Raw genomic sequence first — 137,123 nt, 5'->3', positions numbered from 1 at the left:
ATTAAGTTACTTCATTACTTTACAAAACATAAAATCCAATTACTATTCGCAAAACTTATTCCAAGCACGCGAACGCTCACAACAACATTAGACTCTACTGGGCAAATGTAGATTTCACAAATGCGCTTCACGAGGGCGCCAACTTTAAAAATAAATCTCGGTATTTCACTGTGAACCATGTATCACTGTGTACCACTTTCCCCTACTGATTACCTCTTATTACTTAATTGACTGCTTACTATCACAAACCATCACTACTTTTTTTTTTTTTTTTTTTTTGGGAGGTGAGAATCTTCTAAAGACTTCTGGGAAGGTGTCCCAGGTGTGTTGGATTCAACTCTCTACGCCTAACCGTAGCAAGCCGCCTACCAACTAAACTCACCTCCTCTTTCTCCAACCGGCGGGCCAGGAACCGACCTTAGCGGGCATAGCTCTGACCCACCAGCTTTGCTCGTCACCCCATCTAGCACTCTCTGCGTGCGCTCTGTGACTGTCATGACAACCCGGTTTCGCCACCCCATCCACGCATGCAGCCAGCCAGGGTCCGTAAGGCAACCGACCTATCTGCATGATAATGGGTGAGGAGGCGCGACCACGCTATCATCCCATCCACCGTAAACTGGCAAAGAATTACTAAACAGCCAGTGAGAACAACTAAACTTTCATTCCCCACCCCCTGTAGGAGTGGCCCATTCATCTATACACTCACAACATAAGATATAAACACATGAAAAACAAAACATCTAACATTTACTAACACTAGGATTAAAAATCCTTTTATTTTAAAGGACACTGCCCCGGCAGAAGTGGGAGTTGTATATTGACTGCCCACCCCGGTCGGTGCAAAACGACACATGTTCAAAAGAAATACAAACAGATTATCTTTGTTGGAGTCTCCTCTCTCTTTCTTCCTTATGCTTCATCGTTTCAGTGACAAATCCAATGATCAAGTCAAACATTTTTTCATTCATAATGGCTTTATGCATTAATTCTTGGGGCTCACCCAGAGGGGACCCCATCCTCAGCTGCAGCGAGGTTCGCCCTGCATGATATACAGGGCATACGAATATCACGTGGTACGCGTCATCTACCACTCCACACTCGGTACACAGATCGTCCTCAGTCTTTCTTATACGATATGTATATGCCCGAAAGGATCCATGGCCCGTCAAAAATTGTGTGAAATAATAGTTAACGCGCCTGTGTCTGCATTCATACCACCTCACTACATCAGGGATAAGGGTCCTCGTCCAGGCGGCTTTGCCTGTTTCTCTTGACCACTGATCCTGCCAACTTTCCAGGCTTCTTCTTCTTTCTTCTGGTCCTGAACTTATAGCTCCGTTACCCCTTCGATGCATTCGTACCCTCTCCTCTGTCAGAATGTGCACCGGCACAGCTCCGGCCACTACCTGTAGAGCAACGGTTGATACGGTTCTGTACGCGCTGCACACTCTGATCAGGGGTTTTCTTTGTGCTCTGAGAAGCATGTCTCTGTATTTGGCTTTATTTACAACTTCATGCCATACTGGAGCCCCGTATAATATTATTGACATAATGGATTGTAGCATTACTGCCCGTTTGTGTGATCCAGGGCCTCCTATATTCGGCATTAATTTTTGTAGGACTGAGGTCCTTGCCTCCGCTTTCCGACATGCTTCATGTATATGTGGGCCGAATGACCTTCTGTCGTCGAAGATTATTCCCAAATACTTAACTGTTTTCTGGGGTTTTAGTTCGGAGCCTCTGAACCGAAAATTAATGTCTTTTCGATCCCGCCGTCCCCTCAAGATAATTATCTCAGTCTTTTCTACTGCCAATTTTAAATCGTTGTTCTCTATCCATTTCGCGGTTTTTTCTATTGCTGTGTTTACTTTATGTATGATGCCCCGATTCGTGTCGTCCTCGATTAGTAGGGCTAGGTCGTCTGCGTATGCTATTGCCCTTACTCCTAGTGTTCTATTTACCTCTAGTACCCCATTGTATAATATGTTCCATAATGTGGGTCCCAGGACTGACCCTTGGGGTACTCCAGCAGTCATATTCATCTTATTTTTCTTCGTTATGCATACGCTTCTTTCCGATAGGTAGTCCTTTATTATATTGGACATGTAATCCGGGGCCCCCAGCTCGACAATCCTGTCGATGATGAGGCCCCAGTTCGCCGAGTTGAAGGCATTTTTAATGTCCAATAGAACAAGTACCACCCACCTCTTTCTACTTATTTGTGCCGCGTCTCTAATCCAGATCGCTGCGTCTACTGCTGATCGACCTTTTCGAAATCCGAATTGTTGACTGGATAGAGCTCTCTCACTTGCCAATACCCCTTCCAGCCTCTTCTTCACAAGAATTTCATAAAACTTGCCAAGACAGTCTAGAAGGCATATCGGCCTGTAGGAGGATGCCGAGTCGGGGGGTTTCCCAGGCTTGAGTAGCAATACCAGATTTGCTTCCTTTAATTCCCTGGGAAACTCTTGATTCCGCAGTAGATTGTTAAATACTCTTCTGATCAAACCTGGTTTCTCTGTTGCTATTATCTTCAGTGCCTCGGGTGGCAGACCATCGGGGCCGGGAGCTTTACCCGATTTGATTTCCTGACCAGCGGCTTTTATTTCTTCCTCCGTAAACTCCTCCACTACCGTGGGGAAAATCTTCAAGAAAGCTTGCTCCTCCTTGGCAGGAAAGAGAAGTTCCGCAGATTCACGCCGCTGGTCTTCGTCTAGTCTGTATGGGGCGATCATTTTGAGAGACTTCATTGTTATTTTGTATGCGTCTCCCCATATGTCATTTTCTAGCGCGTCTATCAGATTCTGCCACCTTTCCTTTTTCTCTTTCTTTATTTTGTTGTTTAGATTCCTCTTCGCTGTTTTATATATCTCATTGAGCTCGGGGTTGCCCTGGCTTCTTGTGTAATTCCTCCGAGCTCGGAGGCACACTTTCCGTAGTTCTCTTATCTCATCCGTCCACCAATAGGGGGTTCTTTCGTTATTTTTTGTCTTTTCTGTGGCCAACTCAACGGCATTAGCGAGTGTCTTCCTAAGTTGGCCGAGATCTGTAATTGCATCTTCGTCGATTTTTTTAATCTCCGACAGGTACCTGTTTTTGTTTAATATTTTCTCTCTTCGACCTATCGGTTTTCTTAGAACCCTCCCTTTAACCATCACCTCGTACGTTATGTAACAGTGGTAGGTGAATAACTGTTCGTCGAGGACATCCCAATTTTTTATGCGTCTGGATAGCCTTTCGGTTGCAATGGTTACATCAATATGTGATTTGCTAGCCCCTCTTACGAATGTGGAAACCATCACTACTGGCAAAGATATTAAAAAAAATCTCAAACATCGCTGTACATCGCCTGTACCAGCGAATTTTCCGGTACTGCCTCGGCAGACCGATGCGGTCCCCTTAAGGTGTAATCCGGGAATCTATAATATTTCTCAACGATCCCACGCCAAGGGAGCTTTGCCTATCGAACCATTTAATTCATCCAATAAAAACAAGTTATCAGACGCAATTTCATTAATTATTCTCTCAGCGACTATTAAATAAACAAACAAACACTTTAGTAGCGACGGCTCCAAATACAAACACAATATTGGTTCTTGTTTACTGTAATCGAAAAGACACTAAGAGTTTTACCCCGAACTTAGATGGAATTGGAATGTTAATAACAAAATTATCGTCAGAATAAATAAATTTAAAACGCTCTACTGAAAGATTATATAGTAAATCAACATTTTCCTGGATGGATTGGTAGACGTGGAAACGAACCGTGGCCTCCAAGATCGCCAGATATGACTCCTATGGATTTCTCAATCGGGGGCTAGTTTAACAACATAGTTTTTGTACGAAAATCGAATACGCAAGATGTGCTTGCCCACAGTATTAATTCGATCGGAAAACGTTATTTGAGGTGCATTGAGTGAATGGTGAAAGTTTTGAACACTTACTGTCTTCTTCTTGTGCCACTCCTATCGTAGATTGGATGTTTTTATTGTATTTATCGTAGATTGTGTCATGTTTTTACTGAAGGCCGTATACTTGGTTTTTTATATTGGTATTTATGCCATAATTGTTGGAAGTAATATTTATGTTTGTAAGTAATCGTTGTAATTTTTCTACTGTTCTTGCAACTAGTACAGTGTCGTCCGCGTATCGAACTTTATTTACAACCTCACCATTGATTACGATTCCTTCGTCTGCTTGCAAAAGGGCTTCCTGGCAGATGCTTTCACTATATACATTAAATAACAGTGGTGTCAAAATGCATCCCTGTCGTACTCCTCTACGCATTTCTATTGCTTGTGATGTCTCATTTTCTATTTTAATGTTAGCTTTCTGATTCCAATATAACTTGAGAACTATTCGCAGATTTTTATTATCTATGTCCTTTCTTTCAAGAATATCTCTTAGCTTATCATGGCGTACTCGGTCAAACGCTTTTTCAAAATCGATAAAACATACTTATTGTAAATACATAATAATTTTCTGCAAAGTTGCTATCTGACTTATGCCTACCCCTAACTATTAAATTAACTATATCAGAAACAAAAACAACATATAGCCTTATAAAGGGAAGACTTGAAAGAAATCCAAGTATACAAATAAGGGGGAAAGCAATAAAAAGAACAAAAATAACTAGATATCTTGGTATCATAATCGATGAACCAAGACTCTTTACAAACCATATAAATAGCGTCTGTGAGAAGGCAGCGAAAGTCATGCATTGCATTGCAAGCCTAGCACAAAGGGAGTATAGAATTCCGTTCCAGCATATGCGCGTATACCTGAGACTGAGTACGATACTTGCCTCAATTGTAGGGTACGGTGCAAGTGTATGGGCACACAGACTAACAAATAATACAAATATTGAAAAACTGAATAAAGCACAAAGAGGTTTCCTTGTTAGAATGACAGGAGCCTTCAGTACTACAGCAACATCAGCTTTAACAGTATTGACTGGTGTAATGCCCATGCACTTGGAAACACAAAAACGTGCATGTAGATATTGGCAAAGAAAAGAAAATTATGAAAAAATAATACAATTAATGAGAATAGAAATCAGAACAAAAAGAGAATTAGAAGAAATATTAAATAGAAAATGGCAAAACGAATGGGATAATTCCCCTAAAGCAAGACGTCTCTATAATTTTATTCCAAATTTAAATAATATACCAAATTATTTTAACCCAAAAAAAGGATTAATCCATTTTCTTACAGGGCACGGTCCGTACCCTACATACCTACATAGATTTAACTTAAAAGACAATCAATATTGTGAATGTGGAGAAATAGGCACACCAGAACACATAGTATTTATTTGAGAAAGACAAACAAATACACAAGAACTACAAAGAATGAGAAGAGACCTTGTTGGCCTAAATATAGAAAATATAATACAAAATGAAGAATTATTTAATACACTAAATAATTTAGCGGACATGATATCAAAGAAACAATTAGAATTATATAATATTAGACGAAGAAGAAATCAAGTAAATAATATCCAACCTCTATGAATTTGAATAAGAATTTATACAAAAAAAAAAAGAATGTGTGTGTACTTTGTACGCACGTAAGAAGTTATACTTCTACTACATATTATGTGATTTTTAAGACAATACCAAAAATTTAAAAAAATAAAAGAATAAAACGCACACAAACACATTGAAAAATGCCACAAAGAAAAAATGATTTCTGAACGATAATAATTGTTGGCAAAAATTTTAAATACTCATTTGCTGAAAAAAAAATTATATAACAAATATACTTACAATCATAATATGCATAAAAAAATAAAAAAATAAAACTTGCATCGGGAATTGAACCCTTGAATTTCGTGCCGCTTTGACTCGTAATCGAAGCGTAGACTCACTCGTCCAATCGCACATTATTTATCATGTGGAAAAATACGGTAACTGAACGTTTTACTGTTTGACAATTGTTTTGAAAATTATGTAGTTTAAATTTTGTGGAAGAAAATATAAAAATATAACAAAACAGTAAGAAAACAATATATTAGATGAAGATTGGTAGAACTTTTGTTGGTAATCAAATTAAGTAAATCAAAGCATTACATACCTACTAGATAAATAAATCTACGCCAAAAAATCATAATTTAAAAATAAAAATCGAACCTAATTTGGGATTTCTCTCTAAAATCCGCATTCTTGAGAAAATAAAGGTATGTATTTCAACCTAATCCAAATGTATAATTACAATATGATTATAATAAAAACTAGGTACTTACCAAATTAGAATGAGTTTTCCTTGTCCAAAATAGTCCAAAAATATAGGTATATGAAAACTATTTAAAAAGGCAGTATAACTATTAACTAACTTTTGTTTGTTGTTTCTTTTCACACAATTTTTAAAACGCAACAACCATAAATAATCTAACTACATCTGTGCCACAGCCAACATATTGAATAATTTTTGACATGTCATTTGAACATCCAATCAGAACAAAGTTATAATGCGCATGCGCCCGGTCGCTAGGTTTTCCCATATAAAAATTTACCCTCTATCGCCGGTAAAGAAGTATAACTTCAAAAAAAAATTAAAATTACATATAAAAAAATATAAAATAAAATATTGGAATACTTAAATAAATATTTATATAATAAATAATTAAAAATTAATATCAAATATAAAATAAAATAAAATAAATCAAAAATCAAAAAAAAATTGATCAAACAAAAAAAAATTAAACTAAAAACCTGAAATTTTAAAACTCAATGGTCTGAGGCTCACCGAAATGCCATTGAGAATATCATAAGTCGATTAGACCTGCACTTAAAATTATTCGTGACTATTTTTAGATGAATAGTGCTGGCATTTCTCATCTGAGAATGAGAAATGGGAGCACTTTTATAAAAATTATATGTTCAAAAAAAAAGTAATAATTTATCTTTTGTTTATTAGTTTTTGTTTAGTTGTTGTTATTTGTTTATTAGAATTGTTTATTAGAATTGTTTACAATTTGTAGTTTTCATAATTAGTAGTAGATTAGGGCTATTGTTAATTAGTCAAATAGAAAAAATTCTTAAAGTAATAATATTGTAATAAACTACTGTAATCCCATCAGGAAACGACCTGGATTAGTCACAAGAGGCCAGGCAATTGTATAGTACTATAAATAAATAAATAAATAAAAAAATAAAATATGCCTACCCCTGTACAAAGTGTCAGCATCGTTTTACTCAATCAACGATTAGCCTTTTATACCTACGCAACAAACACATCTAAACAATACAATTAATTTTTTTTTCTCTATTGAATAGATGACATTGAAACCGTTGGCGTCTTATAATTGTGCGGTCCACTTTAATTAAGCGTCTATTTTCAGCCAACGCAGTTGCAAAGAGGTAATGAGTCAGTAAAAACTGGTGGTAGAAACATTCTTGTGCACCTGCTCTTAGTGCCAAAAAATTCGTGATTTAAAAATATGGCGTAGTGAAACAATTAAAGTGATCTAATTAAAATTTATAGCTCAAATATCTCGGAGAAAAGTAAGTTTTCACTTATAAGTCTCTATTTTTAACAAGTAGAATGTGTTTAACATTTACGAAATTATAATTATTTGTTTATAAACCAGAACTTTTATCCTCTCTTTTATATCTAGATTTATTTAAAAATCCTTTAAAAAGGTACATTTATCTAAAAAAAAACCTTTAGGGCTACATCACAGAAAGTTTTCGGTATTAAAATTCCATCTTAAGTGCTGCTACAAAGTATAATATACCTACTAAGGATTTCCAAAGTTTTTACTGTATTCCTTCACTCAATCGCTTTCTCCAGTTCTCTCTGTTTTGCCAGCCCACTTCCTGTAGATTTCTTCTTTCCATTGCTTCGTCTAGTTCATCTCTGAAAGATCTTCGGGGTACGTCTCTCTTCCTTTTTCCTATCTGTTTATTGTCTGCTCTTCATTCTGACATGTCCGTACCAGGTTAATCTCTTCTGTTCCCTGTAGTCTGTAGTAGTATTAGAATATCTGAGTTCATTCCCATTCTTTTCTTAACCTCTATGTTGTTTATTGGATCTCTTCTTGTTACTCTGCAGCTTCTCTTTAGAAATTCCATTTATAATGCTTGTGTAAATACGTAGGATGTAAAAGACGTGAGTAGCGATAAATACGTTTATTGATATAGACGAACACAAGGATATATTTCAATCCCGGGAGAACCGCCGAACACTGTAACTGATAAATGATACGCGATTAGCTGAAGACTGAATGAGAACTCTCTTTCTAGGCCCAAGAGCCTAGTTTTATAGAAGCTTAAATTGGGTCATAGGTGACGCTAGTCCCCCGTGATTTGTATATCTAATTAATGTAAATAATTCTACTTTTGTCAGCAGTTTCGTGACATTTCCAAATTATATTGTTGATAATTGACCAATTTGTATCTAAACTAATTAATCTACGTGCGTGAATATAAAATAAATAAATTCGTGCGGTCTACTGGGTGATAAAATAATTCTGTTCAATATCGAATATGAATTCTGAATATTTATTATTGGACATACTGCCCGCCGGAAGCTGTCCCAAGTCTCAGTGTTCGAGGTTTACAAGTATAACATAAATATAAAATATAACAACCATATCTCCAATATGACAACATACATAATTTATTAATAAGTAGTTTAAGAATAATCAATATTTTTCCAACTGTTAACTTAGCTTTCACCGTCCGACTCTATATTTAGATCAAAATTGGGACTACTAGATGAAAAAGTGTTGAGGGGGATGTCGGCTTTGGAAGTCGACGGGGAGGCGTCTTTCCGGTTACGAGCTAAAGAAGTTACCTCGTGGTCGGGTGTCTGCCTAAGTGCTTTGCCTGAGCGACATTTTCGTATACCAGGACAGTATCTCCACAATATGAGCAGACCAATCACCACAATCGAAGTAATGACCCCGGTGGTCGTTAAATAAGTCCAATGTGACTCATGTATCTTTCGCCAGGGCGTATGCGCTACTTCTTGCTCCAGACTTTCTTCGTCCAATAGTATAGTACGGAATTCATCGCCTTGTGTGTTAATGTGTGTGGGTTGAATCGTATTTACCAGATGTCTTGGCATCGTCAGCAACTGCGCTACAGGAGTGATCGGAGTCTTCAGGTAGCTGGTTATCGCTGTCTCCACCCCGCTGCTAGTGGGGAGTAATGTAATGTTTTTCGTTTGGGCGATGCATCGGGGCGAGAGTTTCAGAAATGAGACTCGCTCCAGAACTCTTTCGTTCCGATTTCCATCACAGATAATGGACAGGTGTATCGGAATCGGTGTGATTATTAACCAAAGGTTGGGTGTACCCATCTTACTCCACTGAGCTTGATGTATTGCCCGGGTAACCACTGGACATGTGCTATTCTTAGATCGCTCATAAATTTCTTCCAGTATACAGTTTGGTTTGGTATCCATGTTCATTACGGCCGTTGGAGAGCACGCTATCTGTGCCCGTGCCAGCTGTAAGCATCTTGCTTTATCTTCTGCGGTCAATTCGAAGTAGTGGAGAGTGTTATAATCTACAATCAGTAGATTTCTTGGAGCGACAAACGAATGCAATACTGACCCCTCGACCTTAAGTGGTATCGCGGTGATCTTGAGCATGCTGTAATTATTTCTCCCTGTCACTATGAAGTAGCCGATGACCTTTATATACTTGTCGTCATGGCTGACCTCTGTTTCTATAATGGGTTGTCGTCGTATTTCCACTCCTTGTGGTAGTATCTTCCCCGCTCTTTCTATTAACTTGGTTATTTGACCCGGCTTTATTATATCAACGAAATGGCCGTGGTTGTAGTGCAGGTTTAATATTCCCTCGTAAAATTGAATATATTCGTTTATGAACTCCGTAACTTGTAATGCTATGGTTTGTATTCGTAACGTGCTATATTCGGTTTTTAGTCTTAATGCTTTGTCTTCTACTTCATTGAGTCCTTTTGATATTTCTTGTCGGCCTGTGAATAGTGCTTTGTTAAACTTGTTCATCTGTTCATTTATCCTCATCTCCGTGTGGTTTATTGACGTTATTGTCTCTAACATTATCTTTGCCTGATGCTGTGACCCCTTTATTAATTCTCTCTGGTTTTTGTCTAGTGTCTCAATGTCACTATAGGCTTCGTCGTTCACTCCAAATATGGAGGTTAATATTGTGCCTAATATTCCTCTTTTTTCTCTTCCTTTTATTTCTACTGTCAACGCTTCACTTATTGACTCCGCCTTCCTTTGTCCTTCCTCTAACTTCCCTATTATCTCCTTACAATTTACGATTTTTGTCTCTTGGCACAGATCCCGTATGCCTTGTATCATACTTCCTATCAGTTGATGCTCCTTTTGAACTCTTCCTTTTTCGATTAGCACTTTTATTCGGAATGTTCCTCGATCTATGTAAACCTCTCCAAGGTCTTCAGTAAATAACCCTGGTTCCGGATTATATATTTTATACAGTTCTGCATTCATGGGTTTCAATAGTGTTAAAAACATTATTGCGATTAATATTTTCTTCCATCTTGATCCTGATGAATTCTTTGGTTTTTCCTGTTTCTCTTCTTCTAATTTTATCAGCTTATGTATAGGTCTTTTTGTTATTTTCCCGTTTGCCTTTCTCACTGACACTACTCTGGTTAATCCCTCCGCTCCAGGGTGTGTTTCTATTACCCTTGCTAGTGGCCATCTACCTGGAGGTGTATCCTCTTCCTTAATTATGACTATTTCTTCTTTTTTTATGTTTGGGTGTGTTTTATGCCATTTATTCCTTTGTTGTAACTGTTGCAGGTACTCTTGCCTCCAAATCTTCCAGAAATCCCTTTTTATTTTTTCCAATATTCGCCACCTTGCTGGCATCTTCAAGTACGTCGTGAGCTCTTCTTCCCGATTCGGTGATACAATTTCTTTCCCTATAAGGAAGTGAGCTGGTGTGATTGCTATTTTTCCTTCTGGGTCTTCTGATGATTCACATAATGGTCTCGAATTCATACAGGCTTCTATTTGTGTTAGCACCGTACTCAGTTCTTCATATGTCAGTACTGTTTCCCCTATGATTCTTTTCAGATGATATTTCATTATTCGCACGGCGCTTTCCCACAATCCTCCGAAGTGTGGCGCATATGCAGGTATGACGTGCCACTGGGTGCCTAGTGCAATTAATCCTTGTTTTATCTCGTCCTCTAGGTTTTGATTTTCTTTTTTTAGTAAGTTTGCCGTTCCTACGAATGTGGTTCCGTTATCACTGTAAATGTTGACGCACTGTCCTCTGCGTGCCGTAAATCTTTTGAACGCCGCAATAAATAAATGCATCTGTAGACATATCACTTACTACCTCAAGATGTACTGCCTTTGTTGACAGACACACAAATACTGCAATGTATCCTTTATAACTCCTTTGTCCTCTGCCTTTCGTGTAGTACTTATTTTTATCGGCCCGGCGTAATCTATCCCTGTATTCGTGAAAGGATGACTCGGGTTCACTCTGTCCTCCGGCAGGTCTCCCATTAACTGTTGTGCTACTTGTCCTTTATACCTCCTACACTTTATACATTTAGTTAACTGACTTTTCACGGTTCTTCTTCCGTTTATTATCCAATATTTCCTCTTTATGTATTGTAATGTCTGTTGTAGTCCGCTATGTAGATTTTTTGTATGACTGTCCGATATAATTAACTTTGTTAATGCGCTGTCCTTAGGCAAAATTATAGGATGTTTTTCCGCGTACTGTAGCTTCGTGTGCCTTAGCCTTCCGGTGACTCTTAGAATCCCTTGTTTATCCAGGGACGGTACCAATGATGCTAATTTGTTCTTCCTGTCTAGTTGCTGTTTCTTTTCCAGTTTATTTATTTCTAGCTTGAAGTTGTTAATTTGTGTGAGTTTTATCACTTTTAACAATGTTTCCTCTAATTCTCGGACTGTAAGTTGTCCTTGAGTTTTGTCCTTCTTTCTGCAGTTGTTTGCAAATCTCATACAATATGATACCACTCTTCTCATTTTTTCTAAATTCGAGAATCTCTCGCATATGTCTTCCTTTATCGTTACCATGTGCGTCGTTACTTTCGTTTTGACTTCCTCCTCATTTGTTTCAGGTATATCCTCTGCCGGTAACCTCAGTGCTTTTTTACTCGTTAGCCAAGTTGGTCCCTTCCACCATAACTCTGCTTCTAATAACTCTGAAGCGGTACTTCCACGTGAGAGGATGTCCGCTGGGTTTTCTTTCGTATCCACTTTATGCCAATTTTCTGGCGCTATAACTCCTTTTATCTCCTCTACTCTGTTGGCGACGAACATTTTCCATCTTTTTGATGATCCCTTTATCCAAGCCAGGGTTATTGTTGAGTCCGACCATGCATATATTGCCATGTTCTCCCTGTTCAATGCTTGTAGGGTTTTCTTCATTAAATTTGCTAATAGTACCGCGGCACACAATTCCAATCTTGGTAATGTCGTTTTCCCTTTCAATGGTGCGACTTTAGATTTTGCTATCAATAGATTTGTTTTAATTTCCGGGTCTAATACCCTAGCATAAATAACCGCTCCATATCCTTTCAGAGACGCATCTGCGAATCCATGTAGTTCTACTCTGTTTGTTTTATTTAAATTGTTCCACCTGGATAATGTTATTCTCTCAAGATTTATTAATTGTGCCTGATATGCTTTCCACCGGCTTTGTTGCGCGCTAGTTAATTCTTTGTCCCAACTGGTCTTTTGCTCCCAAAGTTCTTGTATGAACATTTTCGCCTGAATTACTACTGGTGCTATCCATCCTAATGGGTCATATAGTTTTGCTACTTCTGACAGTATGTGTCTTTTCGTTATTTTCTTTGTCGTCGTTATTTTTATCTTGAATCTGATTGTATCTTCTTTGGGTGACCAATGTATTCCTAACGTCTTTCGTATTTCTTCTTGCTTGAATGCTTTTGAGTCTACATTCCTCATTTCTTCCGGTACGTTCTCCATTATTTTTTCTTCGTTGCTCAACCATTTTCTAAGTGTAAATCCACCTTTCTTAAAAATTTGTATTAGTTCCTTTTGGGCTGCTTCTGCCTCTTTTAACGTCTCCGCTCCTCCTAATGTATCGTCTACATACATATTTTCTTTTATTATTTTCGCTGCTGTAGGGAAATTCCCTCCTTCATCCTCTTGTAACTGTTGTATTGTTCTTAATGCTAAAAATGGTGCTGCGGCCGTGCCGTATGTCACCGTCTTCAATTTATATTCTTGCACTGGATCCTTTGTGTTCTTTCTCCAGAGTATTTTTTGATACATTTGGTCTTCTTCTGCCATTCTGATCTGTCTAAACATTTTCTCCAGATCCGCTGAGTATGCTACCTTATGGGATCTCCATCTCAATAGTATATCTGTCAAATCCTGTTGTAATTTTGGCCCCGTGTGCATAATATCATTTAGGCTTACTGTTGATGAGCTTTTACTTGATGCATCAAACACGGCTCTTATTTTTGTTGTAGTGCTGTCCTCCTTTCTCACTGGATGATGAGGTAGGTAGTAACCTCCTCCCTGGACTTCCGCTATTGCCATATGACCTTGGTTTTCATAATCTTCCATGAATTGTCTGTAATTCGTTTCTAACTGTTTGTCTTTTGTGAACGTCCTTTCAAGTTGCATCAATCTGGCGAATGCCTGCTGCTTAGATTCTCCTAACTTTGTGACGTCTTTCTTAAACGGAATTCTCACTTCGTATCTACCTTCTTCATTTCTTTTTACTGTCTGACGATACATTTCTTCACATTCTTGCTCTTCTACTGATAAACTTGTTTCTTGATTCACTTCTTCTAATTCCCAGAATTTCTTTATTTGTATGTCCATTTCTTGTCTGGATATCATACAGCATACTTCTGCTTTAGTAGTCTCCCTTTCTTTCGCTATCCCCGAAATTATCCATCCTAGTTTGGTGTTTTGACTTAGTAGTCCATTACTTCTTCTGTGCATCCCTTCTGTCAATATGTAACTATATTCTTTTACTCCTAGCAATAAGTCTATTTTTCCTACCCTGTAGTATCTTGGGTCTGCCAGTAGCACATTCTTCTCGTTGTAATCCTGTAGGACTATGTCCTGTTCCGGTAAATCCCTTGTTATTTTCGGTAGTACCAGTGCCTCTATTTCCATCTCGAAGTCACTTTGGTAATGATTTCCGATCAATAGTTTCATACTCCAGTTGGCTGTCTTTTCCCCTGACGAGCCTATTCCGGATATGGTCGCCTGTATTGGCTGCCTTTTTGTTCCTAGCGCCGTCGCCGCTTGTTCCGTTATAAATGCACATTGTGACCCTTGGTCGATCAATGCTCTCATTATGTGAGGCTCTCCATTCGCATCCCTAACGCGTACCACTGCTGTGGCTAGTAATGCTTCACCTTCCTTATTGCTTGCACAGTTAACTGAGTTCTGTCCTCTTTGCTGTGTGTTGTTGTTTCTTTGCCCATTGTTCCCTTGCGTATTGTCTCGTCTTCCGTTATTTTGTTCTCTGGCGTTGTTGGAATAATTATTTCCTCCTCTGTACCTGTCCGATTGGTACCCGTTTCTTCTACTGTTTGATTCTCTTCCATTTCTTTCCTGTATTTGTTCTCCTCTTGTTTCATTTGTGTTTCTTCTGTTGCCTGTGTTTCCTGTTTCATAATGCAACGTTTGGTGGTGGTCTCCGCCACAGTGTTTGCACCTAACCTGTGAAAAGCATTGTTTCTCCTTCTTATGTGCTAGACAATTCGCACACCATTCTTTTTCTCGTATTATCCTGTTCCGGTCTTTTACCTTGAGTTCCAGAAATTCTCTGCAGTATGGTACCCCGTGATCTCCGTTGCATATCACGCAACCCATTCTTGTTTTCTTACCCGTTCCTCCTTGTTTCTCTTGTCTCTTTTCTGACTCCAGCAGTTCCAGTGTTTGGAATCGTCGTTGTAGAAACGTTTGTGTTGACTTGAACGTCGGTATCTCTCTACTGTCTCCGCTGTGGTTTTCGTATAGTCTCCTTGTCTCATTGTCCCATTTTGTTATGCTAATTCGCGCTATCAATGGGCTCCACGCTTCCGTGTCTGTTCCCAACCCTCCTATGGCTTCCAGGCACTCATGGAAGGTGTCATGTAGTGATTTCAGTGCTCTAGCGGAAGAATCCTTTACTTCCTGTGCTAGTAACATCCTGTCTATTAGTTTAAACAGTATCATCCTCGGATTCTCATATCTTTCCTTTAACATGTTCCATGCCACTTCGTAGTTGGCTTCGGATATGTGCAAGTGTTGTATCATCCTGTGGGCTTCCCCTCTTACTTGTGTTTTGAGGTACTGCATCTTCTCTGCTCTCGACAACTGTTCGTTTTCATGTATTACCTTTGTAAACAGATCGTGGAAAGTTCTCCACGTTTCATATCTTCCTTCATACACAGGGATTTTTACCTGCGGTAATGTTACTCCCTCTCTTCTCTGTGTGCTGTCTGGTCGTTGCATTGCAGGCCGCATTTTCTTTATCGTTTCCCTGACCTTCCTCCTTAGCTGATCTATCCTCTCTACTTCGTCACTGTCTATAACGTCTAGCTCATCATTTACTGTTGCTTCTATGATGAGTGTGTTTATTTTCTCCATGTGTTCTTTCAATTCTGCTTGCAGTTCTTCATCGTACTTCAACTCCTGTTCATATTCTTGTAATAATTCCTCGATTTTTTGTTTTCTTATTTGTATCTCCTTTCCTTTTGTTGTCTTTCCTCTTTTCAATATTCTTCCATATTCTTCCAATAGAGTTTTTCCCTCAATATATGTCTTAAAAACCTGCTCGTAGTATTTTGTTTCGAAGTACTTGTCTTTCGTTACTCCGCTATCTAATAATTTCTCGTGGTTATGCCCAAACCTTGTCCAATAATCCTCTAATCTATCCTGACGCTCTTTAATGTATTGTTGATTCTTGCGAGATCCAGGGTCTCTCTTAAGAGACGACACCTGTTTAGAAATCTCTCCTCCAAGCTCAGCTTGCTTGTTCTGTAACGCTTCCATGTTTAAATCCACGTACTTTCTATTTTATGCAGTAATAAATGTTTTTACCGTATTTTTTCGTAACTATTTATATTTTCAATTTACTGTGATTCACCTTTTGCTGAATCGTAAATAGTAATTCTGTAGACCTTGCTGAGGTTTGCTTATTTATCTGTAGGTCAGTGTTATATGTGGGTTAATGTCAATCAAAGTATTATGTTGCACAGTTATAAATAGAATAATAAGAATACAACCTCTGTATTACGATGAGTATTTAAAATAATGCGATCTAAAATTATGTAAATGAAATACCAAGCACTATGAAATTATTAGGGTATAATGTTTTTTCTTTATCAACTTGTAACATAAAGAAATAGGTAGGTAGTAAATATTTGTAGGGCTAACCGTTTATTATTATTATATAGTCAAAGTATAGTTAATATATAAGGCAAATATAGTTAGAATCAATAAATAAATATAGGCAAATATAGTTAACAAAAATAAAAGTGTAAATAGTTAGTAAATATTTAAATTTATTTGAATGGCAACTATTGTATAGAATGCACTAAAATTTTTGTAAATATGTATAGGTCGAATAATTCGGTTTAAAATTGGAAAGAATATTGCGTTATATGATACGAAATAGTTGGAAAAATGTTAATTTGTTCAAAAACTTACGGTTTTTTTTTTCTTTTTTATGTTTCTGGACTGGCTCTGCATGCGCACCTGGATATGCCCTCTGACCTGCAGTTTTCTTTCTGGATCTGCAGTAACTCTTCTGGGTACGGCTTCTGGCCTGTAGTTTTCTGGATACGGCTTCTGACCTGTATTTTTCTGGTTACGGCTTCTGACCGTTATTTTTCTGGATACGGCTTCTGACCTGTATTTTTCTGGTTACGGCTTCTGACCGTTATTTTTCTGGATACGGCTTCTGACCTGTAGTTTTCTGGATACGGCTTCTGACCTGTATTTTTCTGGATACGGCTTCTGACCTGTATTTTTCTGGATACGGCTTCTGACCTGTATTTTTCTGGTTACGGCTTCTGACCTGTAGTTTTCTGGATACGGCTTCTGACCTGTATTTTTCTGGTTACGGCTTCTGACCGTTATTTTTCTGGATACGGCTTCTGACCTGTATTTTTCTGGTTACGGCTTCTGACCGTTATTTTTCTGGATACGGCTTCTGACCTGTATTTTTCTGGTTACGGCTTCTGACCTGTAGTTTTCTGGATACGGCTTCTGACCGTTATTTTTCTGGATACGGCTTCTGACCTGTATTTTTCTGGTTACGGCTTCTGACCGTTATTTTTCTGGATACGGCTTCTGACCTGTATTTTTCTGGTTACGGCTTCTGACCGTTATTTTTCTGGATACGGCTTCTGACCTGTATTTTTCTGGTTCCGGCTTCTGCTTCGCTCTGGTTCTGTTCTCCCGGGCCTAGTGTCGTCTATTTGCTACTGATTTCGATTGGTGTGGACTGTACTTGTAGGCCTCCTTTTTTTCTCGATAAGGACCATGTGTAACTACGTAGGATGTAAAAGACGTGAGTAGCGATAAATACGTTTATTGATATAGACGAACACAAGGATATATTTCAATCCCGGGAGAACCGCCGAACACTGTAACTGATAAATGATACGCGATTAGCTGAAGACTGAATGAGAACTCTCTTTCTAGGCCCAAGAGCCTAGTTTTATAGAAGCTTAAATTGGGTCATAGGTGACGCTAGTCCCCCGTGATTTGTATATCTAATTAATGTAAATAATTCTACTTTTGTCAGCAGTTTCGTGACATTTCCAAATTATATTGTTGATAATTGACCAATTTGTATCTAAACTAATTAATCTACGTGCGTGAATATAAAATAAATAAATTCGTGCGATCTACTGGGTGATAAAATAATTCTGTTCAATATCGAATATGAATTCTGAATATTTATTATTGGACAATGCTCTTATTTTGTTTTTGGTTTTCTTATTTATTATTCCATTTTCACACCCATAAGGCAGCGTACTTCTTGTCACGGTGTAATTATTTTTTTTTTTGTTTTTATACTGATGTTTCAATTTTCGTATGCAGTCTCTTGTTTAGCCTAGTCTATTTTTTATCTTTTTAGTTGTTTCTTTGTTTGATATTATAAAACCTAAGTATAACATGATCGAAGCGAAGATCGGTGGGATATGCGCATTTTATGCGCATATCCCAATTTTATCAATGAATTCAATGAATTCAAGGAATTTTATCAATGAAATTCGATATTTTTAAGACATTCCAGAAGCCGCTACAGATAAAATGTTTTAACAACATATTAATCATTCAGAATTAGTCGACGGATATTAGTACAGTTAAAATAATTAAGACGATATCTGGACGATAATGATTTAATGAGTAAAATTTAAAGTTTTTTCTACTTTAATGACAAAAAAGCAAGCTCATTAACAGAACCCAATTAAAAATTATTTTGCACATCATATTTGAACCATTATTTGGTTGAAAAATCTCATTTTTGTTGGCAAAAAAATATATTAATTTGTCTAGACTAAATTACAGTTCTGTTTATCTTAAAAGAGATATGTTACTATCAACATTCACACAGTGTTGCCAAACTGAATTTTGTTATTTTGAGTGTAAATTTTCCCAGCGATCTCCGAGGGTACAATACATGTACTTGTCTCTTCCTTTTATTTGTTTACCTTTATTTATTTCTAGCTGTTTTATTTCTGTAATCTCCGTTGTTAGGTATTCAATTTTCTTTAGGTTTATTTCCATAGGTACACATGTTTAAATCCACTAAATACCAAGTGAAAACCCTTTAACTGTTATAAAATTGTTATTATATTACAAGTTTGCTGATAATTTTATAGCATGTTTAAATTTTAAGATGATTCGCTTCATGGCAACGCAAAACTTGCAACTAGAGTCCGTCTAACCCCTCTCTGTAGTTTTGCTTTTTCTGTTTTTTCCTCTGTTTTTACTTGATATGTAGAATTTAATAATCAATTAGGCTATATTTGTCCACTGCTGAACGTAGACCTCCCATATAATTTTCCACCTAGGTATCTCTATTTTGAGCTTCTTGTTATTATTATTACTGTATCTAATATTACGTTTCTGTCTTTGCATAATATATAGTGTATTTCACTTTTTGTAGAGATATATTTTACTTTTAGTTAAACGTTAAACTAAGTATATTTTTTTGTTTATCTCTACTGATATTTCTGCAGGAATATACCTACAATGGGTAGTGACAGCGACAATGAAGAAAAAGGCTCTTGTGAAGTTTGTAAGTCAGCTGCAGTGAGGAAATGCTCAGCTTGCAAGTTGGTTTTTTATTGTAGTGAAGCTCATCAACAGGAACATTGGAAAGAACATAAAATAAAATGTCGGCCATTCGAGGTATAGTTCTTTTTCTGTTACCTAATTGTTATTATCTATAATAAGGTTTCGTTATTTGCACTCTTTTTCTTTTAGCCTATTTATCACCTTTCTTTTTTTAGGAACAAAATTCCAAAGAGTTGGGTAGATACTTACAATCCACCAGAGAACTTCAGCCTGGAGATGTTATTTTCTCTGAATTACCTCTAGTATTTGGACCGAAACCTCACCGTATACAAGAGGGACCTTTTCCTTGCGTTGGATGCTGCCGGTAATCATAATAATACGTAACAAAAATAATATTGGTGCTGTATTACGATTTATTTTTAATCTTGGATAATAGTAGTTTTCATAATACACTTAATGTTAGATTTTTTAGGCAGTTCTGATAAAACTGAGGTAAAAAAGATTTTATATGAACAAAATGGTCATTCAAAAGATAAAATCAGTTAATGAAGAATATATTCTTCTTCATTCATAATAAGTTAAGTGCCTGATCACTATACCAATGCTAATTTGGGTCCCCTCTGGAGTACCTATAATCGAAAATATGGGAGTACCTAACCAACTAGTTAACCTAATACTTACTTACTTTCCATGTTCGGAACACCTTCTTCTTCTTCTTCAAGTGCCATCTTCGTTCCGAAGGTTGGCGATCATCAGGGCTATACGTATTTTCGAAACTGCTGACCGAAACAATTCGTTGTTGCTACAGCTATACCATTCCCGTAGATTCTTTAGCCAGGAGTTTCGTCTTCTTCCTATGGACCTTTTTCCTGCTATCTTCCCCTGCATAATTATTCGAAGCAGTTCATATCTTTCGCCTCTTGTAATGTGTCCCAAGTATTGCAGTTTTCGTTTTTTGATCGTAAATATGACTTCCTTTTCTTTATTCATTCTTCTCAAGACCTCGACGTTTGTGACTCTCTCCGTCCATGATATTCTCAAGATTCTGCGATACATCCACAGTTCAAATGCCTCTAATTTTTTGATATCAATCTTTTTCAGCGTCCATGACTCCATTCCGTAGAACAGCACAGAAAGTACGTAACATCTCATCAGGCGAAGTTTCATTTCAAGGCTCAAATCTCTTCCACAGAACACTCTCTTCATTTTAGTGAATATGGATCTGGCTTTTTCTATTCTTATTTTGATTTCTGCTGAGCTATCGTTGTCTTCATTTATAAAAGTGCCTAAATATTTGTATTTGCTAACTCGATCGATAATTTCATTGTGTAAAAATTTTGGACATTTCGTGTTGATTTCGATATTACCATAAATTTAGTTTTCTTTATGTTCAAAGATAGTCCACATTCTTCGCTGCAGTCTGCTATCTTATTCACCAATGTCTGTAGCTCTTCAAGTGTTTCTGCGATCAGAACGGTGTCGTCGGCAAATCTCAGATTGTTTAATCTAACACCATTTATTTTAATACCTATCCGTAATACCAACATCAATAATAATATCCGGAACACCAACAACTTTAAATTCTGTACTTCCAATGGTTGGCCACATAGATGGCCCTTTCATTTACTAAAAGTAAACAGACATTTCCTCTGAGGTGGTGGAGTGATTTCAACTATGAGATAGACCTCTTCGATAGGAGCAGAGTTTGCCCACACTGGTGCTCCAAACTCCGCGGCCGAAAAGCATAATGCTAGGGCAGAAGTGCGGAGTGCGTGTGGTTGTGCTCCCCATTTTGTATTAATTAGTTTACGGATATTATTTCTGGCACTTACTTTTTTCTTGACATCTTGACAGTGGTATCGATAAGAGATATTTCTATCCAGACGTACGCCGAGGTATTTTCAGAGACATGTAAAAGGATAGACTTGGCTAGGGATATGTCACTCAATACATCGGTGTATAACACCAATATCAAGGAAGGTGGTCTAGTTATCTTTGTCTGTCGTACGAGTGTGAGCATATCTACCAAGAGGTGGGAGTAATAGAACGACAGTGACACAGAGGCGGCAGCCATCATATGCTAGAGAGAGAAAGTTAAGCGCCGATAGAGAGAGATAGATAGACCACCGACCCGAACTGCTCCACGTTACGCTATTTTTCGGAGCTGGCCAAATCTATGTGTATAATATCTTTGGGTATTTTTGCGTCTCGTTGTGTTCCGGCATCTGGCCACGCTGTTCCACTTCAAGCGGCCTTTGGACATGCTTGTTTCTAAGGTGGAAAGCGCATACCTCGGTTTTTGTGGGATTGGGTTTCAGATGGTATTCCTCATAATATAGTGCCAAGTCAAAAATTGACTTGTTTGTTGGTTTGTGGGTTGGTTGATGAGTTTAATAAGAAATCTGTATGATAAAAACTCCAGTCAAAGTAAAAGTGCCTACATAGAATATATTCAAATGCGTTCAAAAGAAAGAAAAGAACTAGACAGGGTTACATACTAATGTATCACCATTGATGATGGTTAAAGAATATCACTTTAGAATATATTATAATCATGAAGGAAATATGTATAAGGTATAAAATGGTTACTTATAATTGGACGAATTTTTCTTAAAAAAAGTCTTTGTTAAGGAAGCCTGTCGTAAAGAACAATGTCTTAAGGAGTGAATCTTAGGGAATAAGTCTGAAAGCACTAGATCTTAAGGAATATCGAGTTTTAAAGAAGAAGTATCAAATGCACTGCTTTCAACTATCCAATAAATATATTTGGGGGTTATTCATTTTTTACCTTAACAACTATTCCACATTCTTACTGTCTTTTTTTCATAAAATTATCACGATTTATGAACCTACAACTGTTTAAAATCTACCTATTTTAGATTGAAATCCATAAGGAAAAATTTTCCTGTAACTGGCTGTATACCATTAATTACAAAAATTGAAGAAAAAGATCTTCTGTGTAAAAGGTATATTAGTTTGAAAACCCCAATAAAGGGCTACATTAAAATACAGAATGTTTTCGCTCTAAAGAGAGCATCATCAGTGTTCTAAGCAAGCTCTACATGCTAAGCCACCAAAAATACATGGGTTAAAACCCTTAAAATGCCGACCAAAGGTATTGCAATTTCATATTATTTATTAAACCCTGGCGATGGGTGACATTTAAAAAGATATACCTCAAGTCACCATATGACTATACCACTAGCATATTGCTAGCCTATTGAAGCTTTCTCTTTGTGAAGACAGAGAAATCAACTCAACCACCCACATTCTAGTGGTATAGTCATATGGTGCCTTGAGGTATACCTTTTTAAATTTCACCCATCGCCAGGGTTTAATAAATAATATGCCAATGTAAGACCTTTGGTCGGAATTTTAAGGGTTTTAACCCATGTATTTTTGGTGGCTTAGCATGTAGAGCTTGCTTATAACACTGATGATGCTCTCCTTAGAGCGAAAACGTTCTGTATTTTAATATAACCCTTTATTGGGGTTTTCAAACTAATATACCTTTTACACAGAAGATCTTTTTCTTCAATTTTTTTTTATTTTAGATTGCTTCACGACCAAATGTGTGAGATGTGTCCAGGTTGCTTGTGGCCAGTGTGCAGAACAACTTGCGAAGGCTTGAAGATACCTTCGCAGCATGGATTTGAATGCAACGTTCTAAGATTAAAGCCTGCAAGTGATGCTAAAGCTTTTCTGGACTTCTACAGGTAAATAACATACGAGGTTTATTAATAAAGGGGACTTTTGGTTTTTCTGAAAAAAATTTATAATCATGTAAATCATAAAAATTAGTATCACAGAAGCTCTGTTAGGTACATCAATTGTCTGATGAGTAGTTATTAAATTCATGTTATCTTTGAATGGTGCAATTTGGTTGTGGTTATTTGACTTTAATCTTGTTTTCTTACCTTTTAGATTTGATATATTAATAATTCTAAGAGCCTTGTATCTACAGAAGGCCAATCCCAAAAAGTTCGAAACATTGCTAAAACTAGAAAGCCATTTTGATAGAAGAGGGCCTGGTACAGAAGTGTATAAGTAAGTTTTTACCTTCTTATTATTCTATAAATAAATAGTTTTCTCCCAAGTTTCAAATATTGCATCTTCAGAAAATTTTCAATATTTTAGAGCAGTACAAGAGAAGATAGAAGTCTTAGAAGAAAACTACTTGAAGCCTCTAAAATTGTACGAGGAAGAAACTGGCCAGGTTATTCTTCCACAAGTTTCTGCTGAGTTGATTCACAAAATTTACGGGATTCTTGATGTGAATGCTACTGAACTGATTGAGGATGTTGATGCTATGATCCTGTATCCCACAGCTAGTTTATTGGAACATAACTGCATACCGAATACAACGCAGATTATTGATGAGCATGATAATTTCAAGATTACTTTCAGAGCTGCCATGGCAATTTCAAAAGGTAGCTAAATCTAGTAAGATCTCCTTGTTCAAATTTTCGCATGCGAAAAATATATATAACACCGGTTTATAGCGTCCTGCGCTTTCCGGTTCCTATACTCCAGCCGCGTCGATCTGTCCAATCTCCTGGTCGGAGATCTCTCTCAGACATGGCTTTCTGGATTCCACTTATCCAGGTTGTTTTCGGTTTGCCCCTTTTCCTTCTTTCCGGGGTTGCCATTCCATTATTAGCTTTGGGAGTCGATGTTCCTCCATTCTTTGTACATGGCCATACCAACAAAGTTGTTTTTGTTGGACTTCTTCAATTATGTTTGTTTTTCTATTCATAATATCTCGCACCCGTTCATTCGTTATATGTGAGAGTCTGGAGATGCAGGCCGATCTTCGCCAGAAGTCCATTTCCAGTGCGAGCAACTTCTGTTCTGTTCGCTTATTCAGTTGCCAAGTTTCACATCCATACGATACCACGCTTTTAAAGATGCTATTATAAAGCTGTGTTTTCTTTTCTTTTGATATGGTTTTTGACCAAAGTAGTGAGTTCAAAGCTCCTATTACCTTCTTTCCTTTCATAATTCTTTCCTCTATTTCGAATTCTGTCCTTGCACTTTGTTGGATTCTCGTTCCAAGGTATACATAATCAGAGCTTGGCTCGATAACCATATCATCCTCTAGTTGTAACTCACTTTTCTGTCCTCCTATACACATATATTTGGTTTTCTTTAAATTAACGTATAGGCCCCATTTTTTGTATTCTCGAAACAGCCGGTTTGTCATAAACATTAGATCATCTTTATCCTGGGCAATCACCACCTGATCGTCAGCAAAATGCAGTGTGTATAGTATTGAGTCGTCATTTAGATGTATCCCCATTCCAGAATACGATTTCCGCCGCTTATTCAAGGCCTCATTTATATAGATTTTAAACAGTGTTGGCGATAAGCTGCATCCTTGTCGTAGTCCCTTATTCATCATGAAGCTATTGGATAATCTGCTGTTGATTTTTATGTTTGCTTGGATATTGTTATAGAATTGTTGCACTGATTTTATTAAAGTTATATTAATAGGGGATTTTTCCAGGACTTGCCATAATTTACAAAGTGGTACGGTATCATATGCCTTAGTTAGATCGACGAATAGTAGATGTATTTCTCTGTCTCTGGCTACTTTTTTTTTCGTTGAGTTGGTTGATCGTGAAGATGTGGTCGATACAGGATCTTCCTGCTCGGAATCCTGCTTGTTGTTCGATCTCTAAAGGATTCATTTTCTATTTTCCCATATAAGTTTTTAGAGTTTTCCCATATAATCTGCTAAAGGTGCTGGTTACAGTAATACAGCGATAGTTCTGGCAGTCTTCCTTGTTACCCTTTTTGTGTATTGGGGTTATCCATCCTGTTTTCCAATTTTCTGGTATGTTTTCTCCATTTGTGTAGTTGTTGAAAATTATGGTTATTAGTTTGATCAATTTTGCAGTTCCATTTTTTATAAGTTCCGCTGGGATTCCTTCTGGACCACATGCTTTTTTATTTTTAGTGATTTAATCATTCTCTCAACGAATTCGTCATTTAATTCTACGACTTGACCATTTAAATTGTAGTGTTTTGGTGATGTATTGATGTATTTATGTATTCCTGTCTATTTTCTTGAAGTTCTTCTTTGTAGTGGGTTTTCCATTTCTTTAAATTAATCATTTGAAGGTTTGTATTATTTTTATTTTCATTTCTTAGATTTCGAATGAACCTCCAAGCTTCTGAGGATCTGCTTCCACCTAGATGGCATTCCACTTCCCTACATCTCTGTTCCCAGGTATTTGAGGTATTGTTCTCATTTTTTGTTAACATTTTTTTTATATTTGATTAATTCTTGGCGGTATTGGGTTTTATCATATTATGCGTTTTGTGATTTTAACCATTTATGATATTTCTGTTGTTTTATTTGTTTCTGTTGTTCAAGTTCATTGCTCCAGACTATGTTGTTATTTTTCCTGGTATTTGTTATCTCCTCCATGCCTAATGCTTCACTGGCTGCTTCCTTAATCGCAAGTGTTATTTTGTCGTATATTATGTTGTTGCTACATGTCAGGTCAATTTGATCAAGTTTTTGATCCAGTCTGTTCTGGTATAGGAACCTAGTGCTGTCGTCATATAGCCCAGTTAGTTTGTATTTGGGTTCTTTGATTATTTCTTCTCTTTCCTCATTCGATGTTTCATTTAGTGCATATTTGAAGAGGATTTGGATTCGATATATTAGTAGGTAATGGTCAGATCCGCACTCTACAACTCTATATACCCTTGGGTCTTGGATTTTCCATTCTGATTTTTGTTTTATTATAATATAGTCTATAATCGATCGTAGTTGTCTTGTCTCTTGATGCCAAGTGAACTTATGTATGTTCTTGTGGGGATAGAAACCGTTTTAAAATTTTTAGGTTAAATTGTTGACATACATTCTGTATCGAGCATCGAAACAAAACGGACGTGTTGGCTCTCCGTGTTTACAAAGAGTTTTTCAGTGCTGCAAATAAATTTATTAATAAACAATTGAAATAGATAAGACACATCATTATCGAAAGCGATAAAATACCAATTAGTGATAAAGTGATCAGTCAATGAAATGAAAAAAATTACCAGATTGTCGATAGTCTGAGTAAGTAGTTAATTTTTATTTGCTAATTGTTTTTGTTAAATCATTTAAAATTTCTGAATAGAGATTCCATATAAAACTGTGCTCGTGACTCAGTGTAAAATGGAAATTCAAGTAGAAACACAATAAAATGTTTCCACAACCAGATTTATACCAATCGCAAAATGAAGCGATATCATTACAGCAGGATAATGTGCTGTTTCAAGAAAACTATCAACGTTCACAAAATGAACAAATGCTATTTAGCAGTTGGAAATTATCTGAGGCCGAGAAGAACAAGGCCTTGGAAGCAACTCGTCAACTACAAAACCAGCTAATTAACATGCAAAAAATGTTTGATGAATTAAATGAAAAATATACACTGCTCGAGAAAAAACTGTCTAACAATATCGATAAACAGACGGTTGAGTATCATACAGACGAAGATGATCTTGCACAGGAAACAGAGTGGATTCGTGCGAAAAACAGGAAAAAGAGGAAAATGGACACTTCCCTAACACCACCACGAGAAGAATATAACAACACAAAAAGTCCTGAAAAACCTAAAATAATTGAGAAACCCCCACCGATTATAATAGAAGGGGAGAACAACTTTAACGATCTTCATGCTATGGTACTTAGCTACCAAAATTCTCAAATAAAAGTCATCAACGACAAAACTATAAAAATTAATGTACAAAAAGAGGAAGATTTTAAACTGCTTACCGCAGCATTAAATGATAAGAAATATTCATGGCATTCCTATGAAAACAAGCAAAATAGGCCCATTAAAGTAATGGCCACTGGATTACATCATTCTGTAAAGCCTAATAATATTGTCCAAGAAATGAGGAGACGTGGCTATAAGCTCATCGAAGCTACACCCAAGCTAAAGTATAATACTAAACAACCTCTTAATATGTTCATGTTATCATTCAGACACGATGAAAATATCGATAAAATATTCGGAATTTCTGATATATTACAAGTTAGAGTTCAGATTTTGCCGTTAAGAAAATCCAGACTCGTGCCTCAATGCAAAAAATGCCAAGCTTTTGGTCATACGCAAAAATATTGCGCAAAGCAACCACGATGTGTTAGATGTACCGGAAAGCACCTGACTATCGATTGTGATAAACCTAAAAATGCCCAACCAAAATGTGTCCACTGTGGAGAAAGTCATCCTGCAAACTACAGAGGATGCATGGTAGCAAAAGAAATGCAGAAGTTAAAAGACAATCGAAATAAGAGAACTACAATACCTAAACAACCACAAAGGGTGCAGCAGCAGAATCCGATATACAAAACCAACGAAAACAAAAAAACCTACAGCCAAGCTGCTAGAGGTAATATAGAAATTGAAAGTACTAACCCAAAACACAGCTCTAACATTGAGAGCACTCTCCAACAAATACTGGAAACACTGACCAAAATGGATGAGCGTATTACTAGATTAGAATATAGCACCAAAGGAGCTATTCCTAAGAATTTTAATGCCAGATAGTCTGAGGATAATGGAATGGAATGCAAATGGACTACTGCAGCATCAACAAGAACTGCAGACTGTCCTAGACATTGAAAAAATAGACATTTGTCTCATTTCTGAAACACACTTTACAAATGAAACCTACATTCATTTTAAAGGATTTAAAGTATACCATACCTTACATCCGGATAATACAGCCAGAGGTGGTAGTGCTATCATAATAAAAGAAACAATTAGACATCATCAAGAAATATGCTACAAAACAGAAATGTTCCAAGCTACTTCAGTATGTGTTAAAACAAAATCTTTTGAGCTTATCGTTACCGCTGTCTACTCTCCACCAAAACATAACCTCAAAAAAGATGAATATCTAGAATTTTTGAATAGACATGGCAAAAGATTTATAATTGGTGGTGATTTTAATGCCAAGCACACCCATTGGGGTTCTAGGATAATTACAACAAAGGGGAAGGAACTCTTGCAGGCAGTTAAGCAATTAAAATGTGAAACACTTTCAACAGGTAAACCGACTTATTGGCCTACTGATTCCAACAAAATTCCAGACCTGATTGATTTTTTTATAACTAGAAATATTTCTGTTAATTATTTACATATTGAAGAAGCTTGGGACATGAACTCCGATCATTCACCCATCCTTCTCACAGTTAGCGATACTGTTATTCAAAGCCAGCCACCTCCTAAACTGACTAATAGACTAACAGATTGGCGGAGTTTTCAGCTTCACTTAGAAGAAACAATCAATCTCAAAGTTTCACTAAAAACTAGATATGAACTTGATGAAGAAACGGAATGTTTTGTTAAACAAGTTCAACAAGCCGCTTGGAATAACTCACCTGAACTGATTCATAGAGTTAAAGGTAATAATTACCCTAAAGAAATTAGAAAGCTAATCGAAGAAAAAAGAAAACTCAGAAGGATCTGGCAACGCTCTAGAGCTCCATCTGATAAAACAAAACTAAATAATGCTACACAACAGCTTAAAAGAGAAATTAAAAAAAATAAAAACGAATCAATTAGTAACTATCTAAGAGAATTGACAAATGATAGCACAACTGATTATTCCCTCTGGAGAGCCACTAAGAAATTAAAACGACCGATAATGCAAAATTCCCCACTAAGAAATACAGATGGAAGCTGGGCAAAAAGCAATTTAGAGAAGGCTAATAAATTTGCTGAATATCTCGAGGAAACATTCCAGCCAAATGAAGGTGATAACACACTGCAATGGGAAAATGCCACACAGGAAGAAGGTGAAATTAAACTAGTCACCCCAAAAGAAGTGGCCGACGAAATTAAATCAAACATCAATCCCAGGAAAGCACCTGGGTTTGACTTAATTACTGGGGAAATCTTAAAACAACTTCCTAGAAAAGCCATAGTAAAACTGACATATCTCATAAATGCCTCGTTCAGATTAAGATATATTCCCAAGATATGGAAAGTGGCTGAGGTCATAATGATCCTTAAACCTGGAAAACAACCAAATACAGTATCATCGTACAGACCGATTTCATTGCTACCCGTAATTTCAAAGCTGTACGAGAAGCTTTTGCTGAAAAGGTTGAAACCTCTCATAGATGCTAAGGCTCTAATTCCATCACACCAGTTTGGGTTTCGAGAAAGTCATTCAACTATCGACCAAGTCCATAGAATAACGGATATAATAGAGAGGTCGCTAGAAGGAAAGAAAGTTTGCTCAGCTGTCTTCCTCGACGTAGCGCAAGCTTTTGATAAGGTATGGCACGAAGGACTTAAGTACAAATTAAGCAGGATTTTGCCAAGACAATACAGAGAATTATTGGAATCTTATATATCAGAGAGAGTTTTTAGGGTTAAGCAAGAAGAAGCCTACTCGGAACTAAAGGAAATCAATGCAGGAGTACCACAAGGTAGTGTGATAGGACCGGTCCTATACCTATTATACACTAGTGATATCCCTGAAGTACAACATAATACAATAGCTACCTTTGCTGATGACACTGCCGTCTTAGCCGTAGGTGAAGACCATGAAGAAGCAGCAAGAAAATTACAAATATCTCTTAACAGATTTAACGAGTGGACTAAACGCTGGCGAATTAAATTAAACGAAATGAAGTCAGTGCATATAAATTTTACAAACAAGAAAAATCAATACATTCCTGTTAACTTAAATAATACTCAGATACCATATGCCGACACCGCAAAGTATTTGGGTATTACACTAGACGCTAGGCTACGCTGGAAGGCCCATGTTAAAAAGAAACGAGAACAGCTTAACATGAAGTATAAAAAAATGTATTGGCTATTGGGAAGACAATCCACTCTCTCAATCTACAATAAAATACTTTTGTATAAACAGATTATAAAACCTATATGGACATATGGCATCCAACTATGGGGCTGCGCTAGTAATACAAATTTAATTATCATTCAACGATTCCAAAACAAAGTGCTAAGGAGCATTGTCAACGCTCCATGGTACTATAGGAACAGTGATCTCCATAGGGACCTAGACATGGATACTGTTAACAAGACCATAGAAAAATTTGCCAAGAGTCACGAACAACGACTTCTTCAACACGTCAATGTTGAGGCCATCCAGCTCCTCGACAACACGGATCTAGCTAGAAGACTCAAGAGGAAGAAACCCTTCGAGTTAGTTAAGTGAAAAATAGTGCACGGTGCAAGTGATGGTACAAGTTAAAATTTGTGCAATATATTAACAGAACCTAGGGGGTACTATCGAGTTTGTCCTTAGTATTAAGTTTTTTTAGTAGTAATTTAGGTTAGAAATAAGTTGCTCATTGATCACATTATTTGATCAGATTGTAATGTTCTTAAGCATCTTATTGGTGTTTAATAAATAAAAAAAAAAAAAAAAAAAAATTGTTGACATAGACTAATGAGCCTTTCTCCATGCGAAAAATAATATTGTATTTTTCACTACATCAAATCCTAAATTCTCAATCCATCAGTTTTAAAAACCGTTATTTAGTCCAAGCCTTAGTAATAATTCCTCATCCTGCCTCTACCACATCGCCATAATCATCATTCAACCCGGATCTATCCACTGCTGGATATAGGTCTCCCTTAGTATTTTCCATGTATTTGTGTTTTGTGCTGTTTGCATTCAATTTTTGTCGATCCGTTTTATATCATCAGACCATCTTGTTGGTGGAGGACCTGTACTTCGATATGCTTCTTGTGTTGGTCTCCAGTGTACTATTCGCTGTGTCCATCTGTTATCCGACATTCTAGCTATGTGTCCAGCCTAGTTCCACTTTAGGGTCATAATTCTTTCAGTGGCATCCATCACTCATGTTCTTCGTCTTATTTCCTTGTTCGTAATTCGATCCCTACGAGAAATGCCTAACAATGAACGTTCCATGGCTCTTCTGGTAACACCAATTTTATTTCTTACTTTCTTGGTTATTGTTAAAGTTTCTGCACCATATGTAAGTACTGGCAACACACACTGCTCCAAGACTTTTCATTTGAGACACGTAGGCAGTTCTGAGTTAAGGACATAGCTCAGCTTGCCGAATGCCACCCAAGTGAGTCCTATGCAGCGGCTTAGTTCGCACGTTTGATTATCTATCCACAAGGAAGAATTGCCTGTAGCTGGATGTATACCATTAATTACAAGTAAATTTAATGAAAAATTCGTCATGGTAAAAGGTATATTAATTTAAAAAGTGCTACAAATATAAAAACAAAACGTTTTCGCTCTGTAACAAGAGCATCATCAGTGCTACAAGAACATGACGAGCCACTCTTTTTTTTTTGGGTGACGAACTTTTTATTGACATTTCTGCTGTTAGACGATTGTCTATTTTGATTGACGCCATTTAATCCCAACATACAGGGTGATTGATTAGTGGGGTAAAGCTCAATAGATCCGCTATAGTAATAGATAGCAATAAAAGTTAATAGCAAAAATTGTAGCCAACTTTGAGCTTCACATTACAAAATTAGTTAGAATGTTACAGGGTGTTCGATAACATAGTGCCATACCAAACTTATGTTTTTTTAAATGGAACATCCTATATTTTATTTTATATTCGAAATCCTGTTAACTTCTCCATCACAAAAATATAGAGGTTTGTTATGTTATACAGGGTATTTACAAAGTTATAACCAATTTTATATGAAAATCGTAACAAGTTCAACTCCCTGTATAAATAAAAATAAGCACAACAGCAATGGTGTATTAATGCCATATTTTTTATTTATTGTCAAAATTTTCAAAAATTATTGACATTGCTAATTTTCTTTATATCAAATACAGAGTGAGAAAAAGCAAGTACATTATTTTCTCAGTAATTTTAAATGGAACACCCTGTATTTTATATTACTATTGAAAAGTACCATTACCGTACTTTAATTGTTATATCACATTCCCTATGTCTAAATTTATTAGTTTTCGAGATATTTTCATTTTTCCGAGGAAATTATTTTAGGTGTATAAATTTTTCCAAATTTTAAGTAAGCCATGACTGAATTGACAATTGACGATTACTGATTATCAATCCGGTAATCAATGTACCAATGTAGCAAATAGAGGCAGAAAAATATTTTATTAGTAATACATTTTACAAAAAAACCCAACCACTACATGCAACATATTTGAAACAATTAAAAACTACTTTTGTATGTAAATGTAACAGATAAAGTAAGAAAAATAATTTATTAGTAATAAATTTTACAAAAAAACACACAAACACAAAATACAACATTTTGTGAAAACAATTCAACAATATGTACTTTTGTATGTATATGTAACAATCTAACAAATTAAGAACGAAAAATAATTTATCAGTAATACATTTTGCAAAGAAAACCTGTTTGAAACAGTTAAAAGCTCCTTGTAATAAAATATTTTTAATATTTAATTACATAATGTGTTCAAAATTACCTCCTAACACATATTTTATGCACGCCTAAAAACGATCATTGAATGAGCTACTTACACTACGAAGCATTTGTAAATTAACACATCGAAACACACTTTGTATTCTATTTTTCATCTCATCCCTTGTTGTTGAAGGTATTTTATAAACTTCATTATTAACGTAGCCCCAAAAAAATCAGTCCAGTTTATTAAATTCTGGTGATCTGGGGGGCCACGCTCCTGGTCCATTGAAAAATGAAAATATCTCGAAAACTAATAAATTTAGACATAGGGAATATTATACAAAAATTAAAGTACGGTAACGGTACTTTTCGATAGTGACATAAAATACAGGGTGTTCCATTTAAAATTACTGAGAAAATAATGTACTTGCGTTTTGACTCACCCTGTATTGGATATAAAGAGAATTAGCAATATCAATCATTTTTGAAAATTTTGACAATAAATAAAAGCATATGGCATTAATAAACCATTTCTATTGTGCTTATTTTTATTTATACAGGGAGTTGAACTTGTTACGATTTTCATATAAAATTGGTTATAACTTTGTAAATACCCTGTATAACATAACAAACCTTTATATTTTTGTGATGGAGAAGTTAACAGGATTTCGAATATAAAATAAAATATAGGGTGTTCCATTTCAAAAAACAAAAGTTAGGTCAGCCACTGTGTTATCGAACATTATTACATATCGAACATTATGTAACATTCTTACTAATTTTGTAATGTGAAGCTCAAAGTTGGCTACAATTTTTGTTATTAACTTTTTTGCTATTTATTACTATAGCGGATCTATTGAGCTTTACCCCACTAATCAATCACCCTGTAGGCTTTTAATAAGGGCCACACGTTTATGGTCTATACCATGTTGCGTTAGGGTTCGTATGAGTTCTGTGTGTTTTACTCGATCAAACGCTTTTTCGTAGTCGATAAAACAGAGAAACACGTCTTTTCGCTGATCTCGGCATTTTTGTAGTAATATCTGGAGGCCAAATAATGCCTCCCTCATACCAAAACCCATACGAAATCCAAATTGATTGTCGCTCAGGTTCCTCTCACATTCTCTGTATATACGTTGATGTACAATTTTGAGTAAAATTTTTAGAAATTGGCTCATCAGGCTAATTAATCTGAACTGTGAGCATCTATTTGCTTAATTTTTTTGGGTATAGGTATAGGTTTACCATTTAACATTTAATTAGCTCTCCTAATTCATTCGAACCACATCTATAATACAGTCCTGAAACTGAAATAAATTTATAGTCCAGAAATCCACTGCGCATCCGCTAGGAAAAATATTCTAATTCGGATTTTTTGCACAATCTTACTCAAAAAGGACCACTTTTAACAAATTTGCATGTTGCCGGGACCAAAAGTTGGTCAAAAATTTTTTAAACGTTTTTTTTTGTTTTTTCCCAAAATTATTTTTTTTTGCATGGACCAAATTTTTTTTTAGGTTTCTTGGATCATTCCAAACAGAAAAGGTCTTTAGTGACTTTTCTCTAAAATTGATAGTTTTTGACATATAAGCGATTAAAAATTGAAAAATTGCGAAATCGGCCATTTTTAACCCTCAAAAACTATGTGAAAAACTGAAATTTGAATGTTGCCAAGGTAGGTAGATATTCTTTAAACATCGGTTGATCAAATCCCGAAGAGTTTTTTGCAATAAAATATTTAAAACTCCTTTGTTTTTTAATTGCAAGCGTGCGCGACACTATTTTCCACCGTTGCATGTGTATATAGTATATGGTGCAAATGAAAGGAATAAATTCGTTATTTCGTAAACCCGCGAGTTTAAGGAAAAATCCCGAAACAGGTCGATTTTTATTTTTAAGTTATGATATTGTGGCATATATATAATATACTAGTCACGTCATCCGTCTGGGCGTGATGACGTAATCGATGATTTTTTTAAATGAGAATACGGGTCTTGTGCTGGCTCATTTGAAAGGTTCTTCAATTCTCTATTCAGTAATATAAACATTTACATAATTATTTATACAGGGTCAAATGTCAAAAACTATCAACTTTAGAGAAAAGTCACTAAAGACCTTTTCTGTTTGGAATGATCCAAAAAACCTAAAAAAAATTTGTTCCACGCAAAAAAAATAATTTTAGGAAATAAGTTTAAAAAATTTTTGACCAACTTTTGGTCCTATCAACATGCAAATTTGTTAAAAGGGGTGTGTTTTGTTGAGTAAGATTGTGCAAAAAATCCGAATTAGAATATTTTTCCTAGCGGATGCGCAGTGGCTTTCTGGACTATTAATATTTTCTCATAGGTACATGCCTTAATTCCATACTCCTTTCTAAAGCATTTATTAAATGCTTCTGTTGTATTTATTGTTTATAGAAGAGCACATTACCTCCATGTACACCAACATCCTATGGGGAACCGCTGCTCGAAGGGACCATTTGCTGGAGACTAAATACTTTAAGTGTCAGTGTAAAAGATGCCAGGATCCAAGTGAGCTGGGGACTAATATGAGTGCCCTAAAATGCATCGCAGGAAGTGATCAAGATCCTTGTGGTGGGCTGCAATTGCCCATTACTCCGACATATCAGAACGGTGCTTGGATGTGTAATAAATGTAAAATCAAATTGCCTGAAATGGTAAGTATTGTCCTCTATTCCAGATGTCGATGCTCATTATATCTTCGTTTACAGCTATTAGAATCATATTACAGGTTATCCATTTATTGACTCTCACTATCAATCACCAATCAGCCCTGATTTGTTCATTGTTGAACAGAGGCTCTTCCGGATATTTCCATCTTCTTGTCAAGTCTTCATTAGTGGATGTCTTCCATCCACCAATCGGTCACAATTCTTTTGAGGTCGTCGGCCATCGCGTTGGAGGTGTTCCTCGGCTTCGCTGGTCTCCACTCAAGCAGTTTTTTTGTCTATATGTCATCTTTCATTCTTGCAACATGTCCCTCCCATCTCTATTTTTGCCTTGGAATCCGTTTGATAATCTCTTCCACTCTGGTTCGTCTACGAACTTTCTCGTTTTTTACTCTATTTCTTAAGCTTATTCCAAGCTTTGATCTCTCCTCTATCTTTCGTTGTGTCCTTCCCTAGCTTCTCCTAAGGCGTCTGTTATGAGAACAATGTTATTGGCATATCGGAGATGATTTAATATCTTTCCATCGATGCTAATACCCTTTTAGTCCCACTCTAATCGTTTAAATGCGTACTCCATGATTATTATAAATAGTTTTGGCGACAAAGTATCTCCCTGCCGCACACCACTGCCAATTTTTATCTTCTCAGTGTCATGCAATGAAGGTTGCGTGACAGTTGTTGTCGCATTTTCGTATATATTTTGAATAATATTAGCATAGCTGAGGTCTATTCTGCATTCTAATAGTGCTTTTAAGATGGCAATTATTTCCTGTTTGACTGTGTCAAATGCTTTGTGGAAGTCAACAAAGATAAAACCAAGTGGTTTTTCTATAGACTTTTTGACTAGAGTCTTAAGCCATTGCAAATGGTCATTTGTTCCGTGTTCTGATCGAAATACTGCTTGTTTTTCTGATAGAAATCGAATTTTACGTCCAATCAGTTTGCCACTATTCGAGTAAAGAGCTTTATTCATCATATTATAAGCCTAAATTTTTTAGTCGGATTTCTTGGTTTTCTATAGCTCTACGATGATAAGTAAAGCAGTTATTTGTTTTTTAGGATGTCATGAAGTTTGTTCATCATCTTGGAACTGAAGTGGACAAAATTATGACGAAAAGTCCAAAATACCATGAACTTCAAGATCTCCTCTCTAAACTTCTACATTTTTTACACCCCCACCATTATCTGCTATACAACATACGACACACATTCATTCAATTATTTCCCGATAGGGATATAGTGGATGAAAATTCTCCAGAGATTTGGTTGGAAAAGCTAAATATGTGTGAAGATTTGATCGATTTGACTAAGACAATTGATCCTGGAAATGCCAGGTATGTATTTTATATAGTATTCATGTCAGTTATTTCATATAATATCGATTTTTTGGCTATTTTGCAATTTGTAAAGATTTTGGCATTTTTAAATTTTTTTGAGCTTTTTTTTCTTGGATTTTAGCCACTGTATCTTTTGTTCTATAATTTATCTTTCACTTACGATCGGCAACAGTAGAATAGTTTAAGCCAGCGGCTCTCAAACTTTTTTAGTCGCGGCACCCTTGTAGGGCTAAAAATATTTCGAGGCACACCAACCCTTGAAGCGATTTGGGAAACGACAAAAAATAAAAAAAAATACAATTCTAAGGCTCATTTGATTTCAATATAAACTTTATTTCAGACCAGTAAAATACAGTACATTTGATATTCAAATATCCTTACTTAATGTTATGAATGAAACTGTTTAGATGATGTTTTCATTATATCCTTTATAATTATGGGTATCTTTGTAAGCTTGACCCTCAATCCCCTTGATGCTTGAAGTTTGCTTCTGTATTTGTTTTTAATGTAAGCATATGCGGTGAAAGAATACTCACAGAGATAAGTCTATGTGACATACACAAGTTTTTTCACTGCAACCTTGCCAACAATATTATTTTCTGAATATACCTGCATCCAGAACTCTTCTTGGCTTCCTTCACGGTATTTGAGTTTTAAACTGCTATGTTCGCTGATCTCAAGTAGATTTTGAAAAACTTTATTTGTCATTCCGACAAGTTTATTTTTGGGTCGCACGAAAGTGGATCCATCATCCATCTATATAAGTTATCTGAGTCAACGTCAGGAAAATAGTGTACAATACTTTCTTCCAAACCTTGCAAATGAGCAATAACAATTTCAAAGAAGTTCGTTTGAGGATTGATTTCATTTGTTATAACAAATTCCCATAATCGAGAGAAATTTGTGAGGTTCCTCTTTTCAACACATTAAATTTTTTTACGCAAGGCTTTGATTTTATCTAATTGTGCTCCTCCTTTGCGTTGAAGCGAAGTGGTGGTTTTATTTATTATTTTAGATGTCTTAAAGGTATCCCAATTTTAGCACCCAATTGACATCTTTTATTTCTTGGATGAAAGAATCCTCTGTAAATGTGATAATCAGTGGATCTTTTAGTTCAAATAGTCTCCCTAAAATTGTTTCTCTCGATAGCCACCGGTCCTCTGTGAGGAGCAAAAGATTGAAGTGATCCACACCCATATCTTCAGCGGTGAGCTTTAAAAGGCGTGCTTGAAGCGGACGGCTCATCACATGGTTAATTATTTTCACAGAACCATCCAATACGTCTTTCAAATCTTGCGGCATCTTTTCAGTTGTCAAAGAATGGCGATGTAAGATACAATGACTGCTGGAGGCATTTTCTGCAACTTCCTTTATTCTAGACACCGCTCCTCTAATTTTAACAACCATTGTAGCCGCTCCATCACTGCAAATATCCACACATTTACTCCACTCTATATCATTTTTTTCTTTTATAATCATGGATAGCCTTGAAAATTTCTTCAGCAGTGGCATAACTTTTAAGCTCTTCACACATAAGGAGTTCTTCTTCTATTTTCATCCCGAATGGAAACCTCACAAACACAAGCAGAACAGCAAGTCCAGCAACGTCGGTACTTCCATCAAGCTGTAAACTGGAGAATTCCCAAGTTTTTAATCTATTTATAAGCTCTCTCTCTACAAAGTCTGAATAGTGTGAATTCTCTTTCTTATATTACTGTTTGACATATGCACATTATCAATCTTGGTCATATCTGGACCTAACAAGCATTGTAAGACATCCTTCACGCAAGTTTAATCAGTCCCTCGGCAATAGTATGGGGTTTTCCAACTTTTGTAATATGCAAACCAACAATAAATGATGCTTCAGTGGCGTTTTCGTTTTCATTTTTGCAGACTCTTTCCATCACGCATGACCCTGCCTGAAGAGATGAAGCACGACGTTTGAAGGTTTCTTCGGCCTTATCAGCTAAACCATGATTACTTTCCAAATGTTTTTTAAATTTAGATGAAACCAAGAACCCATTAGCAACAATTTTGTGACAATTAACGCATTGGCCTTCTGGTGCCTGTTCGTGGCCAACTTGAATAAAGTCATATAACGTGAAATCACTAGGATCAGACCGTCGTATTTTTCCCCGAATTTCTTTTTGGTAAGGAACCTCCTTTCCACGAATTGAGGGAAAAAAATTGGATGAGCTGGACTCGAATGGATCTCGTGGACATTTGCATCTTCTCCATCTCTGCTAGTTGTCACTGAATTAGTTGATTCAGATGTTTCAGTGACTTCACTACATTTCCTTTTCAAAGACTCAGATTTCAGCCAATTTTCCATTATTCTGGAATGAAAAAAATGTCCCAAATAAAAGAGAGCAAAACATTGGCAACAATGAAAGGTATTTTCCAACCGTAATAGTGCAAGATATATTTTATGGCAAAAATAGTAACAAAAGTACATAATATTATACATATTAATTCCAATGAATATAATTACTTACGTCGTGTCTTTTCTTCTGCATTTATATCTAAAACTTCCACTTTGAAATCTAACTCCAATTTTTACAAAACTCACTTATCGGTTGCAAGAATTAAACTGTGAAATGAATGCAGGTAGCAATCGCGTCGGTCGAATTCAGCTGTTTGTTTCTCGACCGCCATCGTGAATACACAAGTACAAAAATGGTCAACACGTTTCGATTGGACAGTGGCGCAGCGGCCGGTTTTTCGACTTTTCTTAAATGTTTCACGTCCCCCTTGGCAAATGCTTGAGGCACCCCAGTGTGCCGCGTCACCCACTTTGAGAACCTCTGGTTTAAGCAAAGAAATAAAAAAAGGGGTAAATAAAGCCAAAAATGAGGTGAGGAATAAAGCCTGCGATAACGTATACAATTGTATGGGTACGTCAAGAAGTAAATAAGCCTGAAAAACAATAATTAGAAGTAGTAGAGCGGATGGAATATGTCTGGTGTCCGAAAACAGACAACATAGGCAGAAAAAAACAGGAAAGGTGACAAAAAAAGCAAGAAAAATAGGATTAGAGTTTAACACAAAAAAACCAAACTTATGAAGATAAATACGGAAAGAGAAATGGGGATATTCATTGAAGGAGAAGATGTAGAAAATGTACAGAAGTTTTGCTATGTAGGAAGCATAATTGACGCTAGCGGTGGAATAGAAGAAGAAATAAATTGAAGGATAACTAAAGCCCAGAATGCGTTCTATATGCTGAAGAAAACATGGGAGTCCAATAAATCAACAACCAAAAGAAAAATCAGGATAATACAAATGTAAAGAGCATTTTGCTATATGCAGCAGAAACTTGCAAATTAGAGAAAAATATTACCTACACAAAAGGTTCAAACATTTGTAAATAGATGCCTTAGACGAATATTAAAAATATATTGGTCAAATCGGATAAGTAATAAGGAACTTTGGAGAAAAATTAATCAAGAGCCGATAGCCAAAACGATAAATAGACGCAAATGGAAGTTTATTAGACACATTGAAAAAATGAAGATGATATAACCAAACAATTACTGGATTACCAACCAACTGGAAAAAGAAAACAAGGCAGACCAATGACATCCTGCAAAAGAAATGTTACCAAACAAGTTAACATAGAAAGAGGTGAAAGCCCTAGACAAAAACAGAGATGAATGGAGGGGGACTGTAGAGGCCCTATGTTCCAAATGAAATCAAGAAGAGTAAAGTAAGTAAGTAAGAACAGATAAAAAAGGATGCAGTAGGTAGGTCAACTCTAATATCCCCGAAATTATGGGTCGAATACTATGAACAAATGCTGACAGAAGATCGAGCGCCGATAATGGGAAGGCTCCAGCACTGGGGGGAAGTACCCATAAAACTGATTAAATATTGCACTGACAAACTATTTCAGCTCTTGCTTTATACTTTTAATTTATTTTTGAGAGGTTCCTTTGTTCTTCAAAGATTCTAGCTGCAAACAAATATTTTCTTTTTTACCATTTTTTAGATTAAGTCTCTACCTTGGAGTGTTGCTGAACGAAAAATTTATAGCACAATTCAAACTTCTCCTCACGACATGGAACAAACCCAACCAGAATCTGTACACGAATCAAATAAAAGGTGATATACTTAATACTTTGGAAGAAAACAAGAGAATTCTTATGTATGAACAAAAAACCAATGCTGGACACAAACTGATCGAAGTGGTGACCGGGAATGAAGCTCTGTTCGAGAATTGGAGAAGAGAACACGGTCAATAAGGTAGATTTTATTAACTAAGTATTAAACAAATAAAATATGAAAGAGTTTGCGTTTTTATTTTCCTTCTTAAGGTAAGATCCATGGTCTGCTGGATTATGTTTACCTAATAATATTTGCGATTTCGATGACCAGCTGTTTCGTCATCTTCTTTTGGTGGTGTTCCCTATACAATCTTTCCTATTAGTCTTCCGTTTCTTACAACCTCTATTATTCCATCATCATCCATTCTACTTACATGTTGGTTTCAGTTTCTTTTCGTTTTCTCATCTCAAATATTACACTGTCAATTTTAGCTTGGCAAGTTTGATGCATTTTTCTTGCGACTACTTTATGAGGCCTACTTTGTTTTTGTTTGCTTTCCTCATAGGTGTCTCACTACGTTATCATATTTTTCCAATTTGTTTATAATGACTGGTGGTGGTTTACGTGTCGTTTGAGTCTCTTCTGATTTACTTCTCTGTTAGTGATTGGGGGCTATGCTTTCTTTGGTGAGTCGCCTGCCTTCCTTTTTGCGTTTCGAACTGGAGTTCGTTCGGTTTCTTTACTTAGTTTATCTTGATCTGTGAGATATTCTGTATCTTAATTTTGCTTTTTTTTTATCTTTCTCTAATTTCCTTTGTAGTATATCTATTTGGATTGGTATTTGTTGTTTGATCATATTTAGATTTTCTCTTTTTTAAAAATTAAAGGGAAAATACCAGTGATTGGCTTTATACCATAGTTAAAAAACTTACATAGAAGTAAAAAAACTTCGGTTTGTAAAATGGTAAGTATATAATTTTTATTAAAAAACTTAAAAAAACTAGAAAAAGTCATCCAAATGGATTAAAACATCAGAACGTTTTCGATCTCGTCAGATCATCTTCAGTGACCTAGAATGAAGTATTTCCACGTTAAATGAATGCAAAAGAGTTAAATTGTGACTGTTAATAAAACAGAACAATAATGTGGTAAATACTTACATTCTGAATAGTAATTGAAATTAGCCTACTAGTTGATACATAGCCTTAAAAATTACATAGTTATTACTTAAATTTTACCATTGTAGTACGACACAATGTCGATGTTAATAGATTATGATATTAAGTAATACTCGAAAGCAGCATGGTTCATTTGTTCTATTTTATTAACAGTCACAATTTAATCCTTTTGCATTGATTTAACGTGGAAATACTTCATTCTAGGTCACTGAAGATGATCTGAGTAGACCGAAAACGTTCTGATGTTTTAATCTATTTGGATGACTTTTTTTAAGTTTTTTAATAAAAATTATATACCATTTTACAAACCGGAGTTTTTTACTTCTAAGTTTCTCTCTTTTTTGTTTTTCCTGTACCCAGCGTTGTATAATGTATACACATTTTGGTTTCTTGCTTGATTCTCAGTATAGAGCATTTGCTTTTGTTGAAGGAGTAATACCTCACTTGGTGTTGTTAATTGAGTTTTCTATATTTCCTTTGTATTTTCCTAATAGAACAAATATTTCACAAAAAGTAGAGTGTTATTTATTTAACATAAATATAAATTTAAAGATATAAATATTGCAAAACTTAAAAATTGTATTCATTAATCAGATCCATTAATTGATTTTTCCTTAATTTGCCCTGATAAGTCAATTTTGTTTCTTACGACAAAATTATTAAACTCTTTCGTAGAATTGTTTACTAAATTGATTAGTTTATCTCCAGCTGGAGTGTTCTTTTCGTTCTTTAGCACTTCTTGAAGCTGGTCGAGACAGGTCTTGCATTCGTTCATTGTAGTCAGCACCGACTTAACTTTGGCTTTGATTCCAAGGTCCCACTTGCGCTTGATGGTGATCCAGTTTGCTAGAAAGAGTTCGTGGAGGAGTACTGCGTGGTAAAGGGCTAACCTAGGGACAAAAGAAAAACAACAGTAAGGTTAACGGTAGGCGAAAATAGAATAATATGTAATAGCTATATCAGTCTCATAAAATGATGTTGCAGGATTCAAAAGCAGCAGTTAGAGTAGATGGAGAACTGACTCCCCTATATTGGGAGTGAGATAGGGAGACATAGATAGTTCTTGAGGCAGTTGTCACAAAAACCAATGTAACCGGCCATATAAATACCATAACAGTACAAATTACTGCATATTCAGACGATGTAGCTATCACTACTAGGAAGGAAATTGATCCTGAAGCACGAAAAAGAGGACTTAAAATAAACAAAACAAAAACGTAGTACATGACCGTCAAAAGAACACCTGACAATAAAAATAATATCGCAACATTGAACGTGTGGATGCCTTCACATATCTGGGCACAGAAATCAATAAGAAGAATTCCGTAAGTATAGCGAAATTAATGCACGTATTTCTAGTAGGAATGGTACCTAAAAAAAGATTCATGCCATCGAAATCATTAGACAAAAGAGCCACAATGACATCTACAGAACATTGATTGGACCTGTAGTAACTATGGTTGTGAAACCTGGGCAGTGATAGAAAGAGAGAAAGATACTGTGAAAAGTATGTGGTCGATACAAGAGGAAGACGCACATGGAGAATCACGAGAGACGACGAGTTTATTGAATTAAATGAAGGGTATGATGTTGTAAGATTTGTGAAACGTCAAAGACTGTTATGGCTGGAATATGTCTAAAGACAAAACAGCAAAGACAATTAAATGGAAGCCGATAGGAAGACAAAAAAGGAAGATCAAGAACGAGATGGTTGGATGACCTGAAAACCATGAACGTAAGACAATGGAGGAGAAGGGGACAAGAGAGACCTGAATGGAAGGACATAGCCAGACATGCAAAGACCCATCCAGGATTATGATAACAAAAGAAGAAGATGTAATATCTACATGTGATTTCTGTGGTTTTCCGGAGTTGGTTATGTTTTAATTTTCAATTAGTCCATTGAAATGTTACATTTTTTAGACCATACCTTGCATTTGTTAGAGGAGTTAATTTTATTTTTTTTAGTGTGTAGGGGGATCAGTAGAAGTTTAAGTTCAAGTTTTCGGTGTCGCTACCCTTGTCCCCCGGCCGCCATCTTGGAAAAGGGATGCAAAGGGGTTTCGCGGTATATCTCGTAAACTACCAACCCTACGGAAAATCTAATAAAACATAAAATGTAGCAAATTAAATTTTCTACAATTTTGTTTCTATTACTTTTTATCGTCAAGTGACCAACAAAAGAGATATAAACAAAAAGAAGTAAAAAATTTTTAAAAAGTTTTCTTTTGGAGGTTATAACTTTTTTTCAGTCCACTTTACAATAAAATAACGTAATAGCTATTTATTTATCTAGGTTTTACAGCGCTCCAAACTTGACCAGATTCTCGAATGCTCATAGGGATACAATAAAAACAAAACGTTAGGCTTACTTTTCTATCCTAATAATTTTTTATTCATACATTTTTTTATAATTTTAACATTCCTATGCTATTATTAATATATTTTTGACCTTTCTCCTCACTATAAAACTTAGAAACCTGAGCATATATAGAAAAGGCCCAAGAAGTTGTTTGAGGACAAATTCGCCGGTCCAGAAGAATGACGCAACCGCAAAATACAAAATTCTTCAGAAGAGCAAAAAAAGATTTTTAAATATTTAAAATAGGGAATGAATGAAGAGTAATCGTCCAGGAGCATCGGTATGGCGTTTGTTTTTTGACAAAGATGGCTTTTATTTTCGTCAATATTGGTTCGAATTTCATTATCTTAATGTAATCACCCCATTTTCAACCCTATCTACAGCTGCGTCATTATGCATCTGAAACAAGGTCTAACATAGCGCGTATTTCAGTAACGACGCAACTACCCTATAGTGGCTCAGCACATTTTTACAGTTCGGTCTTTTGTATCAGCTTTACATAGTATTTTAGAAGTTAATTGCGGAATAAACAGTAATAATTGACAAAATTTGCAGTTACTTAATTTTTGTTCCGTACCGGACTGAATATCTGCCTGCTATTACTTTTATTTTTATAATTTATCCTAGGTGGCACAGCAGTCGGTCTCCCTCTACTTAACTTATTATTACAGTTGTGCTACCTATTTGGCCACGTGCAGTCGTATTAAAAATTGTGAAAAGTATTTTGAGTTTTATAGATAATACTATTGAGAGTATTGTGGGTAAAATTTATATTTTTGTGATTAGATAAGCATTTTGTGTTTTTTGTAAGAGCGCATCATGAGTGGTGGCAGGGCCGTGCGGTACATCTTTTCAATATGATGCAAGTCTTCGAAATGCCGCCCCTTAAATATTGTTGAAATTGGATTTTTGTTGTTATTAAATGCAACTGCACAAAATGAACTAAAACTTTTATTTTAAAAACAACACATGCTTTAAATTAAATGAAATATGTATTAACATTAAAAAATAATAGTTGCAAAAATTTCAAATTTATCCTTCTGACTATAATTTTGGTAAATTCGTCAGATTGGTGTAGTCTAAAGTAGCAGCTAGTGAGGACTCTTGAAATGAGTGCTAAATTTTTTAGTTTTGTTTGTCTTATAATGTTTGTCTTCGTAAATAATTTTTAATCAATTTTAATTTTGAAAGACTTCCTTCACCATAGCTATCGAGACAGGGAGTATTAATAAAATTCTTAGTGATATAACTTATTAGTTCCTATGTTTGTATGTTATTATGTTGTATGTTTAATTTGCAATTTATATTAATTTTGTAATACATATATATTGGTTTTGTTTTTTATTTTAATTTTGTTGTAATTTATTAACTTGTTTTTAATATTGACGATTTATCTAATTTCAAAAAATTGTATGTGTTATTGTTATTTTTTTGACTCTATGTAAGCTTTGTCTGTAAAATTGTAAAATAGTTTGTAATTTATGGAAGACTATGTACTGGGCCTGATGATGAGGCAACGAAAATGTAAGCCTCGAAACCGGTTGCTCCACATTTTTTAACATCAATTAAATATAAACTCAAAGATTGCGAGTATTGACTTAATTTATATACAATAGTATAATGGACTCGCATTGGCGACCCTTTCATGATTTATCTTCCTCTGTTAAGAGCTCATCCACAGATTTTTCGTAATCAAATTGACGCTTTTTTCTCCTAGTTCGAATTTTATTTTCAGCTGGAAATTCGAATTTATATCAAGATTTTCTTCAATTTCATTAGCATTAATTTTCGTTAAGTCATAGCCAGATTGTCTGCGACTTTTCATTTTTTTTTCTATTTCTGACAACATTTTTACACAATCTGACAAATTTATAGTTACCTGTTGCAACATCTTCGAGACTGAATTTATATAAAATAAAATATCATGCCAAAGAACTACACCGCATATATAAATTTATAATTTTTAATATTTTTTGCTAATCCTAGTGATTTAACTTTAGTTTCTGATTTCTTAATCTTTGTTGACTTCTTCTATTATTTCGAATGTTTTTTCGGAACTTCCCAACGCTTTGTATAATTAGAAAAAAAGTGTACAGTTCTTGTGTAATACAAAAAGGGTTTTTGTTTCTGTAGAAGAAGACGCTTTCTTCACTTTTAAAACTAAGTTTAAAGAGTGGCATGCGCAGGGCACGTAAAACGCCATCTGATATTTTTCAAGTGTTCTATTTTGCACACCCTATCTTACTGCTATGACTATTTTTATGTATTTTGATTTTACTGATTATGCCGCCCCCCTTATGATGCCGCCTGATGCGACTGCCTCATCGCATCATAGCACCGCACGGCCCTGAGTGGTGGTTATTTTATTTGTAAGAAACCTCCAGGGAAAATTATTTGTCAGTGGGAAAGTCGAGCCATCTTTGCCCACTGTTGTCGGCGAACGTTTTTCGTCTCTTTATATGGCGGAAATAAAAACGATTCTCTGGAAATCCTGAGACAACACAAGATCCACAGACTCCGAGTGTATCACCAGATTCAGTCATGGCTCGGTAAACATTGTGATCCAGAAAATTAGGGCTGTTAAAAGCATGGAAAATTTTGGATACCAATCCAAATTTCCAAGCCTCCAGTACCTCCGAGGTTATGAAATTCATATTTAGCAGATGCACTGGAAACTGGAAGTGCATGTGGTTGCCGAAAAGCCGACCTCAAATGTTCAGCAGTGTGCCTCTATTGTGGTGGTGAAAGTTGCAGCAACATCGTGGACATATCAACATTAATTATTGAAGAAAATGAATTGGCAGATGAATTACTGACAATGACTCCACTCTCATTATACCACAAAAATTCACCTCGAATACTGATTCAGATCTTGACTCGCAGCCTGGACCATCGAAAAAAATGAAAAAATAATAACTATGATAGATCTTTTTCAACATATAATAATAAATAATATTATTTTGTCTAGAAATTGTCCGTGGATTAAGCCTATTGGGGATCCCACACAAAAAACGCGCCTCCAGACTCTACCTCATAAGTGGCCGGAAAAAGGGTCAAAAATAGCTTAATAATAGCATAGGAATGTTAAAATTATAATAAATAAATATTATAGGTAGAAAAGTAAGCCCAAGGTTTTATTTTTATTGTATTCCTATGAGAATTCGAGAATCTGGTCAAGTTTGGAGCGCTGTAAACCTAGAAAACTAAATAAAATTAAACAACTTTATAGTGGAAATTATTCGTTGAAGCATCTTCTATAAAATCGCTGTGATGTTATTTTATTTTAAAATGAACGGAAAAAAGTTATAACCTCCAAATGGAAACTTCTTACAACATTTTCTCTTATTTTTGTTTTTAACTTTTTTGTTGGTCACTTGACGATAAAAAGTAATAGACATAAAATTGATGGATTCGACCGTTACTTGATGGAAGTTCATTTTATCTCACAATAAAACACTGAAAAACGTTTGTTTTCTATACTTCCACAAAATTTATTACAACTATGTTATTACTACAGCTGTTTCGGCAAAGTGCCTTTCTCAAGTGATATATTTTACTATGTGTTTGCCTTTTTAAGTCTTTAACTGAGGAGTGGGGAGCTGTTTGTCTCGAGTTGGTCATTCAGAATTATATCTGTATTTTTCAATTTATTAATTTCCATTGATTCTAAAAGTGATAGCTTAAGGCCTTTATTTTGAATATGTAGAATTTGAAACTCTTCATTGAAAGAATGATTATGATCTAGAAGGTGAAGTGCGTATGTAGAAGTATCTGTTTTTCTATTGTTGAAAGCCCTTTTGTGTTCTGCTATCCGTTTGTCAAAAGTTCTGCCAGTTTGACCGATGTAAGTTTTCGGACAGTCACCACAAGTTAGTTTGTACACACCACTCTGTAGTTGCTTTCTCCTTCGGCTTTTATATATTAAAAACAATAAAAGCCGAAAGAGAAAGCAACTACAGAGTGGTGTGTACAAACTAACTTGTGGTGACTGTCCGAAAACTTACATCGGTCAAACTGGCAGAACTTTTGACAAACGGATAGCAGAACACAAAAGGGCTTTCAACAATAGAAAGACAGACACTTCTACATACGGACTTCACCTTCTAGATCATAATCATTCTTTCAATGAAGAGTTTCAAATTCTACATATTCAAAATAAAGGCCTTAAGCTATCACTTTTAGAATCAATGGAAATTAATAAATTAAAAATACAGATACAATTCTGAATGACCAACTCGAGACAAACAGCTCCCCACTCCTCAACCTCTTCAGTTAAAGACTTAAAAAGGCAAACACATTGTAAAATATATCACTTGAGAAAGGCACTTTGCCGAAACAGCTGTAGTAATAACATAGTTGTAATAAATTTTGTGGAAGTATAGAAAACAAACGTTTTTCAGTGTTTTATTGTGAGACATAAAATTGTAGAAAATTTAATTTGCTACATTTTATATGTAATTAAATTTTCTGTATGGTTGCTAGTTTAGGAGATACAGCGCGAAAGCCCTTTGCACCCCTTTTTCCAAGATGGCGACCGGGGGACAAGGGCGGCGACCCCAAAAACTTGAACTTAAGCTTCTACTGAACCCCCTACACATTAAAAAAAATAAAATTGACTCCTCTAAGAAATGCAACCCTAAATGTAACATCTCAATGGACTAAATACATTAATTAAATTTTCATACAATACCTAGAATTTCCTGGATCTATCTTCCTGGTAATATCCAACAGCTCTCTACACATTGCAGCCTTCCGAACCAAACAGTCATCAGTAATTTGCGTCGGAGTGTACCCTTGTTGGTACCCGTACAACTGTATCAACGAGTGCTTCACAGCATAGACGTGGTAGTGGTTGGGATGTAGGAAGGTCAGCATTTTATTGAGCAATGCTTCCAGCTCTCTAACTGTAGGATTAGCAAGCTGTACGTTGTCAACCTCTTCACCTATACCGTTTACCAAAAAACTTACTTCTTCGTTGGATATTTTGACGGTACATTGATCACACGTCCATTCTGTTTTGTCGTCTAGGGGGTTTATAGGTAGCTGGGTGCCTCCACAAGGTTCATCGTTGGTTCCAATGCATTTAAGCGCGCTTAAGTATGATCCTTAAAGTTAAAACATTTGATAAATTAAAATTGGAGATTTGCCATACAATTCGTCAAACTTAGTTTTAATCTTAGATGATCAATTTTTTGACATGTGTCGTTAGAGAAGAAAAGATGTGTTCAATAGGTTATAAGGGCGCTTACATACACATTCATAAACACACACCACTTATATTGAGAATAGAAGAAATTCTTGTCAAACCAGTTTACAGTGAAAAGGAAAAACTTGTTTAAGAAAAATCAACAAAGAAATAAAACGAAGATGGAAAACTGATAAACAATAATGGTATCACAATATTAATATATAAAAAATTGAGAACCACGATCAATCACATCAGCCGAGAGATATATTTAGAAAAATACGTTATATAGCAAGAGACTTGGAAGCCAAAACTTGGATCATTGAAGACCAAACAGGAACCCTGAGAACCAATAGAGAAGATATAGGAGATTATATGGCCGGGATCTATATAAAGAAGATTTACGCCAGGAACTTACGAGGTCTTCACACTAAGTCATCTATATTATAAATAAATTGAGAAACCCTGAGAACCAACAGAGAAGATATAACAGAGACATGGCGATTATAATATGGGCGGGATCTATATAAAAAAGATTCACGCCAGGAACTTGTTCATCGGACCCCTGAAGAGATGAAGACTTAAGACTGGCGATCAGTAAGTTTAAGTATAGCAAAGCACCATATGATAACAGCAGAAATGCTCAAAGCCACTGAAGAACCTTGAATAAATAGAATTGCTTCAATTTATCTGCTACAAAATATGGCATAACAAGCAGTGGCCTGACGACTGGACAAAATCTAAACAATACATAAATCTGGACAATACATAAAAAAGGCTTGAATATCTGGGGCATATAATGAGAGGTAGCAGATATAGGATACTACAGTTAATACTCAATGGAAAGGTCGACGGAAAAAGAGAAAATGGTAGAAAGAAATATTCATGGCTCCGAAACCTTCGTCAATGGACTGGCTTATCAGCAGATCAATTAGTACAAGCCACACAAGTTCGAGAACGATACAGGCAAGTTGTCAAGGAAGCTACCCACGCCTAAAATTTGGGCACGGTACTTAAAGAAGAAGAAGATAAAAAAGCAGAAATTTTAAAAGGGGATAAACTCTGTAGTTGGCTGTATACCTTCAATATAACAACGTGGAATGAAGTAAACACTTCTGTTGTATGTAGGCATACCTACATACAACAGAAGTGTTTACTTAATTCCACGTTGATAAAAAAGCAGCTTCCATGAATGTGACAATTATTATAGAACCATCTTCCTTGAAAGAGCGCTTGGAAGATGGGAAAAGTCATTTAGATAAATGGCCGAAAAACAAACAACTTACATTTTGCAGATGACGCAGCCCTTCTTGTAAATAGTCGAGAAGGGTTCATTGATCTCATTCGATTGGTTCAAAACGAAAGTCAAATATTGGGTCTGCAGCACATATCAAAGACAAAGATTATGATAGCGGATAGATAGTCCAGGGTAATAAGGATTTTCTCAGGACACTCAAAGATCCAGATAGCTGACTACTTTTTTAGTTATGGTAGACCTATAGGAAGAAAACCTACCTGTTTCCTGCCTAGAGTTCGCGTCCGTTTTTTAATTATTAACAATTTAGTGCAAAAATCGCGATTTTTTCGATTTTTTGCACCCCATTTAACAGCTAAATAGTTGACATAAAATTACAAAATTAAATTTTTTAGAACATTGAAAAACCTTTAAAATGCCGATTTTTAAAAGTTAAAAAGTTAATTTGTTGCTACGCAAACTGCAAAATAAGTGAAAATCGTTATTTGTTAATAACTTTTACTAAAACTATCTTAGAACTTTTGTGTTTCACCCAAAGTTGGGTATTGGGGTACTTAACAAACCTTTAAAATTTGAGACCTATCCATTAATTAGTTTAAGAGGTATTCTATTTGTTTATGCCAGAGACCTTTATTTGGCAATAACATAAGACAGAAAATAATGAAGATAGGGCAATTCTGAGTATGCCAAATAAAAGTAAAAGAGTGATAGTATCAAAATGTATTAAAAGAAGATAAAAAAATTAATCAATATTATCAAAAATCCTAATGCCAAATTTTTGAAATTTTTTATTTTATAAACATTTAGAATAACTTTACAAATATTGTCCGTAGGAACGATCTTTTTATATAGGGTGTCCCAAAAGTAGTGGAACGGTCGAATATTTCGCGAATTAAACATAGGATCGAAAAACTGAAAAATACGTGTTCAATCATTTTCAAAAATCTATCCAATGACACCAAACACCAACCCCCACTACACCCCCTGGAGGTGGGGTGGTGGGTAACTTTAAAATCTCAAATAGGAACCCCTAGTTTTTCTTGCAGATTTGGATTCGTTACGTAAAAGTAGGCAACTTTTATCCAAGACATTTTTTCGAACTGTGGATAGATGGCGCTACAATTGGAGAAAACGATTTATCCTGATACCATAGGTAAATTATAAAAACGGTCTAATATCTCGAGAAATACACTTTCAAATGAGAAACCAAAAAACAGGTTTTTAATATTTTTCGAAAACCTATCGACAAACACCAAACATGACCCTCTAACCCACCCCGTGGAGATGGGGTGCGGGGTAAATTTAAAATCTTAAATAGCAACCCCCACTTTTTATTGCAGATTCGAATTCGTCATGAAAAATTAAACAACATTTATTTGAAACATTTTTTAAAATTGCTGATAGATGGCGCTAATAAATCGTATTTTTCCAATTAAAGCGCCATCTATCAACAATTCTAAGAAATGTTTCGAATAAATGTTGCTTAGTTTTTCATGACGAATCCGAATCTGTAATAAAAAGTGGGGGTTGCTATTTAAGATTTTAAAGTTACCCCCACCCCACCTCCAGGGGGTGGGTTGGAGGGTCATGCTTAGTGTTATTCGATAGGTTTTCGAAAAGTATTAAAAACCTTTTTTTTTGGTTTTCCACTACTCTGGTTCCACTACTTTTGGGACACTCTGTATATTCGAAAAGCTAATATTTTAAGACGAATTTTCAAATAAAAAAAATTAGCCTGGGTTCATTAGGGACAAAGATAGCCATGTGTTTTTTTTTAATTCACAGCTAATTTGTTTATACTAATTAAGGAATTTCATTGATGCCATTTTAAATAATGGAATTTGTATTTTTTGTTAACAAATTTGCATAAACATTGTATCTTCACAGCACCCTCTACGATTTTTCAAAATTGTAGTTCAAACGGTTACCAGCGGAAACCTACGAAGCCACCGAGTTAAAATACCGAAAAAGCAATAATTTCAAACTAATACAATTTTCTGTATCTCCGGATTAACTCAATGGATTTTCATCTTTCTTTTTTAATTTGTATGTAATTTCTACGTACATTACAAATATGCAATTTGTTTATAAATTTATTTTAATAATCAGTCTAGTTTGTTTAAACAATACTTGAAAAATTTTTTTACAAAAATCTATTTTTTTAATCATAGTATCATTAATGATCATACAAAAAGTTAAAGTTCACTTTAATAAATAAAATATTTTTATTAGATAATTATTTATTGAAGATAATTTATTTATTAAAGTATACTTTAACTTTTTGTATGATTAATAATGATAGTTTGATTAAAAACATGGATTTTTGGGAAATAATTATTTTTTCAAAAATTTTTTAAACAAATTAAACTTTTTATTAATTAATAAATGTCAAATTGCAAATAGACGAATTACATATTTGTAATGTACAGAAAAATTACATACAAATTAAAAAAAGAAAGATCAAAATATATTCAGCAGATCCCGAGATATAGAAAATGATAGTAGTTTTAAGTTGCCTATTTTAGTTTTTGAACTCGTGGATTTGTCGGCTCCCAGCTCCCCCTTCACTTACCACGACTAGTCACCAACTGAACAACATTTTTAAAAGTTTGTGTAAAATACCAACTTTTTGAATATGTAAAATGATTTTTCTAAGGACAATATTTTTAAAGTTGTTCTAAATGTTAATAAACTAAAAAAATTTAAAATTTTGGCATTAGTATTTTTGACTATATGAGATAATTTTGTTATCTTTTTTTAGTACATTTTGATAGTATCACTGTTCTACTTTCATTTGACATACGCAGAATTGCCTTATCTTCATTATTTTCTGTCTCACGTTATTGCAAAATAAAGGTCTCTGGGATAAACAAATAGAATAACTTTTAAACTAATTAATGGATCGGTCTCAAATTTTGAGGGTTTGTTAAGAACCCCAGTACCCAACTTTGGGTGAAACACTAAAATTCTAAAGTAGTTTTAGTAAAAGTTATTAACAAATAACGATTGTTACTTATTTTGCAGTTTGCGTAGCAACAAATTAACTTTTTAACTTTCAAAAATCGGCATTTTGAAGGTTTTCAATGTTCTAAAAAATTAAATTTTGTAGTTTTATGTCAACTGTTTAGCTTTTGAATGGGGTGCAAAAAATCGGAAAAATCGCGATTTTTGCACTAAATTGTTAATAATTAAAAAACGGACGCGAGCTCTAGGCAGGAAACAGGTAGGTTTTCTTCCTATAGGTCTATAATAACTAAAAAAACTAGTCAGCTACCTGGATCTTTGAGTGCCCCGAACATGGTCTATTTCTACCTTATTACCCTGGACTAAGACTACATACCAACCATTCTCACATACCCGCAATTGACCGGTTTGAGGTTGTGAGCTCATACTTATATCTGGGATCATTAATCACAAACACAGGGTCACTACAGGAAGAAATAAAACGTAGATGTGATCTAGCAAAAGTCGCCGTAGAAAAGATGACCAAAATATGGAAGGCATCTCAAATTTAACGTATCCTAAAGATGTTACAATTGTTTACTTACCCATTTCCGTAGGATCACTACAACGTTTACACTGGCAATCAAAATATTTCGTTTCCCTAAGATGTTCCCTTCTAGCTTGAGTACCCCAAAGACAGTGCGTATACATGGTCGTAATGTGTTCACCTGAACTTATATGCGAACTAGCCTTTAGATTAACCTTGTAAGTGTCATTATCAAAATTATGCGTTGTATTTGGAAGACAACTGTGCTCCAGAAGGTAAATAGTTGGATATAGAGCAGATACTTCTGCGTTTTGATTGATTTCTAAAGCGTTCACGTCAATAACACCACACAGCTTTTGAATGGTCTCTGGGGAGAGGTCTTCTAGCACTTTTCTACCGGATCTTCCTTCTAGTATGGTCATTGGGTGGAAGAAGTTGCTGTGTAGATAGTCGACAATTCTCTCTTGAACTTGACTTAAGATAAAAAAACAATGGACTCAGATTATTTATTATAAGAAGTAATAAATTAAAAATAAATTAATGGAGCTTTAAAATACTTTGTATGAAAACAAAGTATTTGAAAAGTTAAAATCCACAAGAAAAATAATGTCCTGTAGCTGGCTGTATACCATTAACCACAAAATATGTATTTAGTAAAACCCTTTATAAAAGGTATAGTTATTAAAATTCCCTAAAAAGGGGCTACATCACCAACACACAACATTTTCGATCTAAAAAGATCATCATCAGGCCTGAAACAGGATTGTAACATGCTGACCCACCAAAATATGTGGATAAAAACCCTTTAGAAGTGGTACATAATTATTTTGAAACATTTACATTGTTAGGTTTAATTATAAGTGATGGTTAAAATTGTCCTAAATATAGCACCAGTCATCACAGGACTCCCTACAGAGGTTGCTCACGTATCCATTTTAACACTTCTTCTTTCTTTTATGTAGGCTTTAAAGTCTGTTTCTTCTTCAATATTAGCCTCATAAATTGTTTAAATTATCGCACCATATTTTTCTTGGTCTGCCAATACCTCTTTGTCCATTTGGTGACTTATCAGTGCTATTCGTACTATCCTATCCTCTGTCATTCTATTATGTTCGTTCCACTCCTGTTTCCGTTTTGTTACCCATCCATTTATGTCTTCTACATTGCATGATCTTCTTATATTTTCGCTTTTCTCCCTATCCAACAGAGTTTTCCTTGATATTCGTCGAAGTATTTTCATCTCTGTTGTTTCTAGTAGTCGTCTCGTTTTAGATGTGTCAGGTCTTGTCTCCGCCGCGTATGTTAACCCTTAAACGCCCAACCTTTTCTAGGTTCCATGTACGCCCAAGGGTGGGTAAAAAATGTCCACCTCGAAAATAGCTAATATATTTATTGAGAGTTGTTGGAAATGGATTAAACTTAAGAATCTTATGCTTAATAAACACAGCATCTTCTAAAATATTAATATAAACAATTTACAAACCTTACAACAAAATTACAATGTACATCAAAATTAACATACCAGTAAAAGCCAGTAATTCAGATTTGTCGATTTTCTCCACATTCTTCCTTTCAACCTCGTCATTGGCGGATAATTATGTAGATTATGTAATTATACGTCGATAATGATATGGATTATCTTCTTAACAACGAGAAATTATATAGAAACCTTTAGTAACAAGTTTAACCAAGGGTGTACTTTTTATCCCCACCATATTTAACACAAGATGCTACTTTTATTTTCAAAAATATCGGTAGAACTAATAGTCCATTCTTTCACGGTTTTTGCTCTAAATTTCAAAGAACCGCTTGGATTGACATGAAATTTGGCATACGCATAGCTTACATGTCAAAGAAAAAAAGTGATATTGTGCCGATGTGTGCTTTTGCCCTGGGGGTGACTTTCACCCCCTCTTGGGGGTGGAAAAATTTAAGTCTAAATTAAGTCCGGAAATAGATAAACTGACTAATTTTAAGTAACTTTTGTTCTATAGAGCTTTTTCGCCAAGTCAACACTTTTCGAGTTATTTGCGAGTGAATACGTTCATTTTTCAACAAAATAACTACATTTTTAGACGGTTTTTCGCAAATAACTCAAAAAGTAAGTATTTTGTCGAAAAAAACGTTCTTAGCAAAAATACATATAGCCTGTAAAAAAGTAAAAAAAATGGTGTACGCGTTAGGTCTCTGGACCTCGTAAAACCAGAGTTATAGCCAATGAAAAATAGATTAATATTCACCAAATTTCAAGTAGAATACTTCGAAGTGAAATATCCAAAAAATTAAGCACTTTTTGGGGAAACCCCATTATAACTTTTTTAAATTGTTTAAAAAAAAACTTTATTTCTGTTTTTATAAAAAGTTTCTAGCATTAAATTTAAGCAAGTTACGCTTAAAATAAAGTTGATCGCTTTTGTTTTGGCAAAAAAAATTGGGAAGACCACCCCCTAATTAGCAACTTAAATGAAATTAATCGTTAGCGCTCGACAAATTATTTTACTTATGTTGTGTTTATATGATCTGTAAGTTTCATCGATTCAAAGTGCTTATTTTGGAAACAATTTGGCTTTAAAGTAAAATTTTTAAAAATTTTAATTTTGAAAAATATGCTTTTTTTCAAAATAACTTAAAAATTGTTAAAGATACCAAAAATCTCGAAAAACAAAAAAAGTCAGCATTGCTTTTCTGAATATCATGTATTTTTTTGTTTTTCTGTTAGACAAAAATTGATTGAGATTTGGTGTTTCTAAATTTGCATACATTCGTGATGAGTGACTCGTTCAACCCCTTTTAACTACAGCCCTTTCAAAAATAAGGACTTTGAACTGATGAAACTTACAGATCATATAAACAATACATACAGGGGTTAAGAAACTTGTGAAGTAGTAACGATTAAGTTCATTTGAGATACTAATTAAGGGGTGATTTTCCCGATTTTTTTATCAAAAAAAAGGGACTAACTTTATTTTGAGCGTAACTTGTTTACTTTTGATACTAGAAATTTTTTTTATAAAACAAAAATGAAGCTTTTTTTTAAATACTTTAAATAAGTTGTAATGAGTTTTCCCCGAAATATGCTTCATTTTTAGTTATTTCACGTTAAAGTATTCCATTTGAAATTTGACGAATATGAACCTATTTTTAATTAGCTATAACTCTGCTTCTACTAGGTATAGAAACGTGATATATACACCATTTTTTAAATTTTTTTACAGGCTATATTTTTGCTAGGAATGTTTTTTCGACAAAATACGTACTATGTATTTGAGTTATTTGCAAAAAACCGTCTAAAAGTGTGGTTATTTTGTTGAAAAAATGAACATATTCACTGGCAAATAACTCGAAAAGTATTGACTTGGTGAAAAAACTCTATAGAACAAAAGTTACTTAAAATTAGTCAGTTTATCAATTTCCGGACTTACTTTGGACGAATACTTTTTCAACCCCAAGAGGGGGTGAAAAGCACCCCCAGGGCAAAAGCACATATCGGCACAATATCACTTTTTTTCTTTGACTTGTTAGATATGTGTATGCCAAATGTCATGTCAATCTAAGCGGTTCTTTAAAATTTAGAGGTTTTGCAATAGTTTACCGTTAAAGAACGGACTATAAATTAACATTCGATAAAGGGCTGTCTTTTTAACAATAAATATATTTTTTTTAATTTTAAACACGTAATAAATATGTTACAAGGAAATACGCATTAGGTGGACATTTTTTACCCACCCTTGGGCGTTTAAGGGTTAATATAGGTCTAATTGTTGCTTTATACAAAAAAAGTATCTTACACGAAAGTTAGATTATAAATGAATAAATCCTCTACATTATATAAAAGTCATTCCAATTATCCAGAATGTTACGTAATGTACTTACAGAAAAAGTATTACAGACAGCGTATGACATAATTGACAGTAATATTTACCTGGTTACATCTGCACCACGTTTTTTCAGGTGCCCCTCCATTTCCATTAACTGCGCAAACTTCTTCGGATGCTTATTCTGAAGCAAGAGACATCTTAAAACCAACAGAGCATCTTGTCTGTAAAAATCATGCAGTCCATTTATAGCCTTGACATCTCTCAATCCAAGGATCATACATTCGTGTCCGTGCTTTTCCATGTCTTTTAAACCTGGACAAGCTGGATGGCAGATAGGAAAGTCACATCCCTCACACCTGGCTGATTGTTCTCCAATGATCAACCTGGTTTAAACGAAAAAAAAAACTATAATTAGAAATTTTATTTAAATCTATTCAAAACTCTCATTATGTATCATTTAAGTTTTAAATTGTTTTTGATTCATTTCAAAAATTAAAGGTACCAGATATAGAACATGATTCAGAGAAAATTCACGTATAAAATCCTGTACTACCTTTTGCTGATTTGAAAATTGTCCATGAGAGTCAAAATTGTCTGTGTAAAGCAATGAAAAATTACGGATTAGATAACACCTAGGTACATAAATGCCGTAAAATCACTTTACGAAGACACTGAATGCAATATCATACAAAACTATATAGAACAGATTAAAGTCGATAAAGGACAAGGATGCTGTCTGTCAAAAATTTGATTTAAACCTTAGAGAGATGAAAAACTGGCGTACTAATATAGTGGTCTAAATACCAACAAAATATCCTTCATGGGGGTGATGCATGACCTCCCTCCTGACTGGAGAAGACGCTGCAGATTGACACTAATAGATAAAGTGAGAAATGAACGAATTAGAGAACTAACGAATGTGAAGAAGCACTAAGTGATGAAATATAAAAACGAAAAGTAGTCTGTTGTGGACATTTACGAAGGTTGGATGAGATAATAATACTGTTGAGAACTTCGAAATGGAAACCAAATAGAAGGGGGAAAAGAAGACGTCCTAGATTACAGTGGAACGGCCAAATGGGTAAAAAAGAGCAATGGAAAAAAGAGACCTTACTGAAGAAGATATGTATGACCAAATTAAATGGCGATTAGGATGTTATAAACGCACAACAAAATATGTTGCGGAAAGCCATGGATAAGTACGTAAGTAAGTACTCTATTGCCAAATCTGTTAGTATTACTTATAAATAATCAAAGACCGAGTGAAGAAATAAAATGTTAAAAAGTACATGTAACTTACTTACAACATCCTGGACACGGAACAGGTCCCTCTTCCACCATGTGTGGTCTTGGTCCATAGACCAGAGGACATTCAGACAAAATAAGATCACCAGGCTTAATGTCTCTAGTAGCTACCAAACATTTACCAATTACAGGATCTTCTTGTATCTTAAAAACGAAGAGTTAAATAAATCAACGAGAAGTCTAAAGAACCGAAGACATGTAGTCCAAGTAATGAAGCTTAAAATAGTACAAAATAGATTTGCTTGAAAATTTGAGAATAAGTAGTGGATAGTCCAAGGATCAAAATATATATGATGTCGAAAGGCGCTTTTACCATGGGGGTGGTTGCCACCCCATCTCGTGGGTGAAAATTTTTTATTATATTTTGACCGCAAAAGTTGGTAAAAACATTCATTCTACGCAAAAAGTGTTCTATACATTTGTTTGATAAAATTAATAGTTTTCGATTTATTCGCTATCAAAAGTGTTGGTTTTATATCGAAAAAATCAATGTTTTTAATAGGTTTTCGGCTTATAACTCCAAAAGTTTTCGTTTTATTAAAACAACTTTACTTAACAAAAATGTACCTTTTGAAAAAATAAACAAAGCCGTTTTTTTTTTAATTTTCTTAAAGACCAATAGTAACCGACCTATACTTTATTATATGTTAGCTCTTCTTCGTCAAATGCTAAATATTGTAGTTTCAAAGTCAAATGACGGGAAAACTATGCAGTTTTCGAGGATAACTTGTTCAAACTAATTTAAGGTATTTAAAAACATCTATCTCGAGAATTAAAACAATCTCTAGGTCAAAAATTAAGTGACTAAGTGACTTATAATGAAAATAATGTCAGTTCCTATTTTTTTCACCGAAAAAGTGATCGGAGGCAACCTACGAATCACTACCCTAATTAAAATTAGTGATTGATATTATTTGGTCTTCTTTATTTGAGTATTATTAATAGGTTCTAGAAGTTTGATCGGCTTAGAATGATTAGTTTAAAAAAAATGGAGTTAAAAGCGAATAACGAATTTTTGTAGCTTGGAAAAATGGCATTTTCTTCAGAATAGAAATATTAGTATCACAGATACGAAAAAATGTTTAAATATGAAATTGTAGCTTATTTAATTCCCAAAAACCTGGTTTGCAAAAAATTTTTCTACAGCAAAACTGAGTGAGCTATTTACAATTAAAACTTGAAATATCATGCAAAAACTACCTTTACAAACCCTTTCAAAGTCACCTCTTTTTGCGACTGAGGATTTTAAAAAAATTTAATATTAATAAACTCATAGATCTTGTAAAAGCCTACAATATTCTTTTTTACCAAACTTTCTGAGATAGAATATAAAAAAGTTACGATTAAAAAATAAATATATTTTTGTGAAAAAAGGAGAAATTAAATTGGAAGCATAATAATGTAAGTTAGAGGTGTTTTTAGTCATTGGCTTTATTCATTCTTCTATATTTATGTATTATTAATAGATTCTAGAAGTTTGACTAGCTTAGAATCATTAGTTTTTAAAAAAACTGTTGTTAAAAGCGAATAACGAATTTTTGTAGTTTGGTAAAAATCCTATTTTCTTCAGAATAGAAAGATTAACATCAGATATACCAAAAAATATTTAAATATGAAATTGTAGGTTATTTAATTCCCAAGAACTTGGTTTTAAAAAAAATTTTTCTGCAGCAAAAATTGAGTGAATCGTAAATGAGTATATTATCGAAAAACATTGATTTCTTCGATGTAAAACTAACACTTTCTATAGCGAATAAATCGAAAACTATTAATTTTATCAAAAAAATGTATAGAACATTTTTTGCTTAGAATGAATGTTTTTATTAATTTTTTGGGGCCAAAATATAATAAAAAATTTCCACCCTCGAGATGAGGTGGCAACCACCCCCATGGTAAAAGCGCCTTTCGGCATCATACAGATTTTGATCCATGGACTATCCCCTACTTATTCTCAAATTTTCAAGGAAATCGATCCATTCTGTAAAAATTACGAGCTAAAAAGCTTCGGTTCCTGGATTAATGGGGGAATCTAAAATATGCATTCCACAACACGTCAATTTATCTAGATAAAAATCCAACGAATTTTGATTCCTAGTACTCAAAATGTGAGTATAATAGAAATAAGATAATGAAAGACAGTTAAGATTTCATTCTGTTTCAGGAATTCAGGAAGAGTAGGAAACCGTACGTAAACGGATGGTGGAGGTCTATGAAACAGAATAAAATTTTAACTGTCTTTCATTTCATTAGTTAAACAAATATGTATCAAAAACGATAAAATTCTTTTTCTACGAGCGTGCAAAAATGTCTACTTTCGCACACGCATTTTAGTTTAGAAAGTTTCACTTTTCCGCACGCGTGTTACTTTTCCGCACGCGTTTTTTACTTTTCCGCACGAGTGTTAATTTAGATATGTTAATATGGCCTTAAAGTAATTATAATAAATGCAATAAACTAATATTTAGATATTATTTACTAATTTATTTCAAATATATCTTATTGTGTTCCTGTTTTAATGAAATTAACGCGACAATTCGATGAAATAAAATTCTTCTTCTTCTCCTTCTTCTTATTCAGCCTGTGTTCGTCCACTGCTGGACATAGGCCTCTTCCATTTGCTTCCATCGATTTCTACTCTTGGCAATTCTCATCCACTGCTTGCCCGCGACTTGTTTGATATCATCTGCCCACCTCTTCTGCGGTCTGCAGAAATAAAATTATGTTGACATAATATTCGAAAGTCAAATCGGTAGACAATAACAGTCGTTTTGAATCATCGTCATGGAAACCAATATCGTCGTCATGCTAACTAATTATATTGAAAGTTTGGTTTTGACAACTTTGTCAAAGAATGAATTTGTGTATGTATTTTCATATTAATTAAATTAATTGATTAAGATTTGGTAATTTTTTAAAGACTCTTAGAAAAAATATTGTTCCTAACTCTTGCAGAAAGTCTCTTTTCCGCACTCGACTGCTTGCCGAACTCCCGCTTCGCGTCGTTCGGCAAACTGCAGTCGCGTGCGGAAAAGAATGACTTTCTGCACTTGTTAGGAAAATAACTATTATCAAAGGTATATTTGTTAAATCCCTAAAAAGGGCTACATCACAGAATAGAACTAGTTTTCGATCGGATGACCGATCATCATCAGTGTTTACGTGAATCTAACATGCTAACCACCAAAATAAAAAATATGTGGATAAAAGCCTTTTACAATTATTGATCCGTCATAGGAACATAGATGAAAGATGTGAAATTAAACATGGATGTTTAAAATGTCCAAAGTTTTATGCTCTAGTTACCATTGAGCTCGAATTTGACTTGTTCACATCATGACTTGCCACCATATGTATAGTCATGATGTGAACAAGTCAAATTCAAGCTCAATGGTACCTAGAGCATAAAACATTGGATATTTTAAACATCCATGTTTAATTTCACATTTTTCATCTATGTTTCTATGACGGATCAATAATTGTAAAAGGTTTTTATCCATATATTTTTTATTTTGGTGGGTAGCATGGTATATTCACGTAAATTCTGATGATGATCGGTCATCCGATCGAAAACTAGTTGTTCTGTTCTGTGATGTAGCCCTTTTAGGGATTTTAACAAATATACCTTTTATAAAGGATTTTATCGTTTTTGTAATATATGGTATACAGCCAACTAAAGAAAAACTATTTCCTTGTGGAAATATGTATCTATCAATAAAGTAAGGGCATACTTACTTCAAACGGTCTGCATAACGGTTTGTGTGCTTTCCATCCTTGTTTTTGGTGGTCTTTGCAACAATAAGAGACAAGTCTACAAGCTGAGCATTTTAGTTCAGATGGTTCTTCACATATTTCACATTTTTCACTCATTGTAGGTCTAGTTTATAGTCTACTAAAATGGAGAAAATAATTAAAAATTTGTAGGTTGTTTGAAAAATAAGTAGGATTTGAAAATTCGTATGAAAAGGACTTTTTTGAAGTTATACTTCTTTAAGTGCGTTTGGGAGTAAATTTATATGTGCGCGAATTCACCAAAAGTCTTGGTCCTGAGCACAGCTGAAACGTTATATGTGCTCTGATTGGGTAATTACAATGACCTGTCAACAATTTTTCAATGTGTCGGTTATAAGTAAACAAATGTTGTGTACCTATATTAGTTTTTATTATTGTGAGGACTGAGACAAAAGCAAGTTCATAATTGTAGTAACTTTGTAAATAGTTTTTAAAAGCAACAGGTACGTAATTATAAATGTTTCAGTATTGTAATAAAAAATTACGTAGGTACCTATTTGGAAAATGTAAAATGTACCTAGCTAGCAAGTAATGTTTTTATTTACATAATTTGATTACCAACAAAATTTCTACCAATCTTCATCTAATATATTGTTTTCTTACTCTAGGTTTTGTTGTATTTTAATAGTTTATTTCCACAAAAATTAAACTAACTTGATTAAATTCAGAACTGTCAAAAAGTTTAAACGTCCAGTTGGTCTATTTTCCCACATGGCGGTTATGTTTACGTGGCTAAACGGTCAGGTGCTTAGGTTTCAAATCTAACCAGCATAATATAAGCGGGTTCGATCCCCATGCAAATTTTAATTTCTTTGTTTTTTTATACATTTTATGATTGTAAATATATTTATTATAATAATTTTTTTCAGAAAATACGTATTTAGATAAAAATTTTTTCTGCAACCACTATTCAAAATGCACTTTTTTGCACAGTTTTATGTTAACAAACTTGATATTTTCTCACAGTATAAGATATATGACATTAGTGTGCAGAAAAGTGACGTTTCTGTGGCGGAAAGTTCTTTTCTGCACAGTTGACTACCTCATTCTGAGTAACGTTATATTCTGTTTACATCTTTGGTTAAACTTTAGACAAATATATAACCTATAAGACAATTATTATATTTAACTATATAATAGAAATTAAATTATGGATGTTACAAATGTTTTATTTTTCAATTTTATTATTAATATACATTTTATAATTATTATCAAATAACCAATAAGGATTTAGCAACCTCAGCAAGATACGTCGAATGAAGTAGGTTTGGTGGAAATCCATGACTGCATAAATACCGGGTGTCCACTTATATTTTCCCCCATTTTAACTGCCTATAAATTTTAAACGGCTCAAGATAGAAATATGCAGTTTTCGCTGAAATGTTTTGTTTTAGTAAAAGTCTTGTCTGAATGGATTGAATTTTTATATCGCATTCAAATACGAAAATAAAAATGGCTTATTTTTGAGAAAAAAAAACGTAGTTGACGTTTTTTAATGGAACACCCAGTATATTTTTTTTGTAAATTGAAAGAAATGTCATTCACCTATCCAGCGATATAAAGTTTTTCAAAATCGGTTGTCAAATCACTGAGTAATTAATTTTTAAAATGAAAGGTGCAACGTGGATATCACATACCTAAATAACATAACGAAGCAAATTGATATTATGTTATGTGATTTCCACATTGCATCTCTCATTTTAAAAATTAATTGCTCAGTCATTTGACAACCGATTTTAAAAAAATTTATATCACTAGATAGGTAAATGACCGTTTTTTTTCAAGTTGCAAAAAAATATACTGGGTGTTTTAATAAAAAAAGTCAACAACGTTTTTTTTAAATCCGCCATTTTTTATTTAAAAGCGACATAAAAAATGGTCATTTACCTAAAAACTGGAAAAAACGGTCATTTACCTATCCAGCGATATAAAATTTTTTAAAATCGGTTCTCAAATGACTGAGTAATTAATTTTTAAAATGAGAGATGCAATGTGGAAATCACATAACATAATATCAATTTGCTTAGTTATGTTACTTAGGTATGTGATATCCACGTTGCACCTCTCATTTTAAAAATTAATTACTCAGTGATTTGACAACCGATTTTGAAAACGTTTATATCGCTGGATAGGTGAATGACCTTTCTTTCAATTTACAGAAAAATATACTGGGTGTTTCATTAAAAAAAAGTCAACAAGGTTTTTTTTCAAAAATCCGCCATTTTTATTTTCGTATTTAAAAGCGATATAAAAATTCAATTCATTCAGACAAAACTTTTTCTAAAATAAAACAGTTCAGCGAAATCCGCATATTTCTATCTTAAGCCGTTTAGAAGTTATAGGCAGTTAAAATGGGGGAAAATATAAGTGGACACCCGGTATAACGTCAAATGTAACACTATTGTGCAATAATTTTTTAAAATAGTATAAACTTAAACAAATTAAGTCAGTGCATTAATTTTTTAACTGATTTCTGTGCAATTTGTTTAATGGTATTTAAATTGATTAGTATTAATTAAATACAGTTTAAAATTTATCACATATTATTATAATTAATCTTCGTTTGAAAATTGTGATTTTTATTTTTAGGAAAAACTGTGCTTGTAGAAAAAGTATAGTGTGTAACACATGAAGAAAGGTAATTTCTCACTCGTTTGAATTGCGACACTCGCTTGCGCTCGTACCGCAACTTTTCAAACTCGTGAGAAATTAGTACCTTTCTGCACTTGTTGCACAATATACTATTGACAGTAATTATTGTTCAGAAATCATTTCTTTGTGGCATTTTTCAATGTGTTTGTGTGTGTTTTATTCTTTTATTTTTTTAATTTTTGGTATTGTTTTAATACAAATTTTTGAAAAGTAGTAAGTAATAAAATTAGTTTAATATTTGAATAAAGTATAAATAAACTGTTTAAAATAAAAGTGTATTAATTTCGTTGAAATCATATAATAGAATTATAATTTCTTACGTACGTACAAAGTACCCACTCATTCCTTTTTGTCTATTTTATGCATGCTGTCACGAGGCGCAAAAACTTTTATATAAAAAGTACTTCACAAGTCGAGGGAATATAATAATAATGTGCAATGCTGAACGTGAGCCTTCGACACCACATAACACACCAACAAATCAGGCAAAGATCAGGAGACGTCATCGAAATAATCACGACGTTTAAATGGAACTGGGCAGGACAATTAGCTAGAACACAAGATGGACGGTGGACAAGACGAATCATGAAATGGAGGCGAAGAAACTAGAAAAGTAGCCCAGGATGACCACCGTCAAAAGAATAGCGGGAAACTGGCTACAAGCGGCTCAATGTAGAGAACACTGGAAAGAAATGAGGGAGGCCTATGTCCAGCAGTGGATGCGATTGGCTGATTAATGATGATGATGATGCGCCATATAACTAAATACTTTCAATTATTGTTTTATAAATTCTTTTTTATTTCGCTTTGTTATTTTATTATTCCACATTATTCTGTGTATACAGGGTGTTTCATTAATAATTGTCCATATAGTAACTGGAGAAACCATAGCTCAAAATACGAAGATTTAACCTAAAACACTAAATAAAATGTGGTTCCTTACTGAGTTACAGGGTGTTTTATCTAAAAAATTTAAAAACTATTTTTGCTCAGCATTTTAAAACTATTAGACATATCCTTTTCATACTTAGCAAAAAGTGCGACTACGATACACCCTACTAAATTATGATACACAAACGTTTCTAGCTACTACCAGAGGCGTACGACAGGGTATAGTGGCTGGTTGACCCTTCCTAAATTCTACGCCACTGAAGAAATTGCTATTTTAGTGTAATTTTTTGATTTAACAATACTTTTTACGTAAATAATATACTCTTCATTCGTAACGATAAAATGATTAGTTTTCGAGATATTTGAAATTAAAAATGAAGCGACACACTACATTAATAAAAATAACCGTGTCGTTTCATTTTTAACTTCAAAGATCTCGAAAACTAATGACTTTATCATTACGAATGAAGAGGATATTATTTTCATAGAAAATATTGTAGAATCAAAAAATTAAACTAAAATAGCAATTCCGCCAGTGGCGTAGAATTTAAAAAGGGTCAACCATTCACTTTCCCCCGTCGTACGCCTCTAGAAACAGCCAGAAACGTTTATTTAACATAATTTAGTAGTTTGTACAGTACCTATACTTCCTGCCAAGTATGAAAAGGATACGTCAAATAGTTTTAAAATGTTGAGTAAAAATATTTTTTAAATTTTTAGATAAAACACCCTGTAACTCAGTAAGGAACCACATTTTATTTAAGTGTTTTAGGTTAAATCTTCGTATTTTGTGCTAAGGTTTTTCCAGTTACTATATGGACAATTATTAATGAAACACCCTGTATAATAATAAACGAGTGTAGCTGTCTAGTTGCTGAACTTGCTTGGCCAATATATTAATAATTGTTAATGAACTTTCTCTAGTTAATTTGTTTCCAGCTTTAATGTTTACCGTCATATTTTTGTAAAGCTGGTGTACAGCTTATATTATTTTTTATTCCTTGTTTTTTCATTGCTAGCCAGAGCATTGAAAGTGGTACACTATCGTATGCCTTTGTCAGATCTATAACATGAGTTGAAAGGTTGTGGGCTAATCTTTTCTCAATAACCTGCTTTAGAAAAAAAAATGCTGTCCATATAGGATCTGCCTGCCCGAAAGTCATTCTGTTCTTCTACATCTATCATCTCTTTTTGAATTTTATTTTTTATTATCTTTCCATAAAGTCTTGAAAGTGAATTAATGACCTTTATCCCCTGTAGTTCGAAAAATTCTCTCGATCTCATTTTTTGTAGGTGATGTAGAAATAAATAATGTATTTGTTTAAAAACAAGCCCTATTTAATTTATGGTTAGGCGGCAAATGCATGCCAACTTTTAGTTGACCGATTTTAATTTTTAGAAGTGCGTTTGAAGCTTGAGTTTTTCTTTATATGGAAAAATATGTTCGACTATTGAAATTGCTCATACACTTCGGAAACTTATACCGTGCGGAAACAAGACCTGACACCACAAGGACAAAAAGACTGATGGAAAAGACAAACAACGTAGCTCAGATCTCAGGAAAAGCTATAATATAGAGAATAAATGACGACACTGAAAAGAAAAAAGAATGGTATAGCCATATAAATAGAATGGGAAAAGGAAGTCTGGTAAAGCTAGCACAACACAAAACACAAAACGGCCGAAAGAGTATAGGAAGGCCAAGAAAGACATGAAGTGACAACCTGGATATCTGATAAGGCAAGATGGAACAAGCGTGAGGCTATTAAGGAAGCAGGAAGAAGAAAGTGCTTATTTTGGGCCCAGCCCTCAAATTTGCAATATTTTTGCGGGACGTGGATTGCAAAATTATTATGCAAAAACTATTAAACTAATTCTAACCAAAATTAGAAGCGTTTCGGTCATATAGGCGGAATATGAAGGCTCTAAGCTATATTTAAGCGGTCTAAATTTAAATAAAAAACTATTTGATTGCATTTGTACAATAAATATATTATACACGGCTCACTAAAATAATTAGTTACGCCCCTGTACTACTGATTACTTAAAATTCAAGTAGTATTTATGTAACCTTTCTGGAAACTCCAGGTTATTGTTGAGACTCGCATTTGAACCCCTCGCCGGGGCAGATCGTCAAAAGCTTCCTAACGAGAATCATCTCTAATCTATCGACGCTCCCGCTATTCGTAAAAAGGCCGCATTTTACCGGTTTTTTTTGCTATCGTTTTATACCGCTCAGATAATTCAATCTGCTCAGTATTATCGACGATGATTTATTTAGCGTATTAGTGAGTGCCTTACAAATGAACCAAATGGATTATGGAATTCAATCAGAGCTCTGATGTGACACGTCATCAAGGAATAAAACTGTAAGTACTCTACATGTATGTGAACATAACTTATTAGTCGTGATACTGTATGCATTTTGAACCATATACCTCTCGTAGCAAATATTCTTTGTGCCATTTATGCAGATAATACTTTAAATTACATATGAAAAATCGTTATCTACTCTTAACCAGCTTACCTATGGGAATATACTCTATAACCGTACAATAAGTATAGGTTACTATTGTTAAGGATACTTTACGTATTGCCTAAACATTTCTGTTCCATCGAGCCGTATCATATTAATTATTTATTAATTAAATCCTCAAGGTCCTTCGTATTTGCATATTTTGATAATCTCTATTCTGAGAATAACGGTTTTTCATTTATAGTGTCTTTCTGTTGCATTTGGAAATTTCCAAGCCACGCCGCCCCGGCACAAAAATAAAATATTCCTCTCTTTCTGCACTCAAATTCTCAGTATTTAACCCAGCACGTCTCTACAATAGCTGGTAGGTTGTTAAGCCCGGTCTACACGTGCAATTTCAGAAACTACTTGCTTTGTTCAAATAAAGGAGTCGTTTTGTTTGTATGAAAAAATATTTGCATATATTACATTATTTTATTTTCGTAAATATATTTTTCTGTTTATAGTATACAAAAAGTGTACTCATTTCTTGGCTGATAGTACGGGTGTTATAATTTTAACATTGTTTGTTCAACCTTTTGATTTAAATTAAATTTATAATTTTGAATCCGATTAAGCCTGGTTCACAGGTTACAAAAATTATTAAAAATAATTTTGTTTTCTTGCATAAATTGTAAGTTTTTGCTACATTTAGCTTCGCTTAAGCTCATTTTACACTTCTAGAAAACTATAGAAAATAAATAATTGTTTTTTCCTTCAATTTAATTAATTTAAATACTTGTTAAGGGTGTCTCACACTTGCTGAAAAATACCCATTTTGGAAAATTGCATATATTTTGAAATTTTATAGTTTTGCATTTCATATACTAATCTGCGCTCATACAGGGTGATACTATTAAGCCAATCTCACACTATTAAACGTGTAATATATAATATATTGTACATATTCTCTCATTTTCGCATCGATTTATAGGTTTAGACATTTGCAAATAATCTATCTAATCTCACATTCTCGCAACATGGCTGACCGATCAAAATATAACCGACAGAGGCTCACCGCAAAACTTGATATAACCAAGTTGGCTGATTCGGTTCCCACAACTCTTAATTCTCTAAACAAATATAAAATTCGTGAAATAATTTCACAACTCAAACATTCTTACGGACTTTTCCGCGATGCTCAAAATGTGCTGGAGACGATCCCCGAGGAACCTACCCCCTCTACTGATTCCTCTGTGGTTTTTGATAAATATTTGGATACAATTTCTCTATTGGAAGAAAGGTTAGAGGTCATTGAAAGTTCTAATGTGACTGCTACCCCCTCCCTCCAATTTGACCCTAATTCTTCTCTAACCTCACAGTCTATGGCTAGGCAACGAACAGTAAACCTCCCTCGTATTCAGTTAAAACCATTTAGTGGCTTAGTTACTGAATACAATTCATTCATTGAGACCTTTGATACAATAATAGGATCTGATACTACATTAAGTGATCTGGAAAAACTCATTTACCTCAAAAGTTTTCTAACTTCCGAGCCTTTGACGCTTCTCGAGCATATCCCACTCACAGGTGACAATTACAAAATAGCCCGGGATAACCTGACACAAAGGTACGCCAACTCTAAATCGCTTATCAAAACTCTCATCTCTCAAATTCTTGATGCGCCTCCTATTTCTGGAAACGCAAATCACTCACAATTAAGAAATTTTCATACGGTCATGTCAAATAATTTCAAGGCCCTATTGAACTTGAATAGGCCCCCTTCAGATCTCTTGCATTTACTTCTCATACATATCGCTACTCAGAAACTCGACGCACCTACCATTAGGGCTCTTGAGTTCCAATCCGGTGGTAGCCAAGCTACCCCTGATTTTGTCCATTTTCTAGGGGAAATCGAGACACGCGTTGTTCATCTTGAGAATATTCAATCTCAATCAAAACCAAAATCGACTACTACTTCCAGACACTCTTTACACCTAGCCTCAGACACTTCTACCAGTAACCTTTCGCCTCGCTTAGGTCCTAAGAAATGTTCCTATTGCAACGACTCTCACTCGATCTACTCTTGTCCTCAGTTCAAGCAGTTGAATTCTAAAGAACGTTTTAGTTTTGTCAAACAAAATAAATTTTGTATTAATTGTCTTGGGTCTCACATGCTCGATCAGTGTAAATCCAAATTCTCTTGCATAGTTTGTAAATCTCGTCATCACACGTTGCTCCATTTCGACAAAACGGGTCATAGTAACCCTTCCGCGGCTGTTGGCCAACACAACTCAAATAATCATAATAAAACCGCTATCTCAAATAACTCCCATACACAGGGTAATTCACAACAGGGGCCCTCACATGTTAGAGCTCCTGAAACGGAAGTTAATCTTCAAAATTCGACTCCACATTCAATGGCTCTATCTGCAGCCTCGCTTGATAATCATTTGGTGTTATTAAGCACACTCCAGGTCTATCTTGTCGCTCCTAGCGGCAAGAGGGTCTTCGCAAAGGCACTCTTAGACTCGGCCTCACAGGTTTCATTTATTAGTGCTGACCTCGTAAAGGAACTGTCACTCACCACTAGAGATGGAAAATTACGGATCAATGGAATTAACTCCACCTCATCCTCGTCTCAATCTATTGTAGATACAACAATTTTCGCTGTCGCTAACGACGTTCCTTTTGACATCTCGTGCTCTGTACTCCCAAAGATAACAAATCCGCTTCCTCAAATTTCTATTTCGGCGAGCAAACTAAACATACCCTCAGAGATACCATTAGGTGATCCGATGTTCCATGTAACATCCCCAATTGGTATCCTGCTCGGTGCAGACCTGTATAACGATATCATTCAACCTGAAATAATTCGTTTGGGAAAAGGTCTTCCCGTTCTTCAACGCACTCTACTCGGGTACACGATATCAGGGTCAGTTCCAGACTTTGCTCTTAAGTCGAAAAATACTAAAAAGGCTTTGGAATTTTATTCAAACTCTCTCGTTACTTGTTGTTCTCATAACACTCCTTCCGCCGTAAATGAGCCGGTAGTGTCCAACGAGGAACTATCCGATCATTTACAAAAATTCTGGGAGCTGGAAGAAGCCGCTCCTCAGAACACCGATCTCATTAATGATCACCCCGCTGAAATTAATTTTGTAAAACATGTTAATGTTCTCCCCAATGGACGATATGAGTCCACACTCAATCTCAAACTCCCTATCGAAGATATAGACATGGGAAATTCGTTTCTCTCGGCAAAAAGACGTTTTCTCAGTCTCGAGAAACGTTTTCAACTCAACCCTGATTTATTGGAAAAATATCAGGACATTATATCGGAATATCTCAATAACGGACAAATAATTCAAGTGCCGTTAAAAATGCTAAATGACTCAGGTAAACCTAATTACTTTCTCCCTCACTTTCCCGTTTTCAAATCCAACTCTACTACTTCCACTCGTATAGTTTTCGATCCAAACAATAAATCGTCTACGGGAATCTCCCTCAGTGACGTCATAGACAAAGGTTATGTCGTCCAACATGAACTTTTTGACATTCTCGCTAAGTTTCGTCAGTTTAAATTCGCACTAGTAGGCGACATCAAGGCTATGTTCCTACAAATCGCCATTTGTCCCACTGAAACATTTCTGTTAAATTTTCTCTTTAGGGACAATATTCAGCAGCCTTTACGGTGCTATCAATTTCAAAGATTACCCTTCGGGCTCCCAAGTAGCCCATTTATCGCTCAAAGAGTTATCAAGCACATCGCTGACAACAACAAACATACCCACGAACTTGCTACTAGTGTTCTGCAAGAATCTATCTATATGGATGACCTGATCAGCGGTGCTGACAGTCTTCATGAATTAAGTTGTCTTTTCGAACAATTAACTTCTTTGCTAGAAACCCATGGTTTCCTCCTCCACAAGTGGAACTGCAGTTCTTCAGAATTTCTGTCTCAACACAATTTAAATCCCGTCTCTGAAGTCAGTCTTAACTTCACGGGATCTGATAAAGTCTTAGGCATATTCTGGGATTCAGAACGCGACCACTTTTCGTTTAAAACTCCTATCTTCAAATTGGCTAATGTTGTTACTAAACGTACTATTCTCTCCTACATTGCTACTTTGTATGACCCGCTAGGATGGTTATCCCCTGTCCTTGTGAACGCTAAGCTCTTGATACAGGAAATATGGTCCCAGAAATTGGACTGGGATCAACCCATTGACTCACCCATCATTATGAAAAATTGGCAAAACCTCTTATCGACATTCAAAACTATAGAAGAGGTCAAGGTACCTCGATGCTTACCTTTACAAAAGAAAGTTGTTGATGTTCAATTAATTATTTTCACCGACGCATCGGAAAAAATATACAGCACTTGTGTGTATCTCAAAGCGACATACTCAGACTTTTCTGTATCGTCGCGGCTTATCGCTTCTAAAAACAAAATTTCTCCGCTAAAAAATAAACTCACCATCCCCAAATTGGAACTTTGTGGAATAGTGTTGGGAGTCACTCTGGCTCATAGACTTTTTCACATCTTCAAGAAAAATTTGAGTATATCTTCATCTCATCTCTTTGCTGACTCTACAATTGCCTTGTCTTGGATACTTTCTAAAAAACACATTTGGAACATTTTTGTACAAAACAGAATTCAAAAGGTCAATTCCTTGTTGGAAACTTTTCCTTGTGATTTCCATTTCGTCAGAAGTCACGAAAACATCGCTGACCCCGCTTCCAGAGGGATAAATGTCTTTGATAATCCCCAGACCACCGAAGACTGGTTATGCGGACCTAGCTTTATTAGAGACAATCCCATCGATTTTTCTCTTCATCAAATTCCTCATTTTCAGGATGATCTTCCTGAATTAAGGAAGTTAGTTGTCTCAAACATAGCAACAAATCACGAACTCAACGACACCTTTGAAAATCTATTCGCTAAATCTTCTTCTTTTCGTAAAATTCAAAGAATTGTCGCTTATCTTTTTAGATTCATCAGTAATATTAAAAAGAAAATAAATAACTCTCCACGAGATACGGATATATTGACGCCACCCGAAATGGAGATCGCTGATCACGCGATCATCAGGTATATCCAAAGTATCTACTTTAAAAAAGAGATTCTTGAATTGAAAAATGCTAAACTCGTGACCAATAAAGCCATTCGTAAACTCAACCCCTTCCTACAACATAATGATGGGCTGATTCGTGTGGGAGGACGTCTCCGACACGCCCCCATATCGTATAATCAAAAACACCCCATTCTACTTCCTTCTAAATGTCGAGTTGTAGAACTAATCTTGACTCAAGCTCATCATAAGTTATTACATTCAGGCGCGCAAACAGTACTTTCGTATGTCAAAATGAAGTACTGGCCAATTGACGGATTAAGACAGATTAAACGCTTAATTCGTAAGTGTGTAAACTGTTTCCGATTCATGACACCCAATTCTGTTCAACAGATGGCAGATATGCATCCCGATCGTGTACTCCCCACTAGACCCTTCCAAGTCGTCTCAGTGGACTATGGGGGGTTCTTCTTAATTAAGTCCTCACATTTGAGGAAGGCACCGCTTTACAAAGCATACGTAGCCTATTTCATTTGCATGAGCACTAAATGTGTTCATATCGAACTCGTCACAGGATTAAGCGCAGAAGCCTATATTCTTACTCTGAAAAGGTTTATTGCCAGAAGATCCACGCCCAGTATTATTTGGAGCGACAATGCCACAAATTTCCATGGGGCAAAAAATGAAATGCGCGAATTCTATGATTTTTTCTTAAATCAAAATAATTCGGAACAGATTAAGGAATTCTGTACTCAAAACTCCATAACTTTCAAGATGGGTGTTCCCCGCAACCCCCATCAATTCGGCCTCCATGAGGTAGGAATAAAGAGTGTGAAGTATCACCTCTATCGAATTATAGGAAATTCCCACTTCACCTTTGAAGTGTTTAACACAGTATTATGCCAAATCGAGGCTATTCTAAATTCGAGACCCATCACTAGGATGTCGTCTGACGCCAATGACTTCGCTTTCCTATCTCCAGCTCACTTCTTAGTTCAAAGAAGTTTAACCGCGCCCCCTGAACCAAGTGTTTCAGAGATACCTGAAAATAGGTTGAATCTTTTTCAGCGTATTAGTAAAATTCAACAGCAATTTTGGAAATTGTGGAAAAAAGACTATCTTTGCCTCCTGCAGCAAAGAAATAAATGGACCGACCCTACTGACCCTGTCAAGATCGGGGATTTGGTTCTGTTGAAGGAGGATGGTACTCCTCCACTCTTATGGCCAACTGCCAGGGTAATAGATGTATTGCCTGGTAAGGATGGTCTAGTTCGTACTGTCAAGATTCACACTACTCACGGTGATTTTCTTCGTGGTATTACGAAAATCGCTGTGATTCCCCTGGAAGATTAAAATCTATCCCTAGGGGGAAAACTTATCGTTTTCCTCCATTTTATCGTTGTTACCCCTTGTGTATATAAACTCTAATTTCTTCAAACATTTCTTATCGTTGTGCACATCTTTGCCAATCCCCTCTCTTCGAGGTGATATAGGCCATCTCTCTCGCCTGTCGCCCCCGGCAATATGTACAATAAATATATTATACACGGCTCACTAAAATAATTAGTTACGCCCCTGTACTACTGATTACTTAAAATTCAAGTAGTATTTATGTAACCTTTCTGGAAACTCCAGGTTATTGTTGAGACTCGCATTTGAACCCCTCGCCGGGGCAGATCGTCAAAAGCTTCCTAACGAGAATCATCTCTAATCTATCGACGCTCCCGCTATTCGTAAAAAGGCCGCATTTTACCGGTTTTTTTTGCTATCGTTTTATACCGCTCAGATAATTCAATCTGCTCAGTATTATCGACGATGATTTATTTAGCGTATTAGTGAGTGCCTTACAAATGAACCAAATGGATTATGGAATTCAATCAGAGCTCTGATGTGACACGTCATCAAGGAATAAAACTGTAAGTACTCTACATGTATGTGAACATAACTTATTAGTCGTGATACTGTATGCATTTTGAACCATATACCTCTCGTAGCAAATATTCTTTGTGCCATTTATGCAGATAATACTTTAAATTACATATGAAAAATCGTTATCTACTCTTAACCAGCTTACCTATGGGAATATACTCTATAACCGTACAATAAGTATAGGTTACTATTGTTAAGGATACTTTACGTATTGCCTAAACAGCATTTTTTCCAATTATTGCTATTTTTTTAAGAATAACTATTAAATTTTTAATTTTTAACTGGTTAAGGATAATGTAGAATGGAAAAATTAAACTTTTACTTTGTATATATTTTTTTCTTCAAACGTCCAATAATGATGACATTACTTATCTAACTTGTTCCTGTCAAAGTTTGATGTCTCCGCCGCGCCGGCAGCAGTTTTTTTCCCATTTCTTTACGGCGGAGGGGAAAATATTGTTATGGCAACAATATGAAACATGTCAGAAAGCAACAATACAAATGTCATTAATAACAATTAAACATCATTTTTATTTATAGTAATATTAAAAGTACAATTAGTTAATGAGGCATTTTCAAAATTGAAACCGTGCAAAAATGTTCCCGACTCTTGATACGCATTGGTAATTGTTGATACTGATGGTCGAGCACAACTTTCAGCAATCATTCCCGATGTTGGCGAATCATGAGGGTTTAAAATTTTTTGAGCATTATCGTTCTTATTTCTTATTGAATCCTCTATATATCCTTCGGCAACCGTGCCCCACCGACGACTTAATTATTTTAATTTCTAAGATCTAGACGACTTTGATAGTTGTCACAGTTAATTTCGAGTAAAAATAGCGTATGAATTGTACTATTTATGGTTGAAAATTGCTACGTTTGAAGAAAAAATAGTATACTTTATTCGGCAAAGAAGCGACTTTTCTTGACTTGCCCTCTATTACGCGCCTCACTTCGTTCGGCGCGTAATATCGGGCACGTCAAGAAAAGTCATGCTTCTCCGCCTCATAAAGTAATATACTATTGTAGGCGCAATAGTTATAGGCAAAAAAATGGGCGTAGAAAGTAAAATTTTTCGATATTTTCAAATTGTGATCAAACAAAAATTGAGGACAAGGTTTGCAACTAGCCCATATCGTGATTATTGACACAAGGTACATCATGAAAATGATCCAGCAAAAAAATAGACTCCTATGGAAAATGTCCATAATGGTCTGATTTTCGACAGATCCCGCCTTGACTGTGTAAATAATTATTTATATGGGACAAATATTTAAACAGTACGTACTAGAAAAAAAAAATGTACTTACCCAATAATTTTTGCACTAAACTAAAAAAAATCTATCACTTATTTCCACAAATTCAATAATAAAAAGAATAATTTCACTGAATTAATTTTTCTCTCTTCGATAATCTTAACCTCCTCCGAAAAATTAGATGACTGCCTGAATGAAAATTTCCCATATGTTCCATTTTCTGTGTTTAAAGTTATATAAATAGCTTTTCACGGATGGAATCGAATAATTTTCAGAATGTTGTACATTGACTCAGTTGGACCTGGGCCAATTTTCACATTATTTTTAATTTTTTGTTCGTTTTATACATATATAATTGAGTATTAGTCGATGATTGATTTCGAGTGTAAGGTAATAGAAAACTGACACAGGTGATAGAGATAATGAAAAAATAACATTCAATATTTGAATAAGGATATAAGAATAAAAATAAAGGTTTTTGGCATTAAATTGATGCAAGTAGATTACTCGGGTAGTTGTTGGGGTTACTTAAAACGAATACGCCATCAGAACCAACACCCGGAGTAGGCGAATTTACAAAAGCTATACTAATTCAGTTATGGAGGCGACTGAATTCGAGTAGGTTTTGTATCCAGAATATCAGTTACATATTCCATACCGGGGGTCACCAATTAGCGGACCGCGGTCCGCATCCGGACCGTGAGCTAGTCTTGTGCGGACCGTCAATAAATTCAGAATATACCTAGTGTTTGGCAATTTTGAAAATGTTTGGCCATGAACTTGCGTACTATGTTTGGCGCAACTTATATGTGCGAAGCCGCTTTATCAAGAATTAACTTTATTAAAAATCGGTAGAGATCTCACTTACTTGACAGATGAATATCTCAACTCCATAATGAGACTCAGTTGCACTAAACTCACTCCAAACTTCAGACAGGTTGTACATAAAAAAATGTCATTTTTCTCTCTGATAATTTAATTTTGTAAAGAGTTTTCCCCTTATTGTTATACTTACTAATCATTAATTTTGAAATTAAGTAAGCTGTAATATAAAATTGTCATGTGCAATTTTTTATATTCATTTCCTCTCTACTATGTTAAGTAGGAGTACTTTTCAGATTGCATTTAATTAAAATAATTTTCAGATTTAATAAGTTTGCAACAAACACCTTGCATTGAAACGAATGTTAATTAGCATTTTGTACTATGATTATTTATTTTAAATTCCTCAGTTTCCTTTCTACAAAATTGAAGATGTATTAAAACTTCATTAGCATTCAAAATATAAGTTCTTAATTTTTAAAATATTCTCAGTAACAATTTACAATACTGCTGCTTTCAAAATATGCTGATAATAAAAAAATATGAAAAAAAAGTTTTTAGGAAACGCTTTTCTTTAGTTCCGGGTGACTAAAATTATAAATATTAAAAAATCAACTAAAAAGCAAAAAATAAAAAAAATTGAAAAAATCCAACACATTCGTCAAAGAAAAGCGTGGGGCGTCTTCATCGAATAAACGGTTTTCGCCCCACGCTTTTCTTTAACGAATGTGTTGGATTTTTTCAATTTTTTTTATTTTTTGCTTTTTAGTTGATTTTTTAATATTTATAATTTTAGTCACCCGGAACTAAAGAAAAGCGTTTCCTAAAAACTTTTTTTTCATATTTTTTTATTTTTTACTTTTTAGTCTTACACTTTTCAAACATTAAAATATATCCTTTATAAAAGGTATATTTATTAAAATCCCTATACAGGGCTACATCAAAGACAGAACTAGTTTTCAATCGGTTGACCGATCATCATCAGTGCAATCTTAGAATCTACATGCAAGCCACCAAAGTAAAAATAACAGGGTAAAAACCCTTTACAATTGATCCGTCATCGGAACATATGACTAAGATGTGAATTATAACATGGATGATTAAGATATCCAATGTTTTTCGCCCGAGGTACCAATGAGCTCTATCTGACAAGTTCACATCATGACTGTATGAGAAGCAAGACTTGCTTAAGATTTTTCCTTAAAGTCGCCTTTTTACGAAATAACGAATTTATTTCTTTCATTTGCATCATACTGTATAAACAAACATATGAGTGTTCAAAATTTAAAACTTTATTGTTTATTTATGACGCATAACGTAAAAAATTAACGTAAAAAGTGAAATTATGTATAGGTTATACCTATCATTAGCTACAATCCGTAAAAGTTTCAAGTTTCTACATTGTAAAAAACAAAAGAATTAAGGCATTTTTCCATTAAAATCTTTTTTTTTATTTAAACAATTAATAAACATAAACAAAAATTTTTTGTTGTCTATTCGTGTATTATTCCCGCGAATGCATATGTCTGCAAATTTTCATTCATTTGAATGGAAGAAAAGGTAGTCAAATTAACATCCAAATATTTGACGCAATCTATTGAACTAAATAAAAGAGTTTAAAAATCATCGATTACGTCATCGCGCCCAGAAGGATGACGTCACTAGTATAACATATATGCCAAAATATCGTAATTTAAAAATAAAATCGACCTCTTTCGGGATTTTTCCTTAACCCTGGATTGCTACACTTATTTTCTAAACTCAATCTGCTACATCGAGGTACAGTGGTACCCCAAATAAAATCGACCTAAAATATTTATATATGTATGTTTTAAGAACTTATGACAAAAACAATCTTAAGATAACATGCTAAGAATTTATTTTGTATACAAAAATATTTTATTATATTATTATTCACAAGTTTATTTTCATATTTTCTACACCTACTACTGCAAATTGGTGTAACTTACAAACAAGGTTGGGGTACAAGTGTACCCCAGGTAGCATTCCAGGGTTCAAGTCGCCTTTTTACGAAATAACGAATTTATTCCTTTCACTTGCATCGTACTGTATAAACAAATATATGAGTGTTCAAAATTTAAAACTTTATTGTTTATTTATGACGCATAACGTAAACAATTAACGTAAAAAGTGAAATTATGTATAGGTTATATCATTAGCTACCATCCGTAAAAGTTTCAAGTTTCCACATTGTAAAAAACAAGAGAATTTAGGCCTTTTCCATTAAAATCGTTTTTTTTTATTTAAACAATTAATAAACATAAACAAAAATTTTTTGTTGTCTATTCGTGTATTGTCACCGCGAATGCCTATGTCTGCAAATTTTCATTCATTTGCATGGAAGAAAAGGTAGTCAAATTAACATCCAAAGATTTGACGCAATCTATTGAACTAAATAAAAGCGTTTAATAACATCAAAACAATACACAATGAATTTATATTTTATTTAACCAGGAAAACTTCCAGAAAAGTATACAGTAACCAAAAAACAATCAGATATTATTAGTTTTCCTTTCCATATTAGTCCATGTGTGAGGCCACTTTCGTATGAAAAATGTTTCTGACTCGATTTCTTTGCGGATTCCTGTTCAAAAATGTCCCCTTTAAACAGATCAGAAGGGTGCAGATCAAATTCATAATTACTTTTTTGCCTCGAAAAATGTATTTTTAGGTTTCTTGGGTAATTATAAACAATAAAGGTCTCTTGTCATATTTCTGAAAAGTTGATAGTTTTCGAGTAATAAGCGATTTAAAATCTGAAAAATGTGAAAATATGCATTCGCTATGCTTGAAAACTCGTTAAGTTTTAATAAAATGACAGATCGTTTTTATCTAAGATGACCCAAAAACGCTAAAAACATATTTTCGCGGGCAAAAAAGGTGATGTTTTGACAATTGGATATGGTAATTGAGTCAATACTCGCAATCTTTAGTTTGTATTTTTTATTAGTTGTTATGTAATCATGGGGCAACCGGTTTCGAGTCTTACAATATATGACTCATCATCAGGCCCAGTACAAAAAGTCTTCTCTATACAAACTACAAGCTAAAAAACACAAAACGAGAGACATGTACACATATATATATATATATATATATATATATATATATATATATATATATATATATATATATATATATATATATATATATATATAAAACATGAAAAAACAACTTTGTCTTGGTTTCAATCACATACAATAAAGCCAAGCAACTGTTTAGTATTGAACTCAACAGTCCATATCATGTAAAATGAGATATTATATCATTGGGAGCGACCAATCTGATGAAAAGTGCTTGGTATATAATTTGATATATATACTACCATCAATCCTTAACTAGTCAAGGGTCGATGGAGTCCTGGTAAGATAGTATGCGATCAAAAGACATAATACAAAATTTCTTTAGTAAACGGTATCTACTTACATAACAGCCATAGAAACTGTTCCACAGCTAAAGATGTACCTGGAAGTCACCAGCCCCATAAAAAGAGTTGACCAATCAAACAGCCCTTAGTCTCTTAAATTGTTAGTTAAAATGATATTTTGAATTTGAAAAAAAATATTAAACAATTTCTGCCCAAAAATTTCGCCCGGCACCCTTCTGATTTGTTTATAGGGAATATTTTTTTAAAGAATCCACAAAGAAACCGAATCAGAACAGTCAGACACAGGCAGCATCAATCCGGACCCCGGAAGTGTCATAGGTTTTCGAAACGGACCCTCAGGGAAACTAATTGGTCACCCCTGTTCTATACTATTACCATTGTTTATCTACACTAGTTATACAATGCTATTACGGTCCACAAATTAACTGTATTGGTGTAGGATTTGTAAGCGAAATTTATGATTATTATTGAGTAAATGTCTATACTGTTTCGGTCATGGACCTTTATATAAAGACTAAGATACAATCATCAGATATCAAATTTTATTAATAGTATTATACGAGGTATGTCAAACAATATGATTTTCTCTCAAGAGTAAAGCACCTTTACATTCCACAATATTGAAAATTGTTATTATCGAAAGTTGTTTGGAATTAAAAATTATGTTCTAATGCGCAATAATATTCTTCTAATTGAAAATTTTTTTTTGAAGATACAAAACATCATTTTTATTTAAGTATGATAACTCCGAAAATATTAACTTTACCAAAAAAAGTTATTCTTTATAAAAAGTTTTGTACGTTCTACAAAATAATCGCCAATCATAATATTTCACATTTTATCAATTTTATACGGGGTATGTCAAAAAATGAATTTCGCTCAAGAGTAAAGTACCATTATTTTGCACAATACTGAAAAATTTTATTATAAAAAGTTGTTCAGAGCTAAAAAACAGGTATGAGTCTACAATTACGTCTTTTAAATTGAAATATTGTGAACTATAAAGGTACTTTACTCTTGAACGATATTCATATTTTTTGACAAACCTCGTATAAAATTGATACAATTTGATAAATTATGGTTGTATCTTAGTTTCCAGACCATACAAAACTTTTTATAAAGAATAACTTTTTTTTTCTTAAAACTAATAATATCGGAGTTATTATAAATAAAAATGATGTCGGGTATCTGTAATTCCAGAAAAAATTTCAATTTTTCTTTCAATTAGTAGAATGTAATTGCATATTAGAACATTATTTTTAAGTCCAAACAAATTTTCGTAATAACAATGTTCAATCTTGTTAAATATATAAAGGTACTTTACTCTTGAGATAAATTCATATTTTTTGAAATTTATTGATATCAGATAATTGCATTTTAGGTTTTAGAACACGCAGAACTTTTTATGAAGAATAACTTTTTTTCTTAAAATCGATAATAAAAAAGTTTTCCCTTTGGTTCCAACTTACAGGGACGTACTGTATATACTCGTACATTAGTAGTTATTCATATGTTTTTAAGTTTTAATCATATCCAAATATATATTATTCATTTTAATTTTCAAAATATATCTAAATTTTATGATATAATAATAGATCCACTTATGTAAATACTTGATTAGTTTTACATACATGACTGAAACAGTATAGACATTTACTCAATAATAATCAAAAATTTCGCTTACAAATCCTACACCAATACAGTTAATTTGTGGACCGTAATAGTATAGAATATGTAACTAATATTCTGCATACAAAACCTACTCGAATTCAGTCGCCCCCATGACTGAATTAGTATAGCTTTTGTAAATTCGCCACCCGGAGCACCTGGTGTCCAGGGTCACGCCATCTTCAGGAATTTCGAAAGTTTTCGGCATTGATTACATGCAAATATATTACTAGGCAGTTTGTAGGGTCACTGAATACAAATACACCATCAGAACCGACCCACGGACAACCTGGTTTCCAAGCTCACTGATAAGGCATTTTGCCTCCTGGAGTTTGGAGGGTTTTTGGGTACCAGGTGCACGAGGGGGATCTGATGACGTAGTCTTGTTTAGCGACCCAAAAAAACTCCCGAGTGTAATCTGTTTGCATCAATTTAGTGCCGAAAACACTTGATACTTCAGATGAACCTGCGCACCAGGTAGTCCGGTGACGGTTCTGATTCTATTCGCCTTCAGCTACCCCAAAAACCGCCCGAGTAATCTACTTGCATCAATTTTATGCCAAAAACCATCGAAACTGCAGAAGATGACGTCCCTTAGTAGTGACACTGGGTACCAGATGCTCCTAGGGTTGGTTCTGATGGCGTATTCATGTTCAGCGACTCCAAAAACCTCCAAATAATCTGCTTGCATTAATTTGCATTACGACGACGTGCATTAGCAGTGAACCTATTCACTAGGTGCTCCGGAGATCGGTTCTGATGGCGTAGTCGTATTCAGCAACCCCAAAAATGCAATGTTTATGCAGTTTGGATGCATTTTATGCACTTTAAAATGCAATAATGCATTTTCACCCATTTTTATATGATCAACTTTTTTCCTGACATCATCCTGAACACAACTCAAAAAGTTGGTCTGTAGGTACTTTATTTAAAAATCGATTTAAAACTAAGTAGGACAAAGACAGAGTATTTGGAAATTTTAAATATTGGTAGGGGAGCAAAGTATGCTAAATGTGCAGTCACTCGAGCGCTTTGGGGACCTATTGGGTTGTGAAGAGTAGGTCCTAAAACCAAAAAAAGTTAAGTAAAGTTTTCCATTTTAGTGGGCACTTGCTATTTTTTAATTTAATTTTCCATTTACAACAATCGTCTTTTCCGATTATAACGCCATCTATCCATAATTCGAAAAAATGTTTCGAATAAAAGTTATTTATTTTTACGTAAGGAATCCAAATCTGCAATAAAAAAATGAGGGCTCCTATTTAAGATTTTAAAGTAACCCCCCACCCCACCTCCGTGGACGGTCGTGTTTGGTGCCATTCGATAGATTTTTCAAAAATATTAAATAAGTGTATTTTACAGTTTTTCGATCTGATGTTCATTTCGCGAAATATCGCGGGATTCGTATTAAAAATATTAAATTTACCCCCCACTCCTCTCTGAGGGAAGTCGTGTTTGGTATCATTCGATAGATTTTAAAAAAATATTGAGCACATTTTTTTTAGTTTTTCGATCTGTCATTTCTTTCGCGAAATATTCGCTTTTTTCTTGTGAAACTTTGGGACTCACTCATTTCCTTACGCCCGGCTCAAATCGTCAGATTTTTGAAATATACACTCTTTTGAATGTACTTAATTTACCTTATCTTAATCTGACAATTTCGAGTTTTTTTAAGGATAGATTTTTTTTTCGGGTCCCCCTTAACGAACTCCTCTGTGTTAAGAGCCAATGTAGAGGTATATCTACAGGGTACCAGGTTTCTCCCCATATGATAATCTGACGCGCTCGAGTAACTGCAAAAATCCCCGCTTGGGCTCCCCTACCATATGGAGTTACTACAAATATAATGAGATTATATATTATTATTATATTGTATATTTGGGTGGTGAAAAGATTGTGAAAAGTGAGAGTTTTAAATGCTTAGAATCGGTATTCCAGAGTAATGGGAAAATAGATGGAGATGCTGCAACAGAATTAGGGTTTGATGGATGAAATGGAAGAAAAGTGGTGTGTTGTGTGACAGAAAAAATCCAATGAAGCTAAAAGAAAAATTCTATAAGACATCCATAATACCAGCTATGATGTACGGAACTGAATGTTGGGCAGTTAAAAAGAAAGAGCAACGACGAATGCATATGGTGGAAATGAGAATGCTTCTCGCAAAGCCTCTTTGATAAAAGGTAGACCCCGAAACATGGTGTCAGAAGATGGCAAAAGACTCGATTTGAGTCAAAACGAAACCGATTATTTTCAGTTCTGGAAATAAGAATGCTTAGATGAATGAGTGGAGTAAGAAAAAAGGATAAGATTAGGAATGAGTATATTAGAGCAAGTTTAGGGGTGGCACCAATTGATGCCAAAATAAGGGCGCATAGGTTAAGAAGGTTTGGTCATGTTCAACGCCGAGACGTTAATCGCCATGAAGAATTGCTGAACTGCGGATTTCTGGAAGAACCAAAGAGAAGGACGCAACCAGGAGAGGAAGACCGAAGAAGACCTGGAGGAGACGCGTAGGCAGGACATTTAAGTAAAAGGGATTGATGTTGGGGCCCAAGATAGAAACTTATGGAGAAATGCAATTGGAGAAGCCGACCCTGTATAGGGATAACGCACAGAGAGTAATGATGATGAGTCCTATTGAATGAAAATAAGAACTTAATAAAATAATATAAATTTTTAAAATTACTTTTACTATAAAAAATATACATACAAATATCTATTCAACATTTTACATCAAATAATTTAGTATTTTTACACTCTGTCGTTCTTGTCATGCAGACCATAGTTAGGCCTAGCCTTAACTGTACCACAAGCAGGTACTCATCAAAGTCATCGTTGGAGAAGCACCAATAGCAAATCTTCAGCATAAACTCTTTGATTATCTTCAGAGCAGCCACCGACTGATTCAGAAAAAGTGTACAGTAGTGGGTTCAGCACACAATTCAGGAAATTTTGAGCTACCAGTGCAAAATGTAGGTTCCAGCTGATGGTATCATTTCTTTCACTTACTACTCTTACGGTATAATAGAACCAATAGGGAAATCGACAGCCAATGAAAGACAACATTAGAACTATAACAATTCTAAAAGTACGGATTTTTCTTTGGACTTGAACGTTTTTTTGTTTCTTAGGTTTAGCAGCCTGTTTTACGTTCTTGCAAACCAAATATTTAAGAAAACATTACTGTTTAAAAACAAACAATATATCGTCGCTTCAAAGCAATAGTAGGATATGTCAAATATTGTAGTTTCGAGAAAAACGCAATTGAATTTTTTACGAATTTTTCATTACTTAATAACTTTTTTATATTTGAATGGATTTACATGGAATTTTGTTTGAGTATATAACTTTACAGGCCTTACATAAATATTTATATTAATTCATAAAAAAGCGAAAAATAATTGGAAAAAAAGTTACTTGTCCTACTGTTGCTCTAAAAGTTAATCTGTTTTTTAACGATATCCGTAAATATGTGTTATAAAGTGAAGACGTTTGAGTTGGAATAAATTCATTATCTCTAGAATGAGAGCATTTGGAGATAAATCAGGTCAATTTTTATTTTTAAATTATGACTTTTTACCATATATATCATACTAATGACGTCATCCATCTGGTCGTGATGACGTAATCGATGATTTTTTAAATGAGAGTAGGGGTGGTGCGATAGCTCATTTGAAAGGTTATTTAATTATCTATTCATTAATATAAACGTTAACATAATTATTTATACAGGGTGCCCAAAAAGAATTTTATTTATTAAATTAATTGAGACAAAAAAAGTGTATGTAATTCATTTACTTTAAAATACATTTGAGTGCTGTCAGAAAACAAAAAGAAATGTTTATTTCATAAATAAACATTATTTTTCGCTTAAATGCAATGTTAAATTTACCACCTACCTGTTTCACATTGAATTTAAGCGAAAAGTAATGTTTATTTTTGAGATAAACATTATCACCTGTTTTTCTGACAGCAGTAAAATGTATTTGTAATTAAATAAATTGCTTACATTCTTTTTTTTGTGTCAAATAATTTAATAAAAAAAATGTTTTTTGAACACACTGTATAAATAATTATGTTAATATTTACATTACTGAATAGAGAATTAAATAACCTTTCAAATGAGCTATAACACAACCCCTACTCTCATTTAAAAAAATCATCGATTACGTCATCACAACCAGATGGATGACGTCAGTAGTATGATGTATATGGCAAAAAGTCATAATTTAAAAATAATAATCGACCTGTCTCAGGATTTTTCTTCAAATTCACCGTTTCTCGAGGTAATGAATTTATTTCAACTCAAACGTCCTCACTCTATAAACTTATATTGTACTGAAGTTTTGTTTAAAATTTTACACATTTTATTATAAAAAACAAAACAATTTTGTTGTTTTTATTAGATAAATTATAAACTCAATATACATATTTTCCGACAATTTTAAAACTTGACAACGAAAATGACAAACAAAAGAGAATGAAAAACTAATCAGAATTAGTTGTGGTCACATCGGATGAAGATAACGATGTGAAAAAATTATGGTGTCTCTTTGGTATTAAGTTATCGTTGCACATACTCATTAAATCATTCTTTTTTTAAGCGGTATCGGTGGTGCTTGCTCTTAGGCAAGAATTAAAGTTGGCTTTTCTCTCTGGCTTCTTAACTTTTTGGTAATATTGATAACATCAAATTCTTCCTGTTTGAATGAAGTCTTATAGAAATTTTTTTCAGGTTCGCCTTTCTTGACATTAATTCATTTGATGTCGTTGATTAAAACTTTTTGGCCTTTTTCATTAACATTAAAGTTCGCTCCCATGTCTGGCTATTATTTCCAATCAAAAAATTCTTCAGTTGACATCTCAGTAACTTTATATGGCTTACCTTTCTTTTTAGCTGACTTAGCAATGGTGGTCAATTCAGATGGAACATAAATTGGACCATTTTTAAGTATTATTGTTCTTTCCTTTTCAATACTAAATATTGACTTCTACTAGATATTTTAGATTTTTTATAACTTAAATTGGCTGAGGCTGAATTATCCATTTTTATTCTCACAATACAAATTTTAATATAAATGTAGTAGTAGAACAACTGTGGTAAGATTTCTGAAGATAATAAATAATGTGGGTGCAAGCCGTTTAATATAAACGAAGACAAATATTCGCAATTCGGCAATAACTACATTAACAGTAGGTTGTGCGTAAGATAACTTAGTGTTGCATTAATATTTTGTGACCAAAATTAGTAAACGACAAAATACAATATTAGGATACGTAGGTTGTCTTATGTGTTACATTATATCATATGAGTTAAAGAGAATTAAGCTACACAAGGATATGTAATATTGTGAAAAAAGTATTCCACTTTTTATTTATCTTAGTGTTACACTCAACAGAAGGGTTTATTTCCAATCATTTGAAAGAATTATCCCAAAAGTCATTTTTTTTACATATCCTACTGTTGCTTTGAGGCGACGATATGACCTTCATAGATCTGGAAAAGGCATTCGAGAGGGTGAAACAACAAACTGTATGGGACAGCTTCATACGATGTTGAGTAAAAACTAGTTGAAAGCATCGAAAGTATATATAAGAGAAATGGGAATTGCAAAATACATTAAAAACATGACGTCAACAAAATTGGTAACAACTGAAGGACTAAGGTAAGGAACTGTCATAAACCCAACCCTCTTCAACATATTTATGACTGAAATCATGAAAAATTGTACACCAAAATTAGAGAAGTTGCATATAGGGTACAATAATCCCTACAGTGCCTTACAAGGGAACTGACAAGAGCCTTAAGGGAAAATAGTTCACAACACAGCTAAATATAATGAACTAAACAGGATTTAGTCCGTTTAAATAAAAAAGAAGAAGAACTTAAATTACTTTTACTATAAAAAATATACATACAAATATCTATTCAACATTTTACATAAAATAATTTAGTATTTTTGCACTTTGTCGTTTTTGTCATGCAGACCATAGTTAGGCCTAGTCTTGACTGTACCACAAGCAGGAGCCACCTGGTCTCTATTAAAAGGATTGTTTCGTTCAAACTCATCAAAGTCATCGTTGGAGAAGCACCAACAGCAAATTTTCAGCATAAACTCTTTGATTATCTTCAGAGCAGCCACCGACTGATTCAGAAACGTGTAAAGTAGTGGGTTCAGCACACAATTCAGCAAATTTAGAGCTACCAGTGCAAAATGTAGGTTCCAGCTGATGGTATCGTTTCTCACACTTACTACTCTTATGGTATAATAGAACCAATAGGGAAATCGACAGCCAATGAAAGATAACATTAGAACTATGACAATTCTGAAAGTACGGATTTTCCTTTGGACTTGAACGTTTTTTTGTTTCTTAGGTTTAACTACTGGTTTTACGTTTTCGATGGTGGTGACATTAGTGCTCTTCGTGGAATTACTGGTGGAGTCCTCTGACTTATTGTCAAAGCTATTAAATTTAGCGCTGACCGGTTTTCTGTGTTTCCAAATCAACGAGGCTATTTGGATGTAAAACCAAGTAAAAGCTAAAAAAAGAGGTGCAAAAATAATGATGTCTACGGTGACCATATAGGTTTTCAGCTTCGTTTTGGTTACAAAACACAGATGACTTAGTTCATAATCGGCTTCCTCTGCTGTAAATGGTATCTTCAGAACCCATAATGCCTCGTAGTTGAAGGCAGCGAAAACAGGATAAGTTCCACCTATAAAAAATGTATGCTATAGAACAGAGTAATAAATGAATAAAAGCATCTTTGTATAAAGCATCTCTACCTTATACAGAGATGATTTTGGAATTCAAAGAATTCTCAAAAAACTTAAGCAAAACTCCGTTATGGTTTGGGAGAAAAAACCCATTTTTGAAGCGAAAGTTTTACGTATTTTCTTCTTTGAAGTTATATGGTAAGATAGAATGGGTGGGATATAGCAATATCATTACCGTAATCAGAGATACAGGATGGATGATCACTTCTGATCACATGATACTCTGTCTGACAGATTTATTAAATCTGTTCAAATTGTTACTTTTATTTATAAAGTAATAAGTGAAAGAGAAGTGGCCAGACAGCCTGGAGTCAGTCGTTGTATGATCCAAAAAACATACCATCGATTAGTTGAGACTTGATCTCAAGAACGGCGACCAGGATCAGGCCCGAGAAGCAAGGGCGGATCCAGGACCGATTTTCGGGAGGGGCCATGAACTTTTTTTTGGGGCGGGGAGCAGAGGTACGGGGGATAATTTTTAAAAATTAAGGTTACAATGATGAGTTTTAAGTTTTAAGACACTTTTCACACACTTTTACCATGTGTGAGAAGTGCCTTAACACTTACCATTCCTGCCGTACTACCGATTCCTACACATTTCTTCGGATCCAAGTGCAGTTCTTTCAACAAGTTTAATACTATTTTCCCAATGCTTCTCCTATTAGTCCTTGTTCTTTCCCTCTTTCTTGATTTTCACTAATTATTATTTTTAGGTTCTCATAAACGTCAATGAATTTGACAAATTATTCACGAATGTTGTTATTGTGTATGCTTAAATTTAGAGAAAGCTGTTCCAAGTGGGATACTTCGGTCGTTTCGTCAAATATGACAAAGTAATAATTTGTATTTTGAACCTGATTCATTATTTTTGTTCAATTATTTCTTCACCACAACATGTTATTAATTGATTTTGACTGGTGCAAATAATGTATGTATGTTGCTAATATATGTATGTTGCTCAGGAAGATGCTGTGGATAGGTGTTATTTAAGAGTATTATCTCCTGATGCTATTTTAAACCTTAAACTTATTATATAAACAATTCCCCTCATTGCTATGTCCAGCATCTTCGTCCAGAAGCAGAAGGCCATCATCACGGTGGTCTCTTAGAGGAATATTTTGTCGACCTAAGAACACTATAGACCCTACTATTGGTCGTAGTCTTTATTTTTTTGTATCTGTTTAGACCTCTGAGAGTCTATCTAGTCAATGACTGACTTTTGGGGGTTGCGATTTGCAATAACTTTGTAGAAAATCCAGTTCAACCTAAACGCACTCCTTGTGGTATGATGTTTTTTCATGGGTTTGTGTGGCTCCGTCTTTGCTCATGAGTTTTGCGAAAGATGTTAAAGGTTTCGTGACAAGGCTTTGAGCTGTCATCCCTTTATTGTGACTATATTTTCCATTAGAAAAATAAAACGCAATACTTGTAAAAAAATTCCTTCTGACTGTGCAAAAATACCAACCAACTCTATTGTTCTAAGTGCTGATGACCTAAGTAATGCTTCATTTCTTTTTTATTCTTGGTGTGTATAGAATATGGAAATTGATACGACTTTGGCGGCTGTCAAGTTCGTTCTAACGATTGGCAGTTTGTAAAATTATCAACATTTTGATTTATAAAACATCCTATGTCATTTTTGAAGCTTCCATTACTGTCTTTTTCAATTCTAGTTCAAACATATTTATCCCCTGTTTTGTATATATATATATATATATATATTTACTCCCAGCGTATGAAGTGAGCCACATATCAAAAGAAACTGCGGTTGAAGTGAGGTCCTGTACAAAGTGAGGTCCAGTATACGGACCTCACTTAGTCAATCAATGTAAGACTTTTTCGTAGACATGTACTGATAGCAAACACTGTTTTTTTACAAAAAAAAGTGGGACCTCACTTTGTATGGTCCACATCAATTTTTAGTTCAGAGATTTTCCGCATAGAGGCGCTGACTTTGGCGTATATTTTCTAACCATGTATATTCTATGCCCTGTTGAATAACTTACGATACACATAGTGAGGACCATACAACTGGCAACATCTGTTCAACCAATCTTTAAAACAGTGGATCGTCAATCGTCGCATAAATTCAAACAGTACAAAAATGTTTAATACTTTAATCCTTTTTGAGAGCCTAGGCGCAAAATTTCGGTCGAGTTCTTTTTAAACGCATTTATTTTTTTCGAATCCTGAGATAACTAATAAGTATTTTAAAAAAATTTAAACGCAAAATAGAAAACTACATTATTCCCGAGGGCAGAAAGTCCCTTATAATGAACAAAAAGTTTCTTTTGAATGATATATTTAAAATTAAAAATCAGACTATTTTTTTTCACCCCTGTGACTTATTAAAATAAATATTTATAGAAGTTCTCAAGGACTTTCGACCATGGATAATACAGTAATATTTCTTTCTGCGTTTAAATTTTTTAAAAATACTTAAGGTTTTCTCAGTATTCGAAAAAAATGAACGCATTTAAAAATAATTCGAGCGAAATTTTTGCGCATATGCTCTCAGAAAGGCTTAAAATACTATAAATTTTTGTAATCAGTATTTCAATAGTTATTTATGATATAAGTGTTAAAAGTACACGTTTAAGGCACGCATGTGAAAGTTTGCAGAATGAGCGACAGCGAGTTCTGCAATTCACATGAGTGCCTTAAAAATGCACTTTTTAACAGACATATCATGCAATATTTTTTCTACAAACGTAATTACAGGACAATATCTACAAAAACTTTTACTTGAACTTGACTGACATTCCATTTTTATATTTTTTTGACATTACATCAAAATTGCCTATACGATCAATACGAATTGCAGTGCCATAAAAATTTTAAAGCACTAGTGCCTTAAAGCAGCGCCGGATAAAGAAGCGGGCGAGCCGGGCGACCGCCCGGGGCGCCAGAATTTGGTGGCGCCAAATTTTGAGAGACGCTGATATATAAATATAATATTTACCCCCCTCCGTGGCTCAGTGGTAAGAGCGCCTGCCTGTGGATCTAAAAAATCCGAAAGGTTGTGGGTTCGAATCTCACCAGGGTCGGAAATTTTTCATTTATTATAAATTAATAAATGAATATAGTTTCTGTCCTCGTGGGATCGGTTCTCACCGGAGGGACCGCAGACGTTCGGATACAATTAGCGTCTCTTTGCAAAGACAATGACGTCGACATTGCAAAGTAACAAGGCGCTTACTCAACACACACTACTTACACATGACACTAGGTACCTAACTGTTCAAAATTACCGTACCTACCATGCCAATGGCCATTAGTTGTCGAGGCATTAGCTAAACAAAAAAAAATATAATATTTTTTACATTCATTATTTTTTTGGACTTTATAGATTATCTTTGGGCTAAGATTACTCCTAAGACAATTAATATTAAATAATTGTAACAATAAGAAAATTATTTCTAGCTCACAAAAATTCTCTAATAAAAATAATGCAACCTAAAAATTGTTATGGCTTTTAAAGGTCATTTGTCAGGTAATACCTATCACTTTTATGGTATTACAATGTTATACATACATACTTAAAATACACGAAGATCAGATTTACGAAGTATCAACAAATTTATGAATAGTCAGTGATATTATTATACTGCTGCTTGTCATTATAGCCTCAATGGTTAAATAGTTTTGTCTTCCTGTTCTGTAAACTTTGCTTTATCAACATTGTCGTGTGTCCGTGGGTGTGTAATTTGAAATAAAAAAAAACAAACCAGGTATATCTATATGAATTAGAATTGACAAGTTCTTTTTCATAATATGAATATATAGAAATTTATTTCGAATACTTTGTACGCGTTAAGATGTTTCACTTTTTGCATAAAAACGGCACGAACGACGTATGAAAAAAAGGAATAATAGATTTTTGTATATATCATAAATTGAACGAGTAATTCCAAAATGATTTGTTATTTGAAATATCTCAGTGGCGTACTATGTTTTTCTTTAAAAAAATTCAGACCATTTCAACAGTAGATATAAAATTATTAATTTTATGTCAAAAAATGCGCAATAATTACCTCTTAAAACACATCCAATTTCATTTGCATATCTGAACCGGTTTTAGAACAATAAACAAATCGTCAGTTTGTAAGAAAAATGTCAACACCCCATATCTCGGAAACGAAGTATTTGCTGACATATGCTTATAGAGCAAACTGTCATTATTTTTTCATATAGAATTACCCTTTAAAGTTTGTCGCATTTATTTAGAAACATCCTGTTTTTTCTTGACCACCCTGGATTTCCATAGTTTTTCCTGTATTATTTCACTTGACCGTTATTTTCAGTTCTTTCTGTTTTTCCAGTCCTGCAGGTTTCTTTTCTAATATTGCTTCGTCCATTTTATCTCTAAAAGATTTTCGGGGTCTGTCTCTCTTCCTTCTTATATACTCGATAGGTTATAATGTTAATATAATGTTATATGTTACATACATTTATATTGCAATTCAGTTTGCTCAATTTTCCTCCCGAAAAATTCCCCAACCAATTCAACCTATAAAAATTTTCCCATGTGCTTTCAAATTACCCTAAAAATGGGCGAAAGTACCCCAATCTGGCATCTCTGATTCGTCGCTCGTTGTAGACGGCGTCGGTGTATATTGCGTTGTCAATTGGGATATTCCCAAAACTCCCAAAAGTGATGATCCTACCGATCTACCGACATGTCCCTAGGATCTATCGAGTTTAAAAAAATATCCAAATGACATATTTTACTTAAGAGGAAACAGTAGCGATCAACAGGTAGCGAAAACGCGTTCCAAGATTGCGGCTGTAATTTTGAATATTTTTTCGAGATATGTGGCACACGTATTCGTAATATAATAAAGAATGGCGGTACAGAGCCCAATTTAAAAAATATATTAATATGTGGAAATTACTCTGTAATTAAATACAATAGATATTAAAAAAACGAGCCTGTACCGCCACTAAGAAGAACAAAAAAATACACTTTCTTCAAATAAACTTTTTTATCCGATGCCTAGATTTTGTGTCATTTTGGAACTACTAAAATTTTTTATTTCATTAGTAGTTCCAAAATGACACAAAATCTAGGCATCTGATAAAAAAGTTTATTTCAAGCAGATCACTTACCTTTTTATGTAAATATTCATGTGTTTCATAAAAGCTGATGTGACACTTTCGTCCAGTTCTTTATTAGTAAATAAAAGTTGAATTATGGTTGTTTGGGTTAATAATTACTTCGCATATTATTTATAATACATATAGTAGGGGAGCAAAGTATGCTAAATGTGCAGTCACTCGAGCGCTTTGGGGACCTATTGGGTTGTGATTATTAGGTTCTAAAACCAAAAAAGTTAAGTAAAATTTTCCATTTTAGTGGGGACTTTCCATATTTTAATTTAATTTTCCATTTCCAACACCCGTTTTCTCCGATTATAGCGCCACCTATCCGTAATTAGAAAAAACGTTTCGAATAAAAGTTGCTTATTTTTACGCAAAGAATCCAAATCTGAAATAAAAAAAGGAGTTCCTATTTAAGATTTTAAAGTAACCCCCCCCCCCCCACCTCCGTGGGGGTCGTGTTTGGTACCATTCGATAGATTTCAGAAAAAATATTCAGAAATTGTAGTGTATTACCTATAAGCAGTTACCGTTAAGCCGGGTCCAGACTATGTAACAAAACATGTTAAAAAACAAAGTTTTGTAACTTGTTACAAAATCTAAAAAAAAAACAAGTTTTAAAACACAGTGTTGTATAACATTTTTCTGGTTATATAGCATGTTTTATGTTATCCAACAGATGTCGGTAAACATCAAAGAAAATTATAAAACCGCACCGCGACTGATCTACACCTAAAAACATGTTATTGAAACATTCTCTGGCATAGTACCTACGCGAGCAGCAACCGTTGGAGTCATATCGCCTTGTTCATTCTGGAGTGATTGTGCTAGATTTTTCTTTGCTCTGTTCACGTAGGGTCATTTACGCGATGAAATAATTGTCGAAAGAACTGACTACTCATTTAATTGAGCTATTTCGTAAGTAACGAGTATTATGAGATTGCTATGGGATGAGCTACATTTATTGATTTAAAAAACAAATAAAAAACACGATGAATAGACTGAAATAGAAGTGAAAATAGATACAGAAACTGTAGTTAAAACTAATGCACGTACGCCTATAACTCAAGCCAACAAAAGAAAAGCAGTACGCGGAACCTTAACAGCAAATCGGTGCAAATCAACTCTAAATTTGACATAAATACTATTCTCTACAGAGCAGAGTGTTCAGACATAAAACCTGTAACATTCACTTCATTCGCTACACAGATGCAGACTGCTTCATCAGCTACTCAAACAGGCACTCAATCATACAATATATCTGAGCCTTTCTATTCCGTCCACTACACCTACATCCGCTACTTCTCCAGCTACACCAATTCAAACAGACAGTGACACTCAATCATGAACAGGTGAAGACGATAATACTGAGGAATTAAATTTTACACAAATGTTATACTTCCTCTCTGAAACAATGAGTAAAAAGTTTAAAAAATATACTTTGCTAATAATATAACTGTTAATCTTTCTCTTATTGGAATTGCATCTCGAAATGTCTTTCCTGCCTATTTTATGGCCGATGTCATTTATAAGAAATTCAAAATCAGAACTTTCTATTCTTAAGAAGTTTTTAAAACTGCCATCACATTTAATGTCTCCTGTCGATGGGTCTATGTTATCTCTTTCCAGATCAGCTAAAAGAGCTGTACCACTACCTATATTTTGCTCGAGCTGCTAATGAAGGACACATCCAAAATATTAATTTAACACGCCGGTGTCGCCTCCACAATATTACACAAGCTGCTGTTGCTATGAAGAGATCCTCCATACTTATATGACGCAATTCTATATACTACCTAACCTACCAGCTATCCATCTAAAATGCTGCAAAATTTATGCGCATGTTGTTGTTTTGTTTTTTGTTATATAGTCTGGATACTCATGCTATATTATACCAAGTTACATAACAAAGTTGTACAACAAATTTGTTGTACAACTTTGTTATTAGCATGTTTTGTTACATAGTCTAGACCCGGCTTTAGAAGTTCCCCGTTTCAGGAAAAAATATTGTCTTAAGAGCGATAGCCTAGTGACCTAGTGGGTAGACCTCGGATCTCGGATTCGTAAAGCAGAGGTTTCGATTTCAAATCCGGGGTGTGGATCTCCGATTTTTTTATTTATTGTTACTGCATTCATGTCTGTAGACAATGTTGCAATCTATTATGAGCACAATAAAAAAATATAGTAATAAAATAATAAATAAATATTTCAAAAAAAAAAACAAGAAAAAAAATACAATCACTGGAAGCGAAACTAAACAATACGGAAGAAATATAACCACTGGATTCGGAACTGGATATGGAACTGGATAATATTAGAAAACTGATATTATAATATGTAAGCAGTACGAGCCTAGTAGGCCCATGGCTTGATGTACTATTCTTTTCCACTCCCTTTTGTCAGTCGCTTTTGTTTCCCAGTTCCTTAAGTTAATTCTTCTCATATCTTCTCTAACTCCATTACTCCATCGTGACCTCGGTCTTCCTCTTCGTCTTTTCCCTGCCAATGCACTAGATAGTACCATTATGGGAATTCTAGATGGAATCATCCTCTGCACATGGTCCAACCATCTAAGTCTTTGCGCCTTAATTACTGCTAGTATGTTAGGATCTTGATAGAGCTCAGTTTCCCACCGGGTGGAACAACAACTCTTGATGTTTTTTTGTTGTGACCCATGTTTCAGAAGCATACGTTACTATCGGCCCTATTACGGTCTTGTAAGTTCTTAGTTTTGCTCTTCGTGATATATGTTTACTTCTTAACAACCCATTAAAAGCAAATATAGCGCGGTTGCCCGACATAATTCTCTTTTGTATTTCTTCTTCACAGTTAGGATCTCTTGTGAAGACAGTTCCTAAGTACTCAAATCTCTAAACTTCTTCGAATTTATACTGTGTTCCCTTCGCTGTTGTCATTGTTATGTATTGCCCCCGAACGAATTGCTTATTTGTTCATTCCATATACTTTGTTTTTGCTTCATTTATATACAATCCTTTGGTTGCTGCCCTCTCCTCGAGTTTCATGACTGTTTGTATAAGTTCTATTTTGCTCCTAGCCAAGATTACCAAATCGTCTGCGAATGCCAAGCACTGATGTTTTTTGTGGTAGATCAGACCTGTTCTATTAATGTTTGCTTCCTGTATAACCTTTTCTAGTAATATGCTAAACATTATAGACGATAATGGATCACCCTGCCGCAGTCATTGTTTGACCTCAAAGCTTTCTATTATAGTATTGTTTATCTTGACTTTATCATGCTGATATATCATACTGATATTGTTTAAAAACACTAATAATATTGATATAAAATGTTAATCAATTTTATTTATTGTTATAAGAATCAAAGGTAAATATGATTAGGCGAATGAAGCCTTAGGTTTCGCAGTCAATATCCCAACCACACACACATGTTGCAATCTATTTCAATACGGTTTATAGTACAAACTATACACTTAGTATTAAAATAGTCTGATATATTTTTTTAGTTGAGGACACTTGTTCACATTGCATTGTTTCAGGATAAGGTGAAATATCTTCAATAAATGGAAAAAAGCATGTATGTCATATATTATAATACTTTCTATACTCTTAATATGTAGTCTCGTATAAATTTGTAGTGACATGATTTTAAGTATAAGAACAAGAAGCTTGCAACAATTTTCAGAGAAAATAGAAAACTAAAACTATTTTAAAATGATTATTCGAAATAAAACATATGATCATATTCACTGTATTTGCCATCTAGTGGAATAACTGTAAAATTAAGTCAGTAAAAAAGGTACATTAAGTTTAATTAAATTAAGTAAATCATCTTGTATACTAAAATTAAAGTTGGAAAATTGTCGTTTCAAAATGAAAATCGACAGGGGCAACAGTACCTATACTAAAATACACTCTGTATAGATAATTATGTCAATGTTAATAATACTGGATAGAGAATTGAATATCCTTTCAAATGAGCTAGCACACGCCCCTATTCCCTATTTAAAAATAAGGGGTGGGGGAAATGGAAGGGAGGGGGTTGACAAATGACAGATATGTATGTACCGTAAAAACTGTGTTCCCCTTAGATCAAAAGTCGGGCTTTTATATTTATATGTTAAGTTCAATATAAATTTCACATAACTGAACTATCACTGTATCCTCCATTTTGATTATTATTGTTCTCAACTAACGCTATTTTTAAAATTCTTGCTTTCCTATCCATCTTTAACGTAAATTATTAAAAAATATAAAACTATTTCTTTATTAACGCTAGTCTCCGATAAGGCTACCGTGATTTAATGCTGAGGTACTAAAATGTTATAAAATTAACAAACAGTACGAGCAAGAACAAAGAGTCCACATCCTTCTTATAACTACAAGTGACTGAAACAACGAAACAATAATAATTCTTACTGTGTTATACAGAAAAAGGCAGTAGAAACGATTAATCTCATATTTATCGACAACACTGTATGGTCCTCACTTGATGAGCTGTAAGGAAATATACACGTAAAGTTGTCCTCACTTTGTGCGCATAACGAAAAAGTATATACAGTCTCACTTTAATAGCTGCGTGTAATGGCCTCACTTGGGTGGCAATATACTTGAACAATACGGGGCACATATACGTAATCTTTTTTGTGTATACTCGTCATTTTTTAATTGCTATTTACTTGTCAAGGTCACTATGAAGAGTTGAAACGATTATGTCTACGTTTTCTACCGGTCCTCACTAAGTGCGCGTAATGTCAGGACCTCACTTTGATATCTGTGCATAAATATATATATATATATATATATAACAGATAGCTATATCATACTGATGACGACTAATAAGTCAGAAACACGTGTCTATGGTTGCATTCCATCTTGTGCATATTTTGTTTTTATATATATATATATATATATATATATATATATATATATATATATATGTGTGTGTGTGTTTGAAATTAAAAACATTTGAACTGCAAATATTTAAATTTATATTTTTTTAAATTCTCGGAGGGGGCCATGGCCCCCATGGCCCCCTCCCTGGATCCGCCCTTGTCGAGAAGATTAACGACTGCTAGAGAAGACCGTTCTTTACAACGCACTTCCATGCAAAATCGGTTCTTTATAGCTAAATCAATCCAAAAACGGTTCCAAAATGCGCACTGGTCGACATTAAGTACTTCTACCGTGAGAAAAAGTTGAGGTAATTTGGCCTAAGGGCTCGCTGTCCATCCACAGGACCTTTCTTAACAGCAGTACAGCGACAACGCCGACTTGAGTTTGCTAGAGACCACGAGCATTGGACGATAGAAGATTGCAAAATGTTTTGTTTAGTGTGGAGTCCAGCATGGTTCTTTATGGCTCAGAGCACGTGTTGCTTTTGGAGGAGGCTCGGGAATGTTTTGGGCAGGTATTTCATTCGAAGGTCATACTGATCTCATGTTTATTATAGAGGAGTGTTGAATGTTCACCGATACATTACCGAAATTCTAGACTAGCATGTAATGCCTTTGCTGCAAGCATTATTTTCATGCAAGACAACGCTAGACCACACGTAGCCCGGATGGTAACGCAATACCTGGAAATCTTCGGTGTGGCAAAATGAATTGGCCTGCTCAAAGCCCAGATTTTAATCCGATTAAGCATGTCTGGGACCAACTCAAACTAAGAGTAAGAAACAAAATACCTGCTTCAATAATCGTGAGCAGCTTCGGTTGGCGCTCATGGAAGAATCTTCAGGCAATATCCAGAATTTGATCAATTCAATGCCAAGTCGAATGAGGAGTGTGATTCGAAATAGAGGTGGTAATACAGAATATTAGAAAATCATATTTATCGAATAGACTTTATCGTAATTTTTATAAAGAAAACAGAAAAAATGTACAATGTTAATTTTTTTAATTTTCTAATCAAATCATCATTTTGGGGAAAGTATTTTTACATTTGTTATTTAAGAAATAATTGCATACTGCTTTAAAACAAATTTTTAAGCATTACACAAACTAATGACAAGGTTGTAATATATGTGGAACTTCTGGTAACTAAAGTGGTTCTAATCTTCACCCTGGGAGCTAAGGGTGGTAGTCTTCAGGTTCTTTTCAATGTTAAGTAGTTAAGGGAGAATGAAACATCTTACCTCGACGAACACCAAGTTTATTCTAATCTTTTCATTGTATTATTTTTGACAATCGAACTATGTTATTTTTACAAATACACGGGTTGCTTATTCAGCACCCGTGGCTCAAAGATTCGTACACTAAATATTTAAATAAACAATCAAGGTAAATGTTAGTCGATATTACACAATCTTGACCCAGTTCGATATTGGATATTTTCTACCTATTGTAATACTTACGAGAATCTTTATCTCTCTTATTCCAGGACACCATCCTTCCTCTCTTTAAATTTTTTTTTTATTATCTGATTTACGAAATGAAAAAAAAATCTTAATTGGTATAAGGATAAATTTTACGGTGTGTTTACTAACAAATATATTTTTTATACTTCGTCAAAATTGTGTCATATTATACTGACCTATCCAAATGAAAGTGAAACTATGTACAAGTTTGCTTATTTTACACTTTCACTTCTATACGCCAATAAAACACAAACATTACCTTGAAAAATTAAACCTAAACATAAATACATATACATAATTTACAAACACAAACTTCGATAATGTAAAATATTGTCTATTCTTACATAATTCTGTTCTTATTACTCGCGAAATTCTACACTCAGAAATTATATTTTATACTTTACTTTAACTCAAAGATTTAAAAAGAAATTACAGCTTAAACTCTTAAAATTTAATTTACTCTCTTAATTCTTATTCTGTTACTAGACTTTTATAAGACAATTCTTTTGATGTTCTCAAATTTTTACATATTCTGCTTTTAAAAATTCTCTCTTTTTTCTTCTTCTTCTTCTTCTACTTTTTCTTTTTCTTCTTGTCAGGTACCTACTTCACACTAATAATATTTTTCTTTATTTTCTTTATACTTAGTACTTTCTTCATAGTGTACTATTAAACATAAATCTTCTTCTTATTCATATTTCTTCTTTATATCATTTAGTTCATATTTCATATAATATCTTCCTTCATACATATTCATATCATTTTTCATAATTATTCATTTATATATCATTTACTTTAAAAATTCTTCATTTTCTAACCCTTACCTACTTGGTAGGTATTTTTCCGCAACTTTATACCCTTGACTTTGCTTCCGGTCCTTTTGCACGTCCTTAGCCCTGGCAGGATCGCCATGTAATATATGTGGAACTTCTGGTAACTAAAGTGGTTCTAATCTTCACCCTGGGAGCGAAGGGTGGTAGTCTTCAGGTTCTTTTCAATGTTTAGTAGTTAAGGGAGAATGAAACATCTTACCTCGACGAACACCAAGTTTATTCTAATCTTTTCATTGTATTATTTTTGACAATCGAACTATGTTATTTTTACAAATACACGGGTTGCTTATTCAGCACCCGTGGCTCAAACATTCGTACACTAAATATTTAAATAAACAATCAAGGTAAATGTTAGTCGATATTACACAATCTTGACCCAGTTCGATATTGGATATTTTCTACCTATTGTAATACTTATGAGAATCTTTATCTCTCTTATTCCAGGACAAGGTGGCCTCTTTTTAATGACGTGCAATGTACATATTACAAACAAACACTTACCAGCACATAGTAGAAGAAGGCATACTATGAACATAACACAAACTGTTGGTTTTGGATTCCACACGCATTTGCTAAACGACTGTACACAGTTCCGGTACCTGTCCATAGCAATGATCATTAGTATTAATGAACTGACGAGTGTTGCAAATATCTGAGATGTAGGCAGAAAATAGCATAACGCCTTGCCTAATGTCTAAAAAATATATTTTATTAAGATCTATACATCCAAAAAATACATGGAGAACAAATTAAAAAAGTTGAAAAATATAAACATCTGTGTAAAATAATTAATGAAAATAATCAGTACACAGAAGAGATTAAAGCAAGAATAGTACAGGCAATAAATGCTTTCAACAAACTGAAAAAAGTATCATGCAGCAGGGAAATTTCAATTACTCTAAAGACTTCTGAGATGCTACGTGTTCTCCGTATTATTTTATAGGTTGGAGGCTTGGACATTAAAGAAAGATGTTTCGGAGATTAGAAGCCTTCGAATTATGGGCCTACAGAAGGAAATTAAGAATAAGTTGGGTTGATAGAGTCACGAATTTCGACGTGTTGAGAAGAATGGGAAAAGATAAAGAGGTTTCAAAAGTTAGAAAACTACAATATCTGAGACGTTTTATGTGTGGAGAGCGTGTTGCAATTAATAATACAAGGAAGAATGCAGGGTAGAAGGAGTCGTGGAAGAAGAATCTCCTGGCAGACACGTAGCCAGGAAATGTGCTTGAGGGGGGTCCAAATACAACTCAAATTTTTTGTTAGATTAGACGGTAAAATATTTAAAAAAATATTCAGAATAAATTTTAGATCCATAGGCAAAATTTGAAAAACTATCTTTAAAATTTTAAAATTTGCAATTTGTTGTTTTTTCTCATTTTTCAATATTTTCTCTGCTTTTATTCAACGTTCCAATGAACGGACCAAAGAGCGAATAAACTGAGTCTTTCGTTTCGCGTTTTGTTCTGGGTAAAGATTTTACTCGCTTTAATGTTGAGAACGAACGTTCTACACTGGCCGTTGTGACAGGTATAGTTGGCAAAATTTTAATGAATTTGTAAATGTTTGGAAAAAATCTTTATTAGAATGTTCCATTACGTGGAGAACTTCGGTATTTGGTTCCAAAGATGATATTGTATTACAGTTACACCACAACATAAATAATAAATATATATAGTTACACCATAATATATTCAGCTTTAATTATTGCTGCAAGGGAAGTGTCGTGGGAGTTTTCCTGTAGAGGCAAATCCAATTAAAAAAGATTGAAATGCTGATAGAATACTTTTGTTTTTGGTAAATCTGATTTTTAAATTGGATGTAAGTTGATCGGTACACTGAATAAAAACAGGAATAATTCTAGTAAAAAATAATAATAATTTCGTTCACTTTTAACAAAAAAAAAAAAAAAATAACTTGGGGATAAAATTGCTGCCTTGGTACCAAAGCTAAGGCAGTTTTGGGACGGGTCCGGACCCCATGGAGCCCCCCTATTACCAAGTATTATAACCAAATAATTTGAGAGCATGGATTAACTGCACTTGCCATGATGGTTGCCAACCTTCTTAGAGGAGATGGCATATGAAGAAGAAGAATACATGTAAAATTAAAATGGTTCTGAAACTGAAATCAACATGTCTAGTAATTTAAGTATTATATTTATATGGGATTGAGCCACAATTATTGGTGTAATAAAAATTACATTTTTAATTAACTAATGTTTCACATTTCGATTTACACTCCGGAAATCGTTCTCAAAAAAGATTATTTTAAAAATTATGGGAAGATTGAATCTAGATTTATTAGATTGGAATGATTTATCTAGATTTATTACAATGGAAAAAATCACAGGGTTGCGATCTTTTTGTGTCATAGATAGATGAGATAAAGATGACAGCAGAAAACTGGGAACATTTAGAAAAGGGCCTACATTTGGGAGCTAACATCGATGGTGAATTACTATTATATGATAAAACATATTATAAAGTGAGTAGCGCGCTAATAACCGGCAAAATAGCGCAAAAGATGGAAAACATATTAAGTTGTGAAAATAAAAAAGAAATGAAACTAGTAGAGGTGGGCAATTTAGAGCTTAAAACATATAAGGTTACATTATATTTATTGTTTCCCACCTTTAGACATAAGACGTATCAGCTGAGTATGTCAACTAAAACTGTCACTGTCACAGTAGCAGTTGCTAAACTCGTCCGATACGCCTGAAGGTGGAAAACAATAAATATAATGTCAATTTATAGGTTTTTATCGCTAAATTTCCCAACTCTATTAGTTTCATTTCTTTTTATCTCACATTTTGCCGGTTATTAGCGCGCTCACCCAGGGCCGTAACTACGATGTTAGGGGCCCCGGGGCAAAAGTGATCTGGGGGCGCCCTGCCGGGGGTCTGGGGGGTGTTTACCCCCAGCGGAAGGGGGGTCCAGAAAAATGTTTGATATTTAACTCCTTGAAAATGGGCATTTTAATGTATTCTATGACTGAAGTTTCTTGAACCTATATCCTACATATTGCTATTTTAGATGACCAATACAAAAAAATTTTGAAATCACCTTATTTTTTATTTGCTTTAAAAAATTTAAAAGAAAAACAACAAAATGAACAGATAGTAAAACAAAATGAGATAATATAATGAAACAATAAAAAGAAAATTTCTTGAAACTTCAAAACCGAATAGAAAAATATGAAGATGTGAAGGTTTATTTAGAGAAAATGCAGGAAGAGGTAAATCAGATTGTTGAGGAGATACAGAAAATTGAAAAGGTGGAAGAAAAATTCAAGAATGCGGTAAAGTTCGATATGGAAAAAGGAGAAGAAAAATTGACGGAGATAGGAAAATGTCAAAAAGGAGGAGACCGTCGGGAAGTAATTGTATACAGCTCTAATGAGAGTAGAATCCTATTTAACGAGGATATTAGAAAACGATATCCGGTACCTTCAGCAGCGACACTCTCGAAGGCGAATACCGTCACTGCTGTTAGATTTATTATGCTGTGGTACTGGTAGGGCTTATTCGAATGTGCTCATTCCATCTTATCCTTACCTTTCTTTTTAATACGTGGTGCCATGTGGTTCCGTTCACGTACCAAGATGTCGTCTGGGGTAAATTGTTTAAGTCAAAACGGCAAACAGGTGTATGTTTTCAAAAAACTTTTGATAGTGTGTAAAAAATATATTTTATATCAGCTAAGTACTTTCAACACATAACGTGCCATCATCAGAGCTTCGTCCTCTTAAAATACCTTCATAGAAGAGCAATTGCCCAACAACACAACAAAAAACATGAATACTGGGCAAAAGCCACAGATATAGGGTAATAACCCTTTACAGTGAATAGAATCACATCTAAATTCTTTTATTAAATTATAAAGATAACATGGCTGAGTCAGACCATTTTGAGCCCACATGAACAGCAGATCAGCTGAGGAAGACTGTCTGACAGCTGATATAAAATATATTTTTTACACACTATCAAAAGTTTTTTGAAAACATACACCTGTTTGCCGTTTTGACCTATTCAGAAGTGTGTACAAGTCTTGCAGTCTTTTCCAATAAATTGTTTAAGACAAAGTAGCTGGGACCAGGGACCGCTATTCTGGTTGCATTTTAGTTTTTATTTCACCAAAATAACTAATTTCCTCAGTAACAATTTATATCTTTACGAAAGTTCTCGGGGGTCCCAGCTTAGCCAGGGCCCCTCTTCCAATGGCATTTTAGTTTATATTACGCCGAAATAACTAATTTCCTAAGTATTAATTTAAATTTTTATGTTAAGGTCTCGGGAGCCCCAGCTCAGCTCAGACCTCAGGGGCCCCATCTAAGGGTTCTGTTCCAATTGCATTTTAGAAGAAAATACTAATTTCTCCAGTGAAAGATTAAAACTTTATGTTCAGTTCTAGGGTGCCCCTGTAAGGTCTTTTTAAATTTGTGTCATTTGAACATATTTCGTTGGGATCGGCTTTTAAAATATATACTTTTATTTTCCTCGTTAAACTCTATACACGGTCAAAAAAGGGGCACCTGCGGGACCCCCTTGGCCGGGGGCCCCGGGGCGCTGCTCCGGTTGCCCCAATGGTAGTTACGGCCCTGCGCTCCTCACTGTATAAAAAAACTATCTCTCTCTCTCTCTCTCCTGTCGTTTCCCCATTACTGAGGATCGTGATTTCTTCCAATATTCCTAACAATGTTTCTCCATTGGTCTCTTTCTTCAGCTGCTCTAAGAGCTTCGCAGAATGAGTTTCAAGCTGAATGCTTTATTTGGTCAGACCATCTAGTTGGTGATCGTCCTCTTGATCTTCTCCCCGGAACGTTTCCAGAAACAATTAATCTCTCCAAACTGTCGTCACCTCTGCGAACCACGTGACCAAAGAATTGCAGAATTCATTGCAGACATATTGTGGACAGCCTTTTTTTAATATTGAGTTGGTTTAGAATGGAAACGTTTGTCCTATGAGCTGTCCATGGTATGCGCAGCATTCTTCTCCAGCACCACATCTCAAAGGCATCAATTTTTTGGCGCTCGCATGCGCGAAGAGTCCAAGTCTCTGCTCCGTATAGAAATATTGAGAATACAAGGGCATTCACCAGTCTCAACTTGATATTTTGAGAGATATATCTGTCTTTCCAAACTTTAGTTAGGCGACTCATCGCATTTTTTGCCATACCAATACGTCTCCGAACTTCTGCTTCACAGTTACCATCGTTAGTTATACTAGACCCGAGATAGACAAAGGTGTTTACTATCTGGTATTCCTGTAATATGTTAGTCAGTTGAATAGTGTCAAATCTGTCGACCACCATTATTTTTGTCTTAGCTTTATTGATTTTCAGACCAACTCTATTGCTTTTGTACTCAACTCTTCGCAGAAGATCAAACATTTCTTGCTCATTTACTGCTATAAGTGTAGTGTCATCAGCAAATCTTAAATTGAAGATTTTCTTACCAGCTACTGTTACTCCACCGGCCCATCCTTCTAAAACCATCCTCATGACATGTTCACCATAAATGTTAAATAAGTCAGGTGACAACACGCATCCTTGTCTAACACCTCTCTCGGTCTTGAATTGGTTTGAGAACTTCTGATCTAGTCGTACTGTCGCTATATTAGACTGGTACAGATTTTTAATAAGTGTCACCAGGTGCATTGGTGCGCCCATTTCTATTAAAATTGACCACAGATTTATCCAGCTTACACAATCAAATGCCTTTTGGTAGTCAACGAAGCATATAATCATAAGTACTTGAAATTCTCTAGACTTTTCAATGAGTTGTCTCAGGTTCAGGATTTGTTCCCTTGTACCTTTACCCTTTACAAACCCCGCTTGTTCCTGAGGTATTTGGTAATTTAGATAGGTTTTTAATCTGTTTTTGATGATATGCAACAAGATTTTACTAGCATGTGTTATTAGTGACAGTGTGCGGTAGTTTTCACATCTGGTAGTAGTTCCTTTTTTGTGTAGTGGGATATAAATTGAGGTACACCAATCAGATGGCCATTTTCCTGAATTCCAAACAGCGACACAGATAGAATGGATGATATCTAATCCTTTGTCACCTAGTAACTGTAGTATTTCACATGGTATTGAATCAATGCCTGGGGATTTATTTCTCTTTAGAGATTTAATTGCATCTTTGACTTCAGCGAGTAAGACAGTAGGTTCTCTAGGGTAGTCAGGAGGCCACTGATTTTCTGCTGATACCTCGTTATTTTTATATAGCTCGCCACAGTAGTTTCGCCATGTTTCCAATATTTCATCAGTATCGGTCTTTAAATTACCTTCCTGATCTATTACAGGCCACGTTTGAGGTTTAAATTCTCTGGTAAGGAGTTTGATCTTCTGGAATAAGTCCCTCGGTTCATTTCGACAGCCATGTTCCTCTATCTCTCTGCATATTTGAGAGATGTAATCCAGCTTTATCTTTGCGGCACTGTTTTCTGATTTCTCTCGATAACGCTCCGTATTCATCGTTTGTTCCGTATCTAGTTTTATGTTCTTTTCTGCGTTGAATCACAGTCCACGTATTATCGGATATCCATGGCTTACGGCCAGTGGAAACCGCTGCCTCACAGTCTTTTGCAGCCTCGATTACCTTATCTTTGAGATAGATCCAAGTGCTCTTAGGGTCACTATCTACTTGGTCTAAAGAAAGAGCATCTTCTAGGTTTTGTTGGAAGTCATTGATTTTTGATGGACTTAGAAACATGACTTTTCTCTGGGGTCTTCTTTTGGGGACTTTAAAACAAAGTCGAACGTTCAATACCAGGAGTTGATGATCGCTTCCACAGTCTGCGCCAGGATATGTTTTACAGTTGATATGTTTAAAAAAAAAACTATAGCAATATTAAAATATACTTACCCAAGTAATCAAAGGTTTCGACAATGTATCAAGATCATTCATAGCAAACACTATCACAGTTAATGTATCTGTCAAAGATAGTGTGAAAATGCATGCTTTTTGTAAAAATTTTGTTTTCCTAGAAGAAATTAAAAGTAATCATTATTTAGATCTGCGAACAACTCTCAAACCGTTGCATTAACATGAACCGAGTCAACAGATAGAAAAAACACGTCTCAATGGTTTCAGAGCAACTTGCTCTAAAACGAGATAACTTGAGTTAGCTAGTTGTAGCATTCAGTGTATTGTTATTTCCATTAAATAATCATTTAATAACTCATCTTGTCAAGTTTTAGCACTGAATGTTTGCGGCATTTTAATTTTATCAATTTTCGTCAATCCTTAACCTGTTTGGAGTGAGCTCTCAAGTTTTTGCACAATATGGAGGCAAATAAAATACATCTTGTGAACTAGTTATCTCAAAAACGCCAATTTTGGAGTTATCAAGATGTAGTACTAATAGGGACGAAATGATATAATACGTAAAGTGTACATACCGCTCTATGATAGATCTTATGGCCAAAATATTACCAATAACTGCTAAAACTGATATGGTTAGTATTAACCAATAGAAAAATTTCTTCGTGTTTTCTGGGATTACATTTAACGTTAATGTCGTTGTTACTGGATATCTAGGATCCTAAAATCAAATCAAAATCAAACTCTCAACAAAAAAGTAGCAAATTATGGATTTGAAGGTAAATACACAGAACAAAACACAGTAAATACACAGTAAATATAAGAAAAAAAAAAACAGAAATGGGCTATAATCCATTAGAAAAAGTAAGTCGAAAGTAAATCTAATATTCTCTTTGAAAAAAAAAACCGATTAAGTCATCACGCCCAGATGGATGACGTCACTAGTATATATGCCAAAATATCATAATTAAAAAATAAAAATTGATCTATTTCAGGATTTTCCTACTAAAAGAAGCATGAATTTACAACCAAGATCTGAAAATAATTAGAAACCTTTACTGGAATCAGACTGCAAACCTCAGAGTGGAGTGAGGCAAGGCTGCATTTTGTCCTCCCTAATTTTCAATCTTTACCCTGAAAGAATATTTATCGAAGCTTTGCACGAAACTGAGAAAGGTATTCTACTAAACGGTTACCGGCTAAATAATATCAGGTATGCAGATGACACTGTAGTATTTGCGGACAACCTAGAAGACCTACAAGTCCTCATGGACAAAATCACGTATTACAGTCAATACGGACTTAATATAAACGTAAAGAAAACAAAGCTTATGATCGTCAGCAAGAAAAAGATAACAGAAGGTCAACTCTATATCAACCAAACCCCTGTAGAAAAAGTGAGGCACTACAACTACCTCGGCACCATAATAAATGAAGAATGGACCAACAACCAAGAAATAAGAGCGCTCATCGAAAAAGCTAGATCAATCTTCAACCGTATGGGGGCGTTTTTCAAGAGCCACAACCTTTCTCTTGGTATAAAAGTAAGAATGCTGAGATGTTACGTCTTCTCTGTCCTTTTTTATGGTGTTGAATCATGGACCTTGAACGAGGATATGTGCCGAAAATTGGAAGCATTTAAGATGTGGCTATATCGGAGAATTCTTAAAATCCCATGGACTGATCGTGTCACAAATGAGGAGGTTCTTAGAACAATGGGGAAGAACCGAGAAGTACTAACCTCCATCAAATCTCGAAAGTTGGAATACTTTGGACACATTATGCGAAATGAATCCAGATATGCCCTCCTACAAGCCATCCTGCAAGGAAAAATATTTGGAAAGCGAGGTCCAGGAAGAAGAAGAACATCCAGGTTAAAGAACCTCAGAACGTGGTTCAACACAACATCTGTGCAGCTTTTCCGCGTTGCTACAGATAAAGTGAAGATTGCCATGATGATCGCCAACATTCGTCACGGATAGGCACATCAAGAAGAAGAAGGATTTTCCATTAAAGCAACCGGCTTACGAAATAACGAATTTACTTCTTTCATTTGCATCATAGGTACTGTATTGGCTCCGTGCGTCTCCCCTCTACTTACAGTCACGTGACACGCTGTCAGATTTTGTCAGGACGTTTTAACATTGAGTCTTATGGGATTATTTTGTTAAACTTGAATATTTTATTTTGTAGTGATAATAACCGAATACAATTGTTAGAATTCATTAGTTATTAATTTATACTGTAATTTATAGTGCATAACAAAAATATATTCTTTTTCGTTAATAAAGATTTATTGACATAAACTGCGATAGTGAGGTTATGTATACAAAATCAAACTGATAATCAATATTGGAAATAGAAGAATTTATATCAGATTAAGTGCGTTTTTATTTTCTGTTTATATTAATACATAATATCACTAGCGGGACACGGCATTTTTTTAAATGTCTCATTTAAACATACACAAAGCGTCCTGATAAAATTTCAAAAAACCGCCACCATGAGCAGGTCGGTCGATTTTGCTTTGACACTTTGTTAACGCTCAGAGCGAATACCGAAAAAATGGTTACTTTCCACCTTTTGCGCCATCCCTAAAAATACAGATACTAAAGGCAGCAGTGAATACACAACAATATCATAAATAGGTCATGTTAAATGAATATAAAAAAGACTAAATATATGATAATAACAAAGAAAACAAATATACAAACAAACATACATTTAGGAGATTAGACCTGACCTAGTACCAAAAAAAGTTGATTAATAGCAAGCTGAAAATGTGTTAATAGCTTAACGATGTCTAGTCGGACAAACTTTGATGTATGGGAACACTGGAACAGGGAAAGCTTTAATTGTGGAACAGATTAAAAATTTGGAACGTCAGACTACGAAAACGTTCCATGGATTTTTTGCCAGACAGAACTTGATTTGTTGAAATGATTTGTTACCATTTCATTAAACTCTCATGCAAATTTTTTTTAATTCTTGGCGGGAAATTTAAATTTTAGAACGATTTTAAAATTTTAAATGACTATAAAAAATAACTAATACATTCGTTTTCACGAAAAATATATGTAACGTGTATTTTTGCATAATGTTTCACCCTGAATTTTTTCAAATTTTTAAAATTGGTGAAACGCACCTTTAAAAATAAAAAACCGCGTTTTTTCGTTTTTTTTTTGTCGTTTTTTGATACAATTTTATACATATTTTCAAAAAAGGTAACACCGTTACTAGAATAAGTAAAAAACTGAAAATTAATTGGGGTTTGTATAATAAAAATTTTTTGTAACGCCATCCATTTTCAAGATACAGGGCGTTGAAGAAATCAAAAGTTTACACATTTTTTACGATTTTGCCGAAACTACTGGCAACATTGTAATAAAACCTGGTGGGTTTTAAGAGATAGTTATTGTGCATGTTTTGACATACAATTAAGGTATTGATATTCATCATTGGCGCGTATAGGGGTAATGGTTTGAACTTTTCAAAGAAATAAAGATAGTACGCCACTGACACATTTCAAATTAACAATCATTTTTGAATTCCTCGTTCAATTTACGATAAAAAACTATCTTCTCATTTTTTCATACGACGCGCCATTTTGCTACAAAAAATAAAATATCTTAACGCGTCCAAAGTATTCGAATTAGTTTTATAATGGATGTACGAGTTTATGTAGATGTAGAAACTACTAGAAGTTTGAATAAAAATAGCGCGTCGTATGAAAAAATAGGAAGATAGATTTTTTGTCACAAATTGAACGAGGAATTCAAAAACGATTGTTAATTTGAAATATGTTAGTGGCGTACTATCTTTTTTCTTTAAAAATTTCAGACCATTACCCCTTTGCGCGCCAATGATAAATATAAAATTCTTAATTGTATGTCAAAAAATGCACAACTATCTCTTAAAACTCGCCAAATTTTATTACAATGTTGCCAGTAGTTTCGGCAAAATCGTAAAAATGTGTAAAATTGTGTTTTCTTCAACGCTCTGTATCTTAAAAATGGATGGCATTACAAAAATTTTTTATTAAGCAAACCCTAATTATTTTTCAATTTTTTACCTATTCTAGTTACGGTGTTACCTTTTTTGAAAAATATGTATAAAATTGTATAAAAAAAACGAAAAAAAAATCGAAAAAATGAGGTTTTTTATTTTTAAAGGTGCGTTTCACCAATTTTAAAAATTTGAAAAAATCCAGGGTGAAAAATTATGCAAAAATACACGTTATATATTTTTTTCGTGAAAACGAATGTCTTAGTTATTATTTTACACTCATTTAAAATTTTAAAATCGTTCTAAAATTTAAATTTCCCGCCAAAAATTAAAACAAAAAAATTTTTCGGGCAGAACTTTTTAAAGCTTATAACTTTTTTATTTAAAGTTTTTCGCTAGTTCTCGATACGGCTGAGAAAAAAAAATAAAAACATAAAAACCATAATTAGGCTCTAGGTGGGTCACATAACCACTTAGGGGCCTAAAATTTTCAGAAAGTGAGTTTAACTATATATGCTAAACGGTGACCTATATGGAATTCGAATCGAGTTGGGGGCAGTTTTCATCATCTTACCCGGCTAGGCCCTTTAAGGGACTGGATTAAATGCAGTTTTATAGAACTCTTCAGATTAGCTGATAGAGTAAAGAGAGTGATGATGCTATTTAACCTACGATTGAAAGTCGGCACTCAAAGACGAAGAAAAAAAATGCAAATGCAAGATGATTAAAAGTGTATTTTAAAAATAAAATTAGACAGAATCCATTGAAATAGGTACTTACCGGAGGAGGGGGTGGGCTGATACTTAGCATTTTAGAAAAAAGTAAACGACTAAAATTCATTAGTCCAACACTCCTATCGAGCTAGTACATATTATAATTACTGTTATAAACCGATTTTCTGTACGATAAGGTTATTAGTGATTTTTATGGAATATTCATATCCAATCTTATCAGGATAAATAAAACATTGGAAGCCGTGTTAACATGGAATCCGACAGATGCCGTCTTTGCGCGCTTTTTTTCGGAATTGTATGTAAGGCTGGCCTGTGTGTTCGTGTGTATTTGTTATCAAGACGTGTAAACAGAAAGTATTAGTTGTGTGGATATTAAATGATTATGTGACATGCTTAACTTCAAAGGAAATAATGGCTGTATAAATCATTATCCTTATCAGATGACTGACGGACTTGGGTCTCCTCTAATTATTTTAGTTTTGTCAATTTTGCGGTAATTGTGACACCGTTTTCAGTTTATCGTACAATATCGCTAATTCTTAGAGATTAGCCATGTAGGTAGATCGAAACAAATTATTAAAAAAGATCATAGACGACAAAAACATAATCTTTAATCAAGGATATTCTTTTAAAAAAATACACTTAGTGTAGGAAACAGAGGTTGAACCTTGCAAAATGGACACAAGTCCGGTTTTATTTTTTTTCTGGCATATCAAGGGGTGCTTATTATAAGACTAACTTTTTCTGAAAAAATTTCGCCCCGGAACCCCCTTTTCACCCCTTTAAAGGAGGTAATTTATGGTTTTTGCAGAACGTAGCCCTTCCTGTACCTTTTACAAAAAAAATTTTTTATAGAAATATGAAGAGGACTATATTTTCTACGATTTATTTCCGACAGCATCTCTCTATCATCCATCGTTTAGCAAGGGTGGCGCACCAAAGTTGACAAGTTTTTAAAAAAGATGTTTTTAAAAAATATATATTTTTCCCTAACTGTAACGGAAATTAAAAAGGAAAGGCTACGGAAATTATTTACAAATAGATGATTGATTTTTTGGTATAGGTTTCACTTAAGGGTAATTGCCCTTTTTTTAATTACAGGGTGTTACATTTTAAAAAACCCCTTTTTATACCATCTGAACCGTTTATGCTAGAGTAAAAAGACTTTCAGCGATTACCCACGTACTGGTGTTATTTACAAATTTGTATAATGCACCCCCATTTTTCCCCGGAACCACCCAAAAAAAAAGAAGAATTAATGAATAAAGTGATTTTCTTGGAATCCTTCACACACAATGCCCTTCATTAATATGCTTCATATATCATTTTGTGCAAGTTATTATTACCCATGCATGGACACTAAAAGCGATTTCCTAGTGCAACCCATGTAGCCAAAAACAATAAATAAAATGGGGGGTTGAAATTTTTTTTTGTTTTTTGCTTTTTGATCCATATGGGCATATGCTTCATCAATAGTGCTTTTCAAAAATATATATGGTTATTGCAACATCCCTGCGCAAACCACCCCTATCCTTGAAAATATACTGCAGAAACTACCCTATACCTTATCCAGCATGTTTTTACGATTTTCTCATTACCTATTCATTTTTTTTAAACAAAACTTATACAAGGTTAAAGACCACTATTTACTCTAAAAATTAGGTCCTATTCATTTTTTTTCGTTTAAGCAACCGTTACGGCACAGTGGCGCCGTAAACCTCATATATGCTTTGACGGGCTCCAGTTTTTGTTTATTTTTTCGTCATCTGTTTGTTTTATTGATAAAGTACTTATGTAAAATAAAAAAACACAGTGTAATCTACAAATCATGACCTATGCACATTTTACATTCTTTGCTCCCCAAAGCTACAGTGGTGGCCCAAAATCAATTTTTTCATATTTTCGCCACCTACACGCATTTTATTGCGGTAATGCTATCTTAATAGCACAATATTCACCCCTAAGTGGTCGCTAAGCAGTGGCGGATCCAGGGAGTGGTGATGGGGGCGATCACCCCCACCCCTCTCAAACCAAGTGATATTATATTTGAAGAGTATAAAAATATTCATTTATTTTTACAGAAATACTTATATTATATTAATATTATTTTTATAAGAATGACTTCTTATGCTTTAGCGACAGTGGCGGATCCAGCATCGTTAAGAGGGGGGTGCCAATTGGTTAAATTTCTATAAAAATAAATGAATATTTTTATAATCTTTGAATATAATATCACTTGGTTTGAGGGGGGGGAGGTGATCACCCCCATCACCCCTCCCTGGATCCGCCACTGCGTAGCGACCACGTAAGGGTATATATTGTGCTGTTAAGGTAGCATTAATGCAATAAAATGCATGTAGTGGCGAAAATTTGCAAAAATTTATTTTGGGCCACCACTGTGGCTTTGGGGAGCAAAGAATGTAAAATGTGCATAAGTCATAATTTGTAGGTTATACTGTGTTGTTTTATTTTGCATAAGTACTTTATCAATAAAACGAACAGATGACGAAAAAACAAAACAAAAACGGGAGCCCGTCAAAGCATATATGAGGTTTACGGCGCCACTGTGCCGTAACGGTTGCTTATACGAAAAAATGAATACGACATACTTTTTAGAGTAAATAGTGGTCTTTAACCTTGTATAAGTTTTGTATAAAAATAATACATAGGTAATGAGAAAATCGTAAAAACATGCTCGCCAAGGGATAGGGGTAGTTTCTGCAGTATATTTTCAAGGATAGGGGTGGTTTTCGCAGAGTTGTTGCAATAACCATATATATTTTTGAAAAGCACTATTGATGAAGCATATGCCCATATGGATCAAAAAGCAAAAAACAAAAAAAAAATTTCAACCCCCCATTTTATTTTTTTTTGCTACAGGGGTTGCACTAGGAAATTGCTTTTGGTGTCCATGCATGGGTAATAATAACGTGCACAAAATGATATATGAAGCATATAAATAAAGGGCATTGTGTGTGAAGGATTCCAAGAAAATCAATTTATTTATTAATTCTTCTTTTTTTTGCGTGGTTCCGGGAAAAAAATGGGGGTGCATTATACAAATTTGTAAATAGCACCAGTACATGGGTAATCGCTGAAAGCCTTTTTACTCTAGCATAAACGGTTCAGATGGTATAAAAAGAGGTTTTTTAAAATGTAACACCCTGTAATTAAAGAAAGGGCAATTACCCTTAAGTGAAACCTATACCAAAAAATCAGTCAATTATTTGTGAATGCTCGTCGCAGGATTTCTTCTTAATTTCCGTTACAGTTAGGGAAAATATATTTTTTTAAAAACATCTTTTTTAAAAACTTGTCAACTTTAGGGCGCCACCCCCGCTAAACGGTGGATGATAGAGAGATGGTGTCGGAAATAGATCGTAGAAAATATAGTCCTCTTCATATTTCTATAAAAGAAATTTTTTGTAAAAGTTACAGGAAGTGCTACGTTCCGCAAAAACCACAAATTACCCCCTTTAAAGGGGTGAAAAGGGAAGTTCCGGGGCGAAATTTTTTCAGAAAAAGTTAGTCTTATAATAAGCACCCCTTGATATACCAGAAAAAAAATAAAACCGGACTTGTGTCCATTTTGCAAGGTTCAACCTTTGTTTCCTACACTAACTATACTGGAAAAATTTCGATATATCATTTACATTTTTCACCACTACAAGGTTTTCCCTTTTACATTTAAAAAAATTACATTCATGTTAACTTGGAAACATAATCTATGTGGTTTTAATATTTTTCTCAATATACAGTGCACATGTTCTAAAGGTGTCGGTGGGGGATGGCATCTATTTGCAGTATTGTAGTCGGTGTATGAGAGAGAAAGTATTAGAATTAATGAAATAACCAATAATATAACATTTATTTTATTATTTCGAATACTTTCTCTCTCATACAGCCACTATAATACTGCAAATAGACGCCATCCCCCACCGGCACCTTTAGAATCTGTGCACTGTAAATATTTCGAAAATTAGACTTTATGGTGTTTCATTTAAAAAGAAGCACAACTTTGGTTCATTCCTTTGTTTCGACTAATCCTGTATAATCGAATATAATTTTAATTATAGACATCTTCGATCTTCTTGTTGACGTGCCATATCAGAATTATTGGAGGTTGGCGATTACCATTGCGAAAGCTTCCAAATATTCTGCAATATGTAATAATAATTTTCCTGCATTTGATACCTGAGTCCACTCACCAATGTTTATTAACCAAGAAACTTGTTTTTTCCTATACTTCTACGGTCCAATGTTTTGCCCCTAAGGATCAGTTGTAATATTCTATATCCATTTCGCCTCACTATTATCCATTATATGTCCCAAATAAGACATTTTCCGGTGTTTAACAGCCTTTAGCAGTTCTCTATCATTGTTGACCCTGTTTAGAATTTCCTTATTAGTTTTTCTTACTGTCTAAGGTATCTCCAGCATTCGTCTATGAATCCACATTGCTTCAATTCTGTTTATGGTCGATACTTTTAGTGTCCACACTTCTGTATGACTCAGAAGTAGGTACAGACTGAACATAGCACCTGATCATTCTTTGCCTTAGTAGACCAGGGCGCATCTGTAAAAATATTAGTAAATACTTACATTTGGATGTTAAGAGGTGACTAAAGTTTTTTTGCAGAAATTTGCTTGAAAATAACTCATATAATAATATTTGAGTTATCCTCCCACTCAAAAAAATCCGAAACATTGTTTAAATAATCAAAATGTCAAAAAATAACGAAAAAATTCGATTCTTTTCTTGTTTTTTTTTTTATTATAACTTTAAAAGTATTCATTTTCGAGAAAAGTTGCATCGACATAAAAGTTGCGTAATTAAATTTCCTACAATATAGGATTAACTGAAAATTTTAAAAATCTTCACCCTTCTTGCAAAATAGCAATAATTTCGAAAAAATCATAAAAAACAATTATTCGCATTCTACGTTTTTCGACCATTTATGCTACACTTAGGACCTTCATATTTTAGCCAGAAAAACTTTATGATATGATAAAATATTACTGTATATTTATTTTATTTAGATCGGTTTAATAGATTTTGCAAAATAAATTTTGCAATCCAACATTCGCAAAAATAATTTTATTTTTTCAAAATATTGCAACACTGAAAATAAAGCAGACAGCAAGTTGAAGTTTTTACGTATAAAAGAATACTGCACCTTTCATTTGCAATTTGCAAAATTAAAATCGGTTAACTACCACGGCGTCAGGAATTTTTTTTAAATAATCATTAATTTCTGGTGCTACGCGCAGGACAGCGGATACGCGGATCGCTCTGATTGGGCATTCCAATATCCTTTGATAATGATTGATACATTTTAATTTTTAGTACATTTCGAAATAAATAAATAAATTTGTTTATTGCAAAATAAAAACACATACTCTGTCCTTTGATATAACACTTTTTTTTTGCAAAAACTTTCTTTGTTCATATATTTTAACTTAGAAAATAAAAGTGTATTATTTTTAAACATATGCAACTGTTTAAACAATTCTTCACAAACAATAATCAAATTAGTTTGATTTTTGTGGAATTAAAATATGAACATACAACAAAATATAGAGTAAAGAAAATAATATATTAGATAAAGATTGGAAGAAATTTTGGTGGAAATCAACTTGTGTGAATCGAACACCGCTGTCCTGCGCGTAGTACCAACAATTAATGTTTATTTAAAAAAATTCCTGAGGCCGTGGTAGTTAACCGATTTTAATTTTGCAAATTGCCAATGAAAGGTACGGTATTCTTCTATTTGTAAAAAATTTAACTTGCTACCTGCTTTATTTTCAGTCCTACAACATTTTAAAAAAATGAATTTTTTGCGAAAGCTGGATTACAAAATTTATTTTGCAAAATTTATTGCACCGATCTTAACTAAATTTACAGTATTGTTTTATCATATCATAAAGTTTTTCTGGGTGAAATATGAAGGTCCTAATTGTACCAGAAATGGCTGAAAACGTAAAATGCGAATACTTGTTTTTTTATGTTTTTTTCTCAATTATTGCTATTTTGCCACAAGGGTAACAATTTTAAAAATTTTCTACGAATCTTATATTATAGGAAATTTAATTACGCAACTTTCATTTTAGTGCAACTTAACTCGGAAGTGAATACTTTTAAAGTTATAATAAAAAAACGAAGAAAAAAATCGAATTTTTCCTTAATTTTTTGATATTTTGGTATCGATGGTAAGACTCTATGGGACAGAGCTAGATGTACAGATATACGACGGAGATGCAAGGTGGATAACATTAATAACTGGGTAAGAAACGGATGAATAGAATGGAATGACCACATAAGCCGAATGACAACAAATAGGGTAGTCAGGACAGCGAGAGACGGTTCCCCAATAGGAAGACGATCAGTGGGAAGACCAAGTAAACGATGGAACGACAACTTACTAGAGGCACATTGAAAAAACAGACAGTCATGTCTATACAAAAAGAAGAAGAAGAAGAAGCTTACGTTTTGTGCTTTTTGTTTCCAGTATGTTCCTCCTATCTTTCTAATGTCATCTCCCCATCTCATCTGGGGGTCTCAATTGTTGTATCGTGGTCTTCCACCTATTGTCCGTTTGTTTGGCGTTATGACCTGCTAACTTCCATTTTAGCATTTTGGGTATTATCCTGCGTCTTTACGTAATGTAAATTGTTTAGGAGAAATAACATCTCCCTGTCGAACTCCTCTGTTTATTGATATAGGTTTTGTGGTTTCTTCCAATTGTACTGTCATTGTTGCTTTCTTATATGTATATATTGTATATATTGTCATTGTGTATTAGCATTCTGTATCTGGAATCTATTCTACACTTGTCAATAGCCTTTTCTATTGCCCACATTTCTACGCTGTCAAAAACTTTTTCATAGTCGACGAACGTTAAGTGCAGATCTATATGGTATTCGTTAGCTTTCTCTATTAGTGTCATAATTGTTAGAAGATGGTCAGTGGTGCTATATCCTTTTCGGAATCCTGCCTGTTCTACTGAATGATATGAGTCCAATTTGTGTGTTAGCCTGTTGTTGATAATCCTCTTGAGTCTTGAATATGTTGTCCTGAAGCTATTTACTTGTGGCATTTTTATAATTAACCCGCCATTACACGCGCTATGAGGAAATCCCTCACCATATTTGTTTATAACCAATGAAATTGTGTAAACTAATACGATAACCTTAAGCACCCAGGAATGCCTTTAGCATGGTTTATGAGAGGGTATGAAAAAGTTATAGAATATTTCAGGCGGCCGGTGTGCTGTGTGATAGTTGAAAGAAGAGACATCTCTCTGCAAGTGAGGGAATTCCTCACTGCGCGTGCAATCACAGTGAAATCACGTTTCTATTATCTCAAAGAAACTTTTAGGTTTTTATTTAATATTTAGGTAGGTTTAATTAAAATATTATTGTTTGGATTAGGTTAGGAACAGTGGCACACCGAGGGGGGGTTTGGGGGTTAACCTCCCACCCAGAGCATATAGAAATATATATAAAAGAAAGTAGGAAAATGTAACTTGTCTTTCACAAATAATACAAAAAACTTTCGGTGCCCACGCAAACCCCCCCCCCAGAGGAAAATTCTAGGTGCGCCACTGGTTAAGAGCCCATTTTTAAATTTACCTATTCTAATTGGGAAATAAGCCACAATTCAACTTGAAAAATTGATTTTATTGACGTTTCGAATTCCTTCTCGGACGTCGTTATCAAAATACAAAATATTAATAGTTAGTTACATAAATGCCACAAAGAAATAACTTCAGAACAGTTTTTAATTTTAATTTGTATTTTTAGTAAAATGAATTCGCGTAAAGAACGTTAATTTCTTCAGTGGCTTGCTGAAATTGAAAATTAAGAAAACTTGCTTTTGATCTATATTATTTTTACTTTTGTTTTGTTAAATTAATAAAAAAAAGTTGGTTTACGAGACTTTCTATAATATGTGAGTACAACCCATTTTATATTTTTACATGTTGACATTCATTCTTCCTCGAAATAAGTCGAATTTATGTAGGTGAGGGCGACGCTCATACGCGTGCAACCACGTCACAATAGAAGACGCGTGTAACGGCGGGTTAAGTATTTTCTATGGGAAATAAGCCACAATTTTACTAAAAAATGAATTTATTAACGTTTCGAAGCTCAAATCGGGTTTCGTTGTCAAAATAAAAAATACTATTAAAATAAACAAAAATGTTGTTGCTAAGTAAAAGAATTCTTCTAATAATTTATTTAATCTGACTCATTTATATTGGCAATTCAGACGTATATTATACATTTTAAAGTAGAAGACTTTAAAAGTCTTATACTTTAAAATGATATCGCCAATATTTATGAGTTGCGTTCCTGGGACGACTTTACTAAAAGATAGTTCATTCGATTACATGAAATCAATCCCAACTCAAGAATATCCGTCGCAAAAAAATCATAAGGTAAGGTCGCCAATTAAGGCCACCTTAACGTTTAAATATCTGTAATATTTTATTTAGGAACAGTATGGGGGAAAACTCTTGTATATGTATTGCCTAACATTTTAGCTATCGAATTTCAGGATAAAATACTTACTAAATAAATAAAGAAATATAAAATTTTAACATTGAATAAATCTGGAATATTTGGCCTTATTAGGAACTGGTAGCTTAATAAGGCCAGTTTAATTTTTTACGCAAATTGAGGTGGATAATAAATTTTAAACCTAAGAATTAAAGAACAAATACAAAATTTAGTGAAAGAAACTTTTATTCATATTAAAAACAAAAATTTGTCAATACATTAATGCACACATATCGCACATTTACACAAATCTAGGACAATTGGCTTTATTAGGACACTGTCTACTTTTTTTATTTAACATAAAAAAAAATAATAAAAAGCAATATAGTGAAAAAACAGTTCCAGTTCCTTAAAAAGTATTAATTTACTATCGCTTTACAAAGAAAAAATAATTGGCTTATATTCATTAAGTACCATTTTAGTAATTTTATAACTTACCTAAAATTTATAAACGAACTTCCGCACCGTAACAAACACGTGTCTAGGCTACTTGGCGCTGCTATGTGATACTACCGACTGAATGGCGTAGACGATTTTGACTGAGAAAGACATTTACGGTGACCTCTAATATATAATATCTATATTTAAGAAAATATTTGCAATTGGCCTAATTAAGACACTGGCCTTATTTGGCGACACTACCTTAATAAATAAAATTATTTATTACGATAAATTTAATAAAAAAAAAACGTTAATAAATTCATTTTTTAGTAAAATTGTGGCTTATTTCCCATAAAGAGTCTTGAATAGTTTATACGTTTGAGGCAGCAGTGAGATGGGTCTGTAATTTTTTATGTCCTTTCTGTCGCCTTTTTTAAATAGCAAGATTGTAAGACTTTCGTTCCATCCGTCGGGCATTTCTCCTTTATGTAGACACTATGTAATGTAGTCTTCAACTATTTTCGTAAACTTCGTATTAATCTCTGTTTTTGCTTTTTCGTGGATGCTATTTTCTTTATTTTCTGTTAGTACTTTTATATCATATCTATTTTAGGCAACGCTTTCACTTAATCCATTTATCCATATTTTGCGTCGCACTCGCAGCTCCTATCATTGAGTAGATTCCGATACCATTGAAACGTTTCCTAAATAAATGATACTCAGTTCATACTTTTCGAGTGATTTTCAGCTTTTGTTTATCACCAGCTACCTCTACTCAATTCTCTAAATCGTGTTTACACAACCGATAAACCAGCCAAGCGTGTTATCAATAATTAATTAAAATATTTTGATACCCCTCATAAGAAGTGTCGTCATTCGTCATTTCAGCGTTTACACATCCATAAAATCAGGAACGTGTAAATCAATATTTAGTTTTGTTTCATAGCCAGATAAAAATTAATATTACAGTGGAAAAACAAGTGCTCATGAATGATTTTCGCAACAATATATTTATTTAGATGCCTAGTCGAGATAATAAATACTGCTGATGGCATGGTAACTAGGGAATACATTTTTAACACGGCCACTGCTATATGAAAAAGTTAGTCGACAATTTTTTTGCTGTAGTAAGGAAACACGTAATTTTCAACAACTGATAGCAATGGAAGGTATAGAACATTCCACAACTACCTACGCAACATTCAAGAATTTATCTTCTTCTTACGGTACCTAATCCTTAACGACGTTGGCCATTATATTTGCCCATTTGATCTTATTTGCAGCCGCCCTGAATAGTTCTATGGAGGTCATATTCGTCCATTGTCGTAGGTTTTTAAACCAAGAGTTGCGTGTTTTTCGTGGTTCCCTTTTGATATTGATTTTGCCTTCGATTATAAGTTGGAACAGTTCATATCTTTGATTTCTTACGATGTGACTAAAATATTGTGTTTTCCGTTCTTTTATTATAAGCATAGCTCTCTTTCCCTGTTCATCCTCCGAAAGACTTCCGCATTTGTCGTATGACTCATGTAGGATATTCCAGTGACGGTTTAAGGCATCTTGGGGCCCTAGGCGGCCATAAGAAGTAGGCCCCTTTATAGCGACCATTTACTTAAATCAAATTTACAGATATTTATGTTGTTTTGGGAAGTAGTTACTCCAAAAATAAATTACGACAATGTAAAAAAGATCATTTTTCTTTTTTTTTACATTTCCCAACAACTTTTCATTAAGAGTCCATAGCTAATATGCCAAAGAAAAAAAAGAGATATTGTGTCGATATGTGATTTTGCCCTGGGTATGAGTGCCACCCCTTCGGGGGTGAAAAAACATACATTCAAAATAAGTACGGAAGTGGATAAACTGGTTAATTCTAAGTAACTTTTGTTCTATCGAGTTTTTTCACTAAATCAATACTTTTTGAGTTATTTGCGAGTGAATATGTTCATATTTCAACAAAAAACACGTTTTTAGACGGTTTTTCGCAAATAACTCCAAAATTAAGTATTTTATCGAAAAAATATTCTGAGGAAAAATATGGCGTATAAAAAATTTAAAAAAATGGTGTATGGATGAAGTATGTAGACCCAGTATAAGCAGGACTGGAGCTAATGAAAAGTAGATTCTTATTCGACAAATTCCAAATCAAATATTTTAACGTAAATAACCAAAAAAATTAAGCACTTTTCGGTGAAAAATCATCACAACTTTTTTAAAGTGTTAAAAAAGTTTTGTTTTTTTTCTTTTAACAAGTTTCAAGTATCAAAATTAAGCAAGTAAAGCTTAAAATAATGTTGATTCCTTTTTTTGGCAAATAAATTTATGAAAATCTTGAAAAAACTTACAAGTATATTATTTATATGATCTGTAAGTTTCACCGGTTCACAGTGCTTATATTTCAAAACATTGCGACTTGAAGTAAAACAAATTTTTTGAAAGTTTGAAAAAAATGTATTTTTTTTAATTAACTAAAAATTATTAGTGGTACCAAAAATCTTAGAGAGTAAAAAAATGTAGGTTTTGCTTTTCTACATATTTCAGATTTTTGCTTGTTTGGAAGATAAAAATTGGTTAAGATATGACTGTTCAAAATTTGCATACCCAGGGTAGAGAATTTTTCATTTATTAAAAATTAATAAATGAAAATAGTTTCTATCCTTGTGGGATCGGTACTCACCGGAGGGACCGCAGACTCTCACTCTCTCTCTCTCTCTCTCTCTCTCTCTCTCTCTCTCTCTCTCTCTCTCTCTCTCTCTCTCTCTTGTCGTTTCCTCATTACTGAGGATCTCCAATTTCCCATTACTGAGGATCTGATTTCTTCCAATATTCCTAACAATGTTTCTCCATTGGTCTCTATTTCAGCTGCTCTAAGGACCGCAGACGTTCGGATACAATTAGCGTTTCTTTGCAAAAACAATGACGACTTTGCTAAGCAACAAGACACTTACTCAACACATACACTACCAATTACACTAGGTACCTGATTGAAAAAATCCGCTGTACCATGCCAATGGCCATTAGTTGTTGAGGCATTAAGCCAAATAAAAAAAATGCATACACTCGTGATTAGTGACTTGTTCAAGCCCTTTCTACGACAGCCCTTTTATAAATAAGCACTTTATACGGATAAAACTTACAGAGCATATAAACAATACATAAGTAAAGTAGCTTGTGAAGCGGTAAGGATTAATTTCATTTAGGATGGTAATTAGGCGGTTATTTTCACCAGTTTTTTTACCCAAAAATGGGATCAACTTTATTCTGAGCGCATCTTGCTTACTTTTTAAGCTATAAATTTTTTTAAAAAACAAGAATAATGCTTTTTTAAACATTTAAACAACTATTGATGAGTTTTCCATGAAAAGTGCTTCATTTTTTGATTATTTGACGTTGAAATATTTGACTTGGAATTTGACGAATAAGAACCTACTTTTATTAGCTACAACTCTGCTTCTATTGGGTCTACAGACTGCACACATACACCATTTTTTCAATTTTTTAAAAGCTGTATTTTTGCTAAGAATATTTTTTCGATAAAATACTTACTTTTTGAGTTATTTGCTAAAAACCGTCTAAAAACGTCTTATTTTTTGTTGAAAAATGAAGATATTCAGTTGCAAATAACTCTAAATGTATTGACTTGATGAAAAAACTCTATCGAACAAAAGTTACTTAGAATTAGTCAGCTTATCCACTTCCGGACGTATTTTGACAGTATTCACCCCCGAGAAGGAGTGGACTCAACCGTAGAGCAAAAACACATATTGGCATAATATCACTTTTTTTGGCATGTTAGCTATGCTTATACCAAATTTCATGTCAATCCAAGCTTTTGTTTCAAATCGGTTCTTTAGGTTTTCATGTCAATCCAAGCTCTTGTTTCAAATAGGTTCTTTAAAATTCGAAGGTTTTGCAATATTTTACCATAACGTACCATACCAAAATAATTACCAGCTTCTAAGCAAAATTTGCTTGCAAAATTGATTACCAAATTGAGGGAATGATTAGAACATGGAATATAAAAATGCCTTTGAAGATAACTGCTTAATTTGTCTTGAAGTCGGTTGTATTTTCCTGATATTTGACAGAAGACAAAGCAAAAAACTGAGTTTGATTAGAAATCATAAATTAACCATTCTCTTTTTTTCCCAGTTAGCCCTATTTGTTTTTTTTTAACATTTTAATTTTTTTTTAAATTATTATTAATTAATGCATTTGTATGGGATGCGGGCCCCGTCAAGTGCCCGGGCCCTAGGCGGCCGCCTAGTCCGCCTAATGGTTAATCCGGCACTGGGATATTCTGAGCATTTTACGGTGTAACACCAGAGTTCAAATGCTTGGATTCTTTTTTGTGTTGCTTATGTCACTGTCTAGGGTTGAACACCATAGAGCAAGGTGGAACACCACTTACGACTTACGTATTCTAGTTCTCAGTTATCCAGTTGGCGATTGCATAAAACTTTTTGCATTTTGTAAAACACTGTACGTGCATTTTCCAGACTTGTGCTTCATCAAGGTTACCTTCAAGGTACGTTATTCTTATTACTCTTTCCAGATCTGTTCCGTAGACATTGACCTTCACCCTTCTGTTTTGATGCTTGCTGATGACCATCGTTTTTGTCTTCTTTGTATTTAATTTCATTCCAAATTCTCTACAGGATGTCGTTACTTCGTCCATTAGGCGTTGCAGTGCTTCAGCATTACCTGCCAGAATGACCGTGTCATCAGCGTATCGCAGGTTATTTATACATATACAAGAATTAATAAATAAAAATATTTCTTCTTTTTTTAAGTGCGGTTTCCCAATCGGAGATGGATATCATTATATCATCATCACTATCTGCACTCTTTCTACCGCTGCTCTGCCCAGACAACCAAGTGACGTCAACAACGTCGAGGAAACGTCAGTTTTTGGTTGAATAAATACACGTGTTTGTAGATTACGTCGTACAAACGTCTTTTGTAGGTGATTTTAAATATGTAAGATTAATGACGTTAAAATACGTCTAAAAACAAGTTTTCATTTCAGACAGTCTAAGTCTGACGTCAAAAAATTGGGAGGAGCTTAACGACAATGCAATGCTTATGACTCCAAACAATTTCCATAAGAAGTTTTTCATTTATTATTTACGTGCTTTGTGTGGTAAAATAAGACTTTTCATTTCGATATTTAGTTAAAGAAACGTGTTAATTAACAGATTTTGATTTGTTTTTCTCAAGAGAGTTAGTTTAATGCAATAATTCTTCTTGAAAACTGTTTTGAGGTTATATTTTAATTTGTTTTGGTGTTTATTTTCTGTTAGAGTTAGTTTAATGCAATAATTCTTCTTGAAAACTGTTTTGAGGTTATACACTCACCGGCAGAGAAAACGGGCACCCCAAAAAATGGGTCATTTTTAATGACTTGTATTTCCTAAATCTGATGTCCGATTTAAGTAATTTTTTTAATATGTTATAGCCTTATTCTTTATCAATATCGCTGTAATAATATTGTTGCTAGACAGGTACATTGTCATTGTATACAGGGTGTACGAATCAAACTGTGTTTTTTTCTCAAACTTTGGAACACCCTGTGGAATGTTCTAGCTTTTATAAAATACGAAAATTAAAACCCAACTATAGCCACAGATTTTCTTAACATTTTTTTTTGTTATTCATTCGCTTATGTTGGATAATAAAAAAGTTAGGCACTTTAACAACTACCCCTGTTTTTCGTCAATACAGGGTGTTTTTCAAAAAGTACGGCAAGCTTTAAGAGGTAATTCTGCATGATAAAATAATGACAGTTTGCTTTATAAACTTATGCCCGCAAATACTTCGTTTCTGAGATAGGGGGTGTTGAAACCCAGGCAACCAAGTGACGTCAACAACGTCGAGGAAACGTCAGTATTTGGTGGAATATATACACGTAGTTGAACATTACGTCATATCGACGTCTTTTGTAGGTGATTTTAAATACGTAAGATTAATGACGTTAAAATACGTTTAAAAGACGTTTTCATTTCAGCCAGCCTAAGTCTGACGTCACGAAATTGGGAGGAGCTTGGAGCTTAAAAGTTACAAAACTAGGGTTATGTTTGTATCATCGTTGTCGTTTCATTTCATTGTTTGTTTGTCCTAGTATTTTGCCTTTTTTGGATTCATTTGGATTTTGTTGGCTGTTTTGTGTGTATTTTTTAAAACTTCTGTTTGTCATTTGTAAATTTTATAAATTTACCACAATGCAAAGTGATTATTTAAGGAAATTATTAATGGAAACTCCGCAGATGTTTTAGAAAGGTAGGCGAAACAATTTTTTATTTACTATTCATTTTTCCCTGATATTTATCAATAATGATGAATTTTGCAAGCAATAACATTATTTCTTTTCTTGTTTTAGATATTCATTGAAGCTGAAAATAATTGGAGATTTAGATCCATATACAATTCAGTCATCAGAATTGGATTTTACAGTGCATTCCTTCAATTACTGTTATAATGCTATTATAGATAGACTGCTAGAGTCTCACAGTTACTGCTTTAAGCAGCAGATGAAAGCATACAAAAGCCTTCAGGCACATAAAAGCCTTCACAACTGGATTTGTTTTGAAACATTGATGTTTTGATGATTTCTATATTATTGTTGGAAAGGTAAGTCTTTATTTTATTTATTCACCATTAAGAAATATATGGATAACAGTATTAGTGTCTTTTGGATAAATGGGTTTTAAATATTAGATTTTATTTACGTTTATATATCTGTATGAAACCAGACATATTGTCCTAATTTGTAAACTGTGTTTTTCTCCATATTTCTCTGAAAATGAGTTATTACTGCCATTTATTTGAAAAAATCCCTACTCGTTTAAAAAAGGATGCACATGCATATTTTTACCAGAAGAGTAAATAGCGACGTCTTCGTATACACTGTATCTCCCTTGCAGCAAATTTAGTACGAAAAATATGTATCTCCCCAGTTTGTCATACCACACGATTGACCTCACTGTTTAGAAAGTGATATTTTCAAGAAAGAGTTGGTGGTAAATAATATTAATACACTCATTAAACAATATAGGTACAAATGTTAGTACCTATCTATAAAATATTCCATTTTAGCATTCTATCTTTTAAAATGGGAGATACATAGTATTCGCATTAGTCATATTTAGAGAAATAATTTTTTGTGCCTCTGTAAAATTTGGATAAATGGAGTTACACAGTTTACAGATTAGGTCGACGACATGTAATTGCTATGATAGAAAAGAGAATAATAAACAGTCATGATCGTTTGTTCTAAAATTATATTATATGAATGTCTGATTTTAAAATATTCTCAATCATTGTAAAGAACGCAAATACTCGAATGAAAATAAATTTTTGTACTTGAAGCATTCCCACAAAGATAAAATATTTTTTTAGGTGAAAAATTCCCAAAAAGCTAATGCTAAACCGCTAGATGCTTCGGTGAATAGCCAGTTCCAATGGCATAGCAAATGCACATTGTATGTGTATGGCCAGTAATAGTGAAATTTGCAGCCATATTGCAGCAATCTTATTTGCAGCTGAGTATGCCCACAGCAAGACAGAAGAAGAAGAACCCAATGCATGTACAGATGTTACAGCTATGTACATTCTCTGGTGAAAAACTAATGAGTTTTCAAGCTGTTCGGTCAGAGTGCTTGTTGCGCTCTCTAAACGAACTGATATATAAGACGGCTTTGGCTTCATGTTGCAGTGATATGAAAATGGTTAGTCATTTTTAATTATAATGTACTTCTTCATCATGAGTATTTATGTATAGGGCTTTTCATTCACAGTCATTTGTTTCGAGCTTCTGTCATGTGTCACATAATATTAATATTATATCTACGTCATATGTTATTGGTATATATCAATGATACACACCAAAGACATATGGCATAGATATATTAATATTATGTGACACATGACAGATGCTCGAAACAAATGACAGTCGATAAAAAGCCCTATTAGTCTTTTAAGTGTGTATTATCAGATATCACATGTAAATTGTTTTTATCATGTTAATTTGGTCATTACAGTCCCTTAATCAAAAAATATATTTTTCAGGTGTCTGTGGATCTTTTTGTATGCAAAAATTTGTAATAATTATTTGAAATCATTTTGAGGATTATTAGAGTATGGAAATATATGTGAGAACACATACTATTATAGTTTTGTCCTATTTTTTATCATTCAATAGTCTTCTTAAAATTTATAAATATAAAGCAGATAGTTTTCATTGAAATTCAATATATTGGGTCTTATTTGTATGTATTCATTTTTGACTAAAGGTACGATTCCGATAACGACTGCAGACAGCAACTGCAAACATCAGTTGCAGTTCTCGGCGTTATGGATGTTACTACTTTGCACTATTTATCTGTATGAGACTTATTCCGACATCTGACTGCAACTGCTGTCTGGCAGAACGTCAGTTGCTAATAATTATGCAAATTATTAGTGCAAAATAATGACGTCTGTCATGGTGACAACTGTAACTGCCATCTGCAGTCGTTGTCGGAATCATACCTTTAAAGTGTGTGGTATAATTATAATAATTATATATATATATTATATAACTTAAATGGTTTAAACCTAAGTTTGTTATTACATTGTGACTTAAATGTTTAATTTGTTAATAAATGATTTATTAGTTTATATGTTGTTTCACTTTTGACACAGTAAATACTTATAATATAAAAAGTGAAAATTCTATGTATGTTATATATGTTGCATTGAGGATATTATAATTCTATGCATTTTAACAAACCTTCCATTTGGTTTTACTTAAATGGAAAAATTGCAATACTAACAATGCCCATACGAATAATTGAATGGGCCTGCCGAATAACGTTGTAAGCGCCACATGGTTTGTTTTTGAGAAGTCAAAGAAAGAGTTTTAATATTGTGATGATGGTGAGTTTATACATTTTAAGGGTTAGTAATACAGTTTTTAAATACAAAATACAAACTGTATTACTCACCTTTAAAATGTATAAACTCACCATTATCACAATATAAAACTTTTTCTTTGACTTCTCAAAAACAAACCATGTGGTGGACCCATTCAATTATTGTGTATTTCTAAAACCATAAAATGAAAATTAAATCTAAAAAACGACGCAAAATCGACGTAAAAACTACGTTTTTCATATCACGTATTTAAAACGTGATAAAAATGACGTGATTTATGGTGGGACATATTCACGTGATCTTCGACGTCGAAAAAACGTGATAAACTGACGTCGTTTGGTGATAATAATGACGTTTTTTCAACGTTTTTTAAACGTTATTTGGTTGCCTGGGAATTGTTCTTACAAACTGACGATTTATTTATTGCTCTAAAACGGTTTGTGATATGCAAATGAAATTTGGTAGATTTTAAGAGCTAGTTATTGCGCATTTTTTGGCATACAATTGAGAATTTTATATTCACCATTGGCGTGCATACGGGATATATCTATAATATTTATGGGTTAAATTTAAAACGGTTTAAAACGGAAAAATTGCAATACCAACAATGCCCATTCGAATAATTATTGTGTATCTTTAAAACCATAAAATGAAAAATAATGTAAAAACGGATTAAAAACTACGTATTTAATATCACGTATTTAAACGTGATACAAATGACGTCAATTATGGTGGGAAAAATTCACGTGACTTTCGACGTCGAAAAAACGTGATAAACTGACGTGGTTTGGTGATAATTATGACGTCTTTTCAACGTTTTGTAAACGTTATTTGGTTACCTGGGGAAGAGTTCTATGGAACTGCATGTAAATCAGTCCGTTAAAATTTTCAACCATGACATCTTCCTTCTTTCTATACCCCTTTCTCCTCTTATCTTTCCCTGTATTATCTGTCAGCATTTAATATCGCTTTCCCCTCATTACGTGTCACATATATTTATTGTAGCAATACTTCCGTGTTCGTTTTATTGTTGTAGTTTGTAAATTATAGAATTATGGATATATGTAATTTGTCAACTATGATTACTCAAGTACTAATTCTGTAACCTCCCCGCAATTGCTTTATCCTTGGTTAATCCTATAAAGTCTAAAAAACGTAGATTTTCTACAAACAATTTTTGAGCATAATTTTTCATTCTTTGATTTTCTGTTTTATTTTTGGCACAAAATATTTCTGTTGTATTTTTGTTGTAAAGGGGTTAAGGTAAATAAAACTAGATTTCTTGACGAAGCTTTATTGATTTTTTCAACATCATCAAAAACTAAGCCTACCTAATATCAAATATCTATTTCTTATACCGTATGTACCTACAAATTATAATACAATGTTAAGTGCAAAACATGCACCCTTGTAACACCTCGTACATGGCAAAACACTTTATTAATAATAAATATATTTCTATTAATAATAACAAACTGCTTTGCTACCAGATCCACTTATATATCACTGTATACTGCTTCAATTACTTTTTCGGTATACATCATATATTGTATCTCTTTATTAAATCAATATATTTTCAGATATTGTTTTTATTTACCCTGTATTTAATATTTGTTCGAACGAAAAATGTCAAAACGGCTAAAAACAACTAGTACGAGGTGCACGATAGGCCATTTTCCAAAAGCTACCATCGAATGAACAAACAACCTCGCTTGATTCGTAATGAACATAATGTACATGAGATCAGAAATCCTCATCCAAGTATGTAATGTAATAGATACCAGATAATAGAAAGTTTTATCTATATTATTTGATTGTTAAGAATTTACAACAATTCATTTTTTGAGCCGTTCCTTTTTCCTGTTCCAAAGAGAACACCAGAGAAGCGAAAGAAAAATTGCGAAGAAATTGAGAGTAAAGTACGATAGTCTCAATGTACATAGGAAAGTTAAAGAACTCACAAATGGAATAAAACGGAGAAAGGAAATCTAATTAATTCTGACGGAAACACCATCTTGGGCAAACAGAGTAAAATAACGACGAGGAAAGAATACCTAGAGAAACTATTTGAAGACCAAAGAGATAACACCTTTGATCTTCAAGAAGAGGTAAATGATGGATCAAGAATATTGCAGCAGAAAGTTTATCCTGCAATAAACAGCTAAAGTATGCCAAAGTAGCTGGCCCCGACAGTGTAGAAGCAAAACTACTCAAACTAATGGACAGCGAATCAATAGCAATAGACACAAAGATGCTCAACAACATAGTTGACTCTGTAGAATTACCAGCAGAATGGCTGAAGTCTGAAAACCATGAGCCAAAAAATGCGAAGATCCAATGCGAATCACACCAAGATGATGCAAATACTAAAAGAAGCAGGAAATAACAACCAAAATCTGAAAATAATTTGTAAAATCTCAGAGTTGAAGGTGAATACACCGAATATCTGAAACTCATGCATGGAGTCAGGAAAGGCTGTATGTTGTCTCTTCTGATCTTTAATCTTGACTCTGAAAGAATATTTATCGAAGCTTTGCACGAAACTGAAAAAGGTATTCTATGAAACCGGTACCGGCTAAACAACATCAGATATGCATAGTATTTGCTGACAACCTACAAGTCCTTATGAACAAAGTCACATATTACAGTGAACAATATGGGCACAATACTTTGGACACGTTATGCGAAATGCGAATACAAAGATTGCAATGGGCCGGACATGTGATAAGAATGGGAGAGGATAGGCTACCAAAAAGAGCACTGAATGCTAGAATGCAGGGAAAGAGACCGGTTGGAAAGCCAAGAAAGCGCTGGGAAGACACAGTAAACAGCGACGCACAAGCCCTTTTAGGAGTCCGTGTATGGAGAAGAGCAGCCACAGACGGGCAAGGGTGGAGGCAAAAAATAAAGGAGGCCAAGGCTCAATTTGAGCTGTAGTGCCGTAGAAGAAGAGAAGTTATGCGAAATTAAAACAGATATGCCCTCCTACAAGCCATGCTGCAAGGAAAAATATTTGAAAAGCAAGATCCAGGAAGGAAAAGAACATCCTGGTTAAAAAACCTCAGAATCTGGTTCATCACAAAATCTATGCAGCATGATGGTCGCCAAAATTCGTCATGGATAGGCAAATCAAAAAGAAGTAAGAAATTATGTATTCAAATATTGATTCTAGAGCAAAATTAATTTTCCCCAGAAATTTTTAATTTTTACAGTTTACGTTTTGGCGGAGGCACTTAAAAAACTATTTTGTGACTCAAAATTTTGGCGGGAGTATTAAAGAATTATTGAACTGTTTAGAAAAATATTCATTGTAAAGCAAAAAAGAAACGTATAGATAAAACTTCTGAGAAAATGAAAGAATGCCACAAAAGGATTCGTGGGGGGAAAGGGGAACAGGAATTTTAAATGTTAAGGTTTTAACGCAAGACAAAAAGATCTAATAATAAATATAGATCGAGATTTACAAACTAAGAACAGAAACTGGAAACAGGATGCCGGAAGTTAAAACAATTGAAGCTAAGGAAGATAAAATTAAAGATAAAAAATACCAAGAGATGTTGAAGGTAAAATAAAGATAAATAAAAGAAATAAAAGAGTCGAAAAGGCGACACAAATAGTGAACACTAAATAGTAAAGAAATGTACTTTTCTTGAAACTGACTTTTTCTGAAGTTTTTCCAATATTCTGGTGAAATACCAAGGTAATTGTAAGATCACCGTAAAATAACACATTTTTATTATTGTACAATAACTTGGCTGAACACTGAGACTTCTTGAATTGATCTCATTGACAGTACATTCAAAAAATCAACTTTTCTATTTATACACAGTTTTAGAAAATGACCTACATAGTGGTATATTTTTAAATCTTTATAAATTTCATTATTCCCTATTGATTTTTTACAATGATTGCACCATAATACGAAATTGCAACATTAATTTTTTATACACAGTAATGCCAGGGGTTACGTTCCTTTTGTTTGAAAATTCCGAAAAATTCTCAAAATTTTTTACAAATTTTTAATATACTTTTTTTCAAAACGAACAATAGACAACAAATTATTGCACTTATATAAAAAGATAATCGGTACAAAAAAGGGTAACGCCTAAAGATGAGTATCTATCGGTACTGTTTTATTGTTTATAAAAAAATAAGTACCCTGATTAAAAAGTTTAAAATGGTGGATTAGATTATCAGGAAAATTGTGTTTTATAATAAAAATCTAAAAATCTAAATTAGCGTTTTCTAAGTATTAAAAACGTTCAAACTTATATGTGAATATTACAAAATTTTACATACGACAAACAGAGTGCAAACTAAATAAAAATATTATTTCAACACAAATTGGTGTAATAGTAATAAAAAAACATAGTAGGTATGAGATTTAAATGGATAAGGCTGTTTCATATAAATATAACTGCCATGAGTACAGATAGTGAATGCTACCTACCTACCTCTAGCAGATAATAGGACTGACGTGGGTGGCCTGAATCATGAACAACTGAAGTTTGCAGACGACGTAGTCCTTATTGCAGACCGGGTAGATCATGCCTTCCAACTTCTTCAGAGCTCTTGTACACGAGTTAGCCTTAAAATAACCTTTTCCAAAATAAAATACATGACCAACCGTGTATTGGCAAAAAGCTTGGTTTACAAGTGAGTAACTATAAATATCTTGACCTCGAGATTGAATTAGGAAGAGACAAACAACAGAGTTAAACACAAGAATAGGACTAACATGGGCAGCTTACAGAAAACTGAGGGAAGTCTTCAAATCAGATATTCCCATGTGCTTGAAAAGAGGAAGGCCTATGATCAATTTGTACTCCTAGTCTAACGTATGGAGCAGAAACATTGGCCCTTAGCAGAAAAGTAATAAATAAGATACAAGTGGCACAGAAAGCAATGGAGATATCAATGTTGAATATATGCTTCAGAGACAGAGACCTAGACACGATGCTTATCATAAAACAAGCAAATCCAGCACAACTTGATTAAGGCTGATCAAGATCGCATGCAATGGAAATATTTACGAGACGTCTGTGTTCAGCAGAGGACTCAAAACGCCTAATGATGATGATGATAGGTGGCCTTTAATAACCTGCGAAACAAGCTGAAATAAGATTAAGTTTTCAATAAATGTGTCTTTTCTGTCCTTATAAACTTTGCAAAATCTTTAATATTGACAAAAAGAGCAGTCGATATGATATAAACCACACAAGAGTTAATGTAATGATACATTTTGGGAATTTTTTATAAAAATTGGATTCCAGCTACAGAAATATGAAAAATAACTGGATTACAAGAGGTTATGGAGAGAAAAACTGCAATAATAGATAAATTTATTATCAAGTGAAAATCCAAGGAGGATGCCTTGGGCAACTCCGTTTGACACCTTTAGCATCTTATTT

The 137,123-nt window shown here is 34.1% G+C and overlaps 3 protein-coding genes and 1 long non-coding RNA gene across 5 annotated transcripts; 2 read left to right on the top strand and 2 right to left on the bottom strand.

Moving 5' to 3' along the window:
• Positions 1 to 7,319: 7,319 nt before the first annotated feature.
• On the top strand, positions 7,320 to 40,942 carry LOC126887767 (SET domain-containing protein SmydA-8-like). Its single transcript, XM_050655572.1, has 9 exons — positions 7,320 to 7,508; positions 19,182 to 19,353; positions 19,455 to 19,603; positions 22,794 to 22,955; positions 23,164 to 23,286; positions 23,377 to 23,669; positions 35,045 to 35,304; positions 36,376 to 36,650; positions 40,642 to 40,942. The coding sequence occupies exons 2-9, from the start codon at positions 19,195 to 19,197 to the stop codon at positions 40,892 to 40,894; spliced, it is 1,674 nt and encodes a 557-aa protein (XP_050511529.1). The 5' UTR covers positions 7,320 to 7,508; positions 19,182 to 19,194; the 3' UTR covers positions 40,895 to 40,942.
• A 1,435-nt stretch (positions 40,943 to 42,377) lies between these two features.
• LOC126887766 (SET domain-containing protein SmydA-8-like) lies at positions 42,378 to 77,778 on the bottom strand. Of its 2 annotated transcripts, none has more exons than XM_050655570.1 (7): positions 77,395 to 77,778; positions 63,023 to 63,179; positions 59,286 to 59,434; positions 58,090 to 58,368; positions 54,226 to 54,641; positions 48,928 to 49,342; positions 42,378 to 42,765 (listed from the first exon to the last, which is right to left on the bottom strand). In XM_050655570.1, exons 2-7 carry the CDS (start codon positions 63,155 to 63,157, stop codon positions 42,462 to 42,464), a joined length of 1,698 nt encoding a protein of 565 aa, XP_050511527.1. In that variant the 5' UTR covers positions 63,158 to 63,179; positions 77,395 to 77,778; the 3' UTR covers positions 42,378 to 42,461. The 2 variants fall into 2 exon arrangements, with proteins under 2 accessions (XP_050511527.1, XP_050511528.1); XM_050655571.1 differs by having other exon boundaries at positions 63,023 to 63,176.
• An 11,343-nt stretch (positions 77,779 to 89,121) lies between these two features.
• On the bottom strand, positions 89,122 to 114,127 carry LOC126887765 (5-hydroxytryptamine receptor 1B). The gene is made up of 5 exons (XM_050655569.1): positions 113,903 to 114,127; positions 109,696 to 109,838; positions 109,160 to 109,277; positions 102,790 to 102,982; positions 89,122 to 89,957 (listed from the first exon to the last, which is right to left on the bottom strand). The coding sequence occupies exons 1-5, from the start codon at positions 113,960 to 113,962 to the stop codon at positions 89,191 to 89,193; spliced, it is 1,281 nt and encodes a 426-aa protein (XP_050511526.1). The 5' UTR covers positions 113,963 to 114,127; the 3' UTR covers positions 89,122 to 89,190.
• A 14,520-nt stretch (positions 114,128 to 128,647) lies between these two features.
• LOC126887764 (uncharacterized) lies at positions 128,648 to 131,457 on the top strand. The gene is made up of 3 exons (XR_007699197.1): positions 128,648 to 129,078; positions 129,179 to 129,429; positions 130,198 to 131,457. It is a non-coding gene; the product is annotated as an uncharacterized LOC126887764 (long non-coding RNA).
• Positions 131,458 to 137,123: the final 5,666 nt, after the last annotated feature.

The sequence above is a fragment of the Diabrotica virgifera genome, chromosome 7 (genome assembly GCF_917563875.1).
Source record: "Diabrotica virgifera virgifera chromosome 7, PGI_DIABVI_V3a".
Taxonomy (NCBI): domain Eukaryota; kingdom Metazoa; phylum Arthropoda; class Insecta; order Coleoptera; family Chrysomelidae; genus Diabrotica; species Diabrotica virgifera.
This window is presented reverse-complemented; position numbering and strand designations above follow the sequence as displayed.

Bases quoted from the DNA above. Each gene is read 5' to 3' on its own strand.
- LOC126887767 (XM_050655572.1), top strand. From the start codon at position 19,195: ATGGGTAGTGACAGCGACAATGAAGAAAAAGGCTCTTGTGAAGTTTGT. The intron at 35,305-36,375 runs GTAAGTATTGTC...TTTGTTTTTTAG, and splicing joins AAATCAAATTGCCTGAAATG to GATGTCATGAAGTTTGTTCA. The intron at 36,651-40,641 runs GTATGTATTTTA...ACCATTTTTTAG, and splicing joins ATTGATCCTGGAAATGCCAG to ATTAAGTCTCTACCTTGGAG.
- LOC126887766 (XM_050655570.1), bottom strand. From the start codon at position 63,157: ATGAGTGAAAAATGTGAAATATGTGAAGAACCATCTGAACTAAAATGC. The intron at 49,343-54,225 runs GTAAGTAAACAA...TTTAACTTTAAG, and splicing joins TAGTGATCCTACGGAAATGG to GATCATACTTAAGCGCGCTT. The intron at 42,766-48,927 runs GTATTGTATGAA...TTTTGTCCCTAG, and splicing joins ATAGATCCAGGAAATTCTAG to GTTAGCCCTTTACCACGCAG.
- LOC126887765 (XM_050655569.1), bottom strand. From the start codon at position 113,962: ATGAATTTTAGTCGTTTACTTTTTTCTAAAATGCTAAGTATCAGCCCA. The intron at 109,839-113,902 runs GTAAGTACCTAT...ATTTGATTTTAG, and splicing joins TCAGCCCACCCCCTCCTCCG to GATCCTAGATATCCAGTAAC. The intron at 89,958-102,789 runs GTAAGTGTTTGT...CATTTTTTATAG, and splicing joins CCTTCTTCTACTATGTGCTG to GTGGAACTTATCCTGTTTTC.